Raw genomic sequence first — 123,492 nt, 5'->3', positions numbered from 1 at the left:
TCTGGGGAACAAATCTTTAAAAAGCAAATCAATTAAAATGAAAGGAAAAGGAGTTAATTAGCAGCAAAAACAGGTCAATAATTAAGAAAAGGGTTAGAATGAAAACCTGCAGCCACAGCAGCCCACCAGGACTGGAGTTGGGGTCCCCTGCTCAAGAGGAACCCACAAGACCAGAAAACTACGTCCATCATACAATACCTGAAAATAAAAAGGGTGAAGGTCTCAGGAATGTTGATTTGCTCAGGTCCCCAAAACATTTGACCAGAGCTGTTAGAAAAGTAAAGAGAAAAAATCCACAATTCCTGACGTGTCTGCCATTGCACAATGAGAGCAGAAACACGCCATGGAATTAAAGAACGGGTTTAATTAACGACAAGCCACTGGTTAGAGTTTGAGGCCCTGACTTAGTTGGTCTTCTGTTGGCTCACTCACTTTACATTTCATTTCTGTTTGGATGCCATTTAAGGAAGAGAAGTGAAGCAATTCAGAGGAACAAATAATAAAAAACAAATCAATTAAAAGGAATGAAAAAGGAGTTAATTAGCAACAAAAATGGGTCACCACTTCAGAAAAGGGTTAGAGTGAAAACCCACAGCCACAGGAGCAGAGTTGAGGACCCCGTAATCTTTGAGTATCCATACAGAGCTGAATGAGTTTTTTTTACGGGCCACCCACACTCTTCTGTGGACTGGTTGCTGACCAGACCTTAACACTTAAGCAGCTGGTTGGAGTTTCTGACTTAGCTGATCTCCTGTTGGCTCAATCACTTCAAATTTCATTTCTGTTCGGCTGCCATTTAAGGAAGAGACATGAAGCAATTCAGAGGAACGATAGAGAAATTCAGGGGAACAAATCTTAAAAAATAATCAATTAATAGGAATGAAAAAGGAGTTAATTAGCAACAAAAACGGGTCACCACTTAAGAAAAGGGTTAGAATTGAAAGCTGCAGCCACTGCGGCCCTCCAGGTCCGGAGTTTGAGATCCCTGCAGTAAACAATTACAAATGTTAATGGTTTGTGTAAATTGTAAAGATAATGAGAGCTGCAAAAATGAATCAACACTGCAGTATGTAATGGCAGATTGAGATTTTATTTTTTTCTTCTTAAAGAGATACGAAGATGAAACATGGTTGATTAAACAAAACGACGGGCATGCAATATAGGCGGTCGGTAGAGCAGTGAAACAAGGGGAGTGGCTCGTGGAAAGTGGGTGGAGTCAAATAAATGCTGCGGATATGGGCGTCATCTTACGGGCCTCAGCATGTCTAAATCGGTCTGAGGCTTCGGAATCTCTTGGATATTTGTGCAATGGAGTGCACAGATCCCTCAAATTTGGTTCTTGGAGAACCAAGAAAACGAAACAAAACTCCAATGAATGTCAAGTTAGTTAGCCTGAATATAAGTTTTTGAAGCCTAAAAATGAAAAAAAATGTGAAGTAGTTTGTTTTAACAAAAAATAATAATAAGTTCCATTTATAGAGCGCCTTTCACAAACCCAAGGTCACTTTACATACAGAAGAAGAAAAAAAAATAATAATAAATCACACAGCAGACAAAAGTTCGTCAAAGAGGAAGAGGGGCCATAACACTGAAGGAGCGGAGAGTCTGGTGCGTGGGACAGTAGCTAGCAGCTGAGTGAGCTAGAAATGGGCAAAGGTTATGTAGGGCTTTGAAGGTGAGAAGTGGAATCCTGAATGGAATCCTTAATGGGACAGGTAACCAGTGAAGCTGGGAGAGAACAGGGGGGACGTGAGCAGAAAACACGTTGTGTGGCTGCAGAGTTCTGAATGTTCTGGAGCCTCTGTGCAGATTTTGCAGGGAGGCAGATGAAGAGGGAATTACAGAAATCAATACGAGCAGGGACGAATTTAGATGAAAAGAGGCCCTAGGCTATTCCACTTATGAGGCCCTTTCACCTCCCATTTTTAAGTTTGTAAATTACGTGAGAGATAATAAAACAATTTGAATGTAGGCCCCTGGGCTGAAGCCTAGTTAGCCTATAGGAAAATCCGGCCCTGAATACGAGACGTTATGAAACAGTGAGTTTGAGCGTCATTAAAGGACAGAAATGGGTGGAGGCGGGCAATGTGACGGAGATGATAGAATGAATTTTTGAAAGAATAAAAACAAAAACGAAAAAACAACTCAGCACACAGTCCTTGTATCAGTTCAGATTTGGGAAAATTGTGGGATTAAGGAAGATGATGAACGTCTCTGTCCACAGGTCCCCAAGTTCAAATGCCCTGCTCAATACTGCCAGTCTAAGAGAGGCATGTTATAATGCAGGAAGCAGAGTTTCTCCGCATTTTCCCCCGAGGGACATTCAGTCTTGTCACCCAGGGTGCCCACAGCCCTCGCCACTGGCACAGAGGAAGGCGGAATGGCCAGGTACTGCCGGGCTTGCCGTGACAGCTGCTCAAAGCGGCCGCAGTTCTGACTCCACCAATCCAGAGAGTTGCCCGTCTTCCGGTCGATCACGGGTTCTCGAAGGTATCGCTCCAGCTCTTCGGCTATCCCCTCGGGCACCTCCTCATGAGTGGGCGAGGTCAGCATATGCTTGTAAAGACTATCCAGGAGTCTGCTTGACTCTTCGCGTGGTGTATGCCTTTGAAAGTCGTCGTCATCGTCATCCTCCTCCTCCTCCGCCGCCTCCGCCTCCTCCTCCTCCGTGAGGTCTATTAGCGGTATGTCATCTGCTAACACACCCACACTGGCATTTTCCCTAAGCCAGATTTTGGCCTTACTTATGGTCTCATTGGACAGGGGGCGTTCTTTGAAGCGTGGGTCAAGCACACATGCCAACACCACCTCTTTGGAGTTGACCATCTGGAAAAACCTTTTTTCCACATTCTGCAACATGCTCTTCCAAAGGGTCTGGATTGTCTTATTTCTGGGCTCATGCACCTCCAGCACACACTTCAGCACAGTCACAGAAGGTATGATGCATGAGGCAGAGGAGTCTGATCGGCTCATCTCTGACGTTATTTCCTCAATGACCATCAAAGTATCCACCAGGTGGGACAGGATATCCCACTCTTCCGCACTCAGACACATGAAAAACCCATGCTGGCTCGAGTACGCCATTAGAGCTCTCTTCTGCTCCAGCATCCTCTGGAACACGTGTAGGATCGAGTTCCACCGGGATGGCACAATCTGAATAATGTCGTTCTCTGGGACCCCCACATCCTCTCGAATGGCAGAGAGACGCCGCTGTGCCACCACCGAGTGCTGAAAGTGTGTGGCGCACTGCTTCACTTTGGACAGGATATCCTTCACGACTTTATGCGAGTGCAGGCCCTCACTTATGATGCGCTGAAGGAGGTGCGCACTGCAGCTCAGCTCCGGCATCTCAAAAATCTTCGCACCACTGACGATGGCGGCGCCTCCGTCTCGAAGAACCAGCAGAGTGCGCTTCGCCTCGATATCCCACTCTTCCAAGATATCCATGAGCATCTGCTTCACGTACTCTCCGAGGTGGAGCTGTGTGGTGGCCTGAACGTTTAGGGTCACGTCGAACCGTCTCCACTTGCGGTCGATGAAATGAGCCGTCAGACTCATCAGGGCTCCCGCTGGACCCGACCAGCAGTCGGCAGTGAACGTGAGGCGGTCCCCGGCATTTTCGGCCGCGACCAGACTCTCAATCTTTTGAACAATTTTCTCGTGAACATCAAACACCAGCTCAGAACGAAAATATTTCTCACTCCTCAGTGTGTACCGGGGCTCTACCTTCGCCAGTAGCCTTTTGAAGCCAACACCTTCTACAACTGGAAACGGTAGGATGTCGGTGGCAATCATCTCCAGGATGAGCCTGTCCATTTCTTTGGCTTGTGGGTGATCTGGCGGCCATTTTCCTTTCTGATCATCGAGTGGTTTTAGAGGGGGCAGTGCCGGAGGGGACGGCAACGGTGACGGCGGTGGTGACGGTGACAGCAAGCATGCCGTTTTCCTCAGGGTTGTTTTCCATCGTGCCTCGCGATATTCTTCGATATGTCTTCTTTGTAAGTGGCTCCATAAATTAGTGGTGTTCTTTTCAGTGGATTTATAGGACCCCTGGCTGACTTTGGCGCTGCAGACATTGCAGCTCACCGGACCAAAACCGTCGACTTTGGTGAAATAGTCCCACACTTTACTTTTACAGCAAATCTTGGGTTTGACCATCTGTGACATTAAAAATGGAAGAAGAAAGAAAAAAAAAAAAACAAAGAAATTATCACGTGTGAGTGAATAAGGAAAACATAAAATAAGACGGGGCGTGGGAAGAACACATGAGGGGACGGGAAATGTGCCTGCAAAAATGTGGGCGCCACAGAAACAAAACTAATGAGAGAAGGAGACATCCAGCGAAACGGCTCAGATATTCATAGATGACGTGGAGATGACCATTTCAAACCGCACCCCTGACTTACCGCTAGCTAGTGTGCATGTGAAGTGCTCCGAGTGTGGTGCAGTCTTGTGCTCAGGCTGTGAAAAAGTAGGTGCCCGCTTTGCACAATTTTCCACAACGAATGGATTCAGCTCTTTAGACAAACTGTGATATTACTAGGGCTGGGCAGCGATTAGACGATCACAACAATCACATTATGATGTGCAAAATTCAATAATGACCTCCAAAGTAGTGTATTGCGTGCATTTGGTTTGCAAACGCTTTAAACAAATAAGGTGCTTTTTAATTTTCCCGTTACACAGCAGCAGTTCAAATATTTCTTGCAAATCTCAACTTAATGTAATCAAATCAAATATAAAACCAAAGCTATTTGTCACTGCCAGGGCATAAACGTTTTATCTAGATTGTTACAGAAAAACAACACCACCAGCAGATGACATGGCTACTCAAATCATCACCGACTGTGGAAACTTCACACTGGACCCTCAAGCCACTTGGATTCTGTGCCTCTCCGCTCTTCCTCCAGACTTGGGGACCTTGACTTACAAATGAAATGCAAAATTAAACTTTCATCTGAAAAGAGGACTTTGGTCCACTGTGTTTTATTTATCAAGTCCAAAGTCAGCGCAGCCAGCAGTCTAGGAGTACATTTAAGAGTAGGGGTACTCAGAATCGGACCGCGGTCCACAATCCGGACCGCCAAGATATTTTTGGCGGACCGCGACTGTCTTCTGCGTAAGTCAAAAGTCCGAATATAAAAGCACCAAAATTATTGTTGTTTTATTATTTGCCAGGAAGCGGTAAGCGTGATTAAAAGCAGCAATGTAAAACGACATTTTGAGACAAAACATGCCAAGTACTACAATGCGAATTATCCACCAAAGTCAGAGCTCCGTTCGCATAAGATCAACGCCCTTAAGTCGTCGTTGGTAGTGAGTTCATCACTGATGACGAAAGCGACCACCACATAACCAAATGTTACAGAAGCTTCGCTACACATTGTTTGGGTTCTTGGCAGACATAAGAAAGCATTTACTGATGCAGAGGTTGTTAAAGAATGCATGATATGATGTCTGCTTCTTCGGTCCTGCTTAGCGACAAAAAGTGTGTTGAACTGATATAGCAGATACCATTATCAGACAGTACTGCTAGTCGTCGTGCAGATGACGTTTCTGATAATGTCGGTGGTCAGTTAATATCAGACCTTAAACAGGCTGAATTGTTTGTTCTCGCGTGCGATGAATCCACTGATAAAACTGACATGTCTCAACTCCGTGTGTTCACAAGATTTTTTGATGGCCATAATTTTGTTGAAGAGTTTCTGACATTACTACCGCTAGCAAAACAGACCCGCGGTGATTATCGCAGTTTATGCACGCCGCTGGATTGGATGTAACAAAAATGGTTTCCCTTACAACAGACGGGGCACCAGCAATGACTGGTAAAGACGGACGACTTGTCACTCGTATGAAGGCACTTCAGCCCAACCTTGTTGCTTATCACTGCATCATTCATCAGCACTCTGTTCAAAACTTTTTGACGAACTGGCAAAAGTGATGTCTACTCTTGTGAAATTAGTGATTTTATTTTTACGATGTAATTCGTTTCTGCTGCATCATCTGTTTCGTTCTTTTCTTGAAGAGATGTCTGCAGAATTTGGAGATTTTCTGCTTCACAATGATGTTAAACAAGGGCCGTGTGTTGGAAAGGTTCTGGAATCTCCGTGAAGATGTAGCTGACTTCCTGCAGTCCTTGAACACAAAGAAAGCTGCAGAATTTTTTTAACATTTATTCAAGACAGTGACAAGGTCGCACTGCTGGCATTTCTTGTTGATATTATGGGACATATAAATACACTGAATTTGTCACTTCTGGGTGCAGACAAAACCGTTGTCGAATTGCAAGAAAAATGTTGTGCCTTTGAAACAAAACGGAGCATTTTCATCAATGACTTGGAAGGTGGCCAGATGGTGCATTTCCCAAACCTGAAGAGCTGCATGACAGCTGCTCAACAGGTTGATTTCCACATTTCTACATCATTTGAAGGTCGAGTTTGATGCAAGTTTTAAGGATGTCAGAAAATTGAAGCCTGTGTTTTTGTTTGTTGCTGATCCTTTCATTGTCCAGCCTAACGGTGAATGGACATCTGTGGCTGCCTCAGTTTTTCCAAACTCAAACCCATCACTGTTCCAAATGGAAGCAGCTGATTTGCAAGCTTCTCACGTTTTGAAAGCAAAATTGAACAAAGTCAGCATAACAATGTTTTGGTCAAAGTTTGTTCCAGATTCTCAGTATCCTGCTGCAAAGTAACTGGCGATTTCCATGCTCACTATGTTTGGTTCAACATATTCTTCTGAGTGTGTGTTCTCAACTATGAACACTATCAAGACGAACCCCGAAGTGTAATTACCGACCAGAACCTCAGGAATGCAATGAGAATTGTACTGACTGGTTACTCACCGAACTATGCTGCCATTATGAAATCGAAACAACAGTTTCACACTTCACACTGAGTGACAATCATTTACGTACCAACTGTTGTAATTGGTGTGTTAATTGCAAGTAGTCATGTGACTTTTTTGAATTGTTTTCCATGTTTTGTGCATGTCTTGGTCTTCTGTAAAAATTTCATCATTTGCGTTGAATCTATTACTAGCCTCCTACAGACCTACACCTACAGTCCTACACGGTAAACCTGGCTATAGCGGACCCCGATGGTTGGTGGCGAACTGAATGTGGACCGGCATTCAAAACCTTTGAGTACCCCTGTTTTAGAGCATTTCATGCTTCCTTCTGCTGACAAGCGTTATAGAAATGCAGGACTTGGCACCTGCCAACACTGCCAAAAGTATCAATAGCTGGTTTAATGACCATGGTGTGTATCATTGGGCTTGATTGGCCAGCAAACTCGCCTGACCTAAACCTCCTACAGAGAATCAATGAGGAAGATGAGAGACACCAGAGCCAACAAAGCGGACGAGCTGAAGCATCCTGGGCTTCCATAACACCTCAGCAGTTCCACAGGCTGATCGCCTCCATGTCACGCCACACTAATGCAGTCATTCATGCCAAAGAAGCCCCAACCAAGTACTGAGTGCCTACATGGACAATTTTTTCTTTAGGCCAAACGTTCTGTATTCAAAAATATTGGTCTTATGTAATATTCGAATTTTCTGAGATACTGAATTGAGTTCTCATTACCTGTAAGCCATAATCAGCAAAATGAAAATAAAAATGCTTGAGGCAGAAGTGTGAGTGAGGGAGGGCCCCGCGCCCCGATGAGTCTCTCTCAGGTTCACACTAATAAAATCGGAACCGCAAGCGAACACTGATACTTAGCACAATGAGAAAGTCACAAAATAAACCAGAATGTTCAAGCAAATTATAGAAAAAAAACCTGATCTAAAAAAGTAGTTCTCTTGTGAAAAGCGGACAGACATACAAACGGGTCTAAAAAACGAAAAGAAATTTTAACACTTGTACCACAAAATTTTTAAAACCGTTTCTTACCGAACACCTATGGGCTAAGGGTATCCTACATATCAAATGTCAAGTCCCAAGTCCTCATGATTTGGGAGATTTCGTGATGAGTGAGTCAGTGTTATTTGGCTTATATAAACTGCTCAAAAAAATTAAAGGAACACTTTGAAAACACATCACATCTCAATGGGAACAAAGAAATCCTCCTGGATATCTATACTGATATAGACTGGGTAATGTGTTAGGAACGAAAGGATGCCACATCGTTTGATGGAAATGAAAATGATCAACCTACAGAGCCCTGAATTCAAAGACGCCCCAAAAATCAGAGTAAAAAAATGATGTGGCAGGCTAGTCCATTTTGGCAAAATTGAATTGCAGCAACTCCAAATTGTACGCAGCACTTTGTATGGCCCCTGTGTTCTTGTATACATGCCTGACAACATCGGTGCCTGCTTCTAATGAGATGACAGATGGTGTTGTGGGGGATCTCCTCCCAGATCTGGACCAGCGCATCACTGAGCTCCTGGACAGTCTGAGGTGCAACCTGGTGGCATTGGATGGACCAAAACATAATGTCCTAGAGGTGTTCTATTGGATTTAGGTCAGGAAAGTGTGGTGGCCAGTCAATGGTATCAATTCCTTCATCCTCCAGGAACTGCCTGCATACTCTCACCACATGAGGCCAGGAATTGTCGTGCACCAGGAGCCACTGTACCAGCATAGGGTCTGACAATGGGTCCAAGGATTTCATCCTGATACCTAATGGCAGCCAAGGTGCCTTTGTCAAGCCTGTAGCGGTCTGTGTGACCCTCCATGGATATTCCTCCCCAGACAATCATTAACCCACCACCAAACTGCTCATGCTGAATGATGTGACAGGCAGCATAATGTTCTCCATGGCTTCTCCAGACCCTTGCACTTCTGTCACGTGCTCAGGGTGAACCTGCTCTCATCTGTAAAAAGCACAGGGCACCAGTGGTGCATCTGCCAATTCTGCTATTCTATGGCGAATGCCAATCGAGCTGCATGCTGCTGGGCAGTGAGCTCAGGGCCCATTAGAGGACATGGAGCCCTTGGGTCACCCTCATGAAGTCTTTCTGGTTGTTTGGTCAGAGACATTCACACCAGTGGCCTGCTGAAGGTCATTTTGTAGGGCTCTGGCAGTGCTCATCCTGTTCCTCCTTGCCCAAAGGAGCAGATACTGGTCCTGCTGATGGGTTATGGACCTTCTATGGCCCTCTCCAGCTCTCATAGAGTAACTGCTTGTCTCCTAGAATCTCCTCCATGCCCTTGAGACTGTGCAGGGAGACACAGCAAACCTTCTGGCAATGACACGTATTGATGTGCCATCCTGGAGAAGTTGGACTACCTGTGCAACCTCTGTAGGGTCCAGGTATCGCCTCATGCTACCAGTAGTGACACTGACTGTAGCCAAATGCAAAACTAGTGAAGAAACAGTCAGAAAAGATGAGGAGGGAAAAATGTCAGTGGCCTCCACCTGTTAAACCATTCCTGTTTTGGGGGTCATCTCATTGTTGCCCCTCTAGTGCATCTGTTGTTAATTTCATTAACACCACAGCAGCTGAAACTGATTAACAACCCCCTCTGCTACTTAACTGACCAGATTAATATCCCATAAGTTTCATTGACTTTATGCTATACTCTGATTAAAAAGTGTTCCTTTAATTCTTTTGAGCAGTATATTATATATATACACAGACACACATACACGGTATCTCACAAAAGTGGATACACCCCTCATATTTTTGTAAATATTTTATTCTGTCTTTCCATGGGACAACACTGAAGTTATGACACTGTGAGACAATGTAAAGTAGTCCGTGTACAGCTTGTATCACAGTGTAGATTTGCACACAGCTATTAATGTCTAACAACAAAAGTGAATAGACCCCTAAGTGAAAAATGTCTAAATTGTGCCCAATTCGCCATTTTCCCTCCCCGGTGTCATGTGACTCATTCATGTTACCAGGCCCCAGGTGTGTTAAACTTGGTGTTCTCGCTCTCACACTCTCTCATACTGGTCACTGGAAGTTCAACATGGTACCTCATGGCAAAGAACTCTCTGAGGATCTGAAAACAAGAATTGTTGCTCTACATAAAGATGGCCGAGGCGATAAGATGATTGCCAACACCCTGAAACTGAGCTGCAGCACGATGCAAAGACCGTACAGCGACAGGTTTAACAGGACAGGCTCCACTCAGAACAGGCCTCGCCATTGAGTGCCCGTGCTCAGCGTCATATCCAGAGGTGGTCATTTGAAAATAGACGTATGAGTGCTGCCAGCATTGCTACAGAGGTCAGCCTGGCAGTGCTCAGACCATACACCCGCCGCACACTGCATCAAATTGGTCTGCATGGCTGTCGTCCCAGAAGGAAGCCTCTTCTAAAGATGATGCACAAGCAAGACAAGCAGACTAAGGATATGGATTACTGGAACCACACATCCTGCGGTCTGATGAGGCCAAGATAAACTTCTTTGGTTCAGATGGTGTCAAGCGTGTGTGGCGGCAACCAGGTGAGGAGTACAAAGACAAGTGTGTCTCGCCTACATTCAAGCATGGTGCTGGGAGTGTCTTGGTTTGGGGTGGCATGAGTGCTGCTGGCACTGGGGACCTACAGTTCATTGAGGGCACCATGAATGCCAACATGTACTGTGACATACTGAAGCAGAGCATGATTCCCCTCCCTTCGGAAACATGATAACGACCCCAAACACATCTCCGAGAAGACCACTGCCTTGCTAAAGAAACGGAGGGTAAAGATGCTGGACTGGCCAAGCATGTCTTCCTACCTAAACCTTATTGAGCATCTTTTGGGGGGGGCATCCTCAAATGGAAGGTCTCTAACATCCACCAGCTCCGTAATGTCGTCACGGAGGAGTGGAAGAGGATTCCAGTGGCAACCTGTGAAGCTCGTGTGAACTCCATGCCCAAGAGAGTTAAGGCAGTGCTGGAAAATAATGGTGGGGGTCACACAAAATATGGACACTTTGGGCACAATTTGGACATTTTACACTTAGGGATGGACTCACTTTTGTTGCCAGCGGTTTAGACATCAATGGCTGTGTGTTGAGTTATTTTGAGGGGACAGCAAGTTTACACTGTGATACAAGCTGTACACGGACTACTTTACATTGGGTCACAGTGTCACATCTTCAGTGTTGTCCCATGAAAGGATATCATAAAATATTTACAAAAATGTGAGGGGTGTACTCACTTTGGTGAGATACTGTATGTGTATACAGTGGAACCTTGGTTCAAGACCATAATTCGTTCCAAAACTCTGGTCGTAACCTGATTTGGTTGTGACCCGAAGTAATTTCCCCCATCGACTGTATGTAAATACAATTAACCCGTTCCAGACCGTACGAACTGTATGTAAATCTATTTTCTTTAAACATTTTTAAGTGCAAAAATAGTTAAATTATACCATAGAATGCACAATGTAATAGTAAAGTAAATGTAAAAACATTGAATAACACTGAGACAAACAAACAGGATCCCTGTTCAGCAGCACGCGAGCCTGCTCTCTCTCTATCCTGCACCAATTTTATTTATTTAGTTATTTATTAAAACTGGCCTTATTGATGGGAGCTGTGGACCCGCTATACCACAGAAGGAAGCTGGTTTGAGAGGAGGTTACAGTTTTGAAGGAGAGTCCCTCTGCAGGATGCACCAAGAACAATGTACAGTACAGGGAGAGACTGAACACGTGCGGAAATCATCGGCGCACACAAACCGAAAGGGAAACTGGCTTGTTCATCAACCGAGTGTGTGGTCGTGCACAGAAGGAAAAGTTTGGCAAACTGTTTTGGTTATAACCTGATTTGTACATGTTCCGAAAAGTTTGTGAACCGAGGTTCCACTATATTCTATATATACTGTATATATATATATATATATATATATATATATATATATATATATATATATATACAGGGAGTGCAGAATTATTAGGCAAGTTGTATTTTTGAGGATTAATTTTAATATGGAACAAACACAGTGCTATCAGTCAATCCAAAATGTTAATAAACCTGAAACCTGAATGTTTCACAACGGAAATGTGAGTGTGAACATCATCAGGGAATACATATGTGTGCACAATTATTAGGCAACTATTAGTGTGCAGATTTATTATGCAACTAAAGGAAACATGAAAATTTTCCCATCTCACTTGTTTATTTTCATCTGTTATAGTGAGAATAATAAACAAACACCTCAAAATTTACAAATAAACATCTCTGACATTTCCAAAAAAATCAATCAATCAATCAATGACCAATATAGCCACCCTTCTTTCCAATAACAGTCATAAGCCTTTCCATTCATGGAGTCTGTCAGTTTCTTGATCTGTTGACGATCAGCTTTTGTGGAGCAGTGACTACAGCCTCCCAGACACTCTTCAGAGAGGTGTATTGTTTTTCTCCCCGTAAATCTAGCGTTTAAGAAGTGCCCACAAGTTCTCGATAGGGTTTAGGTCAGATGAGGAAGGGGCGCCATGTCATTATTCCTTCATCTTTAAGGCCTTTACTGGCTGGCCATGCAGTGGAGAACTTCGATGCAAGTGATGGAGCATTGGCCTGCATAAAATCATGGTCTTTTCCTGTATCACTGTTTGAAGAAAGTGTCTTCAAAAACTGGCAGTAGGTTTGGGAGTTGATTTTGAGTTCATCTTCAATGCAAAAGGTCCAACTAGCTCATCTTTAAAAATACCAGCTCATACCAGTACCCCACCTCCACGTTGGAGTGGAGCTCTGTGCCCATTACTGATCCACAGGTCCATCCATCTGGTCCATCAAGAGTCACTCTCATCTCATCGGTCCATAAAACCTTTGAAAAATATCTGTCTTCAGATATTTCTTGGCCCAGTTTTGACGTTTCAACTTATGTTTCTTGTTCAGTGGTGGTTGGGTTTCAGCCCTCCTTACCTTGGCCATGTCTTTGAGCACTGAACACCTTGTACTTCTGGGCACTCCAGGTAGGTTGCAGCTCTGGAATATGAAAGTACTGGAGGATAATGGGTTCCTGGTAGCTTCACGTTTGATTCTTCTCAAATCTTTGGCAGCTAATTTGCGTCTTTTGTTCTCAACACGTTTCTTGCGACCCTGTTGACTATTTGCAACAAAATGTTTGATGGTTCTGTGATCACACACCAATATCTTAGCAATTCCAAAAGTGCTGCATCCCTCTGAAAGACTTTTTACAATTTTTGACTTTTCAGAGTCAGTTAAATCTCTTTTTTGGCCCATTTTGCCTGAGGAAAACTAGCTGCCTAATAATTCTGCACACCTTGATATAGGGTGTTGATCTCCTTAGGCCACACCCTCCCTCATTACACAAATACACATCACCTGACGTGCTTAAATCCAATAAGCATTCAAGTTAATACAGCTTGGAGTTGGAATATACGCATTAAAAATGATGATATGGTCAAAATACTCACTTGCCTAATAATTGTGCACACAGTGTATATATATTAGTTACTACATCCTTTCACTTGTGGCAATCAACTTTTACTACCTGTCCTACTACACCTGCTGAGCAAACAAGGCCTAACCCTAATGTTACTCCATTACATTGACCTCTTTTGTACGTCACTTTGGATAGAAGCGCCCTCCAAGCCAATAAATGTAAATGTAAATTATACGATGGACAATAAATTGTTGCAATGGCATACTGTTTGTCTTATCTAAAAATACAGATTAAATGAAGATCAACATGTGTTGGAAAAGAAGAAACTTTTCATGGGGTGAACTTACCTTTCCTCAGTACCCATCGTTTGCATTCATCCCCTCTCTCTGGAAAATGCTTACATATCTTAGCTATGTCTAATTTTTTGCTGTTTTTTCCGGCAAGCTATTCTATTCACGTAAAAGCTGTGTCTTTCCTAAATAATCCTATGTGAACATGTCACACAGCTTGAAAATTTTAAGACTACCTAGTTACCACATAATCACTAAAGTCGATTTCAACCTTAACACAACTCCAATTGAGAGGTGCAAGAAACCCGACAGAAGTGTTGATGCAACTGCAACATCTTCACCTTTTGCACCGACTGATTGCATTCGAGAAATCGATCATCGGACGACAGTTCATTTTTTTATGACTTAATCCTAATAAAAGAGAAATCCTATTGGTTGGTACCAAGTCTGTCCTCTCTAACCTTCGTGACGTTGATGGCATCCTGGTTGAACCCTCAGCATCAGTCCATAATTTGGGTGTCATCTTTGATCAGCTCCTTACTTTTCAACCACACATTAGCTCAATTATACAAACTGTAACATCACCAGTATGTTATAAAGCTTGAGCAGAACCTCCTGTGACTTGTATTCCATACATCAAGGCACTATATAACCTGACATTCTGTTAGCCTTATTCTGAACTCTGTCTGGCAGTTGATAGCGTCAAGTCCACCATGACTCCTATGTCTTTGAGTCTTAGGATTCTTAACAGCACTGCTAAAGTTTACAAGAGCTAAACGTTTGCGTAAATAAGCATTACATACAAACACACAAATGATATTTCCCACAGCAAAGTGCAATAATCAAGAAGTCACTGTTATCTTCACCTTATGTATAAAGAAAGCAAAGCATATTGGGGAAAAGAAAACTTGCCACTGAACACGATACATGTCGTTTTCTTTTTTTCCTTTTACTTTTAAAGCATCATCATTGGCCGATAACTACCGTATATCTCTTATATATATTTCTCTTCTGGTTTGTCCTGCTTTCACATTTCTCAATTCCTATTCGTCCTTCCCCATGCTGCCTGTCGCTCCTCTTCAAAACCAGTCCTGCCCACACGCAGCCGACAAGGCATTTCTCAATTCCTATCCATCCTCTTCCAAACCCTTCCCCATGCTGCCTGTGGCTCCTCTTCAAAACCAGTCCTGCCCACACGCAGCCAACAAGGCATTTCTCAATTCCTATCCATCCTCTTCCAAACCCTTCCCCACGCTGCCTGCTGCCTCCCATACACCTTGCTATTTTCGTTATACTGCAACGGTTGTTTCCTAAGCCTTTGTTATAAAATGAACGACAGTATCTTCTCTGTTGACGGGTTTTTGTACAACGTCATCTCTATTCCGGGATCCAGCAACTGCCTGTTCCTATCAGTGGGTTATTTCTTGACACAAACAGTTGACAAAGGCAATGCACCGTTTTCCGTTCCTATTCTTACACCGCCGTATGCTACGGCGGGCATTGGCTATCTAGTAATGATCGATTAGTTGCGTATCCCTACTAGATATTTTAGCAACTGGGTCATTTCTACTCATGGTTTTCAGCTGACACGGCCACAATGAAGGCGATCTGAAATAGCAGCACTTTGATAACTGGAGAGCTTTAAACAGTCCGTGGCAGAACAGTCCTCTAGTAACACGGGCTGTTTGGAAAGGAAGGCTGCTGACATAACCCAACAGTGCAGTGCATTTTGTTCTATAAAAATCAAACAACAAGAACGACAAAAGTTTCACCTACCTTGATTTGGGAATACTCCGCAGCGTGATGCACACGCAGGTGTGCGCGGAAATTTGACGTGTTTCCTCCTCTCGCGCACACTTTTCTTCTGCAAATCTTGCACATTGGAATACCATCCTCCAGGATCCCACCATCTGAGTTTTCCGGGTAGCCAAAATACTCCCACACGGCAGACTTTATCCTTTTCTTTGGTGGGTGGAGTAGCTGGCGCTCCTGCCTCTCTGCCGCCTCATGTGGCGTGGCATTAACAGAAATTGAAACTAAAAGAACAAACCGCAGCACAATCATTAACATCGCAGCCATTACACAACATAACAGCTCAACCCATACTTGACCAACAGGTGACATTTAGAGTAACATAGTGCTGGGTGAGTGCAGTTCAATAAACTTACAAACACTTAAATGATTTAAAAACATTTCTGTAAGGTCACAGCGGGGAGACAACATTTACAAGAAGACAACTTCAATTACATGGCTGAAGCAGGTTGCCCATTTTACCCTTTTAATTAAAGTCTGTAGACTGAATGAGAAGCGGCCAATAAACCTGTTGATCCAGTAAATCCTGTAGATTAAAAAAAAACAAATTAACAGTATTCAAAAATGACATATATATGAAAAAATGTTTTAATGTAAAACAATTTTATTTACTTTCCGTCACTCCTACCGCAGACCTTACACGGTAACACTTCCCTCGTACATATCCTGTACAACTCTTACGTACTTCTCTGCCACTCCCGACTTCCTCATACAATACCACAGCTCCTCTCAGTCACCCTGTCATATGCTTTCTCCAGGTCCACAAAGACGCAATGCAACTCCTTCTGGCCTTCTCTAAACTTCTCCATCAACATCCTCAGAGCAAACATCTCATCTGTGGTGCTCTTTCTTGGCATGAAACCATCCTGCTGCTCACTAATCATCACCTCCCTTCTTAACTGAGCTTCCACTACTCTTTCCCATAACTTCATGCTGTGGCTCATCCCTTTTATTCCCCTGTAGTTACTGCAGTCCTGCACATCCCCCTTATTCTTAAATATCGGCACCAGTACACTTCTTCTCCACTCCTCATCATCCTCTCACTTTCCAAGATTCCATTAAACAATCTGGTTAAAAACTCCACTGCCATCTCTCCTAAACACATTCATGTTTCCATAGGAATGTCATCTGGACCAACGGCCTTTCCATTTTTCATCCTCTTCATAGCTGTCCTTACTTCCTCCTTGCTAATCCATTGCACTTCCTGATTCACTATCTCCACATCATCCCACCTTGTGGGTGGGATTCCATCAGGTATGAGCTCTGAGCTCTTTCTTATTTGCAATGGTGATGGACGGGTTGACAGACGAGATTAGACAGGAGTCCCCGTGGACTGTGATGTTTTCTGATCACATTGTGATCTGTAGTGAGAGTAGTGAGCAGGCTGAGGAGACCCTGGAGAGGTGGAGATATGAGAGGAGAGGAATGAAGGTCAATACGACCACCAGGACAGAATACATGTGTGTGAATGAGAGGGAGGTCAGTGGAATGATGAGGGGAGTAGAGTTGACAAAGGTGGATGAGTTTAAATACTTGAGATCAACAGTACAGAGTAATGGGGATTGTGGAAGAGAAGTGAAGAAGAGAGTGCAGGCAGGGTGGAGTTGGTGAAGAAGAGTGTCAGGAGTGATTTGTGACAGACGGATATCAGCAAGAGTGAAAAGGACGGTCTACAGGACGGTAGTGAGACCAGCTGTGTTATATGGGCTGGAGACAGTGGCACAGGAGACAGAGCTGGAGGTGGCAGAGCTAAAGAGGATAAGATCTGCATTGAGTGAGACGAGGATGGACAGGATTAGAAATGAGGACATGAGAGGGTCGGCTCAGTTGGGGAGACAAAGTCAGAAAGGCGAGATTGCGTTGGTTTGGACATGTGCAGAGGAGAGATGCTGGGTATACTGGGAAGGATGCTAAGGATAGAGCTCGTAGGTAAGAGGAGAAGAGGAAGGCCTAAGAGAAGGTTTATGGATGTGGCGAGAGAGGACAGGCAGGTAATAAAGGTGACAGAACAAGATGACGAGGACAGGAAGATATGGAATAAAATGATCCGCTGTGGCAATCCCTAATGGGAGCAGCCGAAAGAAGAAGAAGTTATAAATGCACTAAAAAGCAAAAAATATGTTTTTCTTTAACCACAATTTTCGTGTTTATATGTGACTAAGTAAAATCGTGGGGCGCACATAAACTAATTGATTCAAACAATTTTTGAAACATGCTGGGGAATTGCAATATTGTTGTTTTTTTTAATGTTTGGTGATGAAAGTATTTATTCTATTAATTGATTGATTGATTGAATGAATGAAATGAAGTGCAGTGCATGCACTGCAATTTCTTCTATAAAAATCAAAGAACAAGAACGACACAAGTTTCACCTCCCTTGATTTGGTAGCATCAGAAGCAATTATTGGAATACTGACTACATACCAACAGACTCCAACTAATTGTAATAATATGCATTAAAATTTCTAACTCCACTCATACTTATTCAATTAAGTTATTTTTTTTACCATTTAGGCTTTTGGTAAATATAAAGCCTTCTTTTTTTTTTTAATTTTGCAACTCTTATTTAATAAATAATATAAAAAGTCACAGCGGCATCACTACAGCCTTGAAATCCAATCTCTAAAAGGTCAGGGGTGCTAAAACGAAGCCTGCTGATTCAACCGCGGCAGTGGTGAGATGCTGCGCCTTTTCAATAAGCAAACTAACAAGAGTCGGGCCGGGGTACAAGAAATGGAGGAGACAAAGGTGGTGTGTACTGACTCCACAGCCCTGCCTACACTGGATTTACTCAACACATAATCATATAAATAATACAAATGAAAAGAAAAAAAAAACAACAACACATAATGTTACGTTACATGTTAAGACCTTAAAGGATCACTCCACCTATAAACGCTGACTTTTTTTGGTCTACTATTTGCCACGTGTTGCTTGTGAGGATAGCCAGGTAGAATTTTGAATCTTAGTGATTTTACAGAGGACAACGATAAAGTTTGTGATACAACCGACTGTGAAAACAGCTCACCACAGGGGGCCAACATTGAACAACATTCAAGAGAAATGTCTCAAGTTACTTGTACAGTATGGCATAATCCACATTAGTCGCGTCATCATTAATACTTCTGGGGGGGAAGCAGAGAAGAGTGCACAAAAGTGAGGCAGGCCATCTGCTCAACTAACTGGCATTTCCTATCGGAGTCTCAACAGCACGGAGTGAACAATGGCATGCATTTTATTACTCTGTGGGCTGCAAAACACATTCCAACACTGACACTGAACAGACACAACAAAGCATAACTGCCGGCTGGACAGAAATCACCCTATTTTATATACATATTTCTAGATAAAAAAAGGCCATAACCTAGAAGACTTTCACAGTGGTAGTGATTCACCAGCAGTCACGGTGCTGTCCCATGATCCAGCACTTAAGGGAGCCTGACATACACAGCGACTCGGTGCAACCAGTCTGGGACTTGCAATGACGAAAATCAAACCTAAGTAGCGATGCTCTGATCAGGTTTTTTAAGGCCCATACTGATCACTGACTTCATGTTACTTTATCGGCCGATTCCAATTTGTATTTTTCTTTATCCCTTTAAAAAACTTTAAACGCTAACCTCCTGCATAACCAGACGCAGAGAAGCCTTATGTCCAATATTAAAGTTTATTGTGTGCATGGTGTGTGGGTGTGTGTGTGTGTGCGCCCTGCGGTGAGCTGGCACCCTGCCCGAGGTTTGTTGATTTGTTGATCGTTTCCTGCCTTGCGCTCTGAGTTGGCTGGGATTGGCTCCAGCAGACCCCTGTGACCCTGTAGTTAGGATGTAGCAGGTTGGATAATGGATGGATGTTATAATTAAACTACACATCGCAGGTGTTAACTGTTCATTTTTTATTAACAAAATAAAATCCTGTAGGCTTATTGCTTAGAGACCATAAAATACTAAAATAAATCAAATTTCCTTACCATACACACTTTAATTTTTAAAATATGAACATTTAACCATAATGTATACAGAATTAAAGAAAATAAAAAGCTTCTCATAATTACAAGCTGTCATATGGTTAATTTTTTCTTGTAATGTCCCTATACAAAACATTTCCTTAACACTATATACACATACATACATACATACATATATATATATATATACACACACACACACATATATATATATATATACACACACACACACACAGCTTTTTTTATGACAATTAACAAATCACAGAGACAAACATTCGAAAAAGTTGATTTATTAGAGAGAAACAAACAACGGGCAGTTATACGCTGCATTGTCACAATGAAAGTCCAAACACAGAATCAAAATTCAATGCGATCTTCATTCCAAAAATTGTTTTTACTTAAGTTTTACAGTAAAAGTGTAAGTTTAAAAATATTTGTGTGTTAATTTAAAATCCAAACAGAACGAAATCGTAGAACGCAACGAATAACTCAAAACACAACATGAAACATAATTTACTTTCAAATTATTACGTTTTACTATTTTTTACTATGGTTAATTACTAACTGTAATGTAAAATACTTAGGTCTATTGTGCATATGTAACAATTCCCATGAACATAACAATCTGTTTAAATTTAACATCCCCTTCCCCATGCGCGAGCGGCAAAGCCATAAAGTGTCTAGTGTGTAGCACAGACCTGAGGGTGGACAAGTGAAGCAAGTAGGGGGTAAAGGCCCCTAGTATGTATGTGTGTGTGTGTATGTATGTGTATACCTCTATATTTATATCTCTCTATCTATCTAAATCTATATCTTTATATATCTATCTCTATCTATTGTCACACACGTGCGCTTGGGGAGCAGCTTAAAGACCCGATTTATACCACGGAAAGCCGTGCCAGGGGACAGCGGCAGCGTACTAACCTCTCTCTGTTTGTTTCCTCAGAAAGACCGGATGTTTCACAGAGCTACACCAGTTCCGAGTTCCCTTATTCCCTCTGCTTCCCCAAAGATGATGTTAGACTCCCATCCACCACCACTATTTACCCAGCATTCTACATTTTAATTTCAGGTCCACCCTTATATACTGTCCATCTGCCTACCCTTCAATGTCTTATGTTTTTTGGAAACTACTGACCTTATTTTGTGTTGCCATTCAGTATACGGGGCCCAAACCCCAAACCTTTATGAGAATGTTGTCTTTTCTTCACACTATGTATATCTATCTCTCTTTCTCTATCTATATCTACAGTAATCCCTCGCTATATCGCGCTTCGACTTTCGTGGCTTCACTCTATCGCGGATTTTAAATGCAAGCATATCTAAATATATATATCACGGATTTTTTTCTGATTTGCGGATTTTTGCGGACAATGCGTCTTTTAATTTATGGTACATGCTTCCTCAGTTTGTTTGCCCAGTTGATTTCATACAAGGGACGCTATTGGCGGATGGCTTAGAAGCTACCCAATAAGAGCATGTATTACATATTAAATAAAACTCCACAATGATATAAGATATGCTTCCCGCGCGGTGCTTGATTGTTTGCTTTTCTCTCTCTCCGACATTCTCTGTGCCTGACAGAGGAGGTGTGAGCAGAGGGGCGGTTTGCACAGAGGCTGTTTGCTTAGGGGATACGGAGGCTCCTGTACAAAATGCCGCCTTATTGCAGTGCTTCGGCATACTTAAAAGCCCAAAAGCACGTATTGATTTTTTGATTGCTTTTCTCTCTCTCTCTCTCTCTCTCTGACATTCTCTGCTCCTGACGCGCACTCCTTTGAAGAGGAAGATATGTTTGCATTCTTTTAATTGTGAGAAATAACTGTCATCTCAGTCTTGTCATGGAGCACAGTTTAAACTTTTGACTAAAGGGTGGTATTTCATGTCTAGAGGGCTCTAATAATGTTAACATTGTGGGAGAGTTTATAAGGACTTAAAATATATAAAAATATCCATACAAACATATGGTTTCTTCTTTGCGGATTTTCACCTATCGTGGGGGGTTCTGGAACGCAACCCCCGTGATCGAGGAGGGATTACTGTATATCTCTATATCTATCTCTCTCTCTATATATATATATGTCACATTTTTTGGTCACGCTTTAAATCAAAATTATTTTAAAACCTACCTATATATGTTTGGTATCATTCTTTTCAGAATTTAGCAAATTTTGATGCGATTTTGTTAGATCTTCAGATTCTTATTCCGTTTTTAAATTATACACTAAAATATCAAGAAAGTTGTGGTTTTTAATATCAAGAAAGTCGTGGTTATTTTTGATCGAGTAAACTGTCTTTCACAGGAAAAAAAAACTATAAAAAAAAATATCTATTTATAACACCAATCTTTGTACTTGGGTGATTTAGTTAGCTGAAGGTCAAGGAGCCAAAGGGGCTTGCCCCAGTAGTATGTATGTATATGTAATTATGTATAATACAATTAATTCATTCCAGACCGTACAAATTCTATGTAAATAGTTTTTTTTTTTTTAAGATTTTTAAGCACAAATATAGTTAATTATACCATTGAATGCATAGCGTAATAGTAAACAAAATGTAAAAACATTGAATAACACTGAGAAAACCTTGAACAACAGAGAAAACTAACACTGCAATAGTTCGCTTATATAGCTACCAACCGCTGGCTAAAAGCACTTTTTTTAATGTGTTTTAAGCACAGGGAAAAAAATTTACATTTGAAAAATCCGTAATGTAATAAACCACCAAGAAAAGTAACATTGCAACAATGCACGCTATGAACCAATCACTGTAAACTGAAGTGAAGTGGAGGTTACAATCCAATAGAAAAAGGTCTTCCTTAAATGCAACGAGGTTAAAACAATGCTCGAAGCAGTCTCTTTAAAAACAAGCCCAGTGCATTCTTTAACTGCCTTATGAGGCCAGCCCTGTCTCTCGTGTGTGTGTGTGCGTGCGTGCGTGTGTGTCTCTCGCTCTCTCTCACTGCACATGGAGAGACTGAACAACACGTGCGGAAATCATCGGTGCACACAAACCAAAAGGGAAACTGGCTTGTCCGTATACCGAGTGTGTGGTCGTGAACAGATGCAAAAGTATGGCGAACTTTTTGATCGTAACCCGATTTGTACATGTTCAGAGACGTTCGTGAACCGAGGTTCCACTGTATTGGAAACTTGAGATTAAACAGTTTTCTCTACCATTACTAAAAACAACATGGGATTGGCAACATGAACTTAAATTGTCTACAATTATTTTTTTTTTAAACTAAAATGTGATATTCAACATTTCTTGTTATGTTCTCGAAAACATCTTAAAGACTGAAGATCAGGATCACAGTCATACGTATACGAGGCTTTCTACTCAGAGTCTAAAACCTGGCATGTTATCTCACAATCACAACATGAAACACTAGCATGTGGAATTGCCGTGAGAGAATAATGGCAATGGCAATAATGGGGTATGCAGTGCACATTAAAAAGAAATACAGAGGGAGCCAAAAAGAAGGACCACAACTCAAACATTTATTCTACAAAAACGCAACAAGAAGAAATCAATCTCATTACGACACAAGAAAGGATACACAAAACAGATGTGTTTCTCACTGTGTTTTTAAAAATGACTCCTTCAAGGTGGTGGCCATCATTAGCGATACGCTCTTCAAGACGATTTCTGAACACTCGCCTGATTCATTCAGCCATTTTGTGACAAATAGCGTCCTTGAGGGGTTCAAAGGTTTTGAAGTGGGTGTGTGTTTACCTTCGACTTGAGAGAGAAATCACACAGAGCGAGATCTGCCGAACTTGAAGGTCACGAAAGAGATCAGCTTCCCCACAAAAACTTGTATGGACGTCCATGCAGGCCGTGTAAGCTGTTGCTCCAGGCATCTACCACATCCATTTCTTGTAGTTCTCTAGTGTTTCAGTGTAATGTTCTGAAGTGATGGTGACCATTGCACCCCCCTCAAAAAAGTAAGGGTCTACTACACCAAATTCTGCACCAAACTGTAACACGCTGACTGTGCAGGGCTCTCTGATGAAGTTCATGAGGGTTGGATTCAGGCCAGTAACGAAAGTTTTGCTTTTTTACACAAGCATGCAAATGGAAACGTGACTCGTGGCTGATGTCACAGGACACTGGCATCTCCATGAACGGTTTGCAGAATGTTCGCTCACAACTCTCTACAGCTCTCTCAGTGAGTTCCTGCACTGCCATCATTTTGTATAGATGGAAATGAAGGTCATCATTCAAAATCCTCCTGTTGGAAATGCCTGAGGAAGAAGCGCGCTGAACATCTAGGAGACTGCAAAATGGATGCCCTTACAGTTTGGATGTTTTTCAGGTGTTCATACAGTCTGAAGACGGCCTGGAGGTTTGCTGTTCAATGTTGTTACCCGTCTGTCTAAATTTAGCCGCCCACTGAAGAACTGTGTTCCGATTTGGGACATCAACGTTAGGAGGATTGCTGAAGTGCGTTCAGAAGGTGCAGTGTGTAGTGATAATGGATTGTTTGTTTACGAAGAACACACGGTGTGCACCGGACCAAGGCATGTGGCTGACTGAAAACTACAAAGGACCACCTATCAAAGGACCCCCAGCCACTCCAACCCACTCGCCTGAAATGAGGTACCTCATTTTGGCTCACCATTTGTCTTAGAAAATAGCATGAAGAGACTGCTGATAAACAAATGGAGTGCTCCAGGTGATGGTTCAAAAAATTGGCTAATGTCACTCTCTTTCATGCACCCCAGTTGACACTTGTTACTTACACAGCTTTCCATAAAAGAATACGAGCTGAACTTAAACAGATATTGGAAGAACAAGAATGTAGTAGAAAGGAGACTTTTATTTGGGCGCGTTTAACAGGGTGTGTAGGCCAATGAACCATCCATCCAGCCATCCATTATCTAACCCGCTGAATCTGAACACAGGGTCATGGGGGTCTGCTGGAGCCAATCTCAGCCAACATAGGGCACAAGGCAGGAACCAATCCTGGGCAGGGTGCCAACCCACCACAGGACACACACAAACACACCCACAAACCAAGCACACACTAAACTGTGAGGCAGCTGCTGTGGCGAGGCTACCACTGTGCCACCGTGCCGCCAATGAACCAATCAGAGTAATTGAATACTAGGGAGCCAATCAGAGTAAGCAATAATTCAGTTATCTACTACAATGACTCTCTGTCGTTGTGCTGTGACCATTTGTTGACACCTCTGCCCAGGGCATTCCAGTGGCATGCAAAAGTTTGGGGCCCCTTGCTTAAAAATGTCTGCTACTTTGAATAGTTAGGTGAGCAGAAGATGAACTGATCACCAAAAGGCATCAGGTTAAAGATGACACATTTCTTTTCAGCATTTTATGTGAGACTACTGTATTGTTGAAATTTTGTACAACTGGACAGTAAAAAAAGGAAAGGAGCGCCATGCAAGCTTATGGGCAGCCCAAGATATCGGATTCTCATAAGATTGCTTTTGTTTTTTATTTTGAAAATTACATACATAAATGATTGAACAATACACGTGTAATGGAAAGATGTGGATCAATACAAGCTTACAAATTTACCAAATATGTTGTCGTATTCTGTGGTGGGCTGGCGCCCTGCCCGGAGTTTGTTTCCTGCCTTGTGCCCTGTGTTGGCTGGGATTGGCTCCAGCAGACCCCTGTGACCCTGTAGTTACGATACAGCAGGTTGGATAATGGATGGATGGATGTTGTCGTATTTCCCATGCCCCATGAGTTTCCATTATAAAGCACCAGTGCGGACAAGATTTTTTTATTTTTTTTTATATAAATATATAGAAATCACTTAACACTAGAATTACCAGAGCCTACGAAAAAACTCGTAGATCCGTCCCACTTTAAAACACTTCACACCTCTCCGTCACTTCTTTTGTCTTCTAAATTTCTGGCTAAGCAGCAAACAGCAAGCAGCCTGCTATCACATCCCCGACCGGCACACAGTTTTCTCAGCTCACGTCTGTTTACCTGCGTGTCAGTTGCTTGGAGTTGTGTAGAGTGAGAAGTCAAGCAAAATGACACCTTTTATAAATACTATATCATTATTTGGAAAACTTGCATTTCGTGTGTGTTCCATTTCTACATAGATCTATGTACACACGTCGTTAAAAAAGAAACGTTTTCCATGTTTTAGTAATAATTGACAAAATGTAGACGTGAAGTTTATAATGTGTGAAGCCTGAAGTCCAAATATCAAAGAAACAGTTTCACAAAAAGTACAAATATAACAGAGCAAGTGTGCTTCTATTCAAAAATATAACTGCAGAAAAACAACCCGCGTTAGAGTGCGATATTGACACGCATTCGATAAGAGCGCTGTGGTGGCGCAACGGTATCAACTGATGACTGGTAGTCTGAACTTTACGGGTTCGATTCCAGATGAGTCCGTTTTGAAAAGTGAGCTGCACGTATTCTTACTATTTTAAAATAAAAACATACATTTGATTCCAGTCTGTAACAGCCGGTGTAATTTATACTTGTAAAGGTTAGCTTTTTTAATTCTGTTATTCTCTCAGCCGCGTTCACGATCCCAACTCAAACCCACCAATCTCACCATTGACACTGTTGTTTTCTCAGACGCGCTATAACAGAGGCAAACTCAAATCATGATGACTGTTCTACATCGTATCAAGAATGCACTTTTGCCATCGCTGTACTTTGTATATGTACATGGAAAGCTGTAGAAAGTAAGTAAATAAATAATATCTATATAGTAATAACAGTAATTTTATTATTCTATACAGTGGGTACGGAAAGTATTCAGACCCCCTTCACTTTTTCACTCTTTGTTATATTGCAGCCATTTGCTAAAATCATTTAAATTAATTTTTTTCCTCATTAATGTACACACAGCACCCCATATTGACAGACAAAAAAAAAGAATTTTTGAAATTGTTGCAGATTTATTAAATAAGAAAAACTGAACTATCACCTGGTCCTAAGTATTCAGCCCCTTTGCTGTGACACTCATATATTTAACTCCGGTGCTTTCCATTTCTTCTGCTCATCCTTGAGATCACCTTCATTTGAGTCCAGCTGTGTTTGATTCTACTGATTGGACTTGATTAGGAAAGCCACACACCTGTCTGTCTATATAAGACCTTACGGCTCACAATGCATGTCAGAGCAAATGAGAATCATGAGGTCAAAGGAACTGCCTGAAGAGCTCAGAGTCAGAATTGTGGCAAGGCACAGATCTGGCCAAGGTTACTAAAAAATTTCTGCTGCACTTAAGGTTCCCAAGAGCACAGTGGCCTCCATAAGCCTTAAATGGAAGACGTTTGGGACGACCAGAACCCTTCCTAGAGCCGGCTGTCCGGCCAAGCTGAGCTACCGGTGGAGAAGAAGTAAAGAAGAACCCAAAGATCACTTTGGCTGAGCTCCAGAGATGCAGTCAGGAGATGGGAGAAAGTTGTAGAAAGTCAGCCATCACTGCAGCCCTCAGCCAGTCAGGGCTTTATGGCAGAGTGGCCTGTCGGAAGCCTCTCCTCGGTGCACGACACATGACAGCCTGCATGGAGTTTGCTAAAAGACATCTGAAGGTGAGATGGTGAGAAATAAGATTCTCTGGTCTGATGAGACCAAGATAGAACGTTTTGGCCTTAATTCTAAGCGGTATGTGTGGGGACAACCAGGCACTGCTCATCACTTGTCCAATACAGTCCCCACAGTGAAGCATGGCGGTGGCAGCATCATGCTGTGGGGGTGTTTTTCAGCTGCAGGGACAGGACGACTGGTTGCAATGTAGGGAAAGATGAATGCGGCCAAGTACAGGGATATCCTGGGCAAAAACCTTCTCCAGAGTGCTAAGGACCGCAGACTAGGCCGAAGGTTTACCTTCCAACAAGACAATGACCCTAAGCACACAGCTAAAATAACGAAGGAGTGGCTTCACAACAACTCTGTGACTGTTCTTGAATGGCCCAGCCAGAGCCCTGACTTAAACCCAATGGAGCATCTCTGGAGAGACCTAAAAATGGCTGTCCACCAACGTTTACCATCCAACTTGACAGAACTGGAGAGGATCTGCAAGGAGGAATGGCAGAGGATCCCCAAATCCAGCTGTGAAAAACTTGTTGCATCTTTCCCAAGAAGACTCCTGGCTGTATGAGCTCAAAAGGGGGCTTCTACTAAATACTGAGCAAAGGGTCTGAATACTTAGGACCAGGTGATAGTTCAGTTTTTCTTTTTTAATAAATCTGCAACAATTTCAAAAGTTCTTTTTTTTGTCTGTCAATATGGGGTGCTGTGTGTACATTAATGAGGAAAAACATTTATTCACAGTGATCCCTCACTATATCACGCTTCGACTTTCGCGGCTTCACTCTATCGCGATTTTTTTCTCATATACGCTTATGTCACTACGCATGCACTTTCTGAAAATTTTTATCTAAGCCCTACGATGGCTCCTCAATGTGCTGCTTTTTCTAAGCCTTCTGACAATAAAACTAAGCGCCGGAGGAAGATGCTTACTATCCAGAAGAAGGTGAAACTCTTGGATACGATTAAAGATGGCAATACCCTACAAAAGCCTCCTCATGCATATGAAAAGACAGCGCCAGCAACTGCCTATCAAGATGTTCTTCAGCCGCGCACCCAGACACCCACTGCCTACTCCTAGTACTCCTTCAGTGGAAGAAGACAACGACGCACCTGCTGAAGATACTGCACCACCTGAAGACTCCCCTACTGAGGTTGTGCCTTCATAGGTTAGTTGTTGTGTGTAAGAACTGTGTGTGTTTGTGTGCAATTAAATGTACAGTATAATAATCTACTATATAAAAGTGTTTGGGATCGTCCTTCCGTCCCGTGAGTGCCAAGCGTAGCGGTATTGCACTTATTACAGACTTACTACTTGCAGCTTGCGGTACAAAGACATGATGTGAGCAGAGTTCTGGTGCTCCCATCGTTCCCTTGCTTTTGTGCGCAATGCGCTGGAAAAATAGACAAAATTATGTCTCTGTAAATAATTAATGTTGATGGAGTACAAATGCCTCACCGCGTAGTAAATATCAGGGGAGATGGTGCTTGCTTATTCTCATCTATAGCTTATTTAGTGCGTGAAACTCCATCTTTAGCGGTACAGATTCGGGCTGACATTGTACGACTTTGGACAGGCACTTGAGGGGATAAAAAAAAATGCAGGTTTTCGGGAGATGTTATGAATGGGCACTTTGATGTTCTCCTTCTCTACACTTATGTACACATGGAGCGCACAAAAATTGAGGATAAAAGTCGGTCGACTTAAAAGGCGGGTGAGCCTAGTAATAATATGATATTTGTAATGTCTAATATGTCTTATTTTCTCTTATTTTGTCAAATATATTGGGTAATACGAGTGTAATGGTGACTAAAGGGTGTTATTTCATGTCTAGAGGGCTCTAATAATGTTAAAAAAACGTATTTAGAAGGTCGTAAACAAGTTTTCTATACTCTAACTGCGAAAATATTCGATTTATAACTAAAGAATCCTACTTCGCGAAAATTCATTTATCACGGTAGAGTTTGGAACAGATTAACCGTGATAAACGAGGGTTCACTGTAAATGATTTTAGCAAATGGCTGCAATATAACAGAGTGAAAGATTGAAGGGGGTCTGAATACCTTTCCGTACCCACTGTAGCAGCTTCCCTGTCTGCATATCATATAGTGCCTTTCCTTCCTATCTATCTATATATCTATCCCCTTAGCAGTTTTCTATATATCTATTATACAGTGCCTATGGGGTGCCAAACAGGCAATTACAATAATTTTCAGAATATATAAAGTCATTCCTGAATATATAAAGTCACTCCCCAATATGTAAAGTCAAAGCCTGATTATATAAAGTCGTCATCAGAATATATAAAGTCATTCCCATATATAAAGTCAGAGTTGGAATATATAACCTCATTCCTGAATATATAAATTTAAAGTCAGATTATATTGATATTGATTGAAGCGACTCAGGCACATTTTTAGTAAACTCAATGAGTTCCTACTACAACGTAATAAACTAAGTTAACAAAAACATCTTCAGAAAAATATAAAAAAAAAAAAAAAAACACTGTTCAGTTAATTCATTCAGAATGATGTATGTGACTGGCATTTTGAACATTATATTTATTTATTCTTTTTGTATGGGTGCATTTTTTGGACGAACCTCACAAGCCTGATCGACTCTGAGTGGCTTCTGTCGAAATTTACCTTTCACTAGTACGAGTTAAATGACAAGCACGGAAATTTTATATATTCGGGAATGATTTTATATATTCCAACGCTGACTTTATATATTCAAAAATGAGTTTATATATTCCGACACTGACTTTATATAAGCAGGCTTTGACGTTGTATATAATCGGGAATGACTTTAATTCTGACGCTGACTTTATATATTCAGTAATGACTTTATATATTCTGAAAATCATTGTAATTGTCTGTTTGGCACCCTACAGGGCACTTTATAATAGATATATTAAAAAAACAGCTAAGGGGATAGATATATAGACAGATAGGAAGGAAAGGCACTATATGAGACAGACAGGGAAGCTGCTATATATTAATAAAATTACTGTTATTACTATATAGATAGACAGGGAGTTCAGGCAGGCAGAATGGCAAAGGTTAAAAAAAAAAAAATTTTCTCCCCAACGGGGAATCGAACTCGAGTTTCTGTGGTACAGCAAGTCTTACTGCGCTCTGAGTGATGATGAGAAATGTTACCGGTACACCACGGAAGCTGTTGTGACATACTTGAACCTTTTGTGAAAGTGTCTATTTGATCTTTGGCCTTCAGGCTTCACACATTTTATAGTTTATGTCTACATTTTGTCATCTACTAGTAGAATATAAAAAACGTTTCTGTTTTAACAATGTGTTGATTACTGTAGAAACAGAACAGACATGAAATGCGTGTGTTCCAAATAACGATTTATTATTTCCACTCTAAAACTCCACTTCACTCCCAGATACTCAATCAAGGCATAAGCTGAGAGAAGTTTGTACACGTTCTAAATTGGTGGGGGGATGGAATAGCCGGCTGCTTGCAGCTTGTGTTTATGAAGAGGTGAGAACGATTTTAAGAAGCGATTTATGGTGGGGCAGATCTACGAGTTTTTTCGTAGGCTCTGGTAATTCTAGTGTTAAGTTTAGAACACAATTGCTGTGGAAAACACATATACACATTTCCACCCACTTGAGGTGAACTCTTTCAAACTAACTTTTATAACCCTCCACAGATTTTAGACTAACAAACTCTAAATCTGGCACATCGTTTAAGGCGCCTGCCTTACCATTCACAGACCTTCAAGTAGTTCACTTTTTATTGACTGGGTCCCAATTCCAGACACCTGGTTAATGTTTGGTTGCATTGCCTGTAAAGTGTTTAAGTTGAGCTCAACATTTTCAGTCGCCTTCCACAAGCTTCTAATAGTAAGTTGCTGGAGTTTTGGCCCACACCTGCAGATAGAACTGGGGTAACTGGGACAGGCTGGTAGGCCTCCTTGCTGACAGACACTTTTTCAGTTCAATCAGATTGAGGTCAGGGCTTTGTGACAGTGACTCCAATGTGCTTCAGTCATTTTGCCACAACTTTGGAGCAGGAGTGTGCAATATGTGTCATCTATGACAATATCTTAATTGTTGTTTTTTAAACAATGTGCCAGCTGACATTACAAAATATATCACTCACTTTACAAGAAACATAAAAACATACCTTGAGAGAGTCTGTGCATTCACTGTCTCATGTAACCTAACAGGACAGAATACTGCGCAGGATAGATAGATATGAAAGGTACTATATACTAGATAGATAGAAATTTATTTTAGTGTAGTCGGCAAGATAGATAGATAGATAGATAGATGTGTGAAAGGCACTAGATAGATAGATAGATCGATAGATAGATAGATAGATAGATAGATAGATAGATATTAATTTTAGAGTAGCCAGACAGACAGACAGATAATGTCCCAATGCCATGTTCCCTGTTCTACTGGCTGCCACACAAGCCTAAAGCAGATTGATCCCCCATCATGCTTCAGAGTTGCAGCCATATTCTTTTCCTGGAGTTCGGCCCCCCTTTTTTCTCCTTTTGCACATTGTGGCCTCAAAGTTCTATTCTGAATTAATCGGTCCAAATGACTTGTTCCCAGAATGCATCAGGCTCCTTTAGATGTTCATTTGCGCACTTCAGGTGCTGAACTTTGTGGCTCAGATGCAGCCATTTCTTAATAACATTGCCAGGCAGCTTCTTAGTGGAGCCCATGGTTGCTGATTGTTGGGAAAGTTTGAGGAGTCTAAGAATTTCTACTGCTTTGACATCTGCATCACCTGCGGTTTCCTAACCCTACTGAGACCGAGACCACCTTGCCAAAAGTCACCTGAGACCTCAAATATCTTGGTGTGCCCAGACGTTCCTTTTTATTCCCTGTACAACTGTACAAAACAAAAACAATACACTAAAATTGCATAAAATGTTGGAAAGAAATGTGTCATCTTGAACTTGATGCCTTGAGGTGATCAGTTCGTCTTCTGCTCACTTAACTGTTCAAAGCGCGGGGGGGTCAAGGGGTGGACTTTTGCACGCCACCGTACTTGGTTTAGTATTGTCACACGTAAAGAGTACAAACGAAATGTCACAGTGTCAACAATGAAAGGGAGGGGCGGCCCGTAACTCTGGACAAGCTAAAGCAATTCAATTTGAATGACCCACTTACCGTTTGAAGGACGCCTCACAGATGACATCTCTCTCTCCTGCCTCTTGTAGCTTAGCTCTTGAGTCATTCTGCCTCCGGGCTCAACGGAATCAGGCTTCAACCGGGCAGAATTCTGCTGAGGTGACACTTGCCTCTTCTTCGCGGACCTTAAACTGTAAGCATTCTCGGAAGCGAGGTTATCCTTTGCGTATCTGGAAGTTCCCTCTGGGTCTTCTAACTCGGAGATGACAGATATCTCTTCCTTAAAAGCGGGATGATCCAAGCCACAGTCTTCTAGCTTCACAAAGGGATTCTCTGCTGCAGCGGGCTCCCAATCGGGGTCTTCTTCCTTAATGCGCTCTGGTCTCTGAGCCATGACACCTGCTTTGTCGGGAGAGGTTCAGTTTAACGCATTCCTAATCCTGGCGTCTGCACCTTGCGTACAAAAATCCATTCTGGCCATCACCGCAGCAAAGCAGATGCCTTCATACGCCTCACTGGAACAGCTGTGAAGAGAACAGGCTAGAATTACTTCACGTCTTCACCAAAAACAGCTGAATGCGTTAATGTTGCACATAAAGTCAAATTTTAAAATGGTCCAGTACCAGCGTTTCAGGATTTTCACTACAAGAAGTAAACCTGAGTTTTCTTCTCAAACCCCCTCACATCCCCGCTCCCACGATACTCGCTTATTACGGTTGTGGAAATGCCTCTGTTTTGTGAAATCACAACCACATACTTCGGCGCAATTGGAACTTGATGGTGGGGTGGGTAAACCATAGACCCCCAAACCCTTATTAATTTAGCATGCTGTGAACTTCACGGGACAATCCATCCCCTCCCTTTATTGTTTCGAGGTGATCAAAGTGGTGCATCGTTTGGTACGCCACAGGAAGGATGGAGTAAGAAGAAGGGTTTGGAGTTATCCATCATCTGTTTAGGAACCGGTTTGTCACCAGAGCCGACGTCTGAATGCTCAAATTGATGCCGCAGTCAAAATTTGCACCCATGTATATCACGCGAGCACTTCGGAGAGTGCACAAATGTAGTCTGCTTTAAGACAGACCGAGAGGGGTTTTAAGCCATCAGCCAATCATTTCAGCCATCAGAAATATCACAACATGGAACATTCACTATCTGACAAAGCAGGGGTCCCCAACTCTGGTCCTGGAGGGCCCCAGTGGCTGCAGGTTTCCATTTTAATCGTTTTCTTACTTAGCGACCAGTTTTTACAGCTCATTAACTTATTTTGAATTCATTTTAATTGTATTGTTCCTTTAATTGTTTGTTTTTCCTTAATTAATTAAGCCAAACTATAATGAGATACAAAACTAGGCCAAAACAACTGGTGTCCACCATACAATATCTGAAAATAAAGAAAGAAAGATGAAGCTCTCAGGAATGTTGATCTGCTTAGGTCGCCAAAACATTTTAACAGAAAAGTGAAAATCCACAATTTCAGAAATGTCTGCCATTGCACGATGAGAGCAACAACAAGCCATGGAATTAAAGAGCGACGAGACTCCTAACGCACCTAGTTTGAGGCCATGAGTTAGTTGGTCTTCTGTTGGCTCACTCACTTCACATTTCATTTCCGTTTAAGGAACGAAAGGGTGCAATTCAGAGGAACGATGAAGAAATTTAGGGGAACAAACCTTAAAAAAACAAGGCCATTAAAATGAAAGGTAATTAGCAGCAAAAACAGGTCGCTAGTTAAGAAAAGGGTTAGAATGAAAACCTTCAGCCACTTACGGACCTCCAGGACCGGAGATGGGGACCCCTGTGTTAAAGGATGTGTTACCACCATGTTTGGGATGGGTCACAGCATGATTGTGTAATAAAACTAGCCAAGTCCGTCCCAACCTGAATACGGTAGCCAGTGACATTATTTAACATCCTGTTTTTGAGGGGTGGCGTGCCATTTGACACACACACATAGCCTATAAACAATTCTGTGAACGCATCACTGGGAGCTTTTGCTTTTGTTTCTTTGCTAAGAAAACATGCTTGATATTCCACTGTGAAACACTCAAGGTGAGATGACTGACAGGCACAAACACGAAAAAGAAAGGCAGACAGAGGAGGGGAGGAATAACAAATAGAGCTGTGAGATGAAGGGATTCTGACTCTGTATGGAAATGGGGATATTTATAGTGGAATTCATCTTTTTTTGGCTGCTCCCGTTAGGGGTCGCCACAGCGGATCATCCTCTTCTCGCCATCTTGTTCTGTTACACCCATCACCTGCATGTCCTCTCTAACCACATTCATAAACCTTCTCTTAAGCCATCATAATGAAAAAAAATAATAATTCATTACATTTATATAGCGCTTTTCTCAGTACTCAAAGCGCTATCCACACAGGGAGGAACTGGGAAGCGAACTCACGATCTTCCACAGTATCCTTACTGCAAAGCAGCAGCATTACCACTGTGCCACCTGTGAGGATGTCCCTAATCCATCTACTGACTTCATAGGAAGAGTCACCTGAGACATGAATATCACTGCCAAGGTAAGTAAACCTCTCAACAAGGCCAACACTCCACAAACACTCAGACTCCTCGCTCAGTCTCTCGAGAACCACGATCACAGCCTCCATGAACTCCACAAAAATCACAGCATCATCGGCAAAATCAAGATCCATGAATCTTTCTTCACCAACAGATGTCCCCCAGCTGCTGGACCCCACAACCCTGCCCAACACCTAGTCCATGCAAGCATTAAACAGAATAGGAGCAGAACACACCACCCTGACGGACCCCAGAATCACCCGGGAAAAATGCAGAGATCCTGCCTCCTCTCTGCGCAGCACTCACAGTACCAGTGTACAAGCTGGCCATGATATCCAGCAACCTTGAGGGGATCCCACGAACCTTCAGGATGTCCCACAGGGCAACTCGATCAACCGAGCTGAACTCTTTACGAAAATCGACAAAGGCTGCAAAGAAACTCTGCCGATATTCACATTTGTGCCCCATGAGATAGATAGATAGATAGATAGATAGATAGATAGATAGATAGATAGATAGATAGATAGATAGATAGATAGATACTTTATTAATCCCAAGGGGAAATTCACATAATCCAGCAGCAGTATATACGGAGCTGCTGGAAAGGCTGCCACTCGGATGCGGCGCCGGAAAGAACCCTCAGTGCCAGGACACGGTCGATGGTCAACTTCTTAGGCGTAAAACCAGACTGCTAGGTGAGCAAGCAATCACAGATCCTATTGAGGACGACCCTAGCAAGGATCTTACCTGGCACAGAGAGCAGTGTTATCCTCATGCAGCCCCCAAATCCTGGTGATCACCCTTCCCTTTCCAGGTAGGAACGACAAGACCCGCTTTATAGTCAGTTAAGATGATGCCAGTCTTCCAAATTGGACCAGAGATTGCTTGCAGTGCCAGATGGACAGCCTGACCACCACAAACCCCTGCAGCCTTTCCTCCCCTCAGCTGGTTTACAATGTCAGGGAGACGGTTTGGGGGTTCACAGCTAATGGGAGAATCAGCCTCAAGAACCGCAGACCCAGAGATGTCCAACGTCCTAGCGGGAGGATCAACTTTAAACATCATCTTGGTACAACCATTCAATCAAAAAAGCGGGGGTAGTGGGAGCACATACTTTCATATTATAAATTTCATCTACAGGGCAGCACAGCCACCTCACAGATCGAGTAGTTTGGATTAAATTTCAACACCAGCTGTTATCTGTGTAGAGTTTGCTTGTACCCCTGGTTTTATTCCCACATCCACAGAGGGCTACGATTAGGATGACAGATTGAACCCTTGGGGTCTGAAGTCTGCACGCTAGCTAAATGCTGCCCAGTTATGTTTAAACCAAAAAATAGATTAATCAGGTTCGAGGGTCTTAGGGTTTCAGCGTTGCATGCGATCGTGACGTCACAGGTGGTATCAGCGCGCCGAGTGCAGATCACGAGCAGTGAGCAGTTGAGATAAAGATCGCGGTCAGACATTTTTTTCAATGGATAAGCAGATTTTTGCCACATCGTTCACAGCAGGAACGTGGCAATAATGAAGGCTGCACAGGTTGTGACCAATCGGAAGGTTAAAGTTATCGGGTCGGTATCTTCCCACCCCATCAGCGCCTTCTCTCTTTCCAAACAACTCAAACGGGCGCCCCTACGCGTGGCAGACAGTGCAAACATAACGCAGGAATCCACAATGTGCCGGCCTGATGGTACACGTGTGATGGGTGGGACTTTGCGACAACATGATTACATCTCGTCAGAAGAAGGAACTTGAGTTGCCTCGAAAGCTTGCATATTGTAATCTTTTGGATTAGCCAATAAACCTGGGTCATTTTGCTTGACTACTCACGACAACAAAAGGAAAGCGTGCGCGCAAAACGAACATGGCGGCATCGACGACTTTGGCTCACACATACGTAGGGTGGGGGCCGCCCAGATTTGGGATTTTCTCGCCAGAGCTCCGAACTTCCTCGATGTACACGTAAAGACAACCCCTCCCCCGCCTCCCTCCGAGGCTTTAAAAGGACGCCAGCGCTTTTAACGACGGAAAGCCGTGGAGTGCAACTAAATCGCAACGAGGTCGTAATCAGAAATTATCTCGCGATGGTCACCTACACTCGTGTCACTGGTCTCGATCGTGGGAGGCGTTCAGAAAGAAGCCCAGCCACGCGCTCGTTTTGACTTGCGGGCAGCTTCGCGCCTAGAAGTGCCCCCGAGGAGCACATGGTAGCCATCGCAGATCAACCCGCCCCTTTCCTCGATATACACATTCACTCACGCACGCTATACCGTGCACCGCTTTTATTTGGTTAGCTACCTTAAAAAAAGAAACGCAAACCTACCTCACTTAAGTGGGCTTCCCCCATACGACGGGAACCGCGCCACTCGAAACAAAAACAAGACTTTTCGGTGGGGAGCACGCGTTCTCCACCCACTCGCACATCCCTCCAATCAGACAGCGAGTCGTCAGAGTAGTACGCCTGCGCAGTGGGCTCCACCGCGTAAGTACTTCATATCCCAGCAGCACTCACAAACAAAACAGTGTTTTGAAAAGCTTTATTTATCAAGCAAAAGAAACACGTGAATGTAAATACGGTAATTGAAAACGAACAAGGGAGAATTAAAAGTAAGGACAGGAATTTGAGGTTAGTACGTTTGAAAGACACAGCACTGCTGCAATAAGTTTAATGTGCTTTCTCCGGTCCTGTTCAGCCAACATACATTGGACTTCCAATACAACTCCGAGTCCTGCCACTTGCTAAAGTTCACTGACGACACTGCTATCTTGGCTGCATCAGGAGTGGGCAGGAGGAGGAGTATAGGAACCTAATCAAGGACTTTTTTAAATGGGGCGACTCAAACCACCTACCTGAACAACAGCAAAACCAAGGAGCTGGTGGTGGATTTTAGGAGGCCCAGGACCCTCATGGACCCCGTGATCATCAGAGGTGACTGTGCAGAGGGTACAGACCTATAAATACCTGGGAGTGCAGCTGGATGATTAATTGGACTGGACTGCCAATACTGATGCTCTGTGTAAGAGAGGACAGAGCCGACTATACTTCCTTAGAAGGCTGGCATCCTTCAATGTCTGCAATAAGATGCTGCAGATGTTCTACCAGACGGTTGTGGTGAGCATCCTCTTCTACGTGGTGCTGTGCTGGGGATGCGGCATAAAGAAGAAGGACGCCTCACACCCGGACAAACTGGCGAAGAAGGCAGGCTCTATTGTAGGCACGAAGCTGGACAGTTTGACATCTGTAGCAGAGCGACGGGCACTGAGCAGACTCCTGTCAATCATGGAGAATCCACTGCATCCAGAGTATCATCTCCAGACAGAGGAGCAGCTTCAGAGACAGACTGCTGTCACCGTCCTACTCCACTGACAGACTGAGGAGATCGTTCCTCCCCAACACTACGCGACTCTTCAATTCCACCCGGGGGGGTAAACGTTAACATCATACAAAATTATTGTCTGTCTGTTATACCTTCATTGTTATTACTCTTTAATTAAATATTGTTCTTTATCAGTATGCTGCTGCTGGAGTATGTGAATTTCCTCTTAGGATTAATAAAGTATCTATCTATCAATCTACATGCTTTAACTCCTTTCATCATGCAAATGATATCACGTATACATCTCAGTATTTTAGTTATTCAGAGAGCTGTAATATCACGAATGTAATGGATTCTGTGTCCTGTCGGACGAAGAGAAAGCCCGTTTAAGAAGCACGTAGTGATTCACACACATAGAGCACATAGAAGATCAAATACAAAACAAAACATTTAACGTGCTACTTTAGTTACGATGGGATTTGAGAAACTAGTAAATTAAACAATTTTAAGATGAAATTTATGATGTTCTACTTTAATGACAAAATAAACTACGTGATTAAAGTGGAAATCTCGAGATTAAAGTTGACATTCCATGCTTTCCCCCCACTGTGTGCCTTTTTTTTTTTCTCTGTACCCTAATAATCTTTCATATGACACTCAGACGCTGGGCTACGACTCCCCTTTTCACGGCGACTTTGATATGTGACTTCTTTTTTATGTCGGGCACTGTGCGACTTTGTGAACTTGAGCTTTCGAGTTTCTCCAACATGCTACGTCACTCGATCAACTTCCTTTTGTTGTTTATTCCACTGTTTAAACCAACAAATAGTACGTTTTTCTTTGCCTCCACTTGGTATTCACTGAAATTTTTCTATTTCCCTTGTGCTTTTGCCATTTGCTTTTCACAGAATGCTGAGTTTAAGGGCTATTTATATTGATTTGCATATTCAAAGAGGTGTGATTCTGGAAGGAGACGGAGTGGGACAGCAGGCGCGTGCACGTAGGTTAATATTCACGCTGACGGAGATTTATGTGCGGAAGAACGTTAAATGGTCGAGTTGTCCAGTGAGAGCAGGAAATTAGCTGGCTTTCCAAACCTTCCCGCTATTAATGGTCCATTACCGTGTAGTGAAAAATTAGATTCCTCGTGTTGTATGCATCATGCATAGAGCTTTTGAAAGTACCTGTCCGAGCGGAGTTCAAAGAGCGCGTTCACAGCCCAGCCAGATCTGAACACCGCTACATTTAGCTGTGATCGGAACATTGACATGGCATGATGGGAAATCAAACACGGCTCTATTTAGAATTTCCTTTTCTTTCAGTAACTTTATTTCACGTGTCTTATACAAATTCTTTTGATCGAGACATGGCGGGATGCCTATTGAGGCCTTTTATCCAGCTTCAGATTGTGGGACAGGTTTTGTTGAAGTGATTTTTGGATTCAGTCGGGCTTGGTTCTGGTCCTAGTCTCATTTAACCCGGCATTTTGGTTTGGTTTATTTGTTGATTTAGTGACAAAGGAAGCAATTACTTTATCACATGGGTGGAGGTGTTGGTGAACTTTATTTCTTGAATAAATCAAATGATCGTTTAAAAACCGTGTATTGTTGACTCAGCTTGTCTTTCATATTAAACTACATTTATTTGGAGATTTGAAACCATGAGGTGTTTTGAATAAAACAAAACAGAAGAATCCAAGAAGGAGGCAAATACGTTTTCATGGCACTGCAAAAGTTTCAGCCCCCTTGGTTAAAATGTCTGTTACTGTGAATAGTTCAGTGAGCAGAACGGATCACCACAAGGCATAAAGTTGACAATGACACATTTCTTTAATATGTTAAGTAAGATTACATTTTTATTCCCATCATTCACAGGTGCAAAATACCAAAAAAAAAAAGGCCTGAAGCAGAAGATTGAGCCCTCTGACGTGGTCAGTACTTGGTAAGACCCACTTTGGTGAGTATCATGGCTACAAGTCTTTCATTTCTTACTTGGGGTCTTTTCGCCCATTCGTCCTTCTGAGTCTGTGCGATTCTGTGGTTGTCTTGCCTGCCCTGCTCTCTCTTTTGAGGTCTCTCCACAGATTGTCAATGATGCTGAAGTCGGTGGACTGTGAATGCCATGGCAAAACCGGCGGCTGCCACCTCTTGACGTATTCCATTGCGAGGTGTGTTTCAGATCATTAGCTTGGTGTAGGACTCATCCTATTTTGAACTTCCACTTCTTTTTTTTTTTTTTTCCAGATGGTGTGATGTTTCCTTCACAATTTGCTGGAATTCATTTGAATCCATTGTTCCCTCTCCCAATGACGTGTTTTTAGTGACACTGGCTGCCACACAAGCCCAAAGCCTGATTGATCCATGCTTCATAGTCGGAGTCATGTTCTTTTCCTGGAATTCGGCCCCCCTTTTGTCCTCCAAACCTTCCTTTGCACACTGTGGCCATAAAGTTCTATGTTGAATCCATCAGTCCACAGGATTGGTTTCCAAAATGCATCAGGCTTCCTTAGATGTTCATTTTCTAACGTCAGGTGCTGAATTTTGTGGCTCAGATGCAGCAAAGGTTTTCTTCTGCTGACTCCACCATGAAGGTCCTACTTGTACAGTCATGGACAAACCTTCTGAGAATGACCCAAGTGTTGGTTTTCACCAAGTTTGTTGCTTCAGTGTTTTTAGATCTTTGTGTCAGATGTTTCTATAGGATACTGAAGTAGAATTACAAGCAATTCAAAAGTTTCAATGGCTTTTATTGACAATGACATGAAGTTTTATCCAAATTTGCAGTGTTGGCCCTTCTTTCTTTTTCAAGACCTCTGCAATTCACCCTGGCAGGCTGCCAGTCAACTTTTGGGTCAAATCCTCACTGATGGCAGCTGCCCATTCTTGATAATCAGAATTGGTGGGTTTTTCTTTGTCCACGCGCTGCCTCTTGAGGATTGACCACAAGTTCTCAATGGGGAGTTTGCTGGCTATAGACCCCAAATTTTGTTCCCCAAGCCACTTAGTATGGCCTGGTGCTCTATCATGGTGGATTGTTCATTGTTGGTCACCAAACTGTTCTTGGATGGTTGGGAGAAGCTGCACTCAGAGGATATTTTAGTCCCAGTGTTTATTCATGGAATGTGGGTGTTGGGTGGATGTGTGGCACCACCAGTGCAGATCTGGCTCAAGAATGGCAGCAGGCAGGTGTGAGGATGGCCAAGACTTTTGGAGGATGGCCTGGTGGGTCTCAAGAAGGGCAGCAAAGAAGCCAAAAATCACACCAGGGACAGACTGATATTCTGGGATTGGACTGTTGGGGGAAAGTCATTGTCTTATGACCAGGGGCCTCATGTATAAACGGTGCGTATGCACAGAAACGTTGCGTAAGAACTTTTCCACGTTCAAATCGCGATGTATAAAACCTACACTTGGCGTAAAGCCACGCACTTTTCCACGGTACCTCATGCCTTGTCGTACGCAAGTTCTCCGCTCAGTTTTACAGACTGGCGGCACCCAGCGTCAAGCAGTGCTACTGTTCCTGTGTGGTTACTCTTTATTTTCATGACACGGCTTTATAAATACACTGAAACTAACCGCATATTGGTTATTAGTGTAATGCATCTGATTGTAATTAACTCGTAACAATATAATGGTCCAGGGAACAGCCATAGTATTCCAAATACCATAACTGCTTTAGCGTTGTTACTCTCACTGCACCTTCTTCTTCTTTCAGCTCCTCACGTTAGGAGTTGCCACAGCGGATCATCTTTTTCCATATTTCTCTCACTGCACCACTCGGAGTATTTATATCACTGTATCTGAGTGTGAATCACAGCAGCAGCTGATCGGAAAGAGAATTATCAGTATACGGCATCAAGCACACGCTGTCTCAGCCACTGCAAAATGTTTTAAAGCCTTTCCTGTACAGACCTCGCGGTTCAGAAACAGTTTCATCCCAAGAACTTTAAATGCACTCAATCAATTGCTCCTTGTAGAACTGTTAGGACTTATAAGTACAATCACCTCACTGTAAACTTGCACTACAGTTATAATATCTCACAACCTGAGCCACTTTATAAAGTGCGTATTCACATATGATGACGATATCATTTTTAAGGTGAAATGCAGCAAAATATGTTTGTTAAATTATACAGATAAAACTTTAACTTCATTTAAATAATCTATATTCTTCACTGGAAGTGTCGTGAAGGATAGAATAATTAAACATGTACTACGAAGATATTTCAATGATCTTTAAATGTTTTGAAGAATCGGCGCTAAGCTTACAGATGGCTTAATGTCTATTACAGAGCTGATTGTATGGCGATCGGTTACTTGGGTAAAGAAAAGCACTGACTGCAGTGACGGCTACGCCAATATATATTGAATATAAAACAGAAAGAGAAAATAACAACACAGCTAAAAACGCAGCGACAAATTTCGACAAAAGATAAATGCTTGTCATGAGCACGAGGCGGCTAGTGTCTGCAATGGACGTGGCCATCCACCGTGATAAGCTACCTTACTGACGGGCGGGCGAAGGAGCCACCGATTCTTCCTCTGCCCAGTGCCACCACAAGCCTAGAGCCGCCCCTGAGTACTGCTGTAATAAATTATTTCATCGAAGTGAAACCCATGTTTAATAACGTGCTTTAACTCCTATCATCATGAAAATGATATCACGAAATACATCTCAGTATTTTAGTTATTCAGAGAGCTGTAATATCACAAATGTAATGGACTCTGTGTCCAGTTGGAGGAAGAGAGCCAGTTTAAGAAGCAAGTAGTGATTCACACACATAGATCACATACGAGTAGAAGATCAAATACAAAACAAAGCATTTAACGTGCTACTTTAATTACGATGTGATTTGTGAAACTGGTTAATTAAACGATTTTAAGATGAAGTTTATGATGTTCTACTAAATGACAAAATAAACTACGTGATTAAAGTGGAAATGTCGAGATTGAAGTTGACATTTCGTGCTTTTTTCCCACCGTGTGCCTTTTTTCTCTGTACCCTAATAAGCTTTCATATGACACTCAGACGGTGGGCTTACAACTCGGCTTTTCACGGCGACTTTGATATGTGACTTCTTTTTTATTTCCGGCACTGTGAGATTTTGTAAACGTGAGCTTTCAAGTTTCTCCAACACGCTATGTCACTCGATCAACTTCCTTTTGTTGATTATATCACGGTTTATTTGAACAAATAGTATGTTTTTCCTATGCCTCCACTTGGTATTCGCTGAAATTCTTATGTTTTCCCCGTGCTTTTCCCATTGTCTTTTCACAGAAGGCTGCGCTTAAGGGCGATTTATATTGATTTGCATATTCAAATAGGCGTAATTCTGGGAGGATTTGGGGCGTTACATAATGCGCGTGCACGAGCGTTAGTTTTCACGCTGATCAGGATTTATGTAACGGAAGAACGTGGAAGTTGGAGTACGCACAGATTCCTGCATCTGGATTTTTCTGTGCGTAAGCACATTTTGGCTTTTGTACTCACGCCATGTTATAGTGCGAGTTCTACGCACGGCGTTATACATGAGGCCCCTGGTGCTCCATCAGGGTGGATTGTTCATTGTTGGTCACCAATCTGCTCTTGGATGGTTGGGAGAAGTTGCTCTCTGAAGATACAATACATTTTTTTTTTTTTTTTTCGAGCCCAAAAATCACACAAGAAGTGCCGCAATGGGCTTTAACAGGCTGTGTCTCTTGACAGCCCCCCAGCATTGACTCTCTAAGAAGACAAGAAAAAACTCCCAAAAAAACCCTTGTAGGGAAAAAATGGAAGAAATCTTAGGAAAAGCAGTTTAAAGAGAGACCCCTTTCTAGATGCAGTGGGGGTCAAAAAGAAGGCCGTCAATACAATAAAATACACAGAGCAGAACACAAGTAACCCTCAACACAATACAATAGTACAATAGAAGTATTACGAGTACAGAGCAGAATTTAACAGTAGATGATATCCCATAATATGATTTGGATTTATTTAGAGTCCTGGAGATCTCAGCCATCAAGCTGCCTCCCCCTATTGGCCATTCCACAGCTGAGACAGCGCTGGGCCAGCCAATCCAATGAAAGGACCCCTATTTCCCATGATTCCTGTGATCATCCATCAGAGATGACTTTACCTTAGGCAAATAAAACAACTTGGCAGGTGGGTTGTGGCACCAAGTGCCACATTTGAGTACCGAGAAGAAAAACAGAATAGATGAGGGTTAGTAACAAATTCTATCAATCATGTTACTTATGTTTTAGTGCTAATGGCTAACAACAGAGATGCAGTCTGCACAGTTAATCAGCAGCTCTAGTCAGGGTGTGCTAAACTGAAGTAGTGAATCTTCAGCCGAGATTTAAAGGCTGGGACTGAAGGGGCATCTCTTATAGAAGCAGGAAGACCATTCCACGGTTTAGGGGCCCTGTAACTAAAAGCTCGACCTCCCACTGTTATTTTATTAATCCTTGGAATCCTAAGCAGACCGGCATCTTGAGATCTTAATGTGCTCTCTAGTTTGTAAGTCATGATGAGTTCAGACAAGTAAGCTGGACCTCAGCCATTTAAATGCTTTATATGTTAAAAGGAGGATTTTGAAATCTACCCTAAACTTAACCGGGAGCCAGTGTAAGGATTTAAGAACTGGAGTTATGCGTTCGTATTTTCTTGTTCTTGTAATAATTCTTGCAGCAGCATTTTAGATTAACTGTCGGCTGTGTAAAGAACAGTTTGAACATCCAGTGAACACTGCATTGCAGTAGTCAATCCTACTAGAGATAAGTGCGGGAACTAATTTCTCAGAATCCTGTTAATTTAGAAAGCGTCTTAATTTCCCAACAATTAAATCAAGTGCCCATAATCCAGTGGTGGAAAGAGCCCTAACAAGAAGATGGGAAAAGGGGCTTCTACAGAGTATTGAAGTAAGGGGTCTGAATGCTCCTATGAGGACGAGGTTTCAGTTTTTGATCTGAAATAAGTTTGCAAAGTTTTCACTTTGTCATTCCGGGTTATTGAATGCAGCCTTCTTAATCATCTTCTTCTTTCGGCCGCTCCCGTTAGGGGTCGCCACAGCAGATCATCTTCTTCCATATCTTTCTGTCCTCTGTATCTTGTTCTGTTACACTCGTCACCACATCCATAAACCTTCTCTTAGGCCTTCCTCTTCTCCTCTTAACTGGCAGCTCTATCCTTAGCACCCTTCTCTCTTTATACCCAGCATCTCCACATGTCCAAACCAACACAACCTCGCCTCTCTGACTTTGTCTCCAAACCTGATGGGCAAAAATAACAAGTTTCTCCATTTCAATTATTAAATCTACAGCATGATAAACTGCGCAGAAAGTGTGAGGGTGGGGTGGGTTTGTCTGTATATTTTCTAAATCAACTGTACCAAAAGATCTGCCTGTTTTCACTGCAATCCCATAACTAAACAGACAAACGGGAATCCATTCTTGTGTCTCTTTTTTATTATCAAACTGTCCAGATGATCAACTGCCTCGGGTGAAGCTCAGTCAAATAAATAAAAGTTGACTAATTATAAGAGCAGGGGGAGCGCAGGTCCACTGCTTCACAGATCAACACTTGTTGTGAATTGTCAAGGAGAGACAAACATATAAAATAAGAATATTTTATTAAGGAATGTCCTGTCATTGACAATATGGGTTCTGGTCACAGGCAGGTGAAGTGACTTACTCAGGGTCACACATTGGTGTCAGTAGTGGGATTTGAACCCACAACCTCAGGTGCACTTAAAGAGTACACCATACTGCCAGCACATCTGCCTGTGTGTCAAACACTATTGATATTTGAGATAACGTTGGTTCCATTTCATCTGAAGCTCTTCATACAAACGTGTCATCCCTCCATCCACTCATCCATTTTCTTAGCCCAGTTATCCAGGGCAGATACTTGGAGTGCTGCAGCCTGTCATATCAGACACCAGGCAAGAATAGCACCAGGACAAGAGACCAGTCCATTGCAGAGTGAAATGTCACACTGCTGTGTTTTTCTAAATGCAGAGTCGGATAAAAAATAATAAAAAATAAATAAGTAAATAAAAGACCAGAAAATGACAACCAAAACACACATCATGGACCAGATTACCTAAGATGCATGTCTTTGGACTAAGGAAGAAAACCAGGGCAACAGGAGGACACCCACAGGTAGAGCATGCGAACTCCACACCCTGATTTCCCTTTTGTAAGGCAGCAGTGCCACCACTGTGCCTTTTACCGTTTAAAATTTGATTTCATTCACACTTTGTCGTCCACTGTCTTTACGGTCATTTTAAGGTGGCTTTTCCTCTCCAATCCTTTACATTTGTTCCATTGCATTACTGACTCTTCTTCTTCGTCATTTATTTCAGAATACGCGTTTTTTGTTGGCATAAAACTTCCTCCATCGGAGAACACGGATGCAAATGCATCGTTTTCGCTGACAAGGGCTGGCGACGTCTAGAACAGACGAAAAAAAAAAACGCACGGGCCTTGTCTTAGAAATGCTACTAAGAAGTGAAGTTTTTAGCGTTTCCAGTCGTACAGACATTTTTTTGCCAGGGATTCTGGATAAAGAAGTCTTTACCGTTTACATCATACGGGTCCACGGGCACTGTGCCAGGGGTTCTGGGTAATGAAGTCTTTACCGTTTACACCATACGGGTCTACGGGGTACTCTGTGAGGTATTCTGGGAAATTAACTCTTTAGGGTTTGCGTCGGCGGACTTAACGTTTCTGATCTGGGGATTTTGGGAATTGAAGGCTAAAGACCATATCTGCGCATGCACTATTTATAGTGCAGGGGGCGGTTTATCAGCGCAAGGAACTCATTTCAGTGGCCGCTGACGTGATGTGGGGGCGTCTTGTCGTTTGCTTCAAGTTGTCAGTACTGGAAATTGAGGAGACGGCTTTTAGGAGGATCGTTTGACACATGAAGTAAGTGCCTAGAGTTTGTTCATGCGAAAGAAACATAGGCGAGTGCCGTGTGTCCGCTCGATCCGTGAGGTGACAGGAAGGAGAGCGAGCTGAAGGGAAGGAGACCGTCCAATTAAAGCAAACTCGCGCATCTCCTGGGGTCTATTAAAGAGACGTTGGCTGTGACCCTCCGCCGACGAGGGGCAAGCAGCGGTTACGTTTCAGCGATGGGGGGGGGCTTGCTTTTTGTGTCGCTTCAGGCCGAGTCGTTTACTCAATGGACTGTTGCACGTTATGAATTTTTTTTTTTAAATAATTGACCGTAGTAGTCAAGTCATTACTGAATGGTGAAATGTCCCAAGTAAATAAAATGTCAGGCTGTTCCAACTCAAACCTTTATGTGCTTTCATTTCTTGGCATTCACCAAAACGTAAAGGTGAGCGTAGAGCGGGGTCTCAAGAATGTGCCGAGCAAAGAGATATGAAGACCACCCACCTCATCGCCAACACAACTCTGACTGATTTCGGCCTCACGCCGATGGGGGTATTCTGATTTATTGACGTGGACGTGGTGTCTTGAGCAGAACTGCACCGCACCTGCGAGCTTCTAATATGTTTTGTTGTTTTCAAAAATATTTTCAAATTCGCACTGTGGTGCTTGTCAAAATGTAGAGTAGGAGAAATAAATAAATGAAAAGCACAGGTGATAAACGGTACATACACAGACAACAGGGGTCGGCCCACCGAATCGGCATGTCTTTGGACATATGGGCATACTTTTAAAATATGAAAGAACTACACTGCTCACAAAAATTAAAGGAACACTTTAAAGAAACACATTAGATACATCAGATCTCAATATGAAGTTGGATATCTATACAAATAACGACAGGGCAATGTCTTAGGAACAAAAGGATGCCAAGTCTTTTAATGGAAATAAAAGTTTTCTGCCTACAGAGGGCTCAATTGTGTAGACACCCTAAAATCAGAGTGAAATGAAGATGTGGCAGGCTAGTCCATTTTTTCAAAAACTTAATTTCTGCTACTCAAAATGCTTTTCAGTATCTTGTGTGGCCCCCACAAGCTTGTATGCATGCTTGACAACGTCGGTTCATGCTCCTAATGAGACGACGGATGGTGTCTTGTGGCATTTCCTCCCAGATCTGTATGAGGGCATCCCTGAGCTGTTGTACAGTCTGAGGAGCAACCTGGCGGCGCCTAATGGACCGAAACATAATGTCCCACAGATGTTCTATTGGGTTTAAGTCAGGGGATCGTGAAGGCCATTCAATTGTTTCAATTCCTTCATCCTCCAGGTACTGCCTGCATACTCTTGCCACATGAGGCCGGGCATTGTCGTGCATTAGGAGGAAACCAGGACCTACTGCACCAGCGTAGGGTCTGACAATGGGTTCAAGGATTTCATCCTGATACCTAATGGCAGTCAAGATGCCGTTGTCTAGCCTGTAGAGGTCTGTGAGTCGCTCCATGGATATGCCTCCAAGATCATCACTGACCCACCACCAAACCAGTCATGCTAAACGATGTTACAGGCAGCATAATATTCTCCACGGCTTCTCCTGACCCTTTCACGTCTTTCACATATACTCAGGGTGAACCTGCTCTCATCTGTGAAAAGCACAGGACGCCAGTGGTGGACCTGCCAATTCTGGTATTCTATGGCAAATGCCAATTGAGCTCCCGGTGCTGTGCAGTGAGCACAGGGCGCAGTAGACATTTGGGCCCTCAGGCAACCCTCATGAAGTCTGTTTCTGATTGTTTGGTCAGAGACATTCACACCAGTGGCCTGCTGGAGGTCATTTTGTAGGGCTCTGGCAGTGCTCATCCTGTTCCTCCTTGCCCAAAGGAGCAGATACTGGTCCTGCTGATGGGTTATGGACCTTCTATGGCCCTCTCCAGCTCTCCTAGAGTAACTGCTTGTCTCCTAGAATCTCCTCCATGCCCTTGAGACTGTGCAGGAGACACAGCAAACCTTCTGGAAATGATACGTATTGATGTGCCATCCTGGAGAAGTTGGACTACCTGTGCAACCTCTGTAGGGTCCAGGTATCGCCTCATGCTACCAGTAGTGACACTGACTGTAGCCAAATGCAAAACTAGTGAAGAAACAGTCAGAAAAGATGAGGAGGGAAAAATGTCAGTGGCCTCCACCTGTTAAACCATTCCTGTTTTGGGGGTCATCTCATTGTTGCCCCTCTAGTGCATCTGTTGTTAATTTCATTAACACCACAGCAGCTGAAACTGATTAACAACCCCCTCTGCTACTTAACTGACCAGATTAATATCCCATAAGTTTCATTGACTTTATGTTATACTCTGATTAAAAAGTGTTCCTTTAATTCTTTTGAGCAGTATATAAAAAGAAGAAAACAATGCCGTTTTAGCTTAAGGTTAATAGAAAGGGTTTAAAGTTATTACCTCAAATTCCCAAAATCTGTTCTGGTAACTCCCTGGGGTTGCAGGTTTTTGCTCCAACTAGAGATGCGAAAATGATACCGAAGCGTCGAAGCTACTCTCAGTCAATCTGAAGCTTAGTGTGTCAAAACACCTCTGTCACGTGACCAGTGACGTTTGAAGCTTCGAGCGTCATCAGTGCTTCACAGCGCACTTCATTGGTTTGACAGCTTTGGCGCAAAATGAACTGGTAGCCTATTTACATAAAATACATAATTCTCATTCAACAATGTTGGGTTGTGAGAGCTTTGGTCACACATGTCGACTAACAGCGAAAAACGGCGTTCAAAAGTTAAACTGATGGACAAGGACCTTAGCAGAATAAAATGAACACAGACTTTTCTGACCTTTTACTGCTGACACAGCGAGTGCCGCTTCATTTGCGCTCTTGATTGCTTGCGTTGACCACCATTATCCACAAGATGTCGCTGTTCATACTGGGTCAAAGCTTCGAGTCTTTTTCGGCACAAATAGAAAGAAAGCCTCAAAGCTCCAGGACGCTTCATTTTCCTGTCACTAGTTCCAACCAACCACAGTGGACTCCTAGCCTAATTAAGTGACTTGTTATTTCACAGTTTCTGTGTTTTGCGGTCCAAATTACAAAAGTAAGCGTGTTAATACGTTCTAATAAAAATCGAACAGGTATTTATGTATGTTTGCTCATCCCGATTTCCATTCTGCCTTTCCATTTATTGACTAATTAGCGGGTCTTACGCTAAAGCAGTTGCAGCTTTTCATCATTTAGTGGTGGTTTCTTTTTAATTGTCACTAATAGGATACAATGAAGGGAACAGACAACCAGTGACGCGAATTTCATGGCTGGTGAGGCGCTGACTTCATCAGAGTCCGATTTACAAATATATGAACCCCAAAGAGTCGCTTATTCACTATTCAATTGGCAGCATATACACTGACTACTGGTTATGTTTCATATCTCATCAGCATTCTTTACACACAAATAGACAGGTAAGGCGCATATTTAGCAAAGAAAGAACGTTACGCATTTGCACCTCGCCCTCCACGTGTTCTAAATTTGCCGTTGCGATTCCACAATTCATACCCATTCGATACAAATGAAAGTATAGAATGGCGTACAAAAATAACGGATTTCAATTTTGACCTTAATTGAAATATTTATTTGTTTTTATAAGCTTTTAATTCTGATACTTTAATCAATTTGAATACAGACGGTTCAACCAAAGAATAACAAGAAAAACAAAATAATATTTTAAGGTCTATATTTACTTTCTAAATATTGGATTTTTTTTTCTTAGTTTGATCCCACTATTTATAAAATTGAAAACCGTTTACGTTCTTAATTTTATTTGTAAATTAAGTCCAAGAGACGAAAATCTCCGTCACTTGCTTGTAAAATTCTTCCTTATTTTCCTGTAGTTTTAAAAATCTTAATCTTCCATTTTGGCAGTCAGTTGGAACAAAGAATAAAATAAACGACCCGCTGCATTGCGCTTGACGCTCTCATATCGCTAACTTATTGGCGCCTCTGCGTCCGCAGCAACGAGAGCCTGTTGGGCTCACATGCGCCCCCTTCAGGCCGGCACGGTACTGTCTGCTTCTCCTTGTGTCCTTTCACTGTACGATCCTCGAGACTAGATATGTCACACACACATTTATTAAAGATATGAGTCAGGGTGTATGATAAACGTGTCTGCACACCTTATATTGGCGACATACAGAGAGACAGCGACAGGCATGCGCATCAGCCCCTTCAGTTTGTGAGGAGAGTGCAGCCCGAGCTGAGGGGAGTCTCGTCGCTCCCGCTCCTCGTGTTTCTCTCCTGTATTTGAACAGGAAATTTGTCAATTCAGACATTTTGACTATAAAAATGATCAAAATTATTAGAATCATGCAGAAAAGAAGTTTTACATTTATTTTACATTATCATTATTACTTTTTTTTTTACTTTTCATAATGACTGCCTCCCCTGACCGCACGTCTCTGCAAACAACACAGAATTAAGGGGAAAACCTTAGGAAAAACGAGAAAAAAGGAGTCGAGCATTTAAAGCTACAGCAAAAAGTAGAAACATATCTAAATGTCTTCTAATGTAAAAATCAGACAGCTGTGCTTTTCTGCTGTCACTCCTGGCTCCGGCGCTATGGGTGACGTCACTTCCAGTTTCTGGCACCAAAGATGTCACTTCCTGTTCTCAGTGTCGTGGGTGACATCACTTCCTGTTCTGGTTCTGAATACATCACTTCCGGTTTCTGCGCTGTGTAGGTGACAACACTTCCAGTTCTGGTCACTGCCTTTAAAGCCGCCATCTTATCAATCTAAAATCAGTTGGACTTGAACCTGAACGCAGCTCACGAAACGAGTGACCCATTTGCAGTTAGGGCCTGTAATACGGGTGGCTGCCGCAAACCTCTGATGTCTGTTGACTCTCTTTGTTGTAACAGGCATACGGCCAAATGGCTGGTCACAAATGGAGCCATAAGTCTGTGTAGGACTGTATTGTGATTTATTGTGTCGGGGGGCCAAGCTGAGATCAAGGAGGACGTTGAGTACCCCAATAATTGAGAAGAGAATATCAGTAACCAGTTTTAAGCGCAGTGCTGTGTCCAGGGCCGGATTTAGATGAAAAGAGGCCTTAGGCTATTCCACTCCCATTTTTAAGTTTGTAAATTACATGAGAGATAATAAAATACATTACTGTTGTATACAGTATATTAATATGTTAAATGAAACAGGTTATGATTGGTACTAACCATATTTTAAAAATGTGGCACGGATAATAAAAAAAAGTCGAACACTTATTTGGACATTTATTCTCAGCACCATATATAGTACTTGTAACAATAACTAATCAAACATAACACACAACATTTACAAAGAAACTAAATTCAAATAATGAAAATCTTTGACTACGAAAATAAAATCTGCAATAAAAATGATCATATGTTCTATCAAATTAAATTAAATATATTCAATACATTGAAGATTAAACCAAATTCAATTCAGATAAATTTATTTCATAATAATTCGCATTTAAAGTTTAAGTATGAATTACAGTGGTGTGAAAAACTATTTGCCCCCCTCCTGATTTCTTATTCTTTTGCATGTTTGTCAAACAAAATGTTTCTGATCATCAAACACATTTAACCATTAGTCAAATATAACACAAGTAAACACAAAATGCAGTTTTTAAATGATGGTTTTTATAATTTAGGGAAAAAAAAATCCAAACCTACATGGCCCTGTGTGAAAAAGTAATTGCCCCCTTGTTCAAAACTAACCTAACTGTGGTGTATCACACCTGAGTTCAATTTGCGTAGCCACCCCAGGCCTGATTACTGCCACACCTGTTTCAATCAAGAAATCACTTCAATAGGAGCTGCCTGACACAGAGAAGTAGACCAAAAGCACCTCAAAAGCTGGACATCATGCCAAGATCCAAAGAAATTCAGGAGCAAATGAGAACAGAAGTCATTGAGATCTATCAGTCTGCTAAAGGTTATAAAGCCATTTCTAAAGCTTTGGGACTCCAGTGAACCACAGTGAGAGCCATTATCCTCAAATGGCAAAAACATGGAACAGTGGTGAACCTTCCCAGGAGTGGACGGCCGACCAAAATTACCCCAAGAGCGCAGAGGCGACTCATCCGAGAGGTCACAAAGACCCCAGGACAACGTCTAAAGAACTGCAGGCCTCACTTGCCTCAATTAAGGTCAGTGTTCACGACTCCACCATAAGAAAGAGACTGGCCTGCAAAAACGGCCTGCATGGCAGATTTCCAAGACGCAAACCACTCTTAAGCAAAAAGAACATTAGGGCTCGTCTCAATTTTGCTAAGAAACATCTCAATGATTGCCAAGACTTTTGGGAAAATACCTTGTGGACTGATGAGACAAAAGTTGAACTTTTTGGAAGGCAAATGTCCCGTTACATCTGGCGTAAAAGGAACACAGCATTTCAGAAAAAGAACATCAAACCAACAGTAAAATATGGTGGTGGTAGTGTGATGGTCTGGGGTTGTTTTGCTGCTTCAGGATCTGGAAGGCTTGCTGTGATAGATGGAACCATGAATTCTACTGTCTACCAAAAAATCCTGAAGGAGAATGTCCGGCCATCTGTTCGTCAACTCAAGCTGAAGCGATCTTGGGTGCTGCAACAGGACAATGACCCAAAACACACCAGCAAATCCACCTCTGAATGGCTGAAGAAAAACAAAATGAAGACTTTGGAGTGGCCTAGTCAAAGTCCTGACCTGAATCCAATTGAGATGCTATGGCATGACCTTAAAAAGGCGGTTCATGCTAGAAAACCCTCAAATAAAGCTGAATTACAACAATTCTGCAAAGATGAGTGGGCCAAAATTCCTCCAGAGTGCTGTAAAAGACTCATTGCAAGTTATCGCAAACGCTTGATTGCAGTTATTGCTGCTAAGGGTGGCCCAACCAGTTATTAGGTTCAGGGGGCAATTACTTTTTCACACACGGCCATGTAGGTTTGGATTTTTTCTCCTAAATAATAAAACCATCATTTAAAAACTGCATTTTGTGTTTAGTTGTGTTATATTTGACTAATGGTAAAATGTGTTTGATGATCAGAAACATTGTGTGTGACAAACATGCAAAAGAATAAGAAATCAGGAAGGGGGCAAATAGTTTTTCACACCACTGTATTATGAATTTTAAGTCTTAAACTAGGCCAAAAATGGAACTTTATTCAAACAAAATCCAGATCACAAAAAAGAAAATATCAAATTGTATATCATATTAAATTTTATGTTAATAGTTATTTGATTTAAGAACTGATTCAATCCAAGTATACATTTAAAACGAAATAGTAGATTAGAAGAATTTCTTTCTAAACTTTTTCACACAGAATTCTTCTATAAGTTCATCAAAATCTGTTTTTCTGAAGGTCTCATTTTCGATGCACAAAATACTCAATGAAGACAACCTCGTCTGGGTCATTGTGCTTCTTTATTGATTTTTGATATTTTGAAGTCTTTCTCCAGTACAACTAGTGACTATTAAACTGAGAAACGGCCGTAAGATTGATTCCACATTGGGGAAGGCCACTTGAATATTTTCTTTGAATATTATTTGATACAAGTCTGTATGTGACAATGTGGAATTTTTTGAAGGCTTATGCGTTTGTCTCACATATGTGTGGAAATGAAATAGTTCTTCAGTAAGATTTTGGTTGACATCTCCTGGGTATTCTTGCATTAACAGCTCAACACCTCTTTGACGTTCTACCTTTGATAATGTAAGATCGGCAAGAAAGGAAAATATTTTCACTATAATCATGAAAATATAAAATAAATCACATAATATACATTTTAAAATATACAAATTTAGAACTTACCGAGAATTGAGAATTGATATTGTCACAAAAAAATTTTTCAATAGTCTACAAACACTTCACTAAAGTATTGAACCTACTGAACTCAAAAGGCGAGAATCAAATGATCGTGTACGAAATCCTAAAATGAGAATCTTTTCTAATAATATTAACACGTGTTTCATATTATCGCAGTAACACGAATATAACCGAACGTTAGTTCTGTTCGTTTGTCTGTTCCAATCTGCACTTTATTTATGCAGGCGCAAACCAGAGCTTAGTAGCATAAGGCATGTCAATATTTGCCATAGCAATCAGTGAACGTATGAACTATACTTTGGTGCAATCTACTGTAGTATATACGAACGAACAGACCCAATGAGTCGAACGCGTTGATCTTAACCAATACATTTTTATGTTTGTTTATTAGTCATATGCGTAGAATTTCTCCTGATTTTCGGTTCAGTGTTTTAGTGTTCACTGTTTTTAGAATAGTGTCATTTTAATTTTGCTAACAATTTGAATGTAGGCCCCTCTTGATCTTGAGGCCCTAAGCTGAAGCCTAGTTAGCCTATAGGAATATCCGGCCCTGCCTGTGTCGCATACACTTTGAAGGTTCCTTTAGTTGCCTAGTGACAGCCCCTTGTGACATTTCTCTCTGTAATGGACCTGAAGCTATCAAGGCAGGAGGGGTCAAGAGTGGGCTTCTTCAGAATAGGAACACAGCGAGAAGCCAGAGAGGTACGGACGGGGTGAGAAATGAGAGCAGGAGAACCCGAGGCAGGGGACTTCAGAACAGAAGTAGGAGCTTAGGGGGGATGAGGACCACCATTTTAATTTTTAGAGTTAATTCTTTGAAACCAAAACGTGTCCGTGCTGACAAAACGAGGCTTCAAGACTTCAGGGAGACTGTCATTGGAAATTTAAAAGAAAGAAAAGAGTTTAATTGTAGAGCGTTCCTCATTGAGATAATTGACAGAAAGTGCGCACACAGAATTAGGAGCAGGCGACATGCGCTGGCAAATACTGGAAAGCTGCATCAATAAATAAAAAGGAGCAAGTTACAAAAAGCACGGCGAAAGAAATGGAGTCGCTAATTACAGGACGCGTTTTATTTGTGCTTGAATGGGAAGGCAGCACTAAGATGTCAATTTGTGTGGAGTTATAAAGACGTCTCCCACTTCTTTTTCCACAGAGAACTGGCGCCCCCTGCCTGCATCGGTGGAAACGTGTCTACAGCGAGTCGTCCGTTGTCTACCAGAGCAGTGATGTGACGGTAAAGATGAGAGACCAGCAAGTCGCCGAGAAGACGGTGGCATCCCGTTGAACATGGCCTCCTTCAAAGTAAACATCAAGGAAGAGGATTGTGAGTGGGGGTCTTCCAGCCTGGCCACCCAGAAGGGCCTGCAAGTGAAGCAGGAGAACCCTGAATGGGGGCCTCCCAGTTTGAAAGAGGAGGCGTACGACGCCATCAAAGCAGAAACTCTGGAGCAGACGGAGACCCAAAAGGGCAACATGTTCACCGTCATCAAAGAGGAGGACAGTAACTCCACCTTCAGGCCTCATCCGGTGCCCCCCAAAGAGTTGCTTGACAGGGGTCCACCTTCTGTCCGGTACAAGTCTGAGGACGGAACTCTTAAAGAGGGCGGCCTCAAAAGTGGTGAGGAAGAGGAGCAGACGCCGTTGGTGAGACGGGCTGAAACACGTGAGTAATGGGATGGGGCGAAAACAATCAACCGTTTTTGATTCCATGCACATTGAGAATAAGGAAACCAGATGTGCTTTACGGGGCTGTGACCCCTTCCTGTCGTCTTCTGCTTTCACACAATGAACGGCCTCAGCCCTTTAAACATAAGGAACCCCAGTGAACACACCATACTGGTTTTAAATCAGGACTTTCTGAAACATTAGAACATTAGGACAATCTGGAAGAGAGCAGGCCATTCAGCCCAACAAAGCTCACCAGTCCTCTCCACTTATTTCTTCCAAAAAAACATCAAGTAGAATTTTGAAAGCCCCTAAAGTCCTAATGCCCACCAGACTACTTGGTCGCTTATTCCAAGTGTCTATCATTCTTTGTGTAAAGAAAAACTTTCTAATGTTTTTACGAAATGTCCCCTTCACAAGTTTCCAACTGTGTCCCCGTGTTCTTGATGAACTCATTTTAAAGTCACCGTCTCGATCCACTGCACTAATTCCCTTCATAATTTTAAACACTCCAGTCAGGTCTCCTCTTCATCTCCAGTAATTTTTAATTTTTCCTCATAACTCCTCCCCTGTAGCCCTCGACTCAGCCTAGTCGCTCTTCTCTGGACCTTCTCTAATGCTGCTATGTCCTTTTTGTAGCCTGGAGACCAAAACTGCACCCAGTACTCCAGATGAGGCCTCACCAGTTCTCAAGCTCAATCATTATAACACACTAGTGAGGCCTCTTGAGGGTGGCCTGAGGGCCCGACGTCCTCTAGTGGGCACCATGGAGTTCGATTGGCACAGAATATCAGAATTGACACCCTGTGCTTTTCACAGATGAGGGCAGGTTCGCCCTGAGCACTTGTGACAGATGTGAAAGGGTCTGGAGAAGCCATGGAGAACGTTATGCTGCCTGTGACATCGTTCAGCATGACCGGTGTGGTGGTGGGTCAGTGATGGTCAGTCTGATGAGGCATATCCGTGGAGGGACACACAGACCTCTACAGGGTAGACGATGGCACCTTGACTGCCATTAGGTATCATGATGAAATCCTTGGCCCCATTGTCGGACCCTATGCTGGTGCAGTGGCTCCTGGGCTCCTCCTGGTGCACGACAATGCCCGGCGTCATGTGGCGAGAGGATGAAGGAAATGATACCATTGACTGCCCCAATACGCTCACTCACCTGACCTCAATCTATTAGAACACCTCTGCGTGGGACATTATGTTTTGGTCCATCGGACACCACAGACTGTCCAGGAGCTCAGTGATGCCCTGGTCCAGATCTGGGAGGAGATCCCCCAGGACGGCATCTGTCATCTCATTAGGACGTTGTCGGGCATGGTGGAGGTGGCATACAAACTACTGAGTATGATTTGAATTTGCTGCAATGAAATTTCGGCCAAATGGACTTGCCTGCCTGTCACCGCATCATTTTGTCCCTTTAATTTTCGGGGTGTCTTTGAATTCAGCCCTCTCTCTGTCGGTTGATCATTTTCATCTCCATCCTTTTGTTTCTCACATATAATAATAATAATAATAATAATAATTCATTACATTTATATAGCGCTTTTCTCAGTACATATCACCATATCAGTCCTTAGCAGTAGAGAGAGCCAGCAGGATTTATTGAGTCTTTGTGGACCTTATGGAAAGCATATGACGGGGTGCCTCAAGAGGAGCTGTGGTATTGTTTGAGGAAGTCGGGAGTGGCAGAGAAGTACATAAGAGTGGTACAGGATAAGTATGAGGGAAGTGTGACCGTGGTGAGGTCTACAGTAGGAGTGACGGAGGTGGGATTACATCAGGGATCGGCTCAGAGTCCTTTCTTATTAGCAATGGTGATGGACAGGTTGACAGACGAGATTAGACAGGAGTCCCCATGGACTGTGATGTTTGCTGATGACCTTGTGATCTGTAGTGAGAGTAGGGAGCAGGTTGAGAAGACCCTGGAGAGGTGGAGGCATGAGAGGAGAGGAATGAAGGTCAGTAGGACCACCACAACAGAATACATGTGTGTGAATGAGAGGGAGGTCAGTGGAATGGTGAGGGTGAGGGAAGTAGAGTTGGTGAAGGTGGAGGAGATTAAATACTTGGGATCAACAGTACAGAGTAATGGGAGAGAGGTGAAGAAGAGAGTGCAGACAGGGTGGAGTGGGTTGAGAAGAGTGTCAGGAGTCATTTGTGACAGACGGATATCAGCAAGAGTGAAAGGGAAGGTCTACAGGACGGTATTGAAACAAGCTATGTTATAAGGGCTGGAGATGGTGGTGCTGACCAGACAGCAGGAGACAAGAGCTGGAGGAGGCAGAGTTAAAGTTGCTAAGATTTGATTTGCACTGGGTGTGACGAGGATGGACAGGATTAGAAATGAGGACATTAGAGGGTCAGCTCAACTTGGACAGTTGGGAGACAAAGTCAGAGAGGTGAGATTGCGTTGGTTTGGACATGTGTAGAGGAGAGATGCTGAGTATATTGGCAGAAGGGTGCTAAGAAAACAGGAAGACATGGAAGAAGATTATCAACTGTGGCAACCCCTAACGGGAGCAGCAAAAAGAAAAAGAAGAAGACCTTCACACAGGTTTTGGATGCCTTTATGACTTAAATATCTTTGAAATGGTTTCCCGTGGTTACCCTTACATTTTTCTCTGAAGACGTTCATTGTGATAAATATACAAAAATAAAGGATTTCAGGAAAGGTGCAAATACTTTTTCACGGCACTCTTTTTTTTTTGAATTTGCATTGTAATATTCTGTGAATTACATCTGCTTTTATAGTGTAAAGTGCCTTTGCCCCTTGCTGTGTGGACAGGCACCCAAACAAATCCCAATTGCTCAGCTTACTGTTGCTGATTGGCTACCTGCTGTCATAACATTTACTGCAGTGTGCTTTTAGTTATTTCTTATAAGCGTCTCAGTTCTTTTTGTCTATCTCCTTGCAGATTTACAACAGTGTAATAAGTGCCCTGATGCTCAGCCTGCTTGTCAGTTCACGACCCAGTGGAAGCAAAGTGATGATGATGATGATGATGAAGTCATAAAATCAAACTCTAAGACTGGAAAATTGAAATTGCGCCCTCTGCCGGTCATAAAGTTGTCAAGGATAGAAATCAAGACTCAACGAAAGCAGAACACTTTAAAGCCAACGACCTTAAATGTCTGCAAAGACTGCGGGAAAACGTTTTTTCGCAAATCTGATTATAAGCAACACCTAAGGGTTCACACCGGAGAGAAGCCATACCGCTGTGCTGAATGTGGGAAGAAATTCTCGCACCGAAGTCATCTCTCCACCCACACCAGAAACCACACAGGTGAGAAGCCTTATTCTTGTTCCGATTGTGGCAAACATTTCTCTCAACGAGGCAATCTTGAAAGACATACAAGAACTCACAGTGGGGAGAAACCCTACTGCTGTAATGAGTGTGGAAAACGATTCTCACAGAGAGGCAATCTTCAGATTCATGCTAAAATTCACACCGGTGAAAAGCCGTATTTCTGTAGCATCTGTGGAAAACAGTTCTCACAAAGCAGTAGTCTGAAGAAACATTTGAGGATTCACTCTAGAAAGAAGCCAATTTGTTGTACGGAATGCGGCAAAAACTTTCCCGATACTCAGAATCTGAAGCTACATCAGAGAATCCATGCTGAAATGAAGCCCCATGGCTGTGCAGATTGTGGAAAACGGTTCTCACTAATCACCAGCCTTCAGATCCACATGAGAATTCACAGTGCAGAAAATGGGTTTTGCTGCTCTGAATGTGGCAAACGATTTTCCCGCCTCAGCAACCTTCAGTCGCACAGCAGAATTCACACGGGTGAGAAGCCGCATAGCTGTTTCGAATGCGGCAAGAGGTTCTCCCACACGTGCAACCTTCAGAGACACATCCGAATTCACACGGGAGAGAAGCCGCACTGCTGTGCCGAGTGCGGTAAACAGTTCTCGCACATCGGCAATCTGCAGCGACACTCGAGAATCCACACGGGCGAGAAGCCATACTGCTGTGCCGAATGTGGCAAGCAGTTCACGCAGAGGAAGACGCTTCTGGTACACCACAGAATCCACACCGGGGAGAGACCATATTGCTGCGCAGAGTGTGGGAAACGCTTCACGGAGCGGAAAACCTTTCAGATACACTACAGGCGGCGGCACGCTAGGGAGAAGCCCTATTGTGCTCAATGCGACAAGCACTTCTCGCATGTTTCTATCCTTCAGAGACACATGGCAAGTCATATTTAAGAGAACAAAACAGATGACACAACAATAGTTGCCAGGTTCGGTCACTGGAAAAATATAACAAAAAAAATATAACCTGCTAGCAGCAGAGAGACAGAGGGACCACCCTTCAGCCCACATAACAGAACAGGAGTAGTGTTAGTCACTTGGCACACACCGATTCCACTGGATGGGATAGTTGATGCCAGAAAGAGAAATCGTCGTAGACATTTCAGTACCATGTGACTCTTCAGTGCTAAGAAAAATATCTAAAGTGCCAGAAAATGCAATCAGAGATGCGTGACATCTAAACTGACATTATCAAGCTGGTGCTCTGGTGTCCACAGGGCTTATTAGGGGAAGCTTTCAGGCCCATCTTGACGTCCTCCTGATTTCAATTTACCTCTATTAACTATAGAAGGTAATGTCGTTGCCATATTTTTATCGTGACCATGAAGTGTTTTTTTTTCTTATTTCTGCCATGCACATGCAGCAGGAGTGCACGTGCACTATATAAGAGAGACTGTGCAGACTTTAAAAGTTGGTCGAATTTTTAAATGGCGTGTAATGTCACCTATCCAAGTTCTAGGCTAAACGGTGACTGAATGTTAAAATGTACGGATTTTCAGCTGGTCCCATTCCACTCCTCTGGTTACATCACATACTTAACAATCTGGGCACTCGGTCACCATCTGCTGTTGAAACCAAGCGCATACGCCACACGGTCAAAGGTAGGTGGACACCCACACATCACACCAGCACATGCTTGTTGGATCATCGCATCCCAAACCTGGAGGTGGTTTTTACCCCTTTTTGGCTTTATCAACCTCCACTCGATATTTGGACATGGCTAAAGCACAAGAGCATTAGTGAAGGTCGGGCACCGATGTTGGCACACAGCCTAATGGTGTTCAGGCTGCTCAAGTTCTTCCACATTAGGTCTGTGGGAACCTCCCTTGGTGATGCTGAGACGGCAAACTGGAAGTCCTCAATCCTGTAGAACGGCAAGTATTGAGATTTCCCCTTCATCGCCCCAGCCCTATTGGTCCACCCTCCACCCCACTTTACAGCTGGCTCTCCTGCCAGTGGCTGACCCCAGAGTCGTCTTTCAGTCTACCAAATGGTGAAGTGTGCTTCACCACTGCGGGGTCCGGAGACCGTGTGCTCTACATGGCTTTGGCTGCTTTGGTGAAGCCCCCGGAAGATAGGGTCTCATGCTGATGTTACTTCCACACTTTCTACTGAGGATGGTCGATTTCTGACACACTTGAGCACTCTGTGGTCAAATCCTGTGAGCTTGTGTGGCTTGCCCCATATCGGCCGAGCTCTGCTTCTCGATATCAACATATCGCTTGGACACAGCAATCGTAGGGAGCAGCATTTCTTATCCAAATATATTTGTGTGTTTCACGTTTTGCAATGAGTCGTAGGGGTAGTTTCACACATCTCTACTGTCCACCTCTATTTTGCCATTTTTGTGCCTTTTTCTTATGTAGTTTGCTCCTTTCATTTTATTTTAATAATGACAATAACAAAAAAAAAAAAAACAGAAGAGGGGAGGGCAAACGACACTGAATGACAGGTGGAATCTCCATTAGTTTGATCGGGAGATAAGAACGGCCTCAATGAGCAGAATGCCTGGAAAATACAAATTTCAAAACATGACCTCCCCTCCCTGGTCCTTAACCACTGCCTGTAGTCAGAGGGACTTTTGTTGTTGCTTAGTTGTGTTTATGGTTTCTTCTTCTTTATTTTATTTTATTTTTTTTTTTTTTTTGTAACTTTAATGTTTTTTTTTTTTGCAAAGCACTCTGGGAGGCACTTTTTGTATGGAGATGTTGCTGTTGTGACCTCTTAATGCCTGTTACATTACAAAGAAATGTAGCAAGCTCAGCCCTGCTGTTAAGCCTTTCCTGGTCTGCCAGTTCTTTGGACAAATCTGTACACTTTGTGTTTATGTCTGGAGTGAATGAGGTAGTGGTGTTAGCACACGGCACCCACTGTGAGGAGATCGCCACTGTCTTGATCGTGGGGTTTAGAGGATGAATTATTAGATAAGCGGTTTTAACCAAGTGTGTGTAAGTCTGTCGCGGGGCTTAAGGTCTGTCAGCCCTTTGAACATTAGAACAATCGAGACAAGGACAGGCCATTCACCCCAATAATGCTTGCCAGTCCTATCCACTTTACTCTCCGGAAATAAAATCAAGTCGAGTTTTGAAAGTACCTAAAGTCTTACTGTCTACCACACTACTTGGTCTCTTATTCCATGTGTCTGTTGGTCTCTGTGTGAAGAAAAACTTCCTAATATTTGTGCAAGATTACCCCTTCACAAGATCCCAACTGTGCCCCCGTGTTCTTGATGAGCTCATTTTTAAAATAACAGTCTTGATCCACTGGACTAATTCCCTTCATAATGTTAAACAATTAACTCAGGTCTCCTCTTAATCTTCTTTCCCTTAAACTGTAAAGGCTCAGCTCTTTTAATCTTTCCTCATAACTCATCCCCTGTAGCCCTGAATCAGCCTAGTTGCTCTTCTCTGGACCTTCTCTTGTGCTGCTGTGTCCTTTTGTAGCCTGAAGCCCAAACCTGCACACAGGACTCCAGATGAGGCCTCACCAGTGTGTTATAAAGCTTGAACTGAACCTCCTGTGACTTGTACTGCACACATCAAGGCGCTATATAACCTGACATCCTGTTAATGGCTTTCTTAATGGCTTCTGAACACTCTGCCCTGTCAAATATTTTCATCCACCCTTGTTGTTTGTCCTGTTTTGGCACAGTACAATCTGGAATTAAAATGTATTTCCATTTGGATTTTATATAATGGACTTAACAATGGAGTCCAGTTGTTGAAATGAAGTGACAATTAAATACCTTGAATATATTAAACAAGTAAAACCAAAAATGTTGTGTATGCATATGTCTTCATCTTCATCACAGTACAAAGACCTAGTACTTCCCCTTTGCTAGGAAAACTCTAAATTAGATCTGGTCCAACCAATGAACTTCACAAGTCACATCATTAGTGGATTTGGGTCCACCTGTGTGCAATCAAAGTGTCACATGATCTGTCACATGGTGTCTGCATAAATAGACCTGTTATCTGAAAGGCCCCTGACTGCAACATCATTAAGCAAGCATCATGAGGACCCAAGGAGCACTCCAGGTAGGTCAGAGACAGCGGTGTGGAGATGTAAAGATCAGCGTTGGGTTGTAAAAATATATATATGGAGCACCATTGAATATATTATCACAAAACCTGATAAGAGAAGGCCACCCACCAACACACATGGAGGAAACAATATATAGTATCTTTTCTATCTATCTATCTATCTATCTATCTATCTATCTATCTATCTATCTATCTATCTATCTATTATATAGTGCCTTTCATATCTATCTATCTATCTATCTATCTATCTATGTATTATATAGTGCCTTATCACATCTATTTATCTATCTATTATATAATGCCTTAAAATATATCTATTCTGATGACTGCACTAAAGGTAAATCTAGTATATAGTGCCTTTTATATCTATCTGTCCTGCTGACTACACTAAAATTAAAATCTATCTTTCTATATATCTTTTAAATAGTGTCTTTCACATCTATTAATCTATCTGTTATATAGTGCCTTTCATTATTTATCTGTGTATTATATAGTGCCTTTCATATCTATCAATGTATTATATAGTCCCTTTCACACCTATCTATCTATACTGCTGACTACACTAAAATTGAAATCCATCTTTCTGTATATCTTTTATATAGTGTCTTTCACAAATATCTATCAATCTATCCATTATATAGTGCCTTTCATTAATTATATATCTATCTATTATATAGTGCCTTACAATCTATCTATCTATCTATTCTGCTGACTACACTAAAATTAAAATCTATCTTTCTATATATCTTTTAAATAGTGTCTTTTACATCTATCTATCAATCTATCCATTATATAGTGTTTTTCATTATCTATCTATTATATAGTGCCTTTCACATCTATCTAATCTGCCAAATACACTAAAATTAAATCTAGTATATAGTGCCTTTCATTATCTATCTATCTATCTATCTATCTATCTATCTATCTATCTATCTATCTATCTATCTCTCTCTCGCTCTCATATAGTGACTGTCCTATCAGTTTTTCTAATTATTATTGCTTATTATTTAGCTGATGCCTTTATATCCAAGGCCTCTTACAGTTTTTCAGATACACGTGTTTGCATTTCTTTCATTTAAAGCGCAGGCAGGTGAAGTGACCTGCTCACAGACACACAGTGATGGCAGAGGTGGGATCTAAATTCCCAACCTAACTGTTTGAAGTTTAAAGCCTTAAAGACTCCATCACACTGTCTTATCTAAAAAAAAATAATAATTAAAAAATAAAAATAAAATAAATGAATAAAAGAACAAAGTAAATGAGGTAAATGTGAAGGAAATGTTGACACAAGTCAAAAACTATCAAAATTAAAGCACTCAAACTGCTCAAATATCACACAGGAAGTCAATTATGGAGGGTACATCTGTACATCTCATCAAATTAAGCCGTGGTCTTTAACACAATATAATGGGGAGAATAAAATGAAGATCATAAAACAACGATGGTGGTTGTTTTACTCAGAGTAAAATAAAAACCTGAGATGGTGTACAGACACATTTTCACTTAAGCATTAGAAAAGAAACGAGGGAGGTTAAGTCTGCACCTCGCACTTCTGCCCAAATTGGCAACGTTTACAAAGAAGGAGCAGTTCAGACGTGAACTGCCAGAGCACCGAGTGAGGATGGCCTTCTTTATTGGAGTGTCTGAATGTTCCATCGATCCACCCACCCATTTTCCAAACCAGCTTCTCCAGAGTAAGGCAGGGACAACTCCTGAACATGACGACAGCACACACACACACCCACACACGGGACAGTTTTGCATTTCCAATTCACATAAGTCGCATGTTCCAGAAGTACTACAGGACTTCACTTCCCATGAGCCCTTGCAAAGTGGCAGTTCCCCCCACTCTGCACACTTATAACCAATCGAAGCGACGACTGAGAAGGGCTAAGCACAGGGAGCGCCACGGGACCAGCTGGGTCGGTCCTCGATTTCTTCATGTCTGGTGGTCTTTTCTCTGAAAGCTTCATTGTTTCATCTGTGGAGATTGTCCAGCTGGGATTTGCTAAGAAGCTCCAGTTTTGTCTCGCCCGTCCAAAAGACATTCTCCTAAAAGCATTATGACTTCTCTAGCAAACTCCAGTCTGTCTTTGTTGATATGTAGTCCTTCTGGATGGTCTTCTTCCATTGATACCCCTGTGACTCACAAAGCGACCAGACACTGCTGGCGCCTGACCTTGGGGTTCAGTTTGTCTCTCTCTTTGGAAGCTGTCCCTGATTTTCGTCCGCCATTGTCACTGTCCTTCCGAGTTGAGACCGATTTACAGACAATAAAACGATCCCGATAGACTAGACTAGACAATTAAAAGAACAAATTGAGAGAAAAGCCAAACGAAATATGAAGAACGGAAGTAAGTTAAAGTCGTGGATTTTAATCAAAACAACTTATCATACCATACAAGTCCGCTTAATCCTGAGCAGAGTCATTAGACCATTTGAATTAAAATCGGTAGGCGGCTGCAGCAGTTGTCTGTTTTGTTCCCGACTAGCCCTTTCGTCGTCCGGTTCCATAGTGTAGTGGTCATCACGTCTGCTTTACACGCAGAAGGTCCTGGGTTCGAGCCCCAGTGGAATCACGCTGTTTTGTGTTCTACATTTCGGACAGCCCGTCGTACCGCTTTAATAGAAACAAAAAACGACACGGACCCATAAGGATTGCAATTCAATTACTACCTAAGGACTCGCCACCGCTATTATGAAAAACGGACGTGTCTGTGTGGCCCCCATCGCGGCGGTGATCAGTCAAAAGAAAACTGCATGTTTTATCTTCGTGATCCACCCGTGATAAAAGCCCCCCAACCCCCAACAACCAACCCCAATGGTCTCCCTCTATCAACCTTTTAAAGACCCTTCCGCTGAAACGAAATCCCCGCGTGGCCTCAAGCGAAGCAGAAAACACGCGACTGCTTTCAAACTTGACGCCTGCGCAGAGCGAACACTAGCATATGAGACTTCACTTCCCAGGAGGCCTTGCGAAACGACTGTGCTCGAGTCTAAAAAAAAAAAAAGTTCTCGAGGTGATATGCTTGTCTTTTGTCTAAATCTGAGTCAGAGTTAATGTCGTCAAAAGAAGGCCAGGGCGCTTGCGCCCATTTAGGTGGCATTAAAATTAGGAGGCCACGAGTAGGGCAGCGACCACCGAAAAATGGGCTCCGCTGAACAGCCAATCGATTTAAACATTTACGGTAGAACAGAACCACTGATCCGACATGCCTACTCACGTGTCGTCATTAGCCCGCCCACAACCTTAATCTTAACAAGTAGTGCTTGAAGATTTTAGGCGAACGGCGCGCGAAGTGCTCTTTAAAAGGGCGTGCTGACTAAAATGTTAAATTGACGGATGGCGCTATTGAGCAAGAAAAGTAAGGGATTTCAAACAGACAGTCGACCATTTTGCTGTTTGGGGTCTGCAGCACTCCAAGCGACGTTAACAGTCTTAAAAAGAAATATATAAATCCAATTTTGAAGATTTACATTCAATTGTCCCTTGAGGTAAATGTGAAGATTTTTTTGAAATAAACATAACTCAAAATGTTCTGTAAGTGCTGATCAAAAACAGTCCTGTATCAATGTAGTTGTGGAGGAGTGCTGCAGTTCTCATTCTCATTCAGTACGAGAAAACGCCACAAAGTTCCAAAATCTCCATGCTAGGCTGCATTTCAGTTTCACTGCCCCATTCCGTAGTGCCGGCGGCAGTTCCGCGTCTACAATCCTATTCCCCTATTCTGTGTCCACCGTCCATATCAATCTGTGCACTTGTGTTGCTCATTCCCTCCCGCTCCCCACCTCCATGAAGTGATCCGAGGCCGGCCGGGAATGACATGCCAAGAACAGGAGCATATTGTCAAAGAGTGCGTCGCAACAGGAGTGTGCTGTCCGAATCACACCGACACGGGCGCACTGCAAAACCAGAGAGTCACTCTCTTAGGACTGCACCCTTCATGTTGAAACATTTTTTAGTTTAGGTAAACTCGTTTGCTTTATAATTGTTTCCAGAACAGTTTTAAAATGCCATTTAGTGTACAGTAGTAATTCAAGCATTGGACTTCAGACCTTAAGGCTGTAGAGTTAAATTCCACTTCTGACACCATTGTGTGACCCTGAGCAAGTCACTTCACCTGCCTGGGCTCTAATTAGATAAACGGAAGACATGCAACTAATTGTATTTTAAATGATAAGGATAAAGGCGTCAGTCAAATAATAAGTAATAATGATTAGATAGAAATATAGAACAGGCGCTATATGATAGATAGATAGATAGATAGATAGATAGATAGATAGATAGATAGATAGATGTGAAAGACACTATATAATACATAGATAGATGTGAAAGGCACTATGTGACCCTGTGTTCGGATTCAATGGTTTGGAAAATGGATGGATGGATGGATATTAGATAGATAGATAAACGTGAAAGACACTATATAATAGATAGATAGATAGATAGATAGATAGATAGATAGATGTGAAAGGCACAATATAATAGATAGAGAGATAGATAGACGTGAAAGACACTATATAATACATAGATAGATAGATAGATAGATAGACGTGAAAGGCACTATATAATAGATAGATAGATAGATAGATAGATAGATAGATAGATAGATAGATAGATAGATAGATAAATTTCTATTTTAAGCACTTTACATAGAGAGTGTAGAGCCACTTTAGCCACTACCAAAGGGCAGCAGTTGCCGCTCTCCAGCACCATGATGACCGGGCTGAACTACCTACCATCGATCTCGCCTGAAACACCTTGCAGTTATATCCATCCATCAATCCTCTTCCTCTTCTGAGGTCGATGCCCAGACTTCCCTCTCCCTGGCCACTTCTTCCAGCTCTTCCAGGAGAATCCCAAGGTGTTCCCAGGCCAGCCGGGAGACATAGTCCCTCCAGCGTGTCCTGGGTCTTCCCCGGGGCCTCCTCCCGGTTGGACGTGCCCAGAACACCTCACCAGGGAGGCGTCCAGGAGGCATCCTGATCAGATGCCCGAGCCACCTCATCTGACTTCTCTTGATGCGGAGGAGCAGCGGCTCTACTCTGAGCCCCTCCCGGATGACTGAGCTTCTCAACTTATCTTTAAGGGAAAGCCCAGACACCCTGCGGAGGAAACTCATTTCAGCCACTTGTATTCGCGATCTCGTTCTCTCGGTCACTACCCATTGCTCATGACCATAGGTGAGGGTAAGAACGTAGATCAACTGGTAAATTGAGAGCTTTGCCTTACGACTCAGCTACTTTTTCACCACGACAGACCGATGCAGAGCCCGTATCACTGTGGATGCCACACCGATCCGCCTGTCGATCTCACGCTCCATTCTTCCCTCACTCGTGAACAAGACCCCGAGATACTTAAACTCCTCCACTTGAGGCAGGATCTTGCCCCCAACCCTAAGAGGGCACTCCACCCTTTTCCGACTAGGACCATGGTCTCGGATTTGGAGGTGCTGATTCTCATCCCAGCCGCTTCACACTCAGCTGCGAACCGATCCAGAGAGAGTTATAGTGTCGCAGTTATAGTGTCTTTCAAATCCAGCTTAACATCTTATAAACTGCACAGTGCAATTTCAGGTCTGTCCATTAGAGGTTCAGACAGCTCCAATTGTGATATGTACAACAGAAAGTCTTACTTGCCTGTGCTAATCGCTTCTGTCCACCGCCATACTTGGAACTCCCTGACCTCAAAAATTCAGGTCTCTCTTGCCTGAGAAAACACCAAACTCTGGTTCTTGTCACATTTATGCATGCATCTGTTATATAGCGCCTTTCATGTCTGCACAACATTTATAAGTTTATAGGGTTACTAGCTGTGCTACAAAGGGTTGGAATCTCAGTAATCAATATAGATCTCAGCAATAATATTTGCAGTGCACCATCCGTTGGAAGGTATTTTAAAATGCGCATAGTGTTACAAGGTATTTCATTTGCAATTCCAACAGATCGTGCATCTGAGACATTTTTAGTTACTATAAATTTTTATGATGTGCCATCTGTTGAAATAACAAATTCAATGCATAGGTGTCACTGTCATATGCCATTTGTTATGGGATTTGTAAAAGCAATGTTAATGTTTGTAATGCCCCATCTGTGGAATGACAAATGCAACACTTATGTCTCTGTTATATGCCATTTTGAACGGGATTCATAAAAGCAGTGCTAGGGTATGTGATGCGCCATCTGTTGGAATGACAAATGGGATACATTTTAATACTACAAACATTTGTGATGTGTCATCTGTTGGTATGACAAAGGCAATGCAAATGTCTCTGTACAGCATTGCACCATCTGTTGGAATGACAGATTCAATGTGTTTTATTCCTAAAAACATATGTGATGCACTATCTGTTTGAATGACACATGCAATGCATTTGTCTCTGTTAGATGGCATTTAGTATGGGATTTGTAAAAGCCGAGATAACAGTTGTGGTGCTCCATCTGTTGGAATGACAATGCAATGCATTTTAATACTGTAAACATTTGTGGAGCGTCATCCGTTGGAATGACAAATGCAACACTTACAGTATGTCTCTGTTATATGCCATTTGGATGGGATTTGTAAAAGCAGTGCTAGGGTATGTGATGCGCCATCTGTTGGAATGACAAATGAGATACATTTTATTACTACAAATGTTTGTGATGTGCCATCTTTTGGAATGACAATGCAATGCATTTAAATACTGTTAACATTTGTTGAGCGTCATCCATTGGAATGACAAATGCAACACTTATGTCTCTGTTATATGCCATTTGGATAGGATTCGTAAAAGGAGTGATAGGGTTTGTGATGTGCCATCTGATGGAATGACAAATGGGATATATTTTATCAATACAAACGTTTATGATGTGGCATCTGTTGGAATGACAAATAGGATGCATTTTATTACTACAAACATTTGTGATGCGTCATCTGTTGGAATGAAAAATGCATCATTTGTGTCTCTGTTATATGCCATTTGGATGGGATTCGTAAAAGCGGTGCTATTGTTTGTGATGAGCCATATGTTAGAATGGCAAATGGGATACATTTTATTATTACAAACGTTTATGATGTGCCATCTGTTGGAATGATAGAGACATAGCAAGCAGACAGACTCAAGGATACACAGACACAGAGACACTTATCCTTTTATTAAGGTGGCTCATTGTCCAACGTTACAGAGCTGAGTAAAATTCTTACTTGCACATGACAAGGTGCAAGGATTGCAAGTTAGGACTGACTGGCCTTGAAACTTGCGTCTTTCTTAGCAGAAAACAAATTCACAACTAGAGTGTCTTTCATATTTATTATATAGTGCCTTTAATGTCCATTGATTATTGGTTGACAGAGTCCTCATAGTCAGAGTTAAGTAAAGGCCTCAGTCGCCTCTCTCCTGTGACATAACTGATGAGTGGGACTACTGTACCTCAAAACTAAAAAACCTTAAAGCAGGGATGTATGAAAGGCGCTATACACAGCTGTCTGTTGCCTTTTTAGTCTTTCTGTCTGTTATTGGGTTTACACGGTGATTACTTTCTTGTCTACAGCGTATATTGAAAGTCTCTCTGCTGCCAACCATCTCACTTCAAGACCTCGGCCTTCCCTACCCGAACACTCTCAGACTTCTTGTGCCTTCCATACCTTTCTGTCGTATTGCGTCTCTCGTGTCCATTTATCTGTCCGTTACAAATTGATGCTCAAGTGAATCGGCGACAGTGAAATTCTGCAAATCTGATGAGTGAGAAGTAGCTGACCTCGAAGCTTCTGTCCTCCTGGCCTGAAACATCTCAGACATTTAAGGCCTTTTCTGTTATATGGTGCCTTTCACGTCACCCTACTTAGTACAAGTTTAGGAAGTCATTAATGTGACAGAGTCCAGCGATGTCTTCACTTGCACATGCAAATCGTCTCTCTTCAGCACCACGGCTACTGAGTAGAGCGACCTGAACTTAAAACTTTTGTCTTTTCTACCTGATAAATCATAGAACAGATAGAAATGAAAGCCACTATGTGTGCTATATAGTGCCTTTACCTTTACTCTACCTAAGGTTTATACTGTTATTATGGTCACGTGTACAGCATACAGTGTAATCCTTACTTGCTGTGCTAATCGCTGCTCTTAGATGCCCCGATTAGTCGGTCTCACCACCCTACTTCAAATCACCCATCTCCCTAACCTGAAAAACCTCAGACATTTAGTGCATTTCAGGTCTACCCGTTCTATGTCTATGTTGTATGTAGTGCCTATCAGGTACACGATATCTGTTATACGTTTATTCAGTCCTTATTGTCATTTCTACATTGTCAGCAAGATTTTTACTTGCTTGTGCTAATCGCTTCTCTCCGACTCCATGATAAGTGAGCAGAACTACGTCATCTTGAAACTTCAGGTCATCCTTAACTGAAAATCTCATCCCTGTAGTGCCTTTCACATCTACCAGTTATATAGTGCCTTTCATGTCAATCTATCTGTTATAAGTTTATACGGTCCTTATGTTCCTCATCTAGAGAGTCCAATGAAGGCCTTGCTTGCATGTGCTAATCGCCAGACCCTGGTGCCTTTATAAGTGAGTTGAACGACCTGAACTCAAAATGCCTGCCTTCTTTACTTGAAAGATTTTTAAAACAGACAGATATGAAACGCACTGTACAGCTACAGTATGTCATATAGTGCCCTTCATGACACTCTATCTTTTGCTAGGGTTTACACAGTCATTATTATAGGGTCACAGTGCTTACTTGTTTGTGCTAATCGCTTCTCTTCAGCTCCATAATCAGAGAGCAGAACGACTTCATCTCAAAATGTTTTTCTTATTTGAGAAATCTCACAAGTGTAGTGTAGTGCCCTGTACGGTCTATTCTTGTATCTGTGACAAATTTATAAGGTCCTTATTGTCCTGTCTGCTGACTGCGCTGAAATGCTTACTTGTTAGTGCTAATCGCTTCTCTCCAACACCCTAATCAGAGAGAAGAACGACTTCATCTTGAAACTTTTGTCTTTCTTACTTGAGAAATCTTACCAGTATAGTGTAGTGCTGTTCACCGTCTATTCATGTACCTGTTACATATTTATGAGGTCGTTACTGTAATGGGTACAGACCAAAGTGTAATGCTTAATTGCACATGCTAAGTGTCAACGTCCAGGGGGCCATGATTATGATTATAACTAGCTTGCCTCAAAATGCATCTTCTTTATGTGAAAAATACTAAAACAGAAATGAAAGTCACAATACTTCACCTTGTTATATAGTGCCTTTTATGCCTCTCTATCTGTTATACGGTTATTATTATGGCAATGAAATTCTTACTTTCATGTGGTAAACGCCAACTGTTTAACTATTTTACTTTAAAATGTCTGTCACCCAGCCTGACAAATCTAAGAGTTTTAGGGCCTTTCATGCCTTTCCCTTATGTGTATCTTGTATATGGTGTTTTCACCTTCTCCTATTGATGATACGTTAATACAGTACAGCCAGTATTGACCTATCTACAGAGCACAGTGAAATTCTTACTTTCATGTGGTAAACACCAACTATTTAACCATCTTACTTTAAAATTTCTGTCACCCAGCCCGAAAAATCTAAGTGCTTTAGGGCCTATCACGCCTCCCTCTTATAGAGTGTCTCTTATGTGTATTTTGTATATGGTGCTTATTGGTAATAAGTTAATACAGTACAATCAGTCTTGACCCATCTACAGAGCACAGTGAAATTCTTACTTTCATATGGTAAACGCCAACTGTATAACTATCTTATTTTAAAATTTCTATCACCCAGCCCAAAAAATCTAAGTGCTTTAAGGCCTATCACGCCTCCCTCTTATAGAGTATCTCTTATGTGTATTTTGTATATGGTGCTTATTGGCAATAAGTTAATACAGTACAGTCAGTCTTGACCCATCTACAGAGCACAGTGAAATTCTTACTTTCATGTGGTAAACGCCAACTGTATAACTATCTTATTTTAAAATTTCTATCACCCAGCCCGAAAAATCTAAGTGCTTTAGGGACTAACACGCCTCCCTCTTATAGAGTGTCTCTTATCTGTATTTTGTATATGGTGCTTATCGACGATAAGTTAATACAGTACAGTCAGTCTTGACCCATCTACAGAGCACAGAAAAATTCTTACTTTCCTGTGGTAAACGGCAACTGTATAACTATCGTACTTTAAAATTTCTGTCACCCAGCCCGAAAAATATAAGTGCTTTAGGGACTAACACCTCCTTCTTATAGAGTGTCTCTTATGTATATCTTGTATATGGTGCTTATTGATGATAAGTTAATACAATACAGTCAGCACTGACCTATCTACAGAGCACAGTGAAATTCTTACTTTCATGTGGTAAACGGCAACTGTAGAACTATCTTACCGTAACATTTCTGTCACCCATCCTGACAAATCTAAGAGTGTTAGGGACTTTCACGCCTCCCTCTTATAGAGTGTCTCTTATGTGTATCTTGTATATGGTGCTTATCGACGATAAGTTAATACAGTACAGTCAGTCTTGACCCATCTACAGAGCACAGTGAAATTCTTACTTTCACGTGTTAATCACCACTCTCTACCCCATGATGAATGGGCATGACTGCTTTTACTCAAAACTTGTCTTCTTTAACTCAAGAGTTTTAGAACTGGTAGATATGAAAGGCACTATAAATCGATCTGTTGTGTGGTGCCAGTCATGCCTCTCGATGTGTTATATGTTTATAGAGTCACTCACTTTTATCGAGTCTACAGCATGCAGCAGAGTTTCACACTTCCTTATGGTGGTCACCACCTTCTGGAACATCATGATGTGTGAGGAGGACCGGCTAACCTCAAAGCTTCTAGTCGAGCTTACCTGACATGTCTGTCTTTATCCAGTCAGGTTAAACCCGACAAGACACCAACACACCAATGTGAAAGTCCTGCTTAGAGCAGTCATATCGCTAAACAAGAGGACTGCAGGGTTGACCCCAATCTGTGTGTTTTAAGGGACTACATCGAACATTTAAAGAATTATGAACAGAACAGGAGCCAGTCACCCCAAAAAAAGACCCCCAGTTCTCCTCACCAAAACTTTTGCATCATAACATCAAGTTTTTTTTCTTTTTTGAACGCCCCCTTAAAGTTGTACATAGTTGTTAATTTCAAGATTCTGTGGTCCTCAGGGTGAAAACGTTCAAATGGTTGTGTGAAATTGACCCTTCACACATGTCCTCCCCGTGGTCTTCTGGAAGAGCTTGGTCTAAAAAACAATGGTATGAATTCCCTTCATAGTCTTTACATAAAGAACAGCTACATCAAAAGAGAAGAACAGTGACATTTAAATCAACTTCCATTCAAAGGAGACAAAATAATGGAAAGAGTAACCTTGAGCCACCTTGGATCTGTGTTGATAGACGTTCTGACCCCACCGAAACCATAAGCCCGGAGAGGCCAGTTCAGTTGTTGGACACCAAAGACATTTGGCTTGGAGATCAGAAGGGGAGTTTGAGACAAGAGACCAGACCTTCAGCTGCTACTGACAGCTTGATGGATTCAATGACTTACAAGATGGCACCTCTCGGAGGAGATCTGGGACCACCTGAGTGACGGGCGCATCCTGTTAGCTCTCAACATGACCTTTTGGTTTACACCTTGGGTATGAAAAAGACGAAGCCAGCATGAAAGACCAGAGAGCCGTCTATGGGAGAGAAAAGCTGAGGGAACATCGACTGGAGGAACTGCACAGACATTGAGTGTACTCAACAGAACAATCTGGAATGTTCTGGAAGAGAAAGAAACCACCGGCATACTGAGCAATGGACATCGAAAGGGACAACCAAGGAAAGAGCTGTGAAGACCTCCACAGAGCCGGGGTGAAGGAACCACCAGCCACCATTCAAGGAAGACTCCGAAAGCAGAAACACAGAAGACATTCCAGAAGAGTCGAGCCACTCATCAGCAGAAAGAACCAGAAAGCCAGATTGGAATTTGGAATGGACTGATGAGACCAAGATGGACCTCTACCAAAGTGTGGAAAGAGACAGGATGTGCTCCTGATCCACGTTTCTACGGCTGGCGGTACAGTCATGGCTCGGGCCAGCACGACTGCTTCTGGAGCAGGACCACCAATCCTGATTGGTGATGTAACTCATGACTGGTAACAGCAGAAGGAATTCAGAAGTTGGCCAATTTACATCCAAACTACACGGGAGGAACTTCATCATGTGGCAAGCCACAGATCTCAAACACACTGCCCACTCACCCATCTAATGGTGGAAGGGTGTAGACGGGTCAAGTCCAGCAGTGGACCCTAACACATCTGAGCATGAAGAGGAGACCGAAGGAGAACAAACAAGAACTGAACGAGGCTGCCAGGAACAGCAGAACACAAGAAGAAACCGACCATCGGGTGATGTCGAGGAGTCGCGGGCTGCAAACAAAATGAAACGGTGACTGAATTGGAAGACTTGCTGTTCAGGGTGCCCTCCTACCAAAGGTGCCATCTTCTCTATCGGTGAGCACATTGAGGAGATATGGATACCGGCTGAAATTTGGATCTCTGGACTCATACTCATCTTTTGATCTCAAATCCAAATGTCTACAGTGTGGAGCAACAACAAGTGAACTGCTCTTGCCATTCCAACACTGAATCCAATATGGAGAGAGGCTGACAGGCTGGCCGTGTCTGATTTCTTTTATTTCTTTGTGCCTTTCCCATATTCTGACACATTCCCTTATCCCGTAACTCCTCCAGGTATGGCGATCAGTGAGTGGGACAGCTGCGGTAAACAGGCACACAATGAGGGGTTCGGAGGTAACATCAGGAAGTTTAACAGACTCGTCTGGTTCATTCATAGCTTTGCTCGCCCTACTTAACAGTTAAGTTCGGATCCCCACAAGAAGTGCTTCATGGATTTCGTCGTTATTGTTCCAGTGCTGTGCTCCTCTCGTCACTTTGGCAGCCCTTTCATTATACTAGGGGTCTGCAGCTTACCTTCACACCCTCCACCCACACAAAAACACACAGATCACGTTTGGGGTCTACTCTGAAAACGCTTGCTCCAAATCGAATTTTGGAAAGCACTGGTAACAGGCGTCTTCCAGCAGGTGAATACCGATTGTCATCAGCAGATCCCAAGTCTGTCGTGCTCTTGCAATTATCACAGTCCCCTTTTTGTTTTCTTCAGGTGGCCCCCATTCACACTTGATAACATACCAGTATATAACCGAATCCTTTGAAGACGCTCCATTGGTTCATGGAGCAGACATTTTGAGCTTGTTTCTCGGAAACCGCAATAACCACTCCTAATCTACGTAATTCTGAGGTTTGGCACAGAATTGTTGTGAAGTGTTTGCCAAGTAAAGGTATGCACCAAATACCCTAGGAGTATCTGTGAGTACGAGGGTGGCCACGGTACTTCATACTCTGTCTCTGACTTAAGCACATGCATTTGCATTTCATGTGGTTGCTCTTTTGGTGGTAAACACTTTCTGGTGGTTTTGCTTGCACTGCCACCATGGATGTCAACTTCACACAAGTTGGGGGTCTCTGTGAACTCTTGCGTGCCTCTTCAGGCTGCTTATGGCAGCAAAGTTCCTGCCACATTCAAAACAGAAATACGGTTTCTCTCCGGTGTGGATTCTTTCATGGGTGGTCAGGTCAGCGACATTTGAGAATCGCTTGCCGCATTCAAGGCAGCAGTGAGGCTTCACTCGAGTATGGATGGCTGTGTGCCTCTTGAGATTGCTCAGGGTGGTGAATCGTTTGCCACAGGCTGCACAGGAGTGAGGTCTCTCCCCGGTGTGAATCCTGAGGTGCACCTGAAGGTACCTGCTGTCTGAAAACCGCTTTCCACAAACACTGCAGAAATACGGCTTCTCTCCTGTGTGAATTCTGGCGTGTCTCTTAAGGGTGCTGATGATTGTGAACCGCTTGCCGCACTCAGAGCAGCAGTGCGGTTTCTCTCCTGTGTGAATCCTTGCATGCGTTTTTAAACTTTGGATTTCTGAGAATCGTTTGCCACATTCTGTACAACAGTGAGGCTTCTCCCGAGGTCCAGTGTGAATTAAGATGTGTCTTTTAAGATTGCTGATGATGGAGAATCGTTTTCCACATTCAGGACAGCCATGAGGTTTCTCACCTTTGTGAATTTTTAAGTGGATCTGAAGGCTGATGTTGTGTGAGAATCGCTTGCCACACTGGGTGCAGAAGTAGGGCTTCTCGCCAGTGTGAATTCGTGAGTGCATCCGAAGTCTGGCCACTGTCAAGAAGCGTTTGCCACATTCGCCACAGCAGTGAGGTTTCTCCCCAGTGTGAATCCTTGCATGAGTCTTGAGATCACTGATGTTTGAAAATCGTTTGCCACATTCGGAGCAGCAGTGCGGTTTCTCTCCACTGTGGTACCTGGCATGTATGATGAGACTGCCCCGGCAAGTGAATTTTTTACCACATTCGGCGCACTGGTGTGGCTTCTCTCCTGAATGGATTCTCTCATGTCTCCTGAGAGTATGAATGTCTGTGAAACATTTGCCGCATTGAATGCAGCTATGAGGCTTTTCCCCAGTGTGGACTTTTGCATGTCTCTTAAGAGTCTGCACATCGGAGAAGCGTTTCCCACATTCAGTACAGCTGTGTGGTTTCTCTCCTGTGTGCACCGACGAATGTCTCTTTAGGTTGCCGATCAGGGAGAATCGTTTGCCACATTCAGGACAGCAGTGAGGTTTCTCACCTGTGTGGATCCTTCTGTGTTTCTGAAGGCTGCCGATGTCCGAAAATAACTTGCCACACTCCGGGCAGATATGTGGCTTCTCTCCAGTGTGAATTCTTCTGTGTCTCTTAAGGTGGCCAACGTCCGAGAATCTCTTGCCACATTCGCCACAGCTGTGAGGCTTTTCTCCCGTGTGAGTTCTCATGTGGCTTTGAAGGTACTTTTTCATGGAGAAACGCTTGTCACAGACAGAGCAGGTGTGTGGCTTCTCACCACTGTGCAGCCGAAGATGCGTCTGAAGGTTGCCACTCAGTGTGAATCGTTTGCCACATTTATTACAGCAGTAGGGCTTCTCCCCGGTGTGCACTCGCTGGTGATTCTTATGGTCGGTCCTGTTTTTAAAAGTCTTCCCGCACACCTGGCAGACAATCAAAGGCACTTGACGGGTCTTGTGCTTCGGTTGCCGATTTCCAACCGTAGCTCTCTTTGTCCGATTTACAACAGGAGGGCAAGGAGACGGTAGAAAAGTGGACAACAAATGCTCAGCCCTGGACATTAAGGTTCTTTGACAATCCTTCATCAGAGCTTTGCCTTGAGGAGAAGAGTCGACCACTGAAGATTTGGAGAGTCCATCAGGCTCGTCCGGCAAGGCTGCGTTAAAAGAGAAAGACGTGGATTAGTGGAAAAAGGCGTCGAAAGCAGTCAAGAGCTTTCAGGGAAGTGGAAGGGATTCCACTGTGGATTGAAGAATTGAAAATGAGCTGCTGTACTGAGTTTTGTTTAACTAGAATATAAAATATGAACCTGTTCTCAAACCTGCTTAAACCAGTCCAATGCCAAGGGAATGTCACCCTCTGCAGTAAACAGAGGAATCTAAAATAAATAACATACTAAGGACTGTGTCTGTCTGTCATGCGATTACTTTCAAACCACTGGGGCTTAAATCTTGATCTCGGTCTCAGTAGAAAGACCTCAGCATTAATATTTGCAGTGCACCATCTGCTGGAAGACATTTTAAAATGCGCATAGTGTTAAAATGTATTTCATTTGCAATTCCAACAGATCGTGCATCTGAGACATTTTTAGTTACTATAAATTTTTATGATGTGCCATCTGTTGGAATAACAAATGCAATGCGTAGGTGTCACTGTCATATGCCATTTGTTATGGGATTCGTAAGAGCAATGTTAAAGTTTGTAATGCCCCATCTGATGGAATGACAAATGCAATGCATTTTAATCTACAAACATTTGCGATGTGTCATCTGTTGGTATGACAAAAGCAATGCATATGTCTCTGTTATACAGCATTGCACCATCTGTTGGAATGACAGATTTAATGTGTTTTATTACTACAAACATGTTTGAATGACACAAGCAATGCATTTGTCTCTGTTAGATGGCATTTAGTATGGGATTTGTACAAGTTGAACGTTTTTGAGGCTCCATCTGTTGGAATGACAGATGCAATGCATTTTAATCCTAAAAACATTTGTGGTGCGTCATCTGTTGGAATGACAAATGCAACACTCATATCTCTGTTATATGCCATTTGGATGGGATTTGTAAAAGCAGTGCTAGGGTATGTGATGCACAATCTGTTAGAATGACAAATGGGATATATTTTATTACTACACATGTTTGTGATGCGCCATCTGTTGGTATGACAAATGCAATGCATTTAATTACTAAAAATATATGTGATGCACCATCTGTTTGAATGACACATGCAATGCATTTGTCTCTGTTAGATGGGATTTACAGAAGCAGTGTTAATGTTTGTAATGCACCATCTGTTGACCAACGCAATGAATTTTGGAGTATTAATACAAATGTTTGTATTATGTCATCTGTTAGAATGACAAAAGCAATGGATATGTCTTTTATGTGGTATTTGGTATGGTATTAATGTTTGTGATGTGGCAACTGTTGGAATGTCAAATGCAGCACAATGCAAGACATTTTGTAGTATTAATACAAACGTTTGCATTGTGCCATCTGTTGGAATGACAAATGCAATGGATATGTCTATTATATGGCAGGAGATTAATGTTTGCGATGCACCATCTGTTAGAATGACAAATGTAGTGCATAAGCCTCTGTTACATGTCATTTGGTATGGGATTTATAAAAGCAGCATTAATGTTTGTGATGCACCATCGGTTGGAATGACTAATGCAAAATATTTTGGAGCATTAATACAAATGTTTGCATTGTGCCATCTATCGGAATGACAAATGCAATGGGATATGTCATGTTAAAAAACAGGAAATTAATGTTTGTGATGAACCATCTATTAGAATGACAAATGCAGTGCATAAATCTGTGTTACATGCATTTGGTATGGGAATAATGTTTGTAATGCATCATCTGTTACAATGTCAAGTGCATATATGTTTCTGTTATATGCCATTTGGTATGGGATTCATATTAGCAGTGCTAATGTTTGTGCTACACCATCTGTTGGAATAACACATGCAATACCCTGGCAGAACATTTTTTAGTTGTGTTACCTTTTAGGGCACCATTTCAAAGGATGATGGAACAGGGCCTCGCAGGACCCTCTGCGAATATGTTCTTCATCTACAACGATAACATGATTGTGTTCTCCCTATTTGTGCAACAGTATCTGAAGGACTTAAACCATGTCTTGACTGTGTGTGTGTGTGTGTCAAGGACGGACGTGTTCTGGGTGTCCAATAAATAATACAAATAAAACGCCATTTTCAGCCAGTGTGTATATGAGCACCATGCACCACTACAGCATCCTCTACCTTTGGATGATTTTGTTTAGAGGTCATTATATTACTTACTTAATCCAGGTGGTCTTGTCAATGGCCAGGGTTCCCTTTCTGATCTCCCACAGCTTACCGACTGTACAATGTTCTCCTCGTCCTCCTCCTTCAGCTGAGCAGCGTTCTGCCCGGCTGCACCCAGTCTCCACACTGGCGACCTGAAATACGTCGTCTCAGTCTGTAATGCGATATTTACAGTTTCATGGCTCAGTGGGACACTCTCTGAATCTTCCACTTTAATGACAACAGTCTCCTCCTCTTCCTGCTCTTCCTCTTTAAAATAAGACTTCTGCACCTCATGATCATCTAGCGCCATACAGTGATCCCCCAGGTGCACGGGGCCCCACTCACAGTCCTCCTCTTTAATGGGGGCCACTCTTTGCTCCATGGCTTCGGCTCGGGGTGGAGATCGATTGTCTTCAGTGCGGTGCCCTTTTGTCTTCTCTTTGTTTGGATGCGTTTCCAAGCTTTCAGTAGCCTGGCTGGAAGGCCATCGCATAGCTCATTGAGGGGTCCGTAGCTCCCAAGAAGCAGAATCCTCTGGTATTCCTGTTAAAATGAACACAAGATAACAGTCAGAAATGTATATTAGGGGTTCATTAAGGGCAGGCAGATATTGACAAGCGATTCCAACAATTGGCGGATGTGCCATACACCACCTCGGCAAATGAACGTCCAAAGCCTCCAGATGCAAAATGGGCATTTGATAGGGGAGACTTGGAAACCAATCTTTACAAATCAACAATATGGAATATTCTGAAATTAATTCTGAGCAGAGTCACATGGAGGGAGCTGGGGTTGGGGGATTGTTGGGGCCGCAGCCTATCCCAGCAAGCGCAGGGCACAACCCCTGGACAGAGCACCAGAACATCACGCACACACACCCACCAGGACCAATTTAATGGTCACCTTTCCAAAAGCGGCATGTCGTTAGACTCAATGCAGACACGGGGAGAACCTGCAAAGTCCATGCCGGGATGTGAACCCCGATATCCTTACGCAATCAAAAGTAACATCCAAAGAAATTAAAGACATGGGTGCATGTGTCAGGATTCACCATTCACAGGAGAATTAAAGAGGGGGAGCCCAGAAGCCTCACTAGAAGACCTCTCATCGACACCAGGCTGGAATTCAAAAAGAGGATCCAAGAGGGTTTCCAGACAGAAGGGAAGAAGTGTGGAGAAAGAGCGGGGGCTGTAAATGATCATCTGTGAGGTGAGGAGGAGGAAGAGGAAGAGGCATCATGGCTTGGGCATACACTGGCAGCTCCCACCACTACTGAACAGAAACATCTCATCTTCTCAGGTCCAAACAAGTGCCTTCAGGCTCCAGAGAAGGAGGCTCACAGCACAGCACCATCAGGACCACACCTAAGCAAGGAGTCCATCAGAAACTAAAACCAGAAAGTTCCAGATTGGCTCAGACCGAGATTGAAAGAGATTGCATTTCAGAAATGGGCAATCAATCGATTTACTCAAATTCTGGGTTTAGGGTGATTGGTAAAAATACTAATAACTTTATGCATTTTAAATTGGGATGGTTACCCCAACCCCAGACCCGCCCTCCGTCAAAGACAAACTAGAAAGAAAGGCGTTAACAAGTGAGGCGCTCACGTCTAAAAACTCGCCGCCAAACAAACCAGCGCCCATCGTAAAGTCGGTGGCAGCACAACAGACCGATGCCGGCATCTGTGGCCGAGTGGGAGAAGCGTGGACCTCCGCAAGATGCACAAGCTGAAAAGCAGGTAACCGCAGTGGAGCCATCATCCCAGAAGTCTCTCACTCTGTCTCTGCTACGCGTCAGAGGGGGGTCTTCAGTGTGGGGGTACACATTGTTACACACCACAGGGCCTACCTTGAACTGTGCCCCTCACAAAAAAAAAAAAAAACCTTCATATGGCATGTTACACCGTGAAGATCTCCACTTGTACCGTTTGTATTCTCGAACATTAATGAACCTTATGCTGTCGCCCACTTAACTGCTCTACTTCCGGACCACTAAGAACTTTTCAAACTAAAATAAACAAACAATTAAAACTCACTTAGTGAATATCTGCTGCTCCTTAACTTCTTGCTGTCTTATCTGCTCCTACAGCCCCTTGTGCCTGATCGGGGGTCTTAATGCTGGCTGCTGACCTATGCACCGCTGAGTCTTCCTGTTCATTGCTTTGAAGTCAGCCACGGCCTTTTATTTTTTTAAACTAAAGAATCGCTGCTTCAGTTACTTATTAACTATTTATTGCTATGACTTACAGACGCCGATATCAGTTACTGCTGCATGTATCAAGTAACTTTTCTAAGTGCACCTCTAAACACCAAGTGTGGGTGAAGGAAAAAAAAAAAACAAAGAACTTTTCTAAAGGGAATAAAACCTTTAAACATTCCCATGGAGTTCCTTAGTGGCAACCAAAAGACAACTTTATAGGAACAAAATGTATTATTTTAAATTAACAATCGCCCCACAGATAACAAAAAAACTCTCAGCAACTCTCAGCAACCTGTCTTGTTTGCAAAGTTGACATCAGCACATCCTGAGCATGTAGATAGACAGCCAGACAGATATGAAAGACACTATATAATACGTAGATTTTAATTTTAGTGTAGTTGGCAGGATAGATAGATGTGAAAGGTGCTATATGATAGACAGATAAAGACACTATATAATAGATTTTAATTTTAGTGTAGTCAGCAGGATAGAGATTTGAAAGGTGCTACCAGACAGACAGAGACAGACAGATACACAGATAAATAGATAGATAGATAGATAGATAGATAGATAGATAGATAGATAGATAGATAGATAGATATTAGTGTAGTTGGCAGGATAGATGTGAAAGGTGCTTTATAAAAGACAGATTTTAATTTTAGTGTAGTCGGCAGGATAGATAGATGTGAAAGACACTATATAATAGATTTTAATTTTAGTGTAGTCAGCAGGATAGATAGATTTCAAAGGTGCTACATGGCAGACCGACAGACAGACAGATAGATTTTAGTGTAGTTGGCAGGATAGATAGATGTGAAAGGTGCTTTATGAAAGACAGATTTTAGTGTAGTCGGCAGGATAGACGCTGTATGATAGATAGATAGAGATAGATAGATAGATATGAATGGCACTATATTAAAGATTGATAGATAGATATGCAGGCAGTGCAATGTAGCTGTTAAGGCTTTGGATTTTAAACCCTGAGGCTATAGATTCAAATCCTACCACTGACACCACAATCTTCATCCGTCTGAACCACTCAAGAACCTTCCCCGAGTTGACCCTAAGCCATTCCTGTGTCGTCTTTGCTTTGTGAACGTCGGTCCCAGTCTGAGGTCCAGAGTGCTCTGAGCAGCTTTTCATGAGGGGTGTTCTGTACCGGTGCTTTGCTCCGTCCAGCTTTCCCTCAAGCCTGTCCCTGAAGTGGCCACCACTACGCTTCAGCATTGGAATGATACTGTGAAGGAGCCGAGTGTGATGTTAATGTTGGTTTCACCAGAACAGAGAATGCTGCGTCTCACAGACAGTGTCCTTTAGGTGCTTTTTTTTTTTGCAAACTCCAAGTGGACTTTGACGTGTTTTTACTGAGGAGAGACATCTGTCTGGCTGCTGTGTCATAAAGCCCAGATTAATGGAGTGCTGCAGTGGTGGTTGTCCTTCTGGAAGTTTCTCCCGTCTCCTCCTAGGTTCACTGGAGCTTAGCCAGACTGACCATTCAGTTCTTGGTTGTGTCTTCTCTCCTGAGTGCTCAGTTTGGTCAGATGGCGAGCTTTATGAAGAGCTGTGATTGTACCAAACTTCGTCCTTTTGACATTTTTTAAGACCACTATGCTCTTGTGAACCTTCAGCTTTCCCCAGTCCTGTGCATTGACACAAAGAGCTGCAAGCTCTCCCAGCAAGTCCTTTGACTGCATGGTGTGGTCTGTGCTCAACTGGTGGGCCTTCTATAAACAGGCATGTTTCTGATCTAATCAATTGACCCGAGCACAGGTGGACTCCAGATGCGGTTTAGTAACATCTCAGTGGTGATCAATAGAACGGGATGCAGTTGAGGCAAACTGCAAGTGTCCTTGTAATACTTGTGTCTGTGGGATATTTCAGTCTTTTAGTTTAATAAACATACAAATTTCTAAACTTCAGTTTTCACTTTTTCATTCCGGGGCAGTGAGTGTTGCTTGTTGAGAGTGAAAAAGTGAATTGAAATGACGGTAGCACGGGGCAGCAGGATAATACAACGTGAAAAAGTGAAGATTTTCATAAAGTGCTGCTTATGTCTCTCTTATCTATGGTATATCCGTCTCTCTCTCTACATGTACAAAGTGCACGCACAAACAAAGACGTGCATATATAATAACAATTTATTACATTTGTATTGCGCTTTATTTTCAGTACTCAAAACGCTATATAAAAACACATTTTGCAATACAGCCCATATTTTGTTTTTTGCTTACATTTTATTCCAATAAAAATCTATTATGATACGTAACGAATTAATGCCTACTCGTATTGAGAACACTTCATGAATAATTAATTAAAAGACACAGAAAGAGCAAGTGAAATCACGGGAGGGTGAAGCCTCATCGGAGAGCGCTTTGGCGGCCGGACGACACCCCGACTTGACAGTCCCGCACTGCCTCATGCTGGCCGCCACTGCCGTCGGTCTGCACAGCAACAATGCGACCCGCCCATTTTCACAACGGATAGAATTACCGCTTGCCGTTAAGCCCTCACGCTGATTATTCTAATTTGCTCGCGTCTTCGTCTGGACTCCCGTTCCGTCCCGCCGGCCTTTATGCTCGTACGGCGACACTCACCGGGCTCTCCAGCTCGACTCGCACTCCTCCTCCGCTATCGTTTCACCGCTTCAGCCTCCACAGCACTTTGAACTCCGACCAGCCGGCCGCCCTCCTGAAGCTCTCAATCTGAAAGAGTCGAAAAGTCACGCAAGAGCTAACAAAGAGGAGCGCGCACGCGCACAAGCAGGGCGCCTGAGAAGCGCGTAATTCACAGGCGCCGAACGAATCCCCGCCTACTGATGAAGCCCTCCAATAGCCGATGGAGAGGCGTTTGGTGTATGTATGTATTTATTTATTTATATTTATTGTAATTGAAGGGGCAGAGCTACATAAGGCGCTCGTCTTCGTGTTTACCAACAGCCGCTAGAATTAATTCAGAAAATATTCAGTTTTAATCGGCAGGCAGACAAAGCGTGCTTGCCATTAAGTGGGAGGGTCCGAGTAGAAATGATATAAGTTTATAGGTATTTTTAAAATTGTTATATTTAAAATCACATATACGAAATGAAATGTAGAAGAAGATGAAGGAAGAAAGAAAAAGGTTTGTTAGAAATTATGAATTTAAATGTATTCGCTGCTTTCAAATTTTTTCCACTGTTAAAGAATGCTGTATTTTTAACCAGTAAATTGTTCTGTTCACGTGTTTACATCATTTTAATGTGAAACGCTAAGAATTCTGGGATATGTTGCTGCTTTCAATGTTTTAATGTTGTGCTGACTGGTGGTCAGGCTGTCCTTCCTGGCATTGCAAGCCGTCTTTCCTTCCATTTGTGAGATGGGCGTCATCCTAACTGACTATAAAGCGGGTCTTGTCATCCCAATCTGGAAAGGGAAGGGTGATCACCTGGATTGGGGGGACTACAGGGGGATAACATTGCTCTCAGTGCCAGAGCAGTCTGGTTTTACACCTAAGAAGTCGACCATCGACCGCATCCTGGCACTGAGGGTTCTCATGGAGCGCAAACGTGAATATCAGCAGAGTTTCTTTGTAGCCTTAGTCAATTTTTGTAAAGTGTTTGACTCAGTTAATTGAGCTGCCTTGTGGGACATCCTGAGGGTTCGGGGGATGCCTTCAAGGTTGCTGGATATCATGGCTGGCCTGTCCACTGGTACTGTGAGTGCTGTGCAGAGTGGAGGCAGAACCTCTGTGTTGTTCCCAAATGATTCTGGGGTCCGTCAGCGGTGTGTTCTGCTCCTACTCTGTTCAATGATGGCAGGGTCGTGGGGTCCAGCGGCTGTGGGGCACTGATCTTGACTTTGCTGATGATGTTGTGATCTTCATGGAGTCAATGAAGGCTCTGATCGGGGGGTCTCGAGAGATTGAGCGAGGAATCTGAGTGTCTGGGCTTGTGAGAGTCCTGATAAAAACCAAACAGCCAGGCCTTTAATGACCTCTTGGGCAAGGCCTTCAGCAATGTGTCTGTCTGCAGAGAGAGAGTGTCGACCTCGTCATTGAGAGGTTTACTTACCTTCCTGTGAAGTCAGTAGACGGATTGGGAGAGCATGGGGTTCATGAGGTCACTGGAAAGGGGTGTGTGGTGCTCCTCATATCTATGCAAAGGATGAAGGTCCAAGTCTTTAGAGTCCTGGTGCTTCCTGTTTGTGAGACATGGACGCCATCCAGTGACCTGAGATGAAGACTGGACTACTTCATGTGTGTCTCTTCAGGGAATCCTTGGGTCCCGCTGGTTTGACTTTGTGTTGCGCACAAAGTCCTGAATGAGGCACATGACCTGCATTGTGAGGGAGCATCAGTTACAGCACTATGGCCATGTGGCGTGGTTACCAGTGGTCCTGTCCCTCCATGAGGCACTCCCAGAAGGTTACAAATAACACATTTCAAACATAAGCATGTGGGGTATCATTTTAGGCTATTTCATGTTCAGTGTTTATGAATATAATGCCATTTTAGGGGTATCAGAGAATGAAAAATGACACATTTTTATGACAACCGAGAATATTTGGATTTCAGTGGAAACATCTGTTTTAATATTTTAAATATCTGACAAAAACTATTCTTGTTCATTATGTACTTCTATCTCATGAAGTAAATCATTCCATGTCTAATGAACACCACAAATTAGGCTGGGTTGTACTAATTCAAACTTTATTTATTGATTGATTGTCACATTTCAGTTATTTTATCTATCTATATACCTACCTATTGATCTGTTATATAGTGCATTTCATATCTATCTTTGTATCTATCTATTTAGCGATTATATAGTGCATTTCATATCTATAGATGTATCTACTATATAGTGCCTTTTATCTATCTATCTATCAATCATATAGTGCCTTTCACATCTATCTATCTATCTATCTATCTATCTATCTATCTATCTATCTATCTAGCAATTATCTAGTGCCTATTGTGTCTACCTATCTATCTAGTGATTATATAGTGCATTTCATATCTATAGATGTATCTACTATATAGTGCCTTTTATCTATCTATCTATCTATTGTGGAAGTTGACCCGGACACAGGCAGGCAGACACGTTCATGTCACCCACAAACACGTTTATTTACAATATATTTACAACAATAAGTTCAATGGTCACACAGACCCAAATAATGGTCACTAAGACCCAGTTGTGCACAAACCCCAAAACACTCAGTCCTGGCCACAATGCCTTTTCTTCGGGCCGCCTCCACAGCTCTCCTGAGCTTCGTCCTTCCACCTCCCGACTCTAGCCTCGAATGATGGGAGACGGCCCCTTTTATAGAGTCCCTGAATGAGCCCCAGGTGTTCCCGGCATTCCTCTTCTGGCCACGCCCCAGCGTGGCGGAAGTGCCGGCTATCCTCCCGGCTGCTCTCCAGGCGCCGTCCTAAATCTTCCCCCCAGCACTTCCTGGTGTGACAGAAGTGCCGTGGTAACAGGTCCCCAAGGCATTGGGGCGCCTCCTGGTGGTGACCACGGGACCTTACAGGGTGGAGCTTCCATGCCCTGTACCCGTGGCCCCCAGAGCAACCGAGAAGGCAACCCCCACGTGATCCAGGGTGGGCGCAGACCCACATCCGGTCCTTCATGTCATCCCGGCCGGGTCATGGCCCTTGGCATCCCTGATACTATCTATCTATCTATCTATCTATCTATCTATCTATCTATCTATCTATCTATCTATCTATCTATCTATCTATCTATCTATCTATCTATCTATCTATCTATCTATCTATCTATCTATCTATCTATCTATCTATCATCCCTGTTGGATGATTCAAACTTCCTTCAGTGCTTTGAAATTTTCTGGCAGCAATGGACCCTCACTAAATCCAAATTCACTTCCCTCAAACAATGGTGGGATCTCTCAAAAGTTCAGATTAAAGCTTTCTGCCAACAATACACCCAGCAAGTGACGAAGAGGAGTGTGGATCAGATGAAAAGCCTGGAGGAGGACATCACTGAACTACACGCCACTCTTCAGAACAGTTTTGATAAAGACAATTTTGAGATTTTAACAGCTAAGAAACATTCACTGTCTCAGCTTCTGGAGTTGCAGGCTAAGGGAGCTTTAGTGAGGTCTCGGTTCCAGAATCTCAATCACCTGGACGCACCCACAAGGTTTTTTTTTTAGTCTTGAAAAGAAGGAAGCACAGAGTAAGACAATCCATATGCTCCGTGACACCGACGGCCAAGAACTGTGCACTACAGGGGAGATAAGAGACTTTGCCGTCTCTTTTTACTAAAATTTATTTAAGGATGAAAGCATTGATGAAGCTGCCATGTCCGAGTTTTTGGAAGGTTTGCCAACAATTTCAGAAAAGTTCATTACATCTGGACACCGAGATCAGTCTTCAAGAACTCTCTGACTCACTTTCTAATCTAAATGTTGGAAAGACTCTGGGGATTGACGGGATTCCAACAGAATTTTATAAGCAGTTCAGGCATTTGCTGGGACCGGACATGCTTACAGTCTTTCTGGAAAGTGTAAAGGTTGGAGAACTACCACTGAGCTGCAGGAGAGCCATCATTGTTCTGCTACCAAAAAAAGGGGACTTGTGCCAAATCAAAAACTGGCGCCCTGTGAGCCTATTGTGCACGGATTACAAAATCTTTTCAAGGGCCTTGGCCAACCGCCTGAGGAATGTGATGGACTCCATAATTCACCCGTGTCAATCGTACTGTGTGCCTGACCGCTCAATCCATGATAATATATTTGTATTGAGGGATGTTATCTCAGCCTGTAATCTGTAATGCAGGGTTGATTTGGGGATTCTGTCTCTAGATCAGGAAAAGGCTTTCGATCGAGTAGATCACCGATACTTGTTTTATACACTGAAAAGCTTTGGATTTGGGGAATATTTTATAAATATGATCAGGCTCTTGTATACTAATATTTTTGGCGTTTTAAAAGTCAATGGTTCTTTGAGTGCCCCGTTCTCAGTAAAGAGAGGAATTCGACAGGGCTGTGCCTTATCTGGAATGCTCTATGCTTTGTCAATCGAACCGTTTTTACGTCAGATAAGTCGCAAACTGCAGGGCGTGAGTTTTCCTATGTGCCCAAATGTTACTTTTAAATATTTGGCTTACGCTGATGATGTTGTCATTTTTGTCACGTCAAACGATGACATTAAAATGTTAATCTCATGTCAACAAATATTTGAGAGGATATCTTCAGCAAAAATCAACTGGGCCAAAAGTACGCTTTTTACTTGGATCCTGGACTGCAAGTTCACCACCAGATCTGCCCTTAGAAATTAAGTGGGACAGAAAGTGTTTTAGATATCTCGGGGTGGTGATGGGTGCTGAGGGGTGGACAGAAGTAATTGGGAAGGATTTTTAGATAAAGTAACAATGCGACTGAACAAATGGAGGTGGATTGTGACCAAGCTGTCTTACAGGGGACGAGTGATTGTTTGTAACAATTTGATAGCTTCTATGCTTTGGAGTGGGGACCCTCCTCCTGGACTTTTACACAGAATCCAGAAACTTCTGGTTGATTTTTTTGGGTTGGCCTGCACTGGATAAAACAAAGTGTAATCTTTTTACCTTTGGAAGAGGGGGGTCAGGGGCTCATTGACGTTGTCTCTAAAGTTGCACAATTTAGACTTCAGGCTCTGCAGAAAGTTTTTTTTGTTTCTCACCCTCTGAGTTGGAGAGAGCTGGCATTGGGTTTCTTCCGCCGAGTGGGAGGTTTACGTTTTGATAGACAACTTCTAGTGATGAACATTCACAAAATGGACCTGTCCAGCCTACCCCATTTTTACAAGGGAGTCCTATTAACATGGCACTTTGTTTTTAAAAGAAACTTTGTTACATCTGGTTGGTTGGCTGATGAGCCTTTAGTTTACAACTCTGTTTTTTCATGTCCTCTGTTGTTCAGCGATAGTTTTGTTAAAATACATCACAAATCAAATACTTACACTGTCCCAAATTTACGATGAGAGCAAGAAGTCTTTTATTGACCCAGCAGAGCTATCTTCAATACTGGGGGTCAAGTCGGTCAGAATAGTTCAGAGTTTTTTATCATTCATGGCCAAAGATTATCATCGGCTGAACAACTCGATCAGAGCAACAAACACGGAGATGGAGGTCTGCCCTGCTGTTGATCTGTCCTCGCTCACCGACAATACGATCGTGACATTCAATAAAGGAGAAGTCGTGAGCTTTAAGTCTCTGTCAAAGGGGGACCTTTATAAATATTGTATTAAAATTATACACTTGGCGACACTAAAAACAGTTCTTGACACGCCATGGAGAGACAATCTGGGGGTGGATGGTGGGAGTGCACCTGCTTGGAGGGAGCTATATAAGAAAAGAAGAGCGACGTGCAATGGAGAATTCTGCATGGGATTGTCGCTACAAATTCTTTTTTAAAAGTAATTGAGCAGAAAGGATGATAATTGTATATTTTGTGGAAAAAGAAACTATATTCCATTTATTCTTGCAATGTATGAGACTCAGTTTTTTTTTCAGTTTTTTTAGTGAATTATGTAAAAAGTTAATGGGGAAATTTAATAATATCATGTTCATTTATGGTACAAAATACAACAAAAAATATCGGCAAAAAGCTCAGTTATTAAATTATCTATTGGGTGAAGCCAAACTAGCAATTTTAAAGAGTCGAAATAATAAACAATCTGGGACAGGGGCCTCTGATGCTGTCTTGATTTTCAAGATAAACGTTCAATCCAGAATAATAATGGAATATACGTATCATAAATTGATGAATACATTAGAGTTATTTAAAAATGTGTGGGGGATTAAAGGGGTGCTGTGCTCAATCGATGATGGAGAACTAAAATGAATATATGAGACATTAGTTAAGTTTTCTGTATTTGTATTTTGTTTTCTTAGGATGATGTTATATCTAATCAGGTACTGTGTGCTGTGGAGGGGGGTGAACTGGTGCTTAACTGGGAATAAAAAAGTGGTGGGCATCAACAACATGCTTTTATTAATGTGCGGAGTAGGAGGAGTGTAAAGGGGGAGTAGTGGTGGTCTGACATATTTGGCACTTTTTGTTATTTTCTGAAAATTGGGCTTGTTTGTTATTTGACTGTGTATATTGTTAATATTTTCATTTTTTATATTCACAATAAAGGACTTTTAAAAACAAAATATCTATCTATCTAGTGATTATATAGTGCATTTCATATCTATAGATGTATCTACTATATAGTGCCTTTTATCTATCTATCTATCTAGTGATTATATAGTGCCTTTCATACCTATCTATCTATTATATATGCCATTTTATCTATCTAGTATATAGTGCTTATTTATCTATCTGTCATATAGCGCCTTTCACATCTATCTATCTAGCATATATTGCCTTATCTCAGGGGTCCTCAATCCCAGTCCTGGAGAGCCGCAGTGGCTGCAGGTTTTTGTTCTGACCTGGTTGCTTAATTAGAAAGCAATTCTTGCCAATAAAGCACTAACAAGCTATGAAATTAAATGAACTCTGCTATGTCAGGTCATTCTCATATCCGAGATTTTCTTTCCCTTTCTCTCATGCAAATGATTTGAAGGCTAAAATGGACGAGTAATTCTCAGTCCTTCACTTTTTTCTCTTCATTTTTCTTCCAAGTATTTAATTAAACTCAATAGTGCAGATAAATACACACAGGTGTAAATGTAAATAAGCTAAATGGAGAAATGCTGCTCTCTCTTGTCATTTGCATGTTATTGATAATAAGGAGCAATTAAAATAGCTGTTTAAGACAAAATTAAGCAATAAAGGCTCAAAATCACTAAAGTGAAGCAGAAGTGTTACTTTAGCAATAAGTGCTTTTTATTAAGCAACTAGGTTGGAGCAAAAACCTGCAGCCACTGCGGCTCTCCAGGACCGTGATTGAGGACCCCTGCCTGATCTATCTACCTATCTATCTAGTGTATAGTGCCTTATCTATCTATCATATAGCGCCTTTCACATCTATCTATCTAGTATATATTGTCTTATCTATCTACCTATATATCTAGTGTATAGTGCTTTATCTATCTATCATATAGTGCCTTTATTTATTTATCTGCCTCTACATATTGTGAGCACACGATAAACTACTCTAAGACGGGATCCCCCCGCCGTGCAGTAGATGGCAGTGTTGCCCCGACAGGCGCCTTTCGAGGCCACAGCGTCTTTCCTCGAAGCCTCGTGTTGTTGTCGACTTCCCTGCGGAGGGCGCGTGTCTGTTTGCACCGAGAGGAAGGCGAGTAGAAGGCGTCCAGGATCGGAGAGGCGGTGAGTTTTGGGTTGGAAAGGAGAGGCGGGCCGAGGAGGGTCTACGTCGGACGGGCTAGCCGCGCTTTGCCGAGTTTCGGGGAGTATCCACGACGCACGCTTCGCTTGGTAAATGTCGCCGTACAAAGTAAAGAACAACCAGTCGCGGCGCAGCTGGTTCCACAAATACAATGCAGTGACGGCAGAAGCGAAACGAAACGTTCGAGAGGTCGAATCAACTGGAGAGAGTGAATCCCACAAAGATTCGATCTTTCGAAACGTTCGAAACACCACCCATACCCCTCTCCCCCACCCGACACGAAGCCTCGTCCATCGAGAGCAACGCGTTCACTGGATGTTGGGATAGGGGCTTGGCTCGCCATCAGGACATTTCGATTTCGTGGTGGTCGAGCTGCTTGGCACACCTTTTTCAAATTCACATTACTATTTACGCGTACATACTTAGTAAATCTATAAAAGGATGACCAACCCGCTCCGCCCGGTAAAACCCTGCTTCTGCGTGCGGGTCTCCATTCTAGGGCGAAAAGAAGGTGATCCCCCTGCTCAAATGGTACAACCCTTCGGGTGTCCATTATTTTTTTTAACCCGCTCTTTGCCTATTAGCCAGTTTACAATGAACACTACACGTGTGTTGCTGCGAAATGATGAAGTGGGAAAAAATATGAGGACGCAGCACAATGTATGAAAACGTCGGCCTTATTTACAGAAAGTGACAGCCATTAACCGTGACGACGCTGCGCAGATTTACAAATTTCAGGAGCACAGCGTGGCAGCAACGCGCTGAGTTTCTGTGGGGTTGTTAGCACTTTGCCTTCACCCGACAACGCTGTCAACGTCCGTTCACAAAGTACCGCCTGTCAAGTGTGGCCGTAAATGAAGTCTCATTTATACTTCTTTGTCACACTGCAGACACGCGCCTGGACACTAGGTGGCGGTGTTTATTTCAGTTTTTGCCTTAGGGTCACCGTTGCTCTTGCTACACATTTTCTTCCTTGTTTGAATGTCTTTGTACCTCACGCTTTCCCACGTCTTCATACATTAGTGTTGTGATGAGGTTTCCTATAAACGGGTATACTGTCTTTGACGAATCTTTTCTCAGTTGGCTTCATGTTTTGTTTCAAAATACTGGAAGATGAACAGAAACAGTAACTTTAGCTGCATGCTTACCAATCTGCTGGTGCTTTCTTGAAATTTTGGTTTGTCAGACCACTAAACCAGGCAGTGAAACAGAAAGTGATGACAGACGGGATCAGACTGCGATAAAAGGACTGCGTGAGCTCCTTGTCTACTTGAAATAGTTTGAGTTTATGGAGGAGGAATAAGCGCTGAGTGCATTGAAACATCCAAACAATAAAAATAAAGACTTTGTGAGTAACGCCTTCTGAACCCCACCTTATTAATCCAACCTTCCCCTCCATCCGCACCCTTCACCTGCCTTTGACTCCTGTATTGTCTCAACATTTTCCTCTGATGATGATGTCTGGCAGGTTGTCAAGCATGTACAGTATTTCACGAAAGTGAGCACACCCCTCACATTTTTGTAAATATTTTATTCTATCTTTCTATGGGACAACACTGAAGATACAGTGCATCTGGAAAGTATTCACAGCTCATCACTTTTTCCACATTTTGTTGAGTTACAGCCTTATTCCAAAATGGATTAAATTCATTTTTTTCCACAGAATTCTACACACAACACCCCATAATGACAACGTGAAATAAGTTTACTTGAGGTTTTTGTAAATTTATTAAAAATAAAATAACTGAGATATCCCATGTCCATAAGTATTCCCAGCCTTTGCTCAATACTTTGTCGATGCACCTTTGGAAGCAATTCCAGCCTCAAGTCTTTTTGAATCTGATGCCACAAGCTTGGCACACCTATCCTTGGCCAGTTTCGCCCATTCCTCTTTGCAGCACCTCTCAAGCTCCATCAGGTTGGATGGGAAGCGTCGGTGCACAGCCATTTTAAGATCTCTCCAGAGATGTTCAATCAGATTTAAGTCTGGCTCTGCTCTGGCTGGGCCACTCAAGGACATTCACAGAGTTGTCCTGAAGCCACTCCTTTGATATCTTGGCTGTGTGCTTAGGGTCGTTGTCCTGCTGAAAGATGAACCGTCGCCCCAGTCTGAGGTCAAGAGCGCTCTGGAGCAGGTTTTCATCCAGGATGTCTCTGTCCATTGCTGCAGTCATCTTTCCCTTTATCCTGACTAGTCTCCCAGTTCCTGCCCCCCACAGCAGGATGCTGCCACCACCATGCTTCACTGTAGGGATGGTATTGGCCTGGTGATGAGCGGTGCCTGGTTTCCTCCAAACGTGACGCCTGGCATTCACACCAAAGAGTTCAATCTTTGTCTCATCAGACCTGAGAATTTTGTTTCTCATGGTCTGAGAGTCCTTCAGGTGCCTTTTGACAAACTCCAGACGGGCTGCCATGTGCCTTTTACTAAGGAGTGGCTTCCGTCTGGCCACTCTACCATACAGGCCTGATTGGTGGATTGCTGCAGAGATGGTTGTCCTTCTGGAAGGTTCTCCTCTCTCCACAGAGGACCTCTGGAGCTCTGACAGAGTGACCATCGGGTTCTTGGTCACCTCCCTGACTAAGGCCCTTCTCCCCTGATCGCTCAGTTTAGATGGCTGGCCAGCTCTGGGAAGAGTCTTGGTGGTTTCAAACTTCTTTCACTTACGGATGATGGAGGCCACTGTGCTCATTGGGACCTTCAAAGCAGCAGACATTTTTCTGTAACCTTCCCCAGATTTGTGCCTCGAGACAATCCTGTCTCGGAGGTCTACAGACAATTCCTTTGACTTCCTGCTTGGTTTGTGCTCTGACATGAACTGTCAAGTGTGGGACCTTCTATAGATAGGTGTGTGCCTTTCCAAATCATGTCCAGTCACCTGAATTTACCACAGGTGTACTCCAATGAAGCTGCAGAAACATCTCAAGGATGATCAGGGGAAACAGGAGGCACCTGAGCTCAATTTGGAGCTTCATGGCAAAGGCTGTGAATACTTATGTACATGTGACGTCTCAGTTTTTTTATTTTTAATAAATTCGCAAAAACCTCAAGTAAACTTTTTGCACGTTGTCATTATGGGGTGTTGTGTGTAGAATTCTGAGGAAAAAATTGAATTTAATCCAATTTGGAATAAGGCTGTAACATAAGAAAATGTGGAAAGAGTGATGCGCTGTGAATACTTTCCGGATGCACTGTATCTTTTCATGGGACATCACTGAAGATATGACACTGTGACACAATGTAAAGTAGTCCGTGTACAGCTTGTATCACAGTGTAAATTTGCTGTACCCTCAAAATAACTCAACACCCAGCCATTAATGTCTAAACTGCTAGCAACAAAAGTGAGTAGACCCCTAAGTGAAAAATGTCCAAATCGTGCTCAATTCGCCATTTTCCCTCCCTGGTGTCATGTGACTCATTCATGTTACCAGGTCTCAGGTGTGTTAATCTTGGTGTTCTCGCTCTCACACTCTCTTGCTCATACTGGTCACTGGAATTTCAATATGGCACCTCATGGCAAAGAACTCTCTGAGGATCTGAAAACAAGAATTGTTGCTCTCCATAAAGATGGCCGAGGTGATAAGAAGATTGACAACACCATGAAACTGAGCTGCAGCACGTTGGCCAAGACCGTACAGCAACAGGTTTAACAGGACAGGCTCCACTCAGAACAGGCCTCGCCGTTGAGTGCCCGTGCTCAGCGTCATATCCAGAGGTGGTCTTTTGAAAACAGACGTACGAGTGCTGCCAGCATTGAAGGGGTGGGGGTCAGCCTGGCAGTGTTCAGACCACACGCCTGCCGCACACTGCATTAAATTGGTCTGCATGGCTGTCGTACCAGAAGGAAGCCTCTTCTAAAGATGATGCACAAGCAAAACATGCAGACTAAGGATATGGATTACTGTGAACATGTCCTGTGTTCTGATGAGACCAAGATAAACTTCTTTGGTTGAGATGGTGTCAAGCGTGTGTGGCGGCAACCAGGTGAGGAGTAAAAAGACAAGTGTGTCTTGCCTACAGTCAAGCATGGTGGTGGGAGTGTAATGGTTTGGGGTGGCATGAGTGCTGCTGGCACTGGGGACCTACAGTTCATTGAGGGCACCATGAATGCCAACAAGTACTGTGACATACTGAAGCAGAGCGTGATCCCCTCCGTGGGCCGCAGGGCAGTATGCCAACATGATAACCTCCAAGATGACCACTGCCTTGCTAAAGAAACTGAGGGTAAAGGTGCTGGACTGGCCAAGCATGTCACCAGACCTAAACCCTATTGAGCACCTGTGAGGAAGGTGGAGGAGCACAAGGTCTCTTAACATCCACCAGCTCTGTCATGGAGGAGTGGAAGAGGATTCCAGTGGCAACCTGTGAAGCTTATGTGAACTCCATGCCCAAGAGAGTTAAGCAAAATAATGGTGGCCGGCCACACAAAATATTAACACTTTGTGCACAATTGGCACATTTTTCACTTAGGGGTCTACTCACTTTTGTTGCCAGCGGTTTACACATTAATGGCTGTGCGTTGAGTTATTTTGAGGGGACAGCAAATTTACACTGTGATACAAGCTGTATACGGACTACTTTACATTGTGTCACAGTGTCACATCTTCAGTGTTGTCCCATGAAAAGGTAAAATAAAATATTTACAAAAATGTGAAAGGTGTGCTCACTTTGGTGAGATACTTTGTGTGTGTGTGTGTATGTATATATATATGTATGTGTATATATATATATATATATATATATATATATATATATGTGTATGTATATGTGTGTATATATATGTGTGTGTATGTATATGTATGTGTATATATATATATGTATGTGTGTGTGTGTGTATATATATATATGTATATATGTGTATGTATGTATATGTATGTTGTATATATTTTTATGTATATGTATAGCAGTGCTACGCCACACTGCTTCTGTATTTTGAATGTGATTTGCCCGTCACTTCTACGATCAGCGTTTTGTTTTGTTTTTGTACCATTTTGAAATGTATGTTTGTGTCGTCATTTATAAAACTGATTTCTACACTGCATTGTTTCTGCTCTGCTTTTATGGTTAACGGACGTACTGATGACCGCTTTTAAACATTTTGCTAGCCCCCTAAAAGTACCCTTTTGCTCCTGATCTGTTTTTCCGTTTGTTTTTTTTCCTGTAGAGGTACCAATAAATGTGTCCACATCTGTAAATCAGTGCAGTGAAATGACTTTATTGTCCTACTATATGCATACACCATATTGCAGCATACAGTGGAATGAAATGAAATAACATTATGCAGGATTGCGGTTCTTCATGCACGTCAACACAGGACGAGTGCAAAGAGCACTACAGTTGTGGCCAGAAGTTCTGAGAATGACCCAAGTGTTGGTGTTCACCAAGTTTACTGCTTCAGTGTTTTTAGATCTTTGTGTCAGATGTTTCTCTGGTTGACTGAAGTAGAATTACAAGCAGCTCAGAAGTTTCAAGGGCTGTTATTGACAATTCCATGATGTTTATGCGTAGAGTCCACATTTGCAGTGTTGGCCTTTTTTCAAGACCTCTGCAATTCACCCTGGCAGGCTGGTAAACAACTTCAGGGCCAAATCCTGACTGATGGCAGCTACCCGTTCTTGTACAATCAATGCTTGGAGTTTGTCAGAATTGGTGGGTTTTTGTTTTTCCACTTGCCCCCACCTCTTGAGGATTGACCACAAATTCTCAATTGGTAGTTGCCTGGCCATGGAACTCAAATTTTGTTCCCCGCGCCACTTTAGTTGCCTTATGGCCTGGTGCTCCATCATGCTGGATTGTTCATTGCGGGTCACCAAACTCTTCTTGGATGGTTGGGAGAGGTTGCTCTCGGAGGATGTTCTGGTCCCAGTGTTTATTCATGTAATGTGGGGGAGGGGGTATGTGTGGCACCACCAGTGCAGAGCTGGCTCAAGAATGGCAGCAGGCATACGTGTGAGGATGGCCTGGTGGGTGTCAAAGAAGCCAAAAAACAGATCAGGGACAGACTGATATTCTGGGATTGAACTGTTGGGGGAAAGTCATTGTCTCTGATGAATCCCCTTTCTGATTGTTTGGGGCATCTGGAGGAGAAAAAAAAAAAAAAAGATAAGGTGAGTGCCACCATCAGTCCTGTGTCAGGCTAACAGTAAAGCATCCTGAGATCATTCATGTCACATGGGGATGCTTCTCACTCAGAATTTGGCCTAAGAACACAGCCAGGAATAAAGAATGGGACCAAAACATCCTCTGAGAGCAACTTCTCCCTACCATCTGAAAACAGTTTGGTGACCCGCAATGAACAATCCAACGTGATGGAGCAACGGGCCATAAGGCAAAAGTGACAACTAAGGGGCTCGAGGAACAAATTTTGTGGTCCGTGGCCAGGAAACTCCCCATTGAGAACTTGTGGTCAATCCTCAAGAGGCAGTGGATGGACAAACAAAAACCCACCAATTGTGATTCTGCAAGAATGGGCAGCTGTCATCAGTCAGGATTGGGCCCAGAAGTTGATTGCAAGCCTGCCAGGGTGAATTGGAAAAGAAAGAAGGAACAACACTGCAAATATGGACTCTGCGCATAAACTTCATGTCGTTGTCAATAAAAGCCTTTGAAACTTCTAAACTGCTTGTAGTTCTATTACAGTATCCCAGAGAGGCATCTGACAACAAGATAGAAAAACACTGAAGCAGCAAACTCTGTGAAAACCAACACTTGGGTCATTCTCAGAACTTTTGGCCACAACTGTAGAGATCTTTGCACATGTCCTGTTGTTTGTGTACGTGAAGAATCAAAGTCCTGCAGAATGTTATTTCATTTCATTCCACAATATGCTGCAACATGGTGTATGACAATAAAACCATTTAACTGCACTAATTTCCTGATGTGGACACATTTATTGGTACCCCTTTAGAAAAAACAACAGCAGGGCCCACAATTGTCTCTGAAACCACTTGACCCCCCAAAATCACTATTTATTCTGTATTCATCAGAAATGCAAATGGCAGGGGCAAAAATTGATGGGACACTTGATCACCTTAGATTTTATTGCAAAACCTTTATAGAGTTTGCTCCCCATGAGACACCTGCTCCCGTCCACAGGTCGTTTGGCCCACTCATCCTGAGTAAACTGCTCCGGCTTGGTGTTGGGGGTGGGGGGCTATGATGGGGGTGTAATATCGTAGTATTTCCCTCTACTTACCCTTTTACCCTTTACCTGATTTCTCAAGGGTAAGTGTACTCATCAAGTTCCTTATCAGGTTGGTCTGCTGTTGCACCTTAAGATGAACACACACATACACAGCTATATGCAGACACACAGACCCTAACCACAACAGTGCCCCCTGAATGACACACACATGCTTATTAACCTCTGGAACTTTAAACCAATCAAGTGACTTAGGAATAACACAGCCTGTCACTCACTCAGCACTTCAAGAGACTTACTTACTTATCGGCACGAACAACATACAATGTTTTTATATCTCAGACCTAAATATTACTTTTGGTCTCCAGTAATACATTTAAACATACAAAGACTCAGCTCTCTTGACTATAGGCCATTTATCAGCCAAGAATACCTTCTTTACGTAATGTCCCCTACTATTGGGTGGAGCTCTCACTCTCAGCCTTAATAAACCTTGCAGCACAGAGGTAATGGCAAATCTCCAGATGCTCAAAGAAATCTAACTTATTACTTCAATCATTCTATATACATTAAGACAAAGCATAGACAGTTAAAAGCAGCATGGTGTTTGTTACAAGAATAATAATACCACCACGGGAACAAAGAATAGTAGAAAATAAGACTGATTGAAAAGTCGGGATATATGTATAGTCTTTAGAAAAACCGTACAACATAAAGTTACAGATGACAAGGATGAATGTCCCAGGCGGCTTGTGATCTAGCAATCAAAGTTCATAAGCATGCTATTAACTGACGATCAGATGAAAACTGGTCACACCTGTTTTTGCTTTCTTCTCTGACGTCGCTGTTCCGTCTTCGCAGTTTCTCCTCTTCTTCTGACGTTTCTTTCAAATGAGGCATATTTATTATAAAGTTTCATGCTGTGGTTTCACAACACACCTGATGGTTGCATGCACCTGACTGGCTGGCTGTCAATATGGTGGATGAATTTTGCTCAAACTCTTTAATCTCTCTTTTCCCAGACTGTAAACCAAATTGTTGTCCCAGATGTCCATCCATAAAGTGATTAATATCTTGAGGCATTGGCTCAGTCTTTTCCCAGGCTGTCAAATAATTAGATGTGCATCCTTTCTCAGGTTATGAAGTAATTTAGCCACCAGCTTGTCTTCCTTTCTTTGTTGGAACAGCTGTTTTAAAAGTGAGGTGTAAGGGAAGAGGACATGCCTTTTTTTATTATAATGATTATACAAGTGTCTGAATTCATCTTGTTGGGATTGAGTAAAATACTTCTTCTTTCGGCTGAAGAAGAAGATTTTGCTCAATCCCAACAAAGATAATTTCAGATGTAGGACACTTGTATAATAATTAAAATATAGAGAATAATTAGTAGATTTTATACACCATAACAGGTGGTCTTATAAACTTCATGTCATTGTCAATAAAAGCCTTTGAAACTTCTGAAATGCTTGTTACCATAGAAACATCTGACAGAAAGATCTCAACAAACATGTGTAAACCAGAACTTTGGGCCACGACTGTAGTATACTCTAATTAGATAAATAATAAATCATAGGTATGTGAATAGATAAGTGTGAAGAAAACACAGGAACACATTTTAAGGGTTGGGAATTCTGTCCCTATATGTTGTAAGCAACAGTATGAACGTGAGAGTTCTGTACAACGGTCATGTTTGTAATACACAATTGACAGAGAATGGTATTTACACGGATCAATTTATGTGATGGAGAACGGAAGTAGGAATGATGGGAGGATGATGTGGAGAATCTTGGGACTGTGGTGATGTCATCTGTAAGTGACCAGAGGTAAATTCATAACACGGGAGAGGCTCCGACGTCTGGACGAGGCTTTGACACAAATCCATGGTGCCGTGGGGTTTTGTTGTTCATCTTTCCTGTTAAAACAAAGAGAGAGGTGTTAACACGCTGCCTTAGTCCCCCATCTTGTGGTTTCGCGTGGCTCGCCGGGTTCCTAAGCTGCCCTTTAATCGCTCGTGTGTGACAATAGTAATATATGAGTGTATTATCGTAGTATTTCCCTCTACTTACCCTTTAACTGTTTTCCCTCGAGGGTAAGTGTACTCGTCAAGTTCTTTATCAGGTTGGTCTACTGTTGCACTTTAAGATAAACACACTCATACATAGCTATATGCAGACACACAGACCCTCACCACAACAGTGCCCCATGAATGACACACACACACTGATTAACCTTTAGCACTTTAAACCACACAAGTGCTTTAGGTATAACACAGCCTGCCACTCAGCACTTCAAGAGACGTGCTTATTATCGGCACGGACAACATTCGATGTTTTAATTATATCTCAGACCTAAATATTGCTTTTGGTCTCCAAGAATACATTTAACTCTTTGAGGGCTGAATATTTTTTCCAAAAACAATTTTTGAAAAGCAATGGTTTCACACAGAAATCAACGTCTGTTGCTACATGCTATGGCTGCCAGTTTTCCAAGAATGTGCAGCAGGTTTGCTGCCAGGCTATTCTTCACATGGCTGGGGCAGCAGCAGCAGCAATCACGGTTGCAGTGCATTGCAATGTGGTTTCTACCTCTTATCATTGTTAAGTGGCAGTCCTACCTGGTGAAGATTATCAGTACCACGATTAGCTGGGAACCAACCAGCTGAAGCTGGAACCTCACATTCGTTTTCGATCACTTGTATCAAAATCGGAGTCCGACAAGTCATGGTCCAGTTCAGAGATAATGGGTAAAATTTCGTCTGCAGAGTATTTTGCTTTACACATTCGCTTTGATCTCTCACCAGATGTCAGTCCCATTTTTGCCATTATTTGCGCCTTGCTACTCAAACGAGCGCAAGAAATCTCGGTCAAACCAATGAATCTAACGTTCCTTCAGACAACGAGAGTCCAACTAAAACATAACAGTTGGTTTTGTCACAGTTTACAGTCGATTACCATTGTCAACTCCTCCTTTTGACAAAAGTCAACATCAGCCCTGAAAGAGTTAAACATACAAAGGATCAGCTCTCTTGACTATTTATCAGCCAAGAATACCTTTTCCCTACTATTGAGTGGAGCTCTCACTCTCAGCCTTAATAAACCTCGCAGCACAGAGGTAATGGCAAATTTCCATGCTGCACTAGGTGCTCAAGGAAATCTAACTGATTATTTCAATCACTCTAGACATTAAGACAAAGCATAGAAAGTTTAAAAGTAGCATGGTATTTATTACAAGAATAATAATAATACCACGGGAACAAAGAATAATAGAAAAAAGTAGAGATGACAAGGATGAATGTCCCATGTTAGCAATCGACGTTCATGAAAATGCTGTTAACTGACGATCGGATGAAAACTGATCCATTTGTTGTCTTCTCTGACGTTGCTCTTCCGTCGTCGCCGTTTCTCCTCTTCTTCGTTGCTTTCGAATGAGGCATATTTATTATAAAGGTTCATGCTGTGGTTTCACAACACATGATTGTTGCATGCACCTGATTGGTTGGCTGTCAATATGATGGATGAATTTTGCTCAAACTCTTTAATCTACCTTTTCCCAGATTATAAAGTTTTTTGATATTGCCTCATGTCCTCCTTTCCCAGGCTGTAAACCAAATTGTTGTCCCAGATGTCCATCCATAAAGTAATCAATAGCCTAAGGTATTGGCTCAGTCTTCCTTTCTCAGGCTGCAATGCCAATTTAGCACTATGCTGTAAACAACTGTTACAAAAGTGAGATGTAAGGGAAGAGGATATGCCTTTTTATCATAATGCCTCCTACATCTGAATTCATCTTGTTGGGATTGAGAAAAATAATAAAAATATAGAGTTTAATTTGTAGATTTTATACACCATAACAGTGAGTAAGGAAATACCCAAAAACGCCACAGTAGTAGTCTGTGCACAGTATGTCAGTGCGCTACATGTGTATCTTCCAGTTGTGCCAGCCTTCCCCTTTCCATGTGGGTGGGTGGCTTTTTCGGGATCATCTCACAGTATCAGCTCAATACTCACTCCAGATGTGTAGAGAGCTGCATGGCTAGTTTGATGACTTTGCGTCATTTCAAGCTTTTCACACCTCTTTTGATGGTCAGAATGTGTAACCCTGAAATGTGACTTTATGAGGTAAATCTCCCACTTTTTATTTTCACAGGGAGCCCCCTTGGCAGTTCACATGGCCGTGCAGCAGGGTGCCTAATGGCCTCCAGGACTCTCCGTGAGAGAAGAGGATCTTTCAAAGTGAAGCGCAGACACTTGAATGAGAGCAGAGCATGGCCGGGGACAAAGCTGAAGGCATGAACAGCAGGGTGGCAGCAATTAAACAAGAGGACTGTGACTGGGGGGCACCAGCATCCATGACGCTGGAGGAAGGTCTGAGGCGAACTTCAGGTTTCAGGGACAAGAGCCCAGAGGAGCAGGTTATCGTTGAGATTAAAGTGGAGGATTCCGAGGAGTTCTCGGTCAGGCTTGGACTGCAAAACGGCGAACGGGGGGCTGTCTGTGAAGACGGCCATTCCAGCTCACAGCCCTGGTTCGCTGGTACGGGACAAATGGGGGCCCAACAGAATTGTTGGGAAATGAAACCGGAGATATGTGAGATTGACGTGGAAATCACGGAAGAAAACGGGAGAGAGGGAGACAAGCAGCCATTGTCTAGGAGAGTGAGGAAGAGTAAGTAATGCGAATAAACCGGAAAGAGAGTGAAACGGAGAACGTTCACAGATTCTGCTTTTTATGTTTTTGTTAGGTGTAAGTGAGGGGGGGGACTATGTGTGTGATTGGATTTGTTTTGAGACCTTGGGGGCTTAATGTCTTAGAGTAGCTGACTTTTAGTAGTAGTAAGTGTGTCCAAGTGAAAATAGATAAATAAATAAATGGAAAGTGACTACCGCAGTTCATTTAGCCAATGAAACGACTCCTCACGACGACTGTCCAGTAGCAGTGCCAACGTCGACCCACCAGGTAGGATCAGCCGTTTGAAATTTTCAGAATTGCAGTTGCGCACAACGTTTGTCGGCACCCTTTCTAGACCCTTAGGTACAGTCATGTGGAAAAGAAAGTACCCCCTCTGTGAATCCAAAGTGTTTACGTGTCCCCATAATACCAGTACCGTAGTACACTTGCTGGCTTTGTCCCATCTGTTACATTGCAGTTCATACTTCTCAGAATCAAAGTATACTCACGGCGTGAGGTTGGGTGATGCTTGGTTTCCATTCCCCCGGTTAGCTTTCTCCAAGCACACGGAACGTGTTTTTTTGAGCGCGCATTCCTTTTTTGGTTCAGGTGGTCTCCATCTTTGCCTTTTGGTTGCCCCCTTCTGCAGTTTTTCTCTTTGAAATTTTAACGCAGCGCCGGGTCCTCGGGTGGTAGCAGAGTTACACCAGGTGATCCAGTCGTGACCATCATTAGCAAGGCTTGTTTTCATTACAGTGTAAAAAAAAAACATGCGAGATTACTGTTTATAGACTCTTCGTCAGTTTTTAACACAATCTGCCCCACCGACATTTGAGTTCTGTTTGGACCCTAATGTGGTGGTGGGGGAGGTTGGGATTCTGGACTGGTATACGAGGACATCTCCTGGACTTTTGACACGATGACGATGGGGAATGGAATAACGCAGGAAGAAATCCCGGGATCCTTCAACGGTTGCTCTGTTAACATGTGCCATTTCTGTACAGGAGAGCCCTTCAAATGGTCATTAACATGTCCCCTCACTGGAGGATTACTTTAGCTGACCCCTTCATCCAAGGTGACTTACGGTTTCTTTTGTTTTTTCCAATTGGAGCACCAGCAATGTCAACTGATTTGCTCAGTGCCACTAGCGGGATCTGAACCCACGACTTCAAGGTTTGAAGCCTTAACCACTGCGCTGCGCTACAGTGCGGATCTTAGCTGAGCAACCCATTTATTAAGGAGTGGAGGGACTCTGAGCGACTGAGGCATTTAAAGTTGTGTTTTCTAGTGGCGCTTAATTGACTTCAATGTGACGTTACTTTTGCGTTCCTGTGCCTGTGGTAAACGCCAGCCTGCAGGCCAGATTGTAGTTTTGTGTTTTTACCTGTGGTGGGGCAGTGGTCAGGGCAGTCCAAAGTGTTTTTAACCTGTGGGGTTTGATGTTCATCCTTCATTGGATTCACAAAAAGTTGGCTTTATTAGAACTGAATAAAAAAAATTCTCCTGATACGTTGATGTGGGTAGGCAGGGAAAACATCACCACCACTACAGGGGTCCACCCTCTGACTGCACTGCGTGTGTGTAATCTCGGAAGAAGTGCGATGATTACCACATCCTGTCGGATGTCAGTTTCAAGTTTACAGCACCTTATTACACACTGGTCAGCCAATATTGCCAAATACCAGTAATACCATATATATACCAGTAACATCGCACTGCTACTTGACTTGAGCATTTCCAGTTTTCCTCCTCTTTCTTTCTCTGTCCGTTTAGCATTCATTTACTCAGAGGTTGATGTACTTGCTGCTTCCTGAGCGGCTCTTCTTTTCTCCACCCTAGCGGTCCGCTTCTTCTTTTCTTCCGTCAGCATCTTTTCGCGTTAAAACTGATTAAGTCAGCGTTTGTGTTGCAATTACTTAGTACGTTTTCCTTAATTTTCAATTTAGCTGGCACTTAAGCTTTCAGTCTGCCTCAAGAACGATTAAAGATATGAAGAGGTAGGGGAAGTGACGGCGAATGTGGTAGGTAATGAGAACGGCACCCATGCGCATGCGCCACATGGGCACCCTGCTGATCGGTGTCGGGAGTAGATTCTACAATAAAATAGAATAAAAATAAAAAGAGGAATAACCTTGAAGGTCAATCATCATCCCGAAAGCGGATGGTAGACGTCGCGTAGTATATGTGTACTAAATTTCAGGTCAATCGGTGAAACAGTTTGCGAGCAACAGGTGATTTAAAATCCTGGACAGACAAATGGACAGCCACGGTAGTGTATCTTTATATAATATATATCCATCCATCCATCCATTTTCTAACCCGCTGAATCTGAACACAGGGTCACGGGGGTCTGCTGGAGCCAATCCCAGCCAATATATATATATATATACCAGTATATACACAGTCTCATGAAAGAGTTTGGGACCCCCTCTTAATTCTTTGGATTTTTTTTTTAATTGGCTGAGCTTTCAAAGTAGCAACTTTCTTTTAATATCTGACATACCTTATGGAAACAGCAGGATTTCAGCAGTGACATGAAGTTTATTGGATTAACAGAAAATATGCAATATGCATCATAACAAAATTAGACAGGTGCATAAATGTGGGCACCCAACAGAGATATGACATCAATACTCAGTGGAGCCTCCTTTTTCCTCTCGACGCTGTCCTCCTATAGCCTGTGATGAGTGTCTGGATTCTGGATGGAGGTATTTCTGACCATTCTTCATACAAAATCTCTCCAGTTCATTTCAATTTGATGGACAGCCTGCTTCAAATCATCCCATAGGTTTGATGATATTCAAGTCAGGGGACTGTGACGGCCATTCCAGAACATTGCACTTCTCCCTCTGCATGAATGCCTTTGTAGATTTCCAACTGTGTTTTGGGTCATTGTCTTGTTGGAATATACAACCCCTGTGTAACTTCAACTTTGTGACTGATGCTTGAACATTATCCTGTTTTGTTGATATTGAGTTGAATTCCTCTGACCCTCGACTTTAACAAGGGCCCCAGTCTCTGAACTAGCCACACGGCCCCACAGCATGATGGGACCTCCACCAAATCTGACAGGAGGTAGCAGGTGTTCTTCTTGGAATGTGGTGTTCTTCTTCTGCCATGCAAAGCGCTTTTTGTTCTGATCAAATAACTCCATTTTTGTCTCATCAGTCCAAAGCACTTTGTTCCCAAATTAATCTGTCTTGTCTAAATGAGCATTTGATACAACAAGTGACTCTGTTTGTGGTACGAGTGCAGAAAGGGCTTCTCTCTCATCACCCTGCCATACAGATGTTCTTGGTGCAAATTGTGCTGAATTGTAGAACGATGTACAGATACACCATCTGCAGCGAGATGTTCTTGCAGGACTTTGGAGGTGATCTGTGGGTTGTCTGTGACCATTCTCACAATCCTGTGCATATGCTGCTTTTTGTAGCCTTCCCCTAAACCAGGAGACTGAACGATCTTTGTTTTCAGATCTTTTAAGAGTTGCTTTGAGGATCCCATGCTGTCTGTCACTCTTCAGAGGAGAGTCAAAGGGAAGCACAACTTGCAGTTGACCACCTTAAATACCTTTTACCTCTCATGATTGGACACCCCCGGTCTATGAAGTTCAAGGCTTAACGAGCTCATCCAACCAAGTAATCAGCATTGAGCAGTTACAGCCATTCAAATCAGCACAATGGCAAGGGGACCCACATTTGTGCACAGCCAGTTCTTCACATTTGATTTAATTTCATAACTAAATACTGCTTCATGAAAACACTGCAGTACTCAGATATTCGTAGGAAATGAAAGACATACCACTGTTATCTTTTTTTTTTGAAAGTCGAGTCAATTATTATGCAGGCAGAGATGTGTTCTGTTATATATATACATATATATACACACACACACACACACACACATATATATTTTGTATAGCTGGGGCCCTAGCCCAGCTGGGACGTCTTCATGCAGGAAGGCCTGGAGGAGGGAGCATATCCAGAGCATTATCTCCCCCAGGGTGCTAGGTGACAGCCTCCCTGGGTAGCAGCAGTGCCTCGGACTCCCACAGGGCTCCATGGGAATTGGAGTGTGATACAGTCCTGTTGGCCGCCGCCAGGGGGTGCTGCAGCTGCTGCTGACCCTTATGGGCTGCTCTTACACGACATCCGGAAGTGTTGCCAGAATTGGAACAACGAGCTCCTGGAGCAATACCGGGTGCCTTATACAATGGAGCCAGCAGATAGAGTAGGGTGGGAGTAGATGAAGCTTGTCTAGAGGAGTGAAGGAGGGGAGAGAAAGAAGAGAGTAGTATGGTATTGTGCAGTGACTGTGTTGTGCTTGTGGGAAATGGGGGAAGGCATTTCCCACGAGGAAAAAAAACAGAAAAAAAAGTGTGTCTTGAACTTGTGTCCCATGCCTGTCTGTGCCGGGTTTGAGCAGCGGTGCACTCCCGGTGTATAAATATATGTTTGTCTATGTATATATGTGTGTATATGTATGTATATATATGTATATGTATATGTATGTATATATATATGTGTATATATATGTGTGTATATGTATGTATATATGTATATATGTATATATGTATGTGTATATGTATGTATATATGTATGTATGTGTATATATGTATATATGTATATATATATATATATAAGCTCAGGAATAAAAACTACTTTATGATCGTGATTCATTTTCTCCCTTTGTGGATCTCCAACTGCTAATATGCAAATCGTATCACAGACCTTCTCTTCCATATATATATATATATATATATATATATATATATATATATATATATATATATATATATATATATATATATATATATATATATATATATATATATATATCCCTTGATAAGGGTCTCTCTGTCCCTTGAACCCCTGTCCAGACACCAGGTAACAGTCCAAATGTTGACTATTTTTCTTCCACAGTGCACAAAGCACACTCTCCACCACAATACTCATATAAATCAACAATTCTCAAATAAACCAATCCTCCAGCTCCCAGACGCGTTGCCACCCATCCACCCAGCTCAGCTCGCCGTCTGGGAGCTCCCACAGTCCTTTTATATCTCCTGACCCAGAAGTGTTTCTGCCCAACAGTCCACAAGTCCTTATTCCTTCCGGGTCAGGGTAAGTAGTCCTTTTCTTCAACCCGGAAGTCCGTCGCTCTTTCTATGACGAACCTCCGGGTCACAGGGCACTGAAGAAGCCCTCGGTCCTCCCTGCAGCTCCCTCCTGTGGCCCCACGGCATCCAGCAGGGCTTTGCATAAAACTCCATTGTCCATGATGCCCTGCTGGTCTTCTGGGGACCTCCACGCTGCAAGGAGGGCTCCACCTGGCTGCTTGGGGTATTGGCGGGATAAATAGCCAGCCATCCTTCACTATATATATATATATATATATATATATATATATATACAGTGTGTTCAATCTACTTTCTCGTAGGGACAGTATTAAAATTGTCCAAAAATTTGACTTCACAATTTTGATGAATCTCAACATTTTAGAATCCCCAAGTCCGATTTACTTTCTCGTTGGGACAGTATTGGAATCGTCCAAAAGTTCGATTTCGAGATTATGACGAATCTTGATGTTTTTAGACAATCCCTGAGTACAATTTATACATAGGAAAAGTATTATAATCATTACAAAAAAATTGATTTTGAGATTTTGACTAATCTCAACCTTTTAGACCCTCCTGAGTCTGAGCTACTTTCTCGTAGGGAATCATCCAAAAATTAGATTTTGATGAATCTCAACGTTTTAGAGGAGGCCGATTTACTTTCTCATTGGGGCAGTATTGGAATCGTCCAAAAATTTGATTTCACAATTTTGACAAATCTCGTTGTTTTAGAAACCCCCCAACCGAGTCTGAAATACTTTTTCTTGTAGGGATGATATTGGAATTGTCCAAAAATTTGATTTTATGATTTTGATGAATCTCTAAATTTTAGACCTCCTCGAGTCCAAAAACTCAATTTTTGGAATTCTGTCTGCCTATGTGTGTGTAAACACGATAACTTCAGTACACTGATCAACCAAATTTTGCATACAAGTATTGGGTACAAAACGTAGATTCCTATCAACTTTGGGGCTCTTTCCACTAACTGGAACTGTCACTTTACCTTTTATTCATGCAGCTGCAGAGTCTGATTTATTCGTCTTGACTTTTATAATTGTTCAGTAGATTACTGATTTGATTTGTTGTTGTACATAATATAAAAATATAATCCTTGTCTTGCGGTTTAGTCCTCCATTTATCCATTCCCATATCTGAGTTTATGACAAAGGCGAGGGGAGACCACTCCTGATTTTGTGTTAACGGGATGTCACGGCTCACAAAAGCAGCTTCATTCTCTCTCTGTGCCGTTATTGCACTTTGAATGTTGTCAGTTGCCCCAATTAGCAAAACGGGACGCTGCTGCAAGTCGTCTCTTTGCCATGTTGCCCTGCATGCCCAACACCATACAGAAACTGAATGTCATCATGCGGTTTTATGGCTTTCAGCACGGCAGTGTTATAATACATTTTTCTTTAATATTTCTGTCACTGTATCTGGACAACACTGTTAAAGGATCCATTTGAAGCTGTCGGACCTCTGTCCCAAAAAATCCTATCAGCGTGGTGACAAAAAATGGCAGACTGCGTAGATCCAGACTCCCACACCTGGATAGAGTCTCTCATAGGCTTCCCGTCTGTAACTGCGTAAAATCGTAAGTAAAGTAAGCTATAGTATATTTCTCTCGTGTTTTTTTACCGCCGTAATCACGATGGGAGGGATATCACCTTTTCTGTCATATTTCTATATTTTTCGGTCACTTAACATGCTGCAGTTTCAAAAGAACACATTTCCGGAGAGCTAATGCCTCCTAAGGAAACAGGCAGGCGTGGTGGAGTTGAGATATTCCCGACTCGCCACTTGGTTCCTTCTGCTAGGTGCCTGCTGCCATTGTTGAAAGCTGCGTATGAACAACTAGAGCCTAACTTCAGGCAGTCTGCCGAGCTCGGTTAATCCCATAGTTCAAAGAGAATGGCTCCTGGATGCCTGAGTCGGCTCACAAGCCAGTCATCGTGGGCAAAAGAAGACTGCTGGTCCTTTAAATCTTGTTCCCTCGTATCTGTGTATTTTCCTGGCCTTCCTGCAGTGCCAACCAAGTCATATATTGTTTCGAATGTAAGTGCTATATGGGGCCACAAAGCGCAGACGCAGCATCGCCAAACACAATTCCAGGTTCAGATAAAAGATTTTTATTCGTCACCAACACTTTTCTGCCTGCTGATTCTCACTCCCTAAAGCAGACCTGGTAACTGCTTCTGGAGGTCACGTCCAGGTTAATCTGGAACACTTCCGGGTGGTGTTGAAACCCGGTAGGGCCCCCCGAAGACCCCAACTGGGCTGCATTTCCAGACTCCGGTTCTCATGCCTACCCTTTAGGTGTCGTATTTGGATTGAGGACCACTGCCAGCTGTTGTGTGTGTGTGTGTGTGTGTGTGTGTGTGGGGTTATGAACTGCTGCCTGGCATGCATGTTCACCCAGTCCAGTCGATTTATGAGCTCCTGGCCAGGCAAGACTTCATCCTCCTTCTCTACCAAGATGCCGTTCCTTCCTCCATGGCACCTACACAAACCGTTAGGCAATGAGTAGGCTGTTGGGCAGGAGAGTCGGAGCTTTCTGCGTGCAGGGAGTGAATCTCACTGCTGCGATTACCTCAAACGAGGGGTTGCTTTGGCTCCTAATAACGAGAAGTGCCATCAGTTGGCCGATATAAACCGACAAAAGCCCAGTAAGTTCTTCAATGCAGGTACGCAGAGTTTGCCCTCTTAAAAATGAACTGCAGTAAAGTTCATACCTTACATTCGTTAGTTTGGAGCTTTAGTGTGGTAGTCGAGTTAACACACACTGATGGGAATTATTATACGCATTGTCACACACGTGGTGGACAGTTTGCAGGCTCAAATGGTGCTGTTCGTCAGCCCGACCTGGAGTTGGCGCTCTCACCTGATCCTCTCTCTCTCTCCGCTTGTTCCTCTGCAGTTCAGCCGAAGGTCCTGCCTCTCTCAGTGACATCACCACCGAACCGCCCACTCTTGACATTACGTCCGGCCAACCCTGATGATGACATCACTTTTGTCACCCAGGATTCACCTTCCTGTTCCTACCACCCTGACTCCACCTTCTTCTCCTCCTCCTCCTATCCACCATATTTATAGAGCAGACTCACCCTGTTAGTTCAGTTCTGCTGTGAACTGCGATCTTCTTTTTCTTTTGCTGATTCTTTTCCGTCTACGGGGTGGCCATCCCACAAACCTTTTTTTCTTCTCTACTGCCTTATTTTATTGTTTTTTACCACAGCGTGTATCATCATTTAGTTGGTTTGGCTGCATTTCCCTACCTGATCCAGCCTGTCATCATTTCCCAGTTTCTCCAAAACGTTGCGTACGCGCGGGTCAGAAGTTGCCGTAAATATTCGCGCGTTCTACCTGCAGGTTTTCTTTCATAGATTGCGACTTTTGCATGGAAAGTTACGTAAGCCCATTCTGGTCCTGTTTGTGTGTGTGTGTAAGCAAGTTTTTAGAAATCGGACCCTGGCCATTGATCTTCAGTGTGAGGCAGTGTCACCAACAACTGCACTTCTGTCCATTGTTTAAAATTTCTTTATTAATAAATTGTATTTCAAAACGTTTAACTCAACCATTTTTTTGGTATTTCAGATTTCCAGGAGAATGGCGGCTTCTCCACGTCTTCGTTTGCTCCGGCCTTCCTTCAGCGCAATGAGAAGACGGTGAAGTCAGCGAGAAGATTAGAAACTTTCACCCCGGCGTCTTTCCAGTGCCGTTCCCTTCCCGCTGTCGTTCCTGATCAACAGCAAGAGCACAAGTATGTCCGAGTTCAAGCCGGAGAGAAACCTTCCTGTTGTTCAGAATGTGGCAAACCTCTTCATACTCGTGTAAGCATTCTTGGGGGAGAGAAGCCACACGGCTGTTCTGAATGTGGCAAACGATTCTCTCAAGTCAGCCCACATCAGGGCCACACGAGCATCCACCCTGGAGCAAAATGTGGCAAACGCTTCCTCGACGGCGGCTCTCTTCAGCTCCTCGCGCAAAGTCACGCTGGTGAGAAGCCCTATTGTGGTACAAAAGGCGGGAAACCCATCTCAGAAGTTGATGCTGCCGCTTTTTGTGATGATGAGGATGATGATGACGACAATGACTATTTTGATGATGAAGTGGAGGACAAAACGTGGGCACCGGGGGGAGATGACCTAGACACTTCAGAGGATGAGACGGTGGCGGCGCAGCAACATGTAGCCAAAAAATCAAAAGTATCCCAACTGAGGACCCCTTTGGAATTGCCCAGACTTCACGCTGGTGCGTCCCACCCTCAGAATGTTGCCAGTAGGGCATCCCAAACGGTTCGTGCTGGCCGGCGGGCTTCTCCGGTGTGGGCCTTTTTTTATGTCTCTGCAAGTGATGACTCGGTGGCCATTTGCAACCTGTGCACCAAGCGAATCAGACGCGGCTGCCAAGGCTCACACCTGGGCACTACTGCTCTGATATTACATATGAAGCGACACCACAGTCTACGGTGGCAACAATACTTGGCCCGAAGAAGCCAAAGCCCGTCCAGTAGTCTTGTTCCTCATGCTGGTCACTCCCCCTCCTCCTCTTCTTCATCTTCTCCTGCTCTGGCAGTTGTGCTGCTGCTGAGGGTGATGATGCTGCTGGTGCCCATAGGACAGATGACACCAGCCTGTCCTCCACCGGTGCCCGAAGCTGGAAGAGGAAGCATGAAAGCCTCTCCTCTGCCACAGTTGCTGCATCTCGCCAAGAAAGTCTTCCAAGCTCTCCCTTGTGGACCCCAGCACCCACTATGTCTTCCCCTCAGAAGCTCCCATTTGGCGAGTGTACTGACAGAAGAAAAAAGTTTGGACCCAATCACCCTCATGCCCGTAAGCTGAATGCCCACTTAGCCAAGCTGCTGGCATCGCAGCTTCTCCCCTATCGGCTGGTGGACTCCTCCGCCTTCATTGAGCTCATGGATTGTGCGATCCCCCAGTGGGAAGTCCCCAGCCGGCACTACTTTGCCAAGAAGGCTGTCCCAGCCCTGTATGCCCACGTGGAGAGCAATGTGTCTCTGTCCATGGACTATGCCGTTTGCCGCCGGGTGCACACCACCACCAGCTGTGCTCAGCAGCGCTACGTTTCTTTTACAGCCCACTGGGTGAATTTATTGAGTGCCGGTGAGGATGCCCCTAGAGGGACACCTTTAGAACTAGTGGTGCCACCCCTTGGTTGCAGAAGGAGATCAATCCCTCCTTCCTCCTCCTCCTCGTCCATGCCAAAGCGCCCAGGTGCCTATGGCACGTGTTCCGTGAAGCGCTGCCATGCCGTGTTCCAGTTCATTCGTTTGGGTGAAAAGAGCCACACTGCTCAGAAACTCCGCCGCTACTTCCAAGCCCAGATCCAGCAGTGGATTGCCCCCCGCCAGCTCCGAGTTGGCCACGTGGTCAGTGACAACGGCCCCAACCTGGTCGCCGCCTTGCGCTTGGGCAGCATGACTCACATGCCGTGCTTCACCCACGTCCTCGGTCTCGTGGTGCAGAAATTTCTGAGGGCGTACCCCGGACTGAGTGACCTGTTGGCATTGGCCAGGACCATTTGCACCCACTTCCGCAGGTCCTCCAGAGCCACCAGAGCTCTGGCCAATTTGCAGAGGCGCCATGCGCTGCCCCGGCACAGGCTGACGTGTGACCAGCCCACCCACTGGCATTCCACATTACACATGCTTGAACGTCTCTATGAACAGCGGAGGGCGGTCAGCGACTACCTGCTGGACAACAGTGGCCGGTCTGGCGTGGGGGGCTGCTTCACCCTCAGACAGTGGCTGCTGATGAAGGAGGTGGGCAGCGTACTGACTCCGTTCGAGCAGGCCACCCAATTTGTGAGCAGGCCCAAGGCTGGCATCAATGATGTGATCCCCCTGATTTACTTACTAGAGGCGACGCTCACTGGCCTGGTCGAGGAAGAGGAGGAGGAGAACATAGAGGAGGTGGCCGAAGCTGACCACCACGTGGAGCAGGAGCCGCTGGGGAATTCCCGTCATCTTCATACTGGTTACATATTAAAGGATGAAGAGGAGAACCCAGTGGACGCATGCCGACTTGGCAGTGAGCTTCGGCCTCCATCTGTCACGCACAGGTGGCAGCAGGAAGCAAGAGGGGGTCCGGTGAACATGCCCCAAGTACCCTCGTCCAGCATGGCCAGCTGGATGCTGAGGTGCTTGCAAACTGACCCACAGATTGTAAGCATGAAGACGAGACATGACTACTGGGTGGCCACACTTTTGGACCCTCGCTACAAAAGCAGGATGAGGGAGTTCTTGCCACCTTCCCAAAGGGACACTCAAATGAAGCAATATGAAGCGACGCTGTGCCAGCAGCTGGCAGAGACCTTCCCGAAGCCTGAAGAGCAGCTCCCTATTCAGCCCTCCGCACATCATCACCCCGCCACCCCGACCGCCTTCGGCAGCCGCGCCAGCCTCCTGGAAAGGATGGAACATTTCATTCAACCCTCGCGCCACAGTGAGACCCCAGTCCACAGCCACAGGCAGCGTCTGGACAGGATGGTCACCGATTACCTGAGCTGTGTGGGGGCACAAGAAAACCTACGGAGTGATGACCCCATGGACTTTTGGGTTGCCCGACTTGACCAGTGGCCTGAACTGGCACAGTATGCCATAGAAGTCCTCTCCTGTCCTCCTTCAAGTGTCCTTTCCGAGAGAGCAATGGGTAGCATTGTCACCGACCAGCACAGCAAGCCATCCACCGACCACGTTGAGCGCCTGACCTTCATCCAGATGAACCAGAGCTGGATCAATGAACATTTTGAGCCGCCCGCCCCTGATGTGAAGCAGTAGCCAAGTTGCCCGTTTCCAGCACCAGTACCTCAGCTACCTCCTACTAAATCAGAAGGAGAGAGAACCTTTTGGTGCCACCTCAACTACAGTCCCTTCTGAAAGTTTTGGAAAAAGGCAGGGATAATTCAGTTGTTCTGCTCTACCGTGAGGACATTTGGATTTGAGGTCAAAGGGCGAGTATGAATTTTCGCTGGTATCGATATCTCAGTGTCTTCGGCAGTGTAGAAGATGGCACGTTTCTCAGTGACACTTCACATTGGGTTGCAGTTGATCCCTTGCTTGAAATTACTGCCTCAAGCCTGCAGCTCTTCCACGTCACTAAATGGTTGGTTTCTTCTTTTGCTCTGCTTTTCCAGACTGTTCCTTCGGCCTCTTTCAGTTCTTGTTGGTTTCCCCTTTGGTCTCTTCTTCATGCGGTTCCCCAGCTTCACCAGATGGGGCGCTTTCTTCCATTGCTCTCCTCTCCTTTGTTCTTCTTGTCCCTTTTTCTGTTGTTGTTGTTGTTGTGTGTTTTACCCTTCAGTCCCCTCTTCATGAGGTTCCTCGACATCACCAAATGATGGGTTAGGGGAAGCTAAAATGAACTGTAGAAGTGAATGTTAGGCTCTTGCACTCATTCTGTAGGATCTGATTGTAAACGATGCAAACGTGTACCCAAAAATGAATTACAATCCGTCCAGTGCCAGCATTAAGCCCAATCAAAAGATCTACGAAACGCTAAAGAAGTGGGTGGTTATTCAACTTATTGAGTTGATCCAACATTCAAATGAAACAGTCGATACATAAACGTAAAAAGACACTGCTGTGAAAAAGTATGTGCCCCCTTCCTGATTTCCACTCTTTTTGCCCATTTGAGACACTTTCTTTTTTTCTGATCTCCCAAGCCAAACTCCCAACGCAGGAGACGAGCTGATTAAATACTAAATATGCAGTGTTTAAAATGAACATTTGGTTTATTGAAGGGGGAATATAAAAAAAAATCCATCAGCGCCTCTACCACCTGTGTCAAAAGTGAACATGGTGAGACCAAAATGTACGCAAGGACCCAGCAATGTGCACTTATAATCACGAGTCTGAACCGAGTTGGAATTTTAAACGGTGGAGAAGAAGGAGGGGAAATCTGAGAAAAATGGGTCTTTGTGCCAAATGTTATGGAGGGAACTTGTATGTATGGCTATCTATTTTAAAAAAAAATAGATATACTGTATATGATATAACAGGACTAGCCATGTGCGCCCAACTACGTTGCGCGTGTTAAAGTTGTCTGTGAAGGGCTCCCTGATGCGGCTGCCAGTCGTGAACTGGGCCCTTCGTCGCACAGAATTATGATTTTTATAAGGGAAACAAAATTACAAAAGAAAACCCTTGGACATTGATTCGATAGGAACGGCCTACTTGGAATCACTGTCCGAATCGTAATTATGTGGAGGTGTAGGAGCATTTCTGCTTCTGTCCGTTCACAGTCCGTCTCGTTTTCACGACACTGTCGTTTCCTCTCCCTAACTTCTCAACCTTTCTCCAATCTCGCAGGTTGCTTTGTGGCAATCCAAAGAGTAAGGCAACATACACGGAGCAATGGTTATAAAAGGGGGACACATAGGTATCCAGGCTCTGTAAAGCATAAATAGGGATCACTTACTGACATGTGAGCAAGCCACGGTACAACTGTTAGACGCGCTGCACTCGCCGGCTACAACGTAACAATCATAATTTCCGGAACGTGCTGTTACGTTGTCATTCATTTTTCCCACTGTCTTTCTTTCATTTATATGTTACGTAGGCACGTACCTTGTATCTTCGGCAATCTCATTCTCTAACCAGGCCTCAGGGGCTAACCAGCGTAACACTGTCCACCACCCCTTACGTTATTCCGGCACATTGTTGACATCCGTGAGTAACAACAACATACTAAACTGGACGGTGGTCTACGCATGCGTGGAATTTTGGACAAAGATCAAGATCTAAATGAAGATCTCTTTAGTTAATTTAAAGCACAACAATTTGTTTAGTTTGAATGTCTGTGTTTTGAGGTGTGACTGGCGTACTACAGTCTTCAGTAGTATAAGCCTGGAGGAGATTCTTAACACTAGAATTACCAGAGCCTACGAAAAAACTCGTAATTCCGTCCCACCTTAAATCGCTTCTTAAAATCGTTCACAGCTCTCCACCAGCGTCTTTTGTCATCTAAATGTGCTGACTAAAATCAGGCTGCAAGCAGCCGGCTATTCCATCCCCCCACCGACTTAGAACGTGCACAAACTTCTCCCAGCTCATGCCTTGATTGATTATCTGGGAGTGAAGTGGAGTTTTAGAGTGGAAATAATAGATCATTATTTGGAACACACGCATTTCACGTGTGTTCTGTTTCTACAGTAATCCGTGTAAACACATTTTTAAAACAGAAACGTTTTTCATATTGTAGTAGTAAATGACAAAATCGGGTTTGAATACACGCTGACACTGTTACAGAAGGAGTCAGCTTATTCAGTGTAGCAGGATCAACGCACAGTACATGCAATATGATTTGAAAATGAACAGCGTCAGATCGGGCGCATATTCAAACCCGATCTGACGCTGTTCGTTTTCAAATCATATTGCATTAGTGCGATGATGTTTTTACATATATTGTCTCTTTCATTCATCTTGCGGTTTGTAATCAGTGACCGTGTGTTTTTTCCCCGATCTTGCCAGTTCGCACATGTTGCTGTATGGTGCTGTTTCTTTTGTACTCCAGGACATGCAGAGGACAGAATAGTACAGAGCAGTAAGTTCAGCGCTATATGCAATCAGACAGACAAACAGGCAGAGAAGGCACTAGATATATAAATAAACAGGGAAGGCACTGTATAATAGATATATAAAAAACAGCTAAGGGGATAGATATATAGATAGGTAGGAAGGAAAGGCACTATATGATAGGCAGACAGGGAAGCTCCTATATAATAATACAATTACTGTTATTACTATGTAGATAGACAGGGAGTTCAGCGTCGCAGCGTGTATTCAAACCCGATCTGACGCTGTTCGTTTTCAAATAATATTGCATGTACTTAACTATTTTAGAATAAAACATACATTTGATTTCAGTCTTTTTTTTTATTCAGTTCCATTCTCTCAGTCGCGTTCACGATTCCCCAAAAAAATCTGACAATGCTGTTTTCACATAAAGATGCGCTATAACTCAAATGTGATTTATTTGGAGACGTGCTATACTCTAATGTTATTTATATAGGGAAGAAAGTACAATGTCAGGTGCTCATTCAGTGTAATAGGAACCAGATGTGTACACTGCAACAAGTACACATGTCGTGAATGTAGGAAGGGTGTGTGGAAATTGTTAATATTTGAATGTGATGATTTTATATAGCACGGATCGGAAATCAGCAGTTCTTAGCATTGCACCACGCAAGCTGTCGTATCAACCGCCTACTGTAACTTGCTTTATTTTTTCTTCACTTATAGTCTAGAATAAAAGTGCACTTGTTTTTTATTCTTGTACACCAACATATGTTCCTGTGTTTGAGCGACACGGGCATGCTAAAAAATAGGCGTGTAATGCCACGAAAAGTGCACGCAGGCACTTCAGTTCGCAAGCATTGGTACGAGAATGCAGTCACAAATGCGCTGCAGAGCTACAGCGCATCTTTATGTGAAAACAGCATTCTCAGATGGGGGTAGGAAGGATCCTGAACACGACTGAGACTGAGAATGAAAAGTGAATAAAAAAAAAACTAACCTTTACAAGTATCATAAATTACTGGCTGTTACACACTGAAATCAAATGCATGTTTTTATTCTAAAATAGTAAGAATAAGAGCAGTTTACTTCTCAAAACTGAACCATGTGGGATCGAACTCATGACCTTTTGGATACTAGTCAGCAGCTGATACCATTACGCTACTGTGCCAGCTGTAGTAAGTATGTGTCAATATGGCATGCTAAGGTGGCTTTTTTCTGCAGTTATATTTTTGAATAAAAGCATACTTGTTCTGTTATATTTGTACCTTTTGTGAAAGTGTTTGATATTTGGACTTCAGGCTTCATACATTATATAGTTTATGCTTACATTTTGTCATTTACTACTACAATATGAAAAACGTTTCTGTTTTAAAAATGTGTTTACACGGATTACTGTAGAAACGGAACACACGTGAAATGCGTGTGTTCCAAATAATGATCTATTCTTTCCACTCTAAAACTCCACTTCACTCCCAGATAATCAATCAAGGCATGAGCTGGGAGAAGTTTGTGCACGTTCTAAGTCGGTGGGGGGATGGAATAGCCGGCTGCTTGCAGCCTGATTTTTATCAGCACATTTAGATGACAAAAGACGCTGGTGGAGAGGTGTGAACGATTTTAAGAAGCGATTTAAGGTGGGACGGAATTACGAGTTTTTTCGTAGGCTCTGGTAATTCTAGTGTTAATGCAATGCCTATGTTTTAGCTGTCTCTCTACTGCCATCTAGTGCTTCTTCTTCTAATTCATTCACAGACAAAGATCAAGATCCAAATGAAGATTATATATAGAGATTAAAATGAAGATGGTTCTGAATATCCACATTAAAAACTTGTAAGTTTTGTGACGGGTGAGTAATATGATGATGTGCTTCAAGTCAGCGTGTCCCCCTGGCGTTCCTTGAAAATCAGGCATGGCATATATAGTGAGTTAACACTGGTATTCTGTACTATCGGTCTGTGAATACCTGGCTGGGAATTTTCATCGGTCCACTTTGCCCTACAGTTACCAGCTGAGCCGCTCATAACCCCACGTGGGAACCCACTCTTTGATATAATTGTAGCCAATCGAGTCAATTGAAACCCCATGAGGGGCCTCCCTCCTCAATTTTAATGTTAAGTTAGTGGAGTCACTTGAACTTATTAAGGACCCTCTCCTTAATTTTAATGTTATCCAATTGAGTTGCTCGAAACTCCTTAGAGAACCCATTCTTTGATCTAATGTTAACCAATTGAGTCACTCGAAATCCCTTGGGGGACCTCACTCCTCAATTTTAATGTTAAATAATCAAGCTGCTTGAAACTCCTTGAAGAACTCTCTCCTTAATTTTAATTTGACCCAATTGAGTTGCTTGAAACTCCTGGGGGTACCCATTCTTTGATTCAATGTTAACTAAATGAGTCACTCTAAATCCCTTGGGGCACCGCAATCCTCAATTTTAATGTTAACCTAATGAAGTCACTTGAAACTCCTGAGGGACCCTGGTGTTCAATCTGTTGTGACTCAATCGAGTTGCTCGAAACTCCTGGGGGAACACGTTCTTTGAATCTAGTGTTAGCAAGTCGGAAATGCTTGAAACCCCTTAGGGTACCTGTTCTTTGATCTAATGTTAACTAATCGAGTCACTCGAAATTCCTTGGGGGACCTCACTCCTCAATTCTAAATTTAAATTAGCTGCTCAAAACTCCTTGAGGAACTCTCTCCTTAATTTTAATGTGGCCCAATTGAGTTGCTCGAAACTCCTCGGGGGAACACATTCTTTGATCTAATATGAACCAATTGAGTCACTCAAATTTCTTGGGGGACCTCACTCCTGAATGTTAACTAATGAAGTCACTTGAAACTCTTTAGGGACCCTGCTTTTCAATCTGATTTGACCCAATCAAGCCACTCGAAACTCCTTCAGGAACTCTCTCCTTAATTTTAATTTGACCCAATCGAGTTGCTCGAAACTCCTTAGAGAACCCGTTCTTTGATCCAATGTTAACCAACTGAGTCTTTCAGAATCCCATGGGGGACCTCAATCCTCAATTTTAATGTTAACCTAATGAGGTCACTTGAAACTCCTGAGGGACCCTGCTGTTCAATCTGTTGTGAAACAATCGAGTTGCTCGAAACTCCTGGGGGAACCCGTTCTTTGAATCTAGTGTTAGCAAATCGGAACTGCTTGAAACCCCTTAGGGAACCTGTTCTCTTATCTAATGTTAACCAATTGAGTCACTCGAAATTCCTTGGGGGACCTCACTCCTCAATTTTAATTTTAAATAATCAAGCTGCTTGAAACTCCTGAGGGACCCTGCTCTTCAATTTTATTTGACCCAATCAAGCCACTCGAAACTCCTTCAGGAACTCTCTCCTTAATTTTAATGTTACCCAATCGAGTTGCTCGAAACTCCTGGGGGAACCCACGTTCTTTGATCTAGTGTTAGCAAGTCGAAACTGCTCGAGACCCCTTAGAGAACCCATTGTTTGATCC

The 123,492-nt window shown here is 42.9% G+C and overlaps 3 protein-coding genes, 1 long non-coding RNA gene and 1 other non-coding gene across 5 annotated transcripts in view; 3 read left to right on the top strand and 2 right to left on the bottom strand.

The window, feature by feature from the left end:
- Window positions 1-1,942: 1,942 nt before the first annotated feature.
- Window positions 1,943-37,128, bottom strand: LOC120528319 (zinc finger BED domain-containing protein 4-like). The gene is made up of 4 exons (XM_039752465.1): window positions 36,871-37,128; window positions 32,060-32,544; window positions 15,367-15,626; window positions 1,943-4,158 (listed from the first exon to the last, which is right to left on the bottom strand). Exons 2-4 carry the CDS (start codon window positions 32,412-32,414, stop codon window positions 2,248-2,250), a joined length of 2,526 nt encoding a protein of 841 aa, XP_039608399.1. The 5' UTR covers window positions 32,415-32,544; window positions 36,871-37,128; the 3' UTR covers window positions 1,943-2,247.
- Window positions 37,129-46,593: 9,465 nt separating this feature from the next.
- LOC120528318 (gastrula zinc finger protein XlCGF26.1-like) lies at window positions 46,594-62,180 on the top strand. The gene is made up of 3 exons (XM_039752464.1): window positions 46,594-46,776; window positions 55,738-56,247; window positions 59,174-62,180. The coding sequence occupies exons 2-3, from the start codon at window positions 55,872-55,874 to the stop codon at window positions 60,466-60,468; spliced, it is 1,671 nt and encodes a 556-aa protein (XP_039608398.1). The 5' UTR covers window positions 46,594-46,776; window positions 55,738-55,871; the 3' UTR covers window positions 60,469-62,180.
- Window positions 62,181-66,123: 3,943 nt separating this feature from the next.
- trnav-uac lies at window positions 66,124-66,196 on the top strand. Its single transcript has one exon. It is a non-coding gene; the product is annotated as a tRNA-Val (tRNA).
- Window positions 66,197-70,745: 4,549 nt separating this feature from the next.
- Window positions 70,746-86,052, bottom strand: LOC120528317 (zinc finger protein 345-like). The gene is made up of 3 exons (XM_039752463.1): window positions 85,871-86,052; window positions 81,090-81,620; window positions 70,746-78,928 (listed from the first exon to the last, which is right to left on the bottom strand). The coding sequence occupies exons 2-3, from the start codon at window positions 81,568-81,570 to the stop codon at window positions 77,100-77,102; spliced, it is 2,310 nt and encodes a 769-aa protein (XP_039608397.1). The 5' UTR covers window positions 81,571-81,620; window positions 85,871-86,052; the 3' UTR covers window positions 70,746-77,099.
- A 35,691-nt stretch (window positions 86,053-121,743) lies between these two features.
- LOC120528316 overlaps window positions 121,744-123,492 on the top strand; it is a 7,453-nt gene continuing 5,704 nt past the window's right edge. Inside the window, exon 1 of the long non-coding RNA XR_005633483.1 lies at window positions 121,744-123,492. This exon is cut by the window's right edge and continues 3,319 nt beyond it. This is a non-coding gene — a long non-coding RNA (uncharacterized LOC120528316).

This window comes from Polypterus senegalus, chromosome 4 (assembly GCF_016835505.1).
Source record: "Polypterus senegalus isolate Bchr_013 chromosome 4, ASM1683550v1, whole genome shotgun sequence".
NCBI classification, from domain to species: Eukaryota; Metazoa; Chordata; class Cladistia; order Polypteriformes; family Polypteridae; genus Polypterus; species Polypterus senegalus.
The sequence above is the reverse complement of the archived record's forward strand: the minus strand, read 5'-3'. Positions and strand labels throughout refer to the sequence as shown.

Bases quoted from the DNA above. Each gene is read 5' to 3' on its own strand.
- LOC120528319 (XM_039752465.1), bottom strand. From the start codon at position 32,414: ATGGCTCAGAGACCAGAGCGCATTAAGGAAGAAGACCCCGATTGGGAG. The intron at 15,627-32,059 runs GTAAGTGGGTCA...TTGTTCTTTTAG, and splicing joins TGTGAGGCGTCCTTCAAACG to TTTCAATTTCTGTTAATGCC. The intron at 4,159-15,366 runs GTAGGTGAAACT...TTAATGTCACAG, and splicing joins CGGAGTATTCCCAAATCAAG to ATGGTCAAACCCAAGATTTG.
- LOC120528318 (XM_039752464.1), top strand. From the start codon at position 55,872: ATGGCCTCCTTCAAAGTAAACATCAAGGAAGAGGATTGTGAGTGGGGG. The intron at 56,248-59,173 runs GTGAGTAATGGG...ATCTCCTTGCAG, and splicing joins GGTGAGACGGGCTGAAACAC to ATTTACAACAGTGTAATAAG.
- LOC120528317 (XM_039752463.1), bottom strand. From the start codon at position 81,570: ATGCGATGGCCTTCCAGCCAGGCTACTGAAAGCTTGGAAACGCATCCA. The intron at 78,929-81,089 runs GTAAGTAATATA...CTTTTAACGCAG, and splicing joins GACAAGACCACCTGGATTAA to CCTTGCCGGACGAGCCTGAT.